Source organism: Chanos chanos, chromosome 10, assembly GCF_902362185.1.
Source record: "Chanos chanos chromosome 10, fChaCha1.1, whole genome shotgun sequence".
Taxonomy (NCBI): Eukaryota; Metazoa; Chordata; class Actinopteri; order Gonorynchiformes; family Chanidae; genus Chanos; species Chanos chanos.
The window spans coordinates 10,251,688-10,376,299 of NC_044504.1; the positions used below are offsets into that span (position 1 = coordinate 10,251,688).

At 39.9% G+C, this 124,612-nt stretch overlaps 5 protein-coding genes across 6 annotated transcripts; 2 read left to right on the forward strand and 3 right to left on the reverse strand.

Moving 5' to 3' along the window:
* The first annotated feature begins 9,759 nt into the window (after positions 1-9,759).
* rai2 (retinoic acid induced 2) lies at positions 9,760-11,466 on the forward strand. The gene has a single exon (XM_030787335.1). The coding sequence runs from the start codon at positions 9,760-9,762 to the stop codon at positions 11,464-11,466; it is 1,707 nt and encodes a 568-aa protein (XP_030643195.1).
* A 5,640-nt stretch (positions 11,467-17,106) lies between these two features.
* Positions 17,107-37,054, reverse strand: LOC115823060 (sex comb on midleg-like protein 2). Of its 2 annotated transcripts, none has more exons than XM_030787061.1 (15): positions 36,998-37,054; positions 31,666-31,738; positions 31,386-31,454; positions 30,915-30,991; positions 29,489-29,723; positions 28,965-29,053; positions 28,335-28,578; positions 22,565-22,854; positions 22,333-22,456; positions 22,012-22,215; positions 21,365-21,526; positions 20,721-20,846; positions 20,058-20,198; positions 19,278-19,438; positions 17,107-18,074 (listed from the first exon to the last, which is right to left on the reverse strand). In XM_030787061.1, the coding sequence occupies exons 2-15, from the start codon at positions 31,694-31,696 to the stop codon at positions 17,949-17,951; spliced, it is 2,079 nt and encodes a 692-aa protein (XP_030642921.1). In that variant the 5' UTR covers positions 31,697-31,738; positions 36,998-37,054; the 3' UTR covers positions 17,107-17,948. The 2 variants fall into 2 exon arrangements, with proteins under 2 accessions (XP_030642921.1, XP_030642920.1); XM_030787060.1 differs by having other exon boundaries at positions 20,058-20,201.
* Positions 37,055-46,430: 9,376 nt separating this feature from the next.
* Positions 46,431-93,120, forward strand: LOC115822764 (cyclin-dependent kinase-like 5). Its single transcript, XM_030786682.1, has 18 exons — positions 46,431-46,518; positions 50,701-50,922; positions 56,694-56,728; positions 73,713-73,758; positions 74,794-74,930; positions 75,149-75,269; positions 76,766-76,825; positions 78,321-78,411; positions 79,228-79,417; positions 80,092-80,172; positions 84,022-84,191; positions 84,399-85,482; positions 86,950-87,054; positions 87,777-87,882; positions 88,859-88,973; positions 90,787-90,892; positions 91,641-91,829; positions 92,746-93,120. Exons 2-18 carry the CDS (start codon positions 50,859-50,861, stop codon positions 93,118-93,120), a joined length of 3,075 nt encoding a protein of 1,024 aa, XP_030642542.1. The 5' UTR covers positions 46,431-46,518; positions 50,701-50,858.
* Positions 93,121-96,796: 3,676 nt separating this feature from the next.
* On the reverse strand, positions 96,797-104,200 carry rs1b (retinoschisin 1b). The gene is made up of 5 exons (XM_030786693.1): positions 104,146-104,200; positions 102,294-102,515; positions 98,916-99,057; positions 98,405-98,600; positions 96,797-96,949 (listed from the first exon to the last, which is right to left on the reverse strand). The coding sequence occupies exons 1-5, from the start codon at positions 104,198-104,200 to the stop codon at positions 96,797-96,799; spliced, it is 768 nt and encodes a 255-aa protein (XP_030642553.1).
* Positions 104,201-112,096: 7,896 nt separating this feature from the next.
* Positions 112,097-119,412, reverse strand: LOC115822778 (zinc finger protein 467-like). Its single transcript, XM_030786696.1, has 2 exons — positions 119,376-119,412; positions 112,097-112,912 (listed from the first exon to the last, which is right to left on the reverse strand). Exon 2 carries the CDS (start codon positions 112,907-112,909, stop codon positions 112,097-112,099), a length of 813 nt encoding a protein of 270 aa, XP_030642556.1. The 5' UTR covers positions 112,910-112,912; positions 119,376-119,412.
* Positions 119,413-124,612: the final 5,200 nt, after the last annotated feature.

The following is a 124,612-nucleotide window of genomic DNA, read 5'->3' on the forward strand; positions in this document are numbered from 1 at the left end:
AATCTTACGCAGATAAACAAGTAAAATATACAAATATGCAGTGAATGTGGTTCCTGCACGCTGAATTATAAACGTTGTCTCAGTGTGTGTCTAATGGGAAAACAATGACTAAATCATCGATTTTTCACGAACAGTAGATTATCTAAGTTTTCATTTATTGCTAAAACAGCTTTAATCTTTGTTGTGATCTATCTGAAATGTTTCCAAACTACCTAGCGATCTTTCCTATCTGTAATGCTAGATGCCCCTTGGGTAGGATTTTAACATAATGGGGTAAATGAAGACGAGAAGGACTCCGCAGAAGCACATTCCCAGTGATAACGCTGTCTTTACCTTGGTTGGTTTGAGTATCAGATGGACAGAACGTTTCAACATCTCAGACAGTGAGGCTCAGCTCAGCTCATATATCCAATAAAGAAACAGCTTTCTCATATATATAGGCGAAATAAATGAAAAGAGAGAGAACGAGAGAGAGAGAGACCAAAAGTGAAACCATCCTTAGGAGGAATTCTGTGGTCGCTGTCTGCATTCAGTAGAACAAATGGCATTAGGCCTTTCACTACTGCTGAAGTAGCAGCATCAGTGGCTGCAGTGGTTATAGCATTGCTGGCAGTATTTATGCCATCTCTAAAGATTCAGCTGAGGCTTGTCAATGGTGCTGCTGCTTTATTGACTTGTATGTGTGCTCTTTGAACCATTAGTCTGTATTTGCGATTTATAGTTTATTGCCACTACTGTTCTGGAGGTCAAACATTATTGTTTTTTGGAGCTTTTTATATACACTTGCATGGCCGGATGACTCCCCTCTCATCATCAACTACTCTCCACTCTCCAACACACACACACACACACACACACACACTGAGAGTTGCCGTAAGCTACTGAGGGATTTTTTGCTCCATCTGTTCATGGTCTTAATATGTTAGACCAGTGCTTCCTTGTTCTGCTCCTGGAGGCTAAAAACTGCCAATTGTAGGTCTCTACCTGCTCGAAGACACCAGTTTAGGATGATCAAAGTTTTCGATTGTTGGCTGAAGTGTAGATTCAGAGGTGTTGGAATAAAGAGGGACTTAGAGCATCTGGAACTGTGGGCTTTGGGATCAGGATTAGTCAACACATTAACCTGTTTTTAACACCTGCCTCTTGAGCTGTGGCATAATTTCTTGATAATCTCATATAGTTGTGTAATAAAGAACAAAAGGTGAATAGCCTTCAGGATCTGCTTTGCAGTCCTATATTTGAAACAATACTATATTTGTTTCTCTGCTTATATTGGTTTTTGTTTTCAAACAAAATAAATACACACCATCTATTTAAACACTTTTTTGCACTCAAAAAATATAACAAAATGAAAATAGCATAAAAAGCATATTTTCTGTACATTCATTATGGTCCATGGAGTTCATTCATTATGGTCACAAGAAGTTTTCTGTACTTTGTCTCATTTAAAAGTCATCAGCACTTAATCTTTAAGGATTAGCACCAGCCTAAATAACAGCAGACCTCTCTCTGACATCATCCCCAGCTCCTCGTGACTTAAGATTTACAACCATCAGCGTAATTTCAGTCTCAAAGTGTGTGGCTGTTTCTCCTTTCAAACATGTTTGGGAAACAAAAGACAGGACTGGCATGTTTTTCTGTGTTTATATGAACTGGAAGGGACAGACACGTTTCCTGTGGCATATAATTCCAAAAAGACTTCTCAATCTGGTTTTAGACTCCAGGGTTTAGGCCTTCTCCAGCTGGTCACGGTGTGTTAGCCCTGTGTTCTTACATTGTTTTCGCTGTCATTATTACATGGGTCTTAGACCAGGTCACAAACACACTTTTGTGCATCATCACAGCATAGACAAAAAAAAGGGAATTGTCACCTGTTTGTAAATGCTGTTATAACTGCAGCCATGAAATGTTAGTTTATATAATCAGTCGTGTGCAGACTGAAGCCAACACACACAGACACACACACAGACACACACACAGACACACACACACACACACACACACACACACACACACAACAAACTACATATATAAACACACAGAAAGGGGAAGAGGTAGAGGGAGAAAACACAGAGTACATAAACAGAGCCAGTACAGGTTGTGGAGGAAATATCAGACAAGCTCAGGACGTGTGTCAATGATGAGAGGCAACACGAGGATATATCCATCAGATGACCTTTCGCTCAGCCCTGATTTTCTCCAGACCTAATCTGCTTTGTTCTCTTCATCCCGAGGACAGGAAAAACGGTCAGTTCTGAACTCTCCAACTAGGCCTCCAACTACAAAAATTACACCAAATGACAAACAGTAATATCCACCAAAGCTCCATGTAGAGCACCACATTTATCTAATTATAGTTCTGTGTAAACAGAGGTTTGTGCTCTACACTGAAACAATAGATTTAGGACAGAGTGTTTGACTTTGCAGAGCCTAGGGGTGCAAGATGAGAGATAGGAGGCAACAGGAGGTTGGTGAAGGAGGAGGAAGAGGAACTTAAGCTTGTGCTTTGTTTTATGGACCGGGCTCTGATCCGTGGCTGTGGGAGTCTCGGTGCTATATGTCCAGCCTTGGTGTTGAGCTCTGTGTTTGTAAGCTGTTTTGGAAAGCAGCTGGTTTTCTGAAAGGGAGACTGAAATGTGGAAGCTATTACAGTGAAGGGCGATGAAGCTGAAGTTATGGTACTTTTATCTGGCCTGTTTGCAAATGCTGTGAATGTCTGAGCCGGTTTGCCAGCTGCTTCGTGTTTTCACATCAGATAAAGTCAGACAGGGATATATATATTTGAGATTTTCAAATCAAGCATTTTTTAATGGTTTGCCTGGTGGAAAAAAAAACTTGAATGGCAAGTTCTTACTGCAGTGTTCAGTGAAGGTACGCACTAGTAATTTGAGCTTTACTTCTTAGACTTTACATGCACAATTTACATGTGATTCTTTGTGTTATTTATTTGTAAATGACATGTAGATGCCTTTGCTTTGCTTTGGGCCATTGTTTGAAGCTCATTTAATGTAATTTTATTCACAGCTTATCTGGAAGCTCAAATGACATGAGCTGCTCTAATGAGGGCTTTTTTTTTTGTCTTTGGTTGACATACAGACTCCAGTGACATGAACTAACTCTAATGTTTTTTGTCTGTGCTTGGCAAATGGACTCAGATGTCATGAGCTACACTAATGTTTTTTTATTCTGTGTTCACAACACCCTCTGACCCTGTTGTCAAAATAGTGGTATTGAATGTCAGAACAGGGGTGGCTTTCAGCCATTTCCCTCTAGTGATTATGGATGTGCATGGGCAGGCCCAAGAGTCTCTGCTGCATTGGAGCTCAGATTACCTCATATTTAATTAAAGCGCTGTTTCTTTGGGGGTTATTTATAGCCTCTGTCTCTGCCACAGAGAGGCTCCATGTGGATGGAGAAAATGGCAGATGACACAGAGGGATGCAGAGAAAAAAAAAAAAAATTCTGGTGTCAAATGGAGGTGTTTTGAGGTTAGCAGGGCTGCGACAGTGGCCGTACTATGTTTTGTTCCCGCGTTGTGTTTTGATGCACGTGTCAGAGGGATTGATTTAATACCCTCCTAACGTTCTGATAAGTTTTGTTTCCAAACATGCCTTCAAGGCCTGGCTGCATTTAGTAAAATATTAACTTTGTGTTTGCATATACATACACTTATACGTGTTGTGGTAGCATGGGGGTGCTCTGTTCAATGGCCATACACATTGTTTTGTCCTTCTTTATCACTCTGTTAGATCATTTCAAAGGGGAAGTTCACTCTTTTTAACATCTAGGTCTATTTTAATGCTTACCATCTTGTAAAGGAAACCGCTGACACAGCCCCTCTGATGTGATACTTCACATGAGCGGTGCATGGGATCTTTTTATTTTTTACACTTTGAAATACAGTAAGTATATGAATGTGCAACCTCTGTGAGCTGGCCAAATAAGAATACCTTTACATCTTGGCTCATAAATCAGTAGTAAAAGATATTGCTTTGTCCCACCTCCTCGGACCTGTGTCGTCTGAAAGAAACAGCCTCTGTCAGTGGAATGAAACACCTATATAATCTGGTTGCTTTTTTGGTCATTGTGGAAAACGATCCTTTTTGATGAATGTACAAGAATGAAAATACAAGTGATTGACGGAAAAACATCTGAAGTACTGACAAACACCCAGGTATGTGTTGGGAGCCATATGACATATATCTAGGTGAGTGTTATTTTGGGTCCAAACACCCAGACATGCACTGGGCTCCAAAATGGGTGAGCTATCTATCTGTCTATCGATCTATTTTTTTTTTTCTATTTTTTTGAGGAATGATTGAGGTGATTTTTTTGAGGTGATTTATCTATGCATAAGTCTCAAATAAAATGATTTTCATGCATTTCACACAAGTTAAAATATGACATTATTTTTTAATTTTAAGTCAATCCGTTTTGACATATTTAAATTCTTCCTGTCTGCTGCTGTTATTACCTCAGGTGGGTTACTATAATGACCTAACATTTTTTTTTTTTTAAATTACATTCTCTTACTATGCAATATGGTTGTGTCGGTACCATTTTTTTTTATCTGCCAAGTGGGTAAAAAAGAAACGACATAGATATATTTCCCACCAGTAAAGGGTTTTCTGAGTGATGTGTAGTGTTGCTGATATTGCTCTCATTTGCTATCAGGGGAGGTGAGGCAAAAGAGTGTCTTTTACCATTTCTCTTTGAGACGAGAATTCTCCCACACGATGCGGTGTTGTCCAATTGGATTAACAGGGATTTATTTTTGTTCAGTAGGTGTTTTTAGTTTGTTTGTTTATTTGTTGTTGTTGTTTTTTAATAAGCTCAGACTCAGCTTTTGTGTATTAAGGCCAGAATTAATGGAAATCGTCGTTACTGTGCGCTATATCTCACAAAAAATGTTTTGTAACATTTATTATCGTATCTATCAAAGTAAATGGTTTAAATGATCATGATATGGAAATTTTGGCCATATTACAAGCTCTTGGAGGCGATGAGGAGTGAGATGAGCCATACCTCGTAAGCCGGGTTGAAGATGAGCATCTGCAGAACTAATCGATTGAAAAAAGCACTGATGCAGAAAACCTCCATGCAGTCCGGATGTTTCTTGTTGGCAGTGTTGTCCTGAGGGTAATAAAAAGAGATTCATCCATCTATAGGCCTCATTTAGTCATGGACTGGAATATCTAGCAATTTGTCCAAAAAAAAAAAGAAAGAGTTGTAGCTTTTTTTCTGTTTTAGGACTGTCCAATCAAGGTATAATTACAGTTTTAAAAGTCGAAAGGTTTTAAATATTAGATGACTGGGCAGAAGACTTTAATTTGGAGCATGCTTTTTCCAATGACTTTTTATGACATAATAACTTTGGACCATAAACAATATTTTCTCCAAATCCCTTGTAAAAACTGCATAATGAGGTGATGTAAATGTCCTGATTGATTTGCCTTTGTTCTCATTTTCACCGCATAAAGTCAGTTCTGCAGTCAAGTGCATCACTCACATAGCCACGTCGAGAACAGCCGGTTATCTGATGCCCAGTCAGTGGAAAGACTGTATTAAGCACGCTAATAGCCTGAACCACTGACCAGAGGTCAGAACCTACTGTAGTCACTGTGTAATTATTAACTGTGTTGTACATGTACTTTGACATACATGCCTGTGTGTTTGAGAGAATTTACAGCTTGGTAAAGAGCAAGCGAAGACCTCTTCTGCTCCCAGTATTATGGAACATACAGTGCATTTTGAGTTTTTTTTTTTTTTTTTCTTAAGCAGGGATTGTAACCAAATTTAAGCTTCATACCTAATTTAGGTTTTGTAAGGTTTATGTCAGCAGCTGCCCTCTTTCTTTTAAGAATGTTTGATTTTGCCGTCTCTCTCTCTCTCTCTCTCTCTCTCTCTCTCTCTCCCTCTCTCCCCCTCTTCAGTATAATTATGTAGCAATCAGTTTGCTGAGTTTTTTTTAATGCACTGACTGAATAGATATTTCTGTGTTTGTCTGAGAGAGTTGAGATGAAGGGTGACAGCTTTAAATGCACATTGGTTTTAGTAAAGATTATATGTGCGTGGTCAATGTGGACATGATTCACAACACTTCGCCTGGGTCCAGTGTTTAGATTAGATCTGTATAGGTCGTGTGTTCCCAAGCAGTTGCACATGTAATCTGATTTAGACCTCTTTCCATGTGATCCACACATCACAGAACTGTGTAAAGCCCATCTCCCTGAGGGCAGAGTGCTCCACCACAGCTCTCATGTTGGCACACTGTGGGCATTTTGTTGGGGGAATTCTGTATCAAAGTCCCCTGAGGTGTTGGTCTTGAAATACTCTGGCTCCTCTGATTCTTGTCCTGGGTTTCGAATGAGGCATCTTTTGGTCCTCATTGTTCATTAGGCTGGCAGGCCACATATCTTTACATTAACATTAGTGATCAGGTGACCAGCACAAAACAGTGAGTGCTTTTGTTTTGTTTTAATGATGAAGAGGGAAAGGGAGCTGTGTGTACAATGCCATGGCTGTTTGGTTTGATTAGGGACAGGGGACTGTCTGGGTGTGGAAGCAGCAGTAAAACCACGTTGCTGTGTTTTATCCAAATTGAGCTGGAACCAGTGTCGTGCAGGTGGGTTAAGTATGTTGGCATTGAGAGCAAATTATAGATCGATTGTAATAGCGTCGGCGTGACAACGGCCCCTCTGAACAGAACATAAAATGATTTTAAAACAACAGCCACATACAGTTGTACCGCTGCTTTCACCCTTTGTGATGGTCTTATTGTAAGTCTGATTACACACCAATGGAAACCTCCCTCTTAGCACTAGCACAGCATTATAGAAAGAGCCCTAACACAGTCTGCCACTACAGCCTTCCGATGCTTGGAGCCAGTGGTATGTCCTATGTATGCTGTGTACTAAGTATTGTGCCATCAAGGTCTGTGTAGTATGTAGTAATTAGTGTGTTAAGATACTTGGCTGGTGTAGCGGTAAATTACATTGCACCCCTATGCTTCTAAATCGCGGCCTTACTACCTGCTGTGTTTTGGGGGGTCAGCCAGTGAGGGCACCTTCCCTGCCATCACACTTCAGTGATTTCCAAGTGTCAGTGGGATATAAGTAAATCCAGGGAAATAGCTTTCACATGAGCCAAAGCCCTATGCAGAAGTGCGTGCACTGACTTCACAGGTATCAGAGGATATGTGTGTATGTCCTCCTTCCCCTGTAGTGGAACAGGGTTCGTGCAGTAGCACATATGTGCTCATGATATCTGAGGTCTTTAAACTCATTGGTAGGACTACTTAGCCTTATAGTTGCCAGAATGTTCACAGCCTTGAGACGGGGATATGGTCTTTATCTCACAAACAGGGGTATTGTTACTTGCTGTTAGTAGATGATAGTGAATCAGTGTTACACTTTGTCCACACAGACTACCTATTTTTGGATGTACAACCATTGTTATGCAGACTAATCTCTCAGTCCTGCTGCTAACAGCCTAACTTTACCCTCTCCCTTCCTGACACAACCTCACAGAGTTTTAACCAACTGATTTTTAATATGCTGAATGCTCTGGTACATTCTGCTAATGAAATCTGTCATTTTAAAATGGTGAAGTAGTCCTCAGGGTTTGGTGAACTGTTTTCAGACAATTTCAAGAAATGTGTTTTAAACAAAAACTGTAAGAGGAGAGATTGAATGTCCTTTGAAAAAGAGACATGGACGGCAACAGTTCAAATGGCTGCACAAAACCCATTGAATGAGGAGGCCATCAGCAGAATTTTACCCCAGCGTCTCAGCTGTAATTCAATAGCTTGAAAACCGGCAACCTGCCTTGTTGTCCTTCCAGTTCTGGATTATAATTTATCAACTTTTTGCCTCGCTTAGGATTTACTTCAGAGTTTTTGGCAGCCTGTTTCACAGGCTTTAAACCAATAAAGTTAGATTCATGAGCCGGGTTACATTTAAAGCATGTGTTTTTTCCCTAAAGACCTAAACAAATACTTCATTTTTTACTGAATATTTGATTACATCATTTGCGCTCTTTGGCAGGGTCTGTGTGAAGCCTGAGACTAAATGGCAAATTAAAGACAGGTTTGTGTAAAGGCAAGCTTGTAAAAGTCAGTACACTTCACGGCTCTAATGTTTACCACTGCAGCACTGTGATGTTGACTATCTAAATTATGACTGTTTTGAATGTTGGGGGAAGCATTTCAGCCTTACTCAGTGCGTTGTTTTGACTTCAGCAGTTATCCAGTGTCTTAAGAAAAGTCTGAGTCTCTCAGTTCTTGTCATCGCAGATACTGACTGTACAACTGAGGCTAGAAAAGACTATTTTAACAGACTATTTTTAAAAGACTTTTTAAAAACTCTTTTACAAGACTATTTTAATATCTGTAACTGCAACATGGGGATGAGGGGGGGGGGGGGTTTGAAGGGTATAAAAAGAGTGGGAGAAGACTGGTACTTTTGTTCCTCCACCCGAAACATTATATATGTGCTTTTGTAGATTACTGATATCATACAAATAAGCCCAAAGACCTTTGCGTTGCAGTTAGGCCTCAAAACTCTGTTACAACTGGTTACACACACACACACACACACACACACAAGCACACATGTATAGTTGACTGCATGTAGTGAACATGAGTTATAGTTAAGAGAAGTATTTTTTCCCCAATGCAGTGGTTTAGTAGATGCCACAGAAGCATTCTGAGCATGCTTTTTAAAATTGTGGTTCCTGGACTGAAAAGATAAATAACTAGAGAGAATGAATTGTGTTCTCATCCATAACACTACCACAGATACTTCTGACAGACAAATACAGTAATGTTTCTTTAACAGTATGTTTAAAAATGTGAAATCTTTAAACATAATGAAATATAAGCATTTGAATTAAAGACTAAAAAAAACTAGAGTTGTGGCATTGCAAAATTGCATCCTACTCAGCTGAATGTTTACCTCTTGCCTCTATGGTTTTTCCCTGTTTGCTTTGTCTTGAGGGGAAATGTTTGTATCTCTGTACAGACGTGTCGACATTGTTTACTGGGTCTTTAATGGTGTTTAATATGCACCAGAAAGTTGGCTCTCGCAAAGTAAAAAGATTGCTTGCAGTAGTGTGGCGTCCGTGTGTTTGGCTTCAGATTGCTTTAATCTCTCTCTCTCTCTCTCACTCTGCCAGAAGCTTATTATAGAGCACTCCCAACATTATGTGTAATAAACTCCACACTGTAAGTACACAAATAGCTAAGGATTCCTCAAAGTTAATTTCACTGAATTTTCTCTCCTCACCTAGAAAACTGAACTTATTCCCTGCTCTAAAAGATAAATGAAATTTTCAGCCTTTCTCTTTTTACCATGTTGGGGTGTGTTACTATACTTTATTCCATAACATTGTCTAACCTCGACTGTTCTGTAAGTCAGAAACACATGCTCTTGTGGATAATGAAAGTAGGTACCTTGAGAGCTGTATATGTGACATTTTTCAAGGGATAGCCTTCGTAGCAGCCATAAGACAGTTTATCTCCAAGTGCATTTATTATATGTATAAACCAGTGAGTAGTTATTCACAAAGATTGCTTCATTATTCACAGTTAATAGTGACCATGATTATGTATACTTTTCACATTTGATGCTAATAGTTACAAAGCTTCTCTTTGTCAATGTCCTCTCAAGGTTGAACATCCTTCACCGCATTAAAGAAGAACCTTGACTGACATGAAGTCCTTTGCTTCCTCTGCTTGAAGAAGAGCTTTTGACAGAAGCCATGGAGGACCTGTACAAGGACAGCATTCCTGTGGAGATGGATCATACCCAGAGTGAAATTTGTAGTGCTGTAGGAGCAGGGGGTGATGGGATAGGGAAGCTCAATACTGAGGGCAATCCTGTTATCTCTGCTGAGGCCTGGAACCCTAGCTCACCCACCCTCACAAAAAGGGCTCTTTCCCCTCTGGTAGGTGTCCAGGCTAGCCCTGTTGTGGCCCCAGCTGCTGACTCACCAGGAGGAGTGGCTCTCAAAGTGGCCACCACTGTCCTTCAACCCATTTGCCTAGGGGAGAGTCCAGTTGTGTTGCCCATCTTGGCTGGAACAGCTACGCCTCATGTTGGGCAAGTAGGGGCAGCCCCTTACCTGGTGACCAGCCAAGGCTCTATGTCTTTGCCTTTGGTCCTGGAGCAGCAGGTCTTTCAGCACGTAAGCCCCCAGCTTCTCCAGCAGACTGCCCCCTGCCCTGCTCTCTCCCTTCAGAACAATGCACTTTGCCAGAATGCCTCACTGTCCCTCACTGCACCTCCATCCTTGGACCAGAAAGGCACTAGTCCTGTGCTGGATGCTAGCCTCTTGACCCTCCTTCAGAATCCCAACTTTGCTGCCATTCTGCAGGACCTCTTTCCCACCCAGGGTAATAGCTCTGCCAACTGTAATGTGGCTCCTTCTCCCCAGACTGATCCCTTCCCAACTACCTTCCTTCCTCCACCCCCTTTCACACATCCCTGCAGTTCCCCTCTTGCTCCTCTAGTACCTCCTGCCACCCTGCTCATTCCCTACCCAGTAGTTGTGCCACTTCCAGTACCCCTACCCATACCTATCCCAATCCCCATCCCAGTCTCCCTGGGTGAAGACTCCAAGGTGGGTACCGATCCTTCAAAACCTGCTTGCACTTTCAGCAGAAGCACTCAGACCAAGACTGGTGACATTTCCCTTCATGTGACATCACCCAGCATGGAACTCTCTCAACAGCCCCCACTCCCTCCAGCATCTCTCTCAGTTACAGAGGGAGAGATTCTAGATCTGTCCGTCAAAGCCCGTCCACATCAAACCAAACAAGAGGTCCAACAGGTTCAGCAAGATACTGTCCTTGACCTGTCTGTGCCCAGTGTTAGGAAAATCCAATCATGTATTCAATCATGCAACACTCAAGGGGCAGTTGTGTCAGAGCGAGAGCAAGTCTGTCTCTCCAGTGATGAGATTGGTGGTGGCAATGCCTTGGCTTTGGGAGTTCTGCGGCCAGTGGACTGCACGCCTAAACTGGACTCAAACCTCTTGAGTGGTCTGGCGTCTTTAGAGTTCAGCCGACAGCATAAATGGGTGGTGGACAGCGGAAGCAGTAATACCATCACTGGGTCCGTCCATGAAGCAACGCTCGGAAGGAGTGGCAATATTGAGATAGTTAGCACTTCACAGACTGCAAAGGTCATAGTGTCTGTGAAGGATGCTATGCCTGCAATCTTTTGTGGCAAACTCAAAGGATTGTCAGGAGTCTCAACCAAAAACTTCTCCATCAAGCGGGATGCTAGCCAGGGAGGGTATGCGGCTTTACCAAGGGCACAGAGTGACCAGCGGAGTGAATCCAATGACTCACTAAAAAAGATCCCGAAAAACCGCGCCATCAAACTAAAGAAAGTCAGCTCTCAGGAGTTCCATATCCTGCCCATAAAAAAACAGCGACTGGCTGCATTCCGACCCAGGAAGTGACAGGGCTCTGGCATGCAGGGAAAAAGGGATGAGAACCTAAATAAGGAGAGCAAGGCAGGAAAGAAGGTAAATGTAAGTACTTATTGAGACTAGATGTGGACTAAATGAGGAAGAAGAAACTAGAAGTGAAAACCATTCACTGGGATTTTTGCCAAGCTGTCCAGACAATTAAGAGCAATCTCAGCAGCCTTGGTCTGCAAGATGAGCAATTGATCCATTCATTATAAAGTCATCAGAGGGCTTCTTTAAGTGTCTGAGTCAACAAAATGAAAAAGGCATAGAAAAAGCATTGAAAAGGTATCATTGTTAGAGTTTTTCCATATTTCTTTCTTTCTTTCTTTTTTGCTTTCTTTTCTTCTCTTAACCTGAACCTCTTCTCTCCTGACATGACATACGTTTTGATTTAGGTCACACTGGCCTATGAATATTCATGAAACTTTGTTCCTTGGTGTAAACAGACATACGCTTAGTGGTTTGAGCCAAACATGGACATTCTGCCAGGTTTGCGTAAACCTCTAGGGGCAGTTTAACTGTTTTGTGGTGTGGTAGGGTTGACGTATTGATTTGTCATACTCATTTTCACACATTACACAGGATTTCTTTCACAGTGTCATTTTAACAAACTAAACAAAAGTGGATGGCCATATGGAGGGTTTTGCATAATAACCTCTGAGGTTCTCCTTGTAGCCACAGAAATGACGTTAAGTCAAGCAAAACATCCTATTTGAAGGGGGGAGGGGAGATGGAGGATGAATAATGACTTGTCAGAACTCTGGTCTCATTTTCATTAAGTGAACATCATCATTTTGCATCACCATCTGTGCAAAGACAACAACAAAGATTTCTCTTGTTTGTTTGTTTATTTATTTTTTACTTGCACTGTTTGTCTCTCTATCCTTAGTGACAGTGATTTTTTTTTCCTGAATCAAATTGGAACAAATGTTTAGGAGTGAGGCCAGTTCTGTTCTTACAGCGTCCATTAAGTTTCTTACTCAAATGATCAAGGCAAACGACAATGTCCGAAGTTGGGTTTTTTTATGCACTGTGACTTGAAGAACAGTGCCTGAATCAACAACCTCTCAGCACAAACAGCAGCCTGATTTCAGCTGAGTTCGTTGGCAGTTTGATGCTCCACAGCCAGAGGGAGGAGCAGTTTGATTCCATGTCTTGAAGTCAACAAACCATATGTCAAACCCAAAATGTTGATGTCTCTGGTGTCACAGGCAGTTTTTTTCTGTCTGTTAAGTTGGCTCAAATAGACAAAGTTAGAAATTTGCACTCAGCCCTAATTCAAAGCTCAGAGTCCCATAATTTTACTGACTATCTTATCTATACAGCATTGGCATGGATTCACAAAATGACCTCATCAGTCACAATTGAGTCTCATTTTCCAGGGTCTGTGGTGGAAAGTATTTTTGTGTGTCAGTTATTTCATATACCATTAACTGTCCACTTTTGAGAAGTAGTTTTGTCTTTTTGGTTTTCTGTAGCTTCACTGTTGTCATGATGTCTGTTGATCTGTGTTAAATGAGAGACTGTGTGTATGTTTGTGTTTAAAAAAAAGTGTGCACATGTCTACATAGCGGCCTTATCACTAAAGGTCAGCTTTAACAAAACAAGGGGGACACAAGAAAAAAACAGGCAGATCTACAGACATGTTCCACTAAAGTCTGGTGTTCAGTATCAAATGGATGGAAATCTTGATATAATATTGTAGCTGAAGTGTGTTGTTTTTACCGTATTGTGTGACTGAAAGATGCTGTTTTGTTCTGAATGATGATGGATGTGGTTAGCCATTGATTGCACCTACACATCAGTCGGACAACTACACAATATTTTGACAGATACTGGAGATATACAGTGTAAGAATTATGTTCTTGAGATTTACACTGTGCAGAAGGGTATACTGTAGACTAAATGTATTATGTCTTCAGATAACCTTACGTTTTACACAGTGCTATAGGGAAGCCTTGTGCTTCAATATCCAAGTTAACACAAGCTAAGCTTACTGGCAGTAGTAGACCTTACCGGGGATTCAGCCACAGCAGCTTTAAATGACTATATGTGTCTCACTGTATGCTTCTTTCGCACTGTCAACATAAAATTAAAAATAGTTCTTCAGTTGGCATATGCTCTGGCTGTCCGGTAACTTGGTTTATCAGTTATTGGGAGGATTCTACACAGTTATGGCTACTTTATAACTTACAGTGATTTGAATTCAACTGAAAGTTTCTGTCCAGGTTCTGTTTTATTTTTTAACTGTAATGGTCCGGGCCCCAGTATTGTGTGAAAAATGATGTTGTGTTTCCAGGGTTTCTATTGGCTTTGGAGACAAATACTGGACTCTCTGAGCTTCTAATGCCATTTCGCCTCCCATCTCATTTGAAATGACGACACATCACGTAAAAAAAAAAAACAAAAAAAAAAACGTCTGCGTGTCTGCACTCTTCAATATCCATATTTCCTTTTGGTTGGACTGTAAAGAAAAACAGATTGCCATTGTCTGTGTATGAGGCTGCAAAGAGAAACAGAATGGCCTGATTTGTGTCACAGCTAATGTTTTCTTCGGTCTTACATGTCCTAACTGGATGAGAGGTAACTATGTTGGAAAAACTGTGTTCATTTATGTATTCTAGCATTCTGTAATCCCATTTATCAACAACGTGTTATTTTTAGGCACTAAATGACTGACTTCATGACCAGGGGCTTTATTTATAACAGATTATAGGGACAAATCTGATTGTAAGTAAAATCAAAGCAAAATACTTGTTGAGACACATTCATGATGTGTAAAATGTAGCATGTTTATGGTTATTTCTGACATTTTTATCCACGTGTACATCCGAAGGCTAAAAATTGGCCAAAGTGAAAGTTTAAGCGACCATAAGGTTACTCCACATTTAAACAGGTTAACATAACATCTTCTTAAACACAATCTTAGTACATCATTAAAATGCAAGTACACGGTAATTATGCACCGAGATCTGAATAAAGGTGTCATGTTTACTTTTGTACCTCATAGTTGTGACGCAAATGAAAACATACACTTTGACTGCGAGTGTCCCAACTTCGCCACACAGCTATGCTTGTGGAGGCATCCATAGCTAATGAACTAGCGCAAACGGAGTTTATGGACAGACACTAGGACATAGTCTGAGTTAGCATGATACATTGGTGCATTTGGTAAACTAAGCCCTTGGTGCATGATTTTGGTTATTTACTATGTGTTTGCCTTTCAGATGTGTTACAGATCATTGCCACTCAGTAAGGTTAACTGGTATTTGCAATGTGAAATCTTTCCTCAAGACACCGCTCCATCAGAGACAGATATTTTTTGGTGAAGGACTTAATGACTGTTGATACTAGGCAAATTTATTTATGTTTTGGACAAAGACGTTCCTGATACCTGTTGTGTTGCGCAAGAGTATTTTGTAGTTATTGATATTTAAGTATGGAATGAAGTTTTTCTACCATTAACCATAAATTAATACTTTTGTAAATGACTGAGTTGAATGAAAATGAAGGAAAAATTCAACGGTTTCACCAGGTTGTATTTTTTTTTTTTGGTTTGTATAAGTTTTATTGTTTAAATTTAATTGTGTCTTTTAAAATATGGAAAATGTGTATGTAAAGGTGCATGACCTTTTAATATTCAATGATTAAAAATGTTTCAAATATCAACAACTGTACAAACAATGTGTTTCAAACAATGTTTTTTTCTGGGAAAAGACAAGTTCAGGGAAAAGACAATAATTTCATCCTTTGTTTTATGAATTCTATGGCACATACTCTTCAACATGTTTTCTTATTAAAACAAACACAAAAAAATCTCAAAAATTAGTAAGTGAACGAAATAAGAGTGAGAACAGATACAAGTAACCAATGCTTTCAAAAACAAAGACTAATTCAACCTGAGGAATCTCAAAGTAAAGCAAGGCAATTTCAATGTTGTTGTAAGAAAGGACATACTGTGGTTTTTTTTTTTTGTTTTTTGTTTTTTAACTCTAAGCAGAGTATAAAGGATTGGAAGGCAGTATAAGTTAACTCTAAGCAGAGTATAAAGCATTGGAAGGCAGTTTAAGTTACATGGCCTACAACGTTACACCCTGTCCCATCAAGCTCAAAATTCCCCCTTTCATATATAATATGCTCAGTTTAAAATATTTGTTTTCTACAAAACAAAATGTACATTCCTGTTGCTGATTTTTTTTTTTTTTTTTTTATGGTTAAACCCATAATACATCTATGCATTCTGTCCCATTAAAACTGATAATCACATAAGGTAGGCAATCATGGAAAAGCTGAACTTCCCAAAAACGCAAACTCTGAGAGTGAGTATTATCACAAATCTATCACAAACTCGCCTCTGAAATAAATAAAGTTACAAAACATTGCTATTCATTTTAAGAAGTGCTGATTAAGAGCACTGGGTCTGGATCTGTGGTCTGTGAAAAGACATCACAACCAAGCAGAAAGCCCGACATTTCATTGCGCCTGCGCTTCTCCGTGTTCTTCTGAAGAGCCACAAGCATAAAATGTCATGACGTACATGAGCCCAAATCCATCCAACACTGCCAATTTTAGACCGACTACTGATATCTCCCAAACCACTCTGCCGATGACATAAGGAAAAGATGTTAGCAGATCAAACCGCATGCTTCAGCATAGTCAACGTTTCTGTAACAACACCTGAGGTATGCAAGTTGCCATGATTACCATCTCCCAACTTGTTCAATGTTGTGAAAATTGGTAGGTGCACTGAGGACATTCTTTGACAAATAAATAGCAACAAGTTCATCGACAACAGCCAAGAAGAAATAAAAACAATCAAGAGGAGGGTCCACCATGTTTTGTTTTTGTTTTTGTTTTTTTGCCTAATTTTCCATGTTCGTTATTTTGCAGCTGCCAGAGAAACTGAGACAGAAGGGCAGTGACGGTGTTATTGTAAGGATGTGATTTCAGGGCAAGACCTGAAATGAAGCTCTGTTGCAGAGGCACACGGCATTACTGCATGCCTGCCTCCACTGCATTACTGTCACAATCCACATCGCACGTTCCTTAGACCTGGTAACTAGAATCAGTGAGCTTTGTGACTTTGTGAAGGTTGGTAAGGCCCTCACACACTCTCCTGAACTTTGCATCCAGCATAAACACATTTCCTTAGCATGAAGTGGGGTGGGTTAATGAAGAACACGTTTCCCCAATAAATGAAACCCATAGTTTTCAAACAAAGAGATACATATATATTTGATAAGTGTACCCTTCATACTCTTCTTTAACAAAAAATAACAGTCATGTTGTGGGCACAGCCCAGATGAACTCTGCACATCATTGTGTCAAAGATAAAGTTATGGTGGGGTAATTGTATAAGTATTCAGTAGTTTGACTTGTATCATATGAGACAAGATTAAAACTGGCCTTTCTAACTGTATGACTGCAATGGAACTAGAAGTGAAAGGCTAAAATGTACACCAAAACCCCTTTAACCCAAACAACTGGAATAAGAAAGCATTACAGCTGAAACCTTTGGCTGCTCCCACATCATAACTATAAACATTTGTAAAAAAAAAAAAAAAAAAAAAAAGAGAGAGAGAGAGAGAGAGAGAAAACTGAGAGTGTATGTCTAGTCCATCTCACAGGCTGTAAACACAGCAGAGATCCTCGTCCTTTGGCGTCACTGCTTGGGAGATCTCTGGACTTGCTGATGAAACAAATTCGCTGAGGTACCCTGGTCTCATCTGTGTACAAATACTCATGTTCGTAGGTTTCAGAAGTCTAGAAAAAAATATCTGTGAGGTGGTCCGATTGACGATTTAGGCAGTTCTCAATCATCTGCAGAGTTTCTTGTGAGGGACAAAACGATGGTACTGGGCATGACACAGAGAGAAAAACAGAGCTTCTGTATTTTGTCAAAGTTTATCTTTGCCCTGGTACCTGTGTGTGTGCGTGACCACCAGTGTTACTTCAGGGATCTGAGATGGTGACACTTTGCTTTGTTCCTCACGCACCTCTGCCAAAACCCTTTCAGTCTGGTGCTTTTCTGATGGACTCAGTTGGCGTTTAGCTGGGAATCCACTGATGCAGAGAAGAGCGCTGAGTCCTCTGTATTGCCTGTCTGGAAGTTGGCCAAGTAGTATTGCTTGTATGAGACTTGGCCAAGCAGTATTGCAGATAGTATTGTGTGCTGATTATAGCTGCCCAAAGTTCCAAGAGATTCTGACTTTGACTAAAATCAAACACAGATCAGACTTTTTTTGGTCTGCACACAGCCCTGGACATCAGTTCATTTGAAATCACGGATGGTCTTCTCTTAAACCTCTTGAATGTTGAATGGTCTGGTCTGGGCACATTGTGTCTCTCAGTCTGTTGAATTGTCTGGTTTGGGGACATTGTGTCTCTCAGTCTGTTGATTTGCTCTGCTTGTGTCAAACTGTCACTGACTGTATTTTTTTTTGTTGTTGTTGTTGTTGTTGTAGTGGCACCTAGTGTTTGCCCTGTTTGAGTCTCTCAATGTGGTGGCACAGTTTGAGGGCAGGGCCCAACTTCAGACCCATGTATTTCATGACCATGTCGCTTCTCAGCAACATCAGAGCCTTTCCATCAATCTCCTACAGAGAGAGAGAGGGAGAAAGACAGGAGATGAACTGATTAGTACTTATGCAGTTGGTAGGGAAATAAAATGCAGCAAAATGTTGATGAGTTAAGAAAAGTGAAACAGACATTCATTTTGGCGGGTCAATGAGACTAATAGCTAATAGGCTGTATACTGTATTTGACCAAAGTCTCTGTCTGTGCTGTGCTGTGTTTGAGTTGGGTGGTGGGTTAGTGCTGCGGAGACAGAAGACAAGTGGTTGTTCTGTGTGCTTTTGTGGAGGGTTCATACGAGTTATTTCTGAGAGCTGAGACATGACACTGCCCAGACACAGGCTCCCTCTGGGCAGGCTGTCCCGACTGTTGGTGCTAAAGTCTGTAGAGTCTAAACACAGCTGACATATCCTGCTTCTTCCAGGAGACACGCCCACTCCTCATCTATCAGGCCATCTATCCTGCTCTGTCTCTCTTTCCTCTCCTCTCGCACAGTTTTCACGCTTTCCGCTCCCTCTTACCATTCTGGTCTTTTGGTCTTAGTTTTCTGACTGTCTGTCTTCAATCACACAGAACTCATATGTGGTGTAATCACATTTTAGAGCTGTGTGAACAACACCTACCAGGTAAATGGTGAACTGTAATTTGTCTGGTAATGTTTGTTTGTATACCCGTAACAAGACATTAAGGCATTAACCCCGCATTCTCCCAAAAATGTTTGTCTATGAAAATGACTATGGAGAAATTTTACTATGCTAAAGAACAGGAGACAGATATATTAGATCCATACTTTTGAGGAAGAAAAGCAATACACAATTTAACAAAATTCGATTTTTTTGGCTGAGGTAATGCATCCTAAAAATGTGCTTCTTGATTATTTTCCATTCTGTCACATCATATGCAACAACTCATGGTATGTGTAGGCGGCCATACCTGTAAAAACAGGTTTATTATGACTGCATAAACGGGACTTGACAGATATCTGTTACAGATAATTTAACGTACACTAACATGTACTTCTTGCTGACGGTTCTGGATGATGTATAAAATCGTCTCACACCCAGTAATTTATGAACCTTTTCCTTTTTTAAATATTGAGGTCTTTCTGAAATCTCATTAAATCTGAGTAAGAGGCTGATATTAAAGGAGTAGCAAACAGTCAAAGAGAGAAGGGGAAAGGAATGGAGGGACAGATATATTAAAAAAAGAGTAGAAAACACTCTAACATGTTTCCTGAAGAGCTCAGCGTGTGGGGCCAGTGCTGTGGGATCAGCGTCTCTCACAAACTGCATAACCTCTTCTATAGACCAGGAGGAAGGACTCCTACTGGAGCCTCTGGACACCTCTCTGTCTCCACCCTGTCCATCAGGACCTGTAGTGGAACTGGCTGCAGAGAGAGAGAGAGAGAGAGAGAGAGAAAACAGGAGAGACAGAGACGAACCCATATGAGAAATGCATAAATTAAGGGCTATCGTCTAGCATTTAATCACATCAAACATTTATGTGTCATATATATATAACTTAAATACTACATTATTTATAATTCAGAGGTAATCTACATGAATTTACAGTCTATATAAAGATATTCAGACGTTATTTTTCAGCTTGCCAAACCGGTCTAGAGTTCAAACCACAAACTTAACGTCTGTTTGTCAAACCTGTCTGAACTGAAATCTAACACAAAGAGAATTTCTTTTTGCTAAATCCTACTGCAGTGAAATCTGGCACAAAGAGAGTTTCCGTTAACCTGACTGGAGTCGGGTTAACACTGACTCAAAGTAAATGAAGTTCAGAGCGAGTGTGACCAGTCTGAAAGACTGAACACTCTGTGTATTAAAACTGAACATCAGCAATGAACACAATGATACAGCACAGTAACACAAACACGTTAGAATAACTGGTTGGGCCGGAACGTGCTGGGCCTGCACCTCTTCCACTCATATGTGACTGTGTGGTTTTCAGATCAGCGGGTTTGACAGTTGGCTGACAGAGGGGCGAACAGTTACCGTGGAAATACGGGCTGCTCGGCTGGGCGTGGCACTCAGAGGAACTTCTCAGAGTCTGAGGGCGTGGGGTCATGGAATTGGAGGCGGAGTCCATGAATCGCTGTTCTTTCAGTAAACTGTTCTCTTCATGGGGCAGAGTCTCTGCTGGAGAAACACACACATCTCTCCTTATTAATACATCCGGAAACGCACATACACATCTCCATAGTAATAAACACATAAATGAACGCACATACACACCTCTGCATTAATTCACAGACAACTAAAAAGGCACACATCCCTCCTCATTAAAACATGCAAAAATATACCCCTTCATGTTAACACCCACAAAAACACACAGCTCTCCACATTAACACCCCCCATAACAATTGCCTAAAGTGTGACTCATATCCAGGTCATTACTGTGCTATCAGGGTGATCTGCATTGTGTGGAGTCTGAACTATGACATGTATGTCACAGCTTTATCCCATGTAACAAAATCTCATTGGTACATTACTATTTTCAACAGGCATGCATAAAATGAAAATGCTCCTTATGTAAATATCACACACACACACACACACACACATTTGCAAACTTGTGCGTAAACAGAAGTGACAGAAAAGCTCTTGTCACACACTCTGAACACAAACACAGTTCAGACAGGGTGACTGCACTAGTACCTTCTGAGGGGTGTGCCTCTGTGCGCAGGAGTTTGGGTGACAGGGGGGCAGAGTAGGGGGGCGAGTCTCTGGAAATTCGCTTACTCCCTCGATTCAGTGACAGGGCCTCTGACATCTCCTCTTTAACTAGTACAAACAAACACACAAACACACAACATTCTCTGAGTCACCTATGTATGTGAGGGTGTAGTACTTGTATGTATCTAAGTGTTTATCTCCGTGTGTGTGTGTGTGTATGTATAAGGTACAAGCATGCACTTGAGATACTGTTTTCGGGTTCATTTTTATCATCCTACAAAATGGATGCCATAAACGGCATTGCTGAGTTTGGGAGACCACTAGAAATTTGCCTGGTTGGTGGGCTATTGCCTTCAGATTTAACTGCCTAGGAATTGAACTTCTTTTTTAAATAAAAAGACGTGTAAACACAGAGGGGGAATGGGAAAATTTTGGTCAACTGGGCAGGACTTTAAAATCTCTTCTAGGTTCATAAATTTGACTATATTTCATAAAAATGTGACTCAAAAAATTGAACCATAATGTTACAATGCCAGCTGAATGAATTCATGTAAATGAATGCTGCTGTGTTATTGCTTGTTGAAATGAAGGGACTAGATCAGAGTGAATGACCAGACTTTCATTACCTGACTTGCTCCTGTCGTAGGCAGTGTACGGACTGAAGGGTTGACTGCTGAACAGGTTGTCACACTGCAGATGGCGACACACCATCTCAAGAAAACGCAGGACAAAAGAGGCACTGGAGGCTGAGGGCAGTTTCACCATCTGAGTGCCCCCATCCGTCCTCACTGGAGGAAAAAAAAAAAAAAAGGGTTTAAAATGTTAACGTGTACGTGTCGCTTCACCACAAGAAGAAGTGCAGCACTGGTTTAGAGTTGGTCTTTGATGACTAATGTGTCTTCCTTCCTCTTTGTGTGGAGACAGAAGTAAAACTGAAACAAGAGTATCTTTTGTGATTTTGAATTTTTCTGTTTCTGAATTTTTGATCACAGTCAGTCTGTTTTCTGTCCAGTTTAATATATAGACGGTTTATTGCTACAGACCTGCTCTGGTGTTCTTAGTACTAATATCATGGCTCCATATGAATGAGTTTACAATATCCGGACTGTGCTGACGTATGAAGTATGGGAAAACAGGATTTTGAACAGAGTACACACATTCTGGTCACTGCAATTACAATATCAGTCATAACAATAAACCTCGTCCCACTCACGTCAGCCGTTCCATCTATGTGTGTGTGTGTGTGTGTGTGTGTGTGTGTGTATGAATGTACCTCTGACAATTTCTCCTCCATCACCCTGGCCCTGCAGACAGCCCAAGAGGACTTTAGGCTGGTAGGCACAGTCCACACAGGCCTGAACAGCCTGCTGTAGGACCACATTCACCGCATCAGGTCCAAAGTGGTCCGGAAGCCGCTGTACCTGCTTACGATCCAGGTGAGGTCCGAAGTTCCCGTGTTTGTTTACATACACACACACTGGGGGGCAAGGCAAAAGGAGGTACTGTTAGTACACACTGCATGACAAATCTGCGTGAGCTTGTGTGCAATTAGAGTTGTAATTAGTGTTGATATGTGGTTTTGAGGGAGCTTTACCAGTTGAAATGACAGAAGATCCTGAGCCCAGATGGTCTGCCCCTTCGCTGAGCTTCTGAACGCTGGACAGTCTGGAGTCAGTGGTGCCTGATGACATGGAGGTCGGCAGCACCTTTGGCTTCCTCTGTATCACACACACACACACAAACTGTGAGCGCTCAGTCAGTAAAAAAAAAAAAAAAAGTATTATACATGCTAAAACATAAGAACTCACACATACACACATACTTACCTTGCTGCCTGGTTTGGGACCTCTTTTTTTGGGTTGCTGGGGTGGCAGCTGGGGAGTGGGTGTAGTTTTTGGTGAAGTGCCCTGCTGGGCGGCCGCATTCTGCGCTGCGGCTGCGGCTGCCACAGCCTTCAGCAGGGCGATGGTCTCGCTCTTTGGCCTGCGCCCCCGTACCCCTTTCCTAACGGGCAGGGGGGGCAGTGGGTTGGGTAGCCGGTATGGCGACGGCATGGAGCGTCGAGTAAGCTTGGAAGGCGACGTGGTGGAAATAGAAAGAGGCTTCGGAAGCGTAACTGTGGAAAGGCGGGGGGGGGGGCATTAAAAAATATTCACAAGCTTCCATACTGCCATCATTTTCAATAAAGCAACAAATACAGCATGTTTTTACTATTTGTTTTTTTTTAAGCAATTGATCATTTTGTCAGCCACATTGCGACCAAATCCCTTGATCAGAGTAAGCAGCTCTAATAAGTGATCGTGATCATATTCTGTGCTATGTTACATAAGTCATACTGCAATGTGTTCAATATTCAGACAATATAATATTAATGGTCAAATCAGACCTAAAATTAATGGTCTTTCTGTCTACTGCTGGAATAAAAGCTAAAACAGCTTCAAGGCAACGTCATCATTCAACTAAGAGCAGCAGGAAGCTGATGAAACAAAGAGCTCTGAGTCTGTTGGATATTTGTATTTATCAGTGGAGGGGAAAAAAAAAAGATGTAAAGCTAAGCCTACATGCCCACAGGACAGTTTTTAATTTGTTTTAGAGTGAATCACATGGTGGGAGGCTGCCTAAGCTTTTGTAAATTAATTGTGTAGTGCAGGCTAATTGTTCAGGAATAATTATATCCTCATCGTACATATGAGAAAACTTCTTCGCAAACTGTGAGACAGTGCTGCAACATCTGGTTTGACACAAATAAATGACCCATATATTCATTTGGCATCTCTTATATACAAAGTTAAAAATTAACCATTGCCATCACTTGTGGTGAAGACCCTGAAGGAGGCATGAAATGAATGGATATGGAGAGCAACCCTGACCCCTGTACAGACCAAGAACAAATTTTGTAAACACACTACAAATGCTGCATTGTTCTTTGCTTTTAGGTGATTAAAACTCTACAGAAGTGACTCTAGATGTCTTCCTGTATGCGGATTTCACATGATTTTCAGTTTAAATCTACTCAAGACGATTTGAACAACTGTTTAGCGTGTGAGCGTGTGTGTGTTTAATGGCCTCCTTACTCCAAATAGTGCTCTCAGAATGACAGAATTAGAGAGAAGCCTTGCAGAATGAGATTAAAAAGGGTAGAAAGGGTACAGTATTCCTCTGTACTATCCTTTCTTTTGATTCAACAACATATGTAACTGATCACAATGATGAGGTTTTATTGTGCCAAAGACTTACTGCCCTGAGGAAGGAGAAGGTATGGGACTGGGGACACGTGTGGCCTGACAAAGGCACTGTGTGTGTGTGTAGTTTGAAGTAATGTTCACTTGTTACTTCCTGTTTGCATGATGATAATGATCTTACTAGCATATTTAACACAATGGTAGTTTCACCATGTAATTTCTATGAAAAACTAAAAGAAAACAAGAAAATTCTGTCACCCCGTAAGGATGGGGGGGGGGGGGGGGGGGGGGGGGGGGGGGGGATGTGTGCCTGTTCAGGAAAAACAAACTGTGCACCCTCAAGAGATATGCAGAGATCATAAAATACATATAGGTACATAGAGGCATAGAAATAAATAGATAGATAGATAGATAGTTAGAGACACAGAAATCAATAGGTAGATAGATAGATAGGTAGATATTATACACATACCAAAAACTGAAAACTAAACCACAGGCATTCATAGTGAAACAACATCGAATTCCCTTGGTAAATTAGATACCTAAAGCACAAAACCCAAGACCACGCATATACATACACGTAGACGTCGGAGAGCCCTGTGTCAAATATGGTTAAATGCGCCTCGAATGCAGATAAAAAGGGGTTTCCCCGTTCTCAGAAATATTCACAACCTTGCCTACCTCTATCCCCTCGCCATGTGTAGAGGAAAGACAGCGCCAAAAATAGAAAAGGAACAAAGCCGGGAGACTCACCGCGCAGAAACGAAACAAAGGAGCTTTAAATTCCGTTTTTCGCCCTATGAAGGTTTACGATGTCTTTTGGTCAAACTCGGCGGATTTGGAAACGTAAACTACCACTGCCCTCTCTCCAAAGCGAAGCCAAGGTACCTCTCCCAATTTGGCACCACAACATTCCCAACACTGACGGAACCTCAAGGAATTGGGGTTGCGACAGGCTACACTGGCCAACAATTCTCGTTTTAGAGAAGGGGAGGGTGCATATCGAGGGGGAGGAGCTTTGGATTGGGAAGAAGAGGGAGGGCTGATCTGTAGACTATACGTGCGTTGCGCGCGTGCATGTGTCCGTTTACGGCGAGACACATAAGAAAGGTTAAAAGGTTTAAAACGTCAGGGCAAGGCGGAAGAGGCACTCTCAGGCAACGGGTATGGGTTTACGGGGGTCTCCCCGTAATCCGAGCTATTCGAGAGGCAGAGGGAGCCAGCCATGCAGGAAGCAGTAGCATTCTACAGGACTATTAAGGGCTTTGCGGTAAAACAGATGTACCTATTTTCTACAGGCAAATCACTATATTACCATTATTTCTTTGGTATGTCACACTGCGTAACTGCTTGTAAAAACCACTTGTAATCTATGCATCACGTTCCTCTGGACTTTTCCCCCTTTTTATTTCACGACACAACCTGTTCATCGATTAGAACAATCTAATGAGTCCATTCAACCTAGGTACCTCTATGATTCATCCTGTCCCTGTAAGAAGGCTAAATGAGGACATGTTAATATGTAAATACCCAGTTCACCTCCTTCCCCAGTCCTCTCCCTTGTTTTTCTTGTTTTCATGTTCACCCATGTTTCCCAACCCTAAAAGTACATACTGTAACCAAAAGGTGTAACCATGTTATTCATTCCCTCTGTCTTCACAGCAGTCATGTACAGCGGTAATCACAATCATATATAGCTGTGCTCTGCTGGTGAGGCCACCTCTGGTCTCTTTCATCTTAATTGGGTTTAGTTTCCAGACTGCCTGCAGTGAATGGGTTCAGCAGCAGACTCTGAATGCATGCTCTTGTGCTACACTGGTAATTTGTGGCTTATGCACACAGCAAAATTAGCCCTTTTAAGCATTCACAAATGCTAGCCTAAGTTCACTACTTTAATCAGTCAAGGTCATACTAAGGTCAAGAGACAAACATCCACAGTTGCTTTCATGACTGAGATTCACTAAGTGAGTGCCTAGATATTGTTTAATAAAGGTTTAATAAAGGTAACCCATTTTCTGGCCCACTGAAGTCAAGTTGATGAAAACATTCAGAAGCAATGATAATGAAATAATTTGATCTGTACATTTCCTTGCAGGTTTTGTTGTCACAAAGCTTGCAGTGTAAGTGTGACAACTCGCACACACTGACTTTACACTACTACACTCAAGTTCGATGTAAGGCACTGATATAATAAGTGTGACTGACTCATGACAACATTCTACCAGTGAGTCTAAATGCTTCTTTAACTTTAACATCACTGAACATCTTTAACATCACAAAGCACAGCAACAACACACTAAGTGGGACTATAGCAGATTTTATACAAATAGAACATAAGACCAACCTGTACGGGTACATACAAAAAAAAATATATATATATATATATATTATATACACCTACAGGTTTATTTTGTTTTTATGTCTTTCCCCCAGACGTCCATGCCAACATTATGTTACTAAGGAAATGTCAGCAAGTGGAGCTGACTTTAGTGGCCAAAACAGTGGGACATTATTATACGTTTTTATACATGTCATAAAAATGTTGGTAGGTCAACTACATAATTCATTAAGGAGCCACACCTGTGTGAAAGCACCTGCTTTCAATATGCCTCAATGCTTTCTTTTATTCTGCCATTTATTTTTACTGTTTAAATCTTGGAGCAAAGAGATCTTCAGCTGAACAAAATGGAAATAATTATTTTCTGACTGAGACACATGCTCTGACATTCTACCCTGAATTGATCCAAATCTCAGTCCAAATTCACTAACAGACAAAATGAAGATAAATGAGGAAAGAACAGACTCAAAATTCAGGAACACTCTGTCTTTGATAATTAAGCTGGCTATTTAGGCAGGCTGTTACAGTAAACACTTATCTGCAGGCGAATTATTAAAGACAAACCATACAGTCCCTGTAGGTGCTGTGTGAAGCCAATATTAAGATGCATTCATAGCTGCAAAACCTATTATCAATACAGATGTTAATATTTTATGATATGTCATCATTAACAGATGCATTTAGACATAAAATAATACATCAAGCTGAAATATTTATGTGAAAGAGGAGAATATAGCTGATGAAAATCACGTAAACCTGTTTGACACTATAAGAGTCATCAAAGAGAATCTCTGAATATCAAGCCACTCACACACAGAAATACTGCAGATTATCAAAAAAAAATCCAATTCAGTTCAACTCTCATGTTGTACACAGCAGCATGACCTCAGTGGTGGGACTATAGGAATCTGCTTGGCTGATAATTGACTGAAGACACCCCACAGAATCATCCTTACATCCCATGTACACACTGAAGGGAGTTAAACTACAGTATAGGCAATGGGTATGAGCAACATCATTAAGCCATACACTGCCCCCTGGTGGACACCCACTGTTAATAGGAAAACAAATAAAAACTGTATGCTGAAGTTTGCTTACTCCTGGTCAAGCTGAATGCTTCAGTGGATCTCAAGTGGTACGGAAGATTAACCAAGCTTAACATGGCAGAAGTCAAACATGATGTTTTTACACAAATTTCATTGTATGGTTCCTACTTCTTAGTAATAAAGCGAACGTGGTGTTAGCACAGGCTCATACATGCTTTCACATGATTGTTTACCTTTTTAAAAAAAGTGATTACTCACACTGAGAACATCAGATTTATTTTACAGGGCTTAAATTAGTTGTATTAAAATCACTCCAGGGTTAGGGTTAGGGTTAATCTATGTCACGCTGCAGTAATCTGGTAAATATCTAATTCTGTCAGGTGTGAACAGTCATTGGCTGTTTTAAACAGATGTCTCAGTGGATGTATATTTTTGAAATAAAGTGACTTTTCCAAAACAAGAAAAGGTTGTAAACACCTACTTAAATTCCTTAAGCACACAGTTTCAGCACTCGGGATGTCGAGAAATGGAAGTTAAAAGGAACAGTTGCTCTGGAAGCAATTCTCTGACAGACTAGACTGAAATCAGAGGTCACAGTTTGCTATACTTAAGGTCCCACAAATCATGAAACTAAAGATTATTTTCATATTTAGGCCAAAGTTTCAGTATTGTGAAAATACTAGTTAGAGGAGCAAAAAGAAGACTTGTGTAAAAACGAGAATAGAAAGAACAGGAAAGTCGTTTACAATGTATCCAATGACAGGGTGCCCAAACGTTGCCTCCACCATATTTACTTTTTTTTTTAAATTACTGTGAATGTAAAAAAAAAGCCCATATAGTAATTATGCACTGAAATCATGCATAAAGAAATCATGTTTAGCCTTTAATCAAGTAGAGGCCAGATCAGTTCTCTTTACTTCAGGATTACATCTTTGAGCAGGGTGGTGTAAACTTTCATGTTCCACTGTCTGTCCAGTGGACAGTTAACGCTGTATCTCACAGATTGCTCTGCTGCAGACGTGACACTCACCGCTGTTCCCGGGTGGCTGCAGGCTGTGTTTGGTCATACTGCACCAGCCCACAGGGAAGATATCCCTGGAGTCGAAGCGACACCAGTAGTCAAAGGCTCCGCGCCAGCCATCGAACATCACAAAGATCTCGTCTCCTTTGACTTCGCCGATGGTGGCAGGGCAGATTAGGTAAGGGTTCTTTTTGTCTACGGCTTCTAGCTTCATGCCAGGTTTGAAATTATTCTGCGCCGGACTGGGTGGCTCCTGCGGAGACGCAGAGATTACATAAATCACCATGAGAAATATTGAGTATCGTGACTGTATACGGTCGACTACAGAAGAAGTTTGGACTTGTTTGCCCTCATCAGATCATATGGCCACCAGCTGCATCTGTGATTGGACAGTGATTTGTGAGGGCAAAGCACAAGAGCCAACATTGGCATCAGACACCAAAGGACAAAGGGCTTTTCTTCATTAGGCAAAATACACAATGTTTGAAATATTCAGTACACAGTGCATTTCATGTTTAGAAACTTTACATATACACAGGGGAGCATTCAGCCATGCCAAACTAGGAAAGGTTTAAGTGTTGATAGAAGCCTGTTACTGTGGTTCAGTTCTCTGTATATTGTACATGTTTGAATACAGACCTTTTTAAAAGCTGATGCTGGAGCCATCTCTGCTCCATTCAGAGTTCTCAACAAAAACATGGGCCAGGATGAAGCATTCATTCTGAACCCTTCACAGAAAGAAATAAAGAAAGACATTACTTTTACAATATCTAACTCATCAGGCAGACATGGTACTAAAATGACCAAAAACACACAATAGTAAACTAATCAAGGAATCAAAGGGATTACTTTATTCTTTAAACTGACTTTTTGTTTGGTGTAGAGTATGTATGTGCGTGTCTGTGTGTGTGTGTGTGTGTGTGCGTGTCTGTGTCTGTGTGTGTGTGTGTGTGTGTGTGTGAGTGCATGCAACATTAGGATTCAATTACTGACTACTGCTTTCTGGATGACACCTATCATGAGATACTGGTCCAAGCGTCAATATCACATGCTGAACGCTTCACAAACAGTGTGTAAGACTGTTCTGATACAAAGCACACACACACAGAAATAAATCTATACACAAGTGTGTGAGACATTGTGCAGAAAATCACACAAAGTACCGAGTGGCGGCTGCAGCATGTCCCCGTTTTTTTCACAGGTGCCGATTGGCTGGATGTCAGAGGAGTCCACCAGCCTCCAGAAATCATTGGTGTTATCGCTGCCATCCAGACGCAGCCGCAGGCGCACGCCGGTCATGCTCATCACCGTGGCGATGCAAACGGAGGTGGAGTTACGTGGGTCTCTTGCCTCAAGCTTCATGCCTGCCTTGAAGTCATTGGAGGGAGGGGTCCTGGACTGGAAACGACAGGAGAAAATTAGCACTCGCACAAAACAGAGCACAGTCGCTCCAAACCTATTCATGTTCTTTACAAACACTGTTTAAAATATTGACTGCATGGGTGGAGACAAAACAGCACCAACACTGTCCAGGCTTTCCGTGTCCGTCTGATATTTACAAAGATGTGAGCGTATAGAGGATAATAGAGAGACTGATGGAAATATACACTGTATTCTACTGATGGGTTGGAGAGCTTGAATTTTAGAGATACCCCCAATTTGAACAGATGTCCCAAAGAACACAGTTCTGCTGTGCTCTGAGAGTGTCAGCCAGGGAGAGACATAATGATGAAATGGCAATGAATCTTTTGATTCGAAATTGGGGGGAAAATGGTGGTTAAATCAAGTCAGTTGAGAAAAAGCACGGTTTGTTCATGGTTTTGGCAAATATTTTCATCAGAGAATTTCTGTTACACAGATGACAACAAACACTGATGCTCCAACAGCTTAGTGAATCAAGAGCTTGATTCCCACATCACCGATGTTTACGCTGAAATATTAAAACCATCTTACATATATAAGCATATATAATACCTATATAATACTATATGTGTATATATATATATATACACACACACACACACACACACACACACACACACACTACTATATACACTACCCGTGGCAAGCAAAGCACTGCTGTCCACCTAATGATATCCCCTTAAAATTCTGAGAGTTTTGCTTCTATCCTAACTGCTAACCTTCCTCTGTATGAGCTGCTAACCTGGTCTCCCCTGTCTTATTTCTACCCAATTTGACCCTTTCTCAATGAATGTCATAAATCCTCTGCTAAACTCCAAAGACAGAACTTGTATCCCTTTAATTATCCAAAAACAGAGTAATTACTGTGACCCAGTAATATTACCACTTAGAGCTAACCAGAGGGGGATGGGCTCCCACTTCTGAGTCCTGGTTCCTCTCAGGGTTTGAGCTTTCTTTTTACAGCCTAAGACAACTTGCATTTAGCACTGTTTGCTCAGACATGCACACTTGCGATCCCACGGCTGGGATTCTGAAAAGCTCATTTGTGACAATACCTACTCAGATAAAAAGCTAGAAAAATAAAACATGACTGAACTGAGTAAACCTCAACTAAGTGTAATTAAGAGGGATCATAACGTCAGTCACCAAGTGTTTTTGGCACAATACCTGTCTAAAGCAGCTGGGTGGGGCAGGTGTAGATGAGGTCTCCTTCAGGTACTCCTCCCAACTGAAAGACTCTGGTGCTGAAGGAAAAAAAAAAATAAGAAGGACAGATTATTTATCTTCTTTCCGCTTATGTCACATCACATCATTCAACCTTCAACACACAATAAAGCAAGTCTTACAGACACAATACACTACAGCCTATAACACACAATACAGCACAGCCTTCCCCTCTGCGACAAGCCTTTATTTGCTGCACGGCTGTTTTTATGAACTGTTATGTAGTTGAATATTAGATGGCTATGCAGTCACATTGCATAAGCAGAACATCTCTAAATAACAGCATGGCTCAGCATACAAAACAAACTGACGTTATGTGTTGGGACATTAATTAATCCACACAGGTAAGGAAGTAGAAAAAGGACGCATATGAAACTCAGAAGTGAAGAGCAGAAGTGAAGAGCAGGATATTACCTTTAACTGAAGCGGGGCCCGTCATGGCACTGTTTTTACCAGACTTCTCCTTCTTACTCTCTTTCTGATCTGTGAAATGATCAGACCAAATATACCAAGATTATTTACCAAAAGGTTCAAAAACAAAGCAAAAATCGTTTTATTCTCCAAGTAAAGAGTTTTTCAGTTTTCCCTCATAAGGCAGCATATGATCACCTGAATCATTCTGACCATGTTTAACCGAGGCTGTTGTTTTTTTCTAATTAGTGGGAAAAGGACAAGTTTGTCTTACAGGACTCACCTCTGAGAGCATTCCTGCCCATGTTGACCATTGGGTGTTAATGAATCTCTGTTCAGGGTGGAAGATCAGCGCACTGTGGTGAGAGCACAGCATGTTCACACATGAATGAAATGGAGGAATAGGAAGAGACAGAAATAGAGAGAGAGAGAGTGAGAGATAAAATACTTAAATGGTACTTCATGAACAGGCAAACATATCCATATAGTCACTAACAAACTTCTCATGACAAAGAGGCTTTAATATATAAACTTCTATGAAGCTAACAAAGTGTTACAGATAAAGAATGGGTTAAAACAGCACACACCCCACATAAAAACAGAGCGTGAAAGCCAAAATCTAAAATATCTAATTATATTTTGAAGACAAGGTACTTTGAAGAACTTCGCAGTACATTTTAGCTCTCTGTATTATTATACCAGAAAACACAGTGGGATATTTGGTTCCTCTGGAGTACTATATTAGAACCAACTGAAGGACATTTTATATTTAGCAATACTATACTGGAGTATACTGTGTGATACTAGTTTCTCTGCAGCACTAGATAACAATACACAGTGAGAGAAGTGGTATTCTGTGGTATGAGATTACAATACAAAGTGGGATGTTCGCTGTTACGTAGTGCAAGGTTACAAAACACAGAGGGATGCTGGGTTCTATGTAGTGCCATATTACCACGAGCATATTACAGTGGATATTTTGGAGTACTCTGGGACTGTGATTCTCTTTGCAGCACTTTGAGAAAAAACAACAAAACATATTCAAATCATCTGAGGCGTTCAAGGCATGACATTCAACAGATTATGAATCTGTTTAAACACAATCAGTGCAACTCAGGGAGTGTTAACAAGAGTTCAATCCCAGTGCAAATACTGTATTAGTAGTAGTAGTAGTAGTAATATTACTACTACTGTTGCTGTTGTTGTTATTATTCTTCTCAATTTCAACATTCTCTCTACCATAAAAGGATGCAAATTAGACCACAAGTGAGTTACCCACATGAGCTGTAAATGAGCAGTGGTTGTAATGAGTAATCTCTTTTCAAATTAAAACCCTCTTTTTCTTCACTGCAAGACAACATTCTGTTATCACTTTTTTTTCACATCACAAACACAATCTTGTCAATTCTCTCATTCTCTCCTTTTTGACTGCTTCCTGTCCCACTCCCTCTCTTCACATCCTTCAGCTCTGGCTCCTGTTGAGTGGGGAGGTCGTAAAGATTCCAGGCTGCCGTAAAACGGCTGGCTGCGGAGAGTGGGCTTTCAGTCTGAGACGCCACAGGACATAAAAGGCATTCCAGCACTTTCCGCCCTCCAGGCGACACCTCTAAAACTGTATGGCCTCCCCAGTCAAATAAGCCCCCCCGCCCCCCCCCCATTTCTTAGCAGACTGGGAGCATAATTGTGGGCGAGGACGTTCTTAAAATTGTTCCTGACTTGCAGTTGGAGAAAGTTTTAACGACAGAATTTTATTTTAAGTGGGCCAGATACCCATGGAAGCTTTTCATCAATAACGGGTTCAGGAAGATGATATACTGATCAACTTTCTTCCCACTGATTTAATACAAGTAAGAAAACTGGGCAACGGTTATCACTGAACTGGCTGAATGCAGACAGTATTTGAGTTAAACTATGACAGAACCGGAAGGAAACACCACAAAAACGATAGGACCTGTGCGTCACTGCTTTCCACTCAAAGTTTTGTGACATTACAGCATTCTGAGAGATGGTTGATCTCGCGGACAAAGATATCTTTACCCAGTTCCTCAGTTTCAGGAATAACTCCTTAATTAAGCTTACAGTCACACCATGTGTAGCCATCATACATATCGGAGATAATCTAATGATGCATGAGAGAGAATTCTGACAAAATGTATACGTGTTGCCTTGTTCATGAGCTGGCCCAGTGGTCACAGTGCTTCAACACACACCATGATAACAGATTATTCAAAGATGATTTAATTATTCATGTGAGGGTCCGTTTGAAGCAACGGCCAGAACTTAATTAACAGGCGCCCGGTTCACATTTAGAAAATTTAAGTCCCATTCCTGTTTTGCTTTCTCTATGCATATAAAAGAAAACAAACTAAAATAAAATCTTAATACTTAAATACAATATACAAATAAATAAACAATAGCCTAAATAAAAATGTCAAGCTAAAGGATACAGCTAAGTGCATGAGGGATACAAAGTACAGCCTACTAAAATTAGGTGCTTCCGTCCAAGTTAAAGTTGTGTCCTGCTTAGGGTCATGTGTAAAAGTAAGGCATGACCAGTTGGCCATTATTTTTGGTGTCAGGGTTAGAAGAGATTTCTGTAATGTTGAAAGAGAAATGATTTTAGAGGTATGTTAAGCAGGATTCTGTGAGATGAACACTGGTGAACTTATGAGCCTTTCACAAGGAACAGCGGCCATGGTTAAAATGGCACGGGCATATGAGGTGAAGACATCATTAGATAGGGTCAGCTGTGGTTGAAAATGTATACTCCTTGACTGTGATGGCCATTCACTGGCTACTGGGAAACCAGACGAACCACTGAGATTCAGTCCGTTTCAAATATCAATCCAGGGCATGAACAGGCAGTTTCACCAAAACCAGTCCGTCAAGAGCTTCTCAGAGAGGGATGCCATGGTTAGAATGTGGTGTATAAACTTCTTATTACACCTAATAATGCATGTTCGTCTACAAACTGGTGTTACGTTTACATGCAGTGGTCTTATCAGCGGTGGAGAAAAGTCATACAATCATACAATGAATCACCCTGATCTAAACAAGCTTATAAATGCGTGTCTAATTATACCTTCAAATATATGTCACATGCCTAATTATACCTACAAGCCTGAAGGGCTGAAGTGCTGAGAGATTGCTGTGACTCTGTTATGGTGTATTTGTGTGGCATGGTTTAGGTTCACTCAACCCTTTTAGAGGGGAAACACCAGTAAAGACAAATCTAAACGGACTAAACAGCGTCATCCTCTAGGGATTGATCACTTCAAAGATGACACTGCACCTACCCAAAACTTACAACTGATCACTGGAGGGTTAACTAGGTGCGTCTCTTTGACTCTTTTGATTTCAATTTATTTATCACTGTGATATAAACACTATGTTTTTTGCTTATGTTTGTAACTCATCATTTTTTAAAATCTTTTTTTTTTTTTTGGTATTCCCAATTCTCCACACCAGAGACTAACACACTCTAAGACAGTCATTATAAAAGATCATTTTGAGATATAATGTTTAATGCCTAAATTGTCTTGAAAAGCCATCTTACCGTTCTTAAACTATAACTATTCTGTTTTCCTTATGCCTTAATTTTTACACATTCTCCTATGCAATTTAAAAGTGAGAACCTCCAAACACAGGGCATTTATTTAGGGCTTACTAAAATTGGTTTATTAATTTTGTAATGTGATACTCAAAACCATTTTTGTGCCATGATGAGCTTTGTACTCTGTCCACAGCAACACTGGCTCCAGCGACACATGGCTCTGTAATCCTTAAAGTAAGCTGTCCTAAATGTAATGTTTTTGCTTTACTAATTCTGTAATCTTTACTCACAAACTGCGAATTCACAAAGCATCATTTCATGTCATTTTTTTTTTTTTTACCTCTGTCCATTCTGCATATGTGTCCAACCCATAGCTAGAACTACAAAGACCTACTCCACTCTCCTTTATTTACAACTCTACCACACTTTCATTCATCCATACTATCGCTTTTGTTATAAACTACCCTACACTCCATTCAACATACTCTCCTTTTATTAAGACCAAACTTTTTTTTTTACATTACCTATATCTCCCAACTCCCCTCTCTCTCTCTCTGATTAGCCATCCAGTTGATGCACAAACATGTTCCTATGAGAACGCTTCATCCTCGCAGATCTGAACCAAGTTTCCAAGACTAAGAGGAAAGTCACTTATTGCTACTCCCTAATCAGTGGTGACCTGTCCCTTTCAACAATCACACACAGGAATTTGTGTAAGGTCAGCCAGAAAACAAGCAAAACGTTCAGTCAACCTGTACATGTATAGCCCTGAGTCAACACCTCTTCTTAAGAAAAGTGTAAAAAATAAAGATTGTATGAACATGACACTGCCTGTGTTTAAAGGAGGGGGAAAACTCTGATGTTAACTGCACAAACTTAAATTGAAATAAAAATCTCGAACAACTGACATTACTGTGGTTAGGCTGTACATTCTTCAGCCATCTGAATGGTTTCTGTCTGCTTTGTTTTCTGGCTCCTACTGCCTTCTCTCATTCCTCCCTGACCTCTTATCAACAGATTCTTTACCTGTAAGCAAAACAAACTAGTAAGGAAGAGAGAACAAAGTGGTAAGGGGACGATGTCAAACTGAATCAATGCAAAACGAAAGGTGCTGGAGGTAAAAGGATTTAAACTGTCACCTTTGGAAATGGTTAAATCCCACAAAAAGACAGTTCAACGCTTTGAAGTAAAGATACTATAAAACAAATACTCACAGTTTCACAATATTCACACTCAACAGTTTGCACCAAAGGAAAAAAAACCATTTCCTCTGACAGAGAGTAGAAAAAACAAAAAACAAAAACAAAACTTGCATAAAGGAGTGGGATTACAATGTCTCATATAATGGTCTCATATAATGATCTCAATATACTGATTTTCTATTATAATAGAAAATTCAGCTTGCATTAAGTATTGTTTAGCTAGATATTGATGCAAAAAACCCCATACAAATTGGTATTCATATAAGAGATACAATGAAAATACATCACATTTCAAAGTAGCCCAAAGACTACTGAACAAATTCAGTTCCTGTAGTTTGACATAGCACACAACTCTTTTTCACAAGAGGCGAGTAAATAAACTATGACCACTGATAAACAAACAAATATTTCGACAATAGATTTGCTAACCTCACTAAAACAAAATCCAATGTACCCTGTTTAACCCTCTAAACGCTTTCATAAGTATGACTAACGTTTCAACGAGAAACCTCATTCGTCATCACAGTAACAACTGTTCCTACGCACGACGTCTATTATCAGTATCCAAAGGAACCTTCAAATTCATATTGTTAAAAAAACAAACAGAAAGCAAAAACAAGTAGTATAGTACTTTAACATCTAAAAGCACATATGGTGACAGTGAACGCCCAGTATAATCCTACAGCACACTACAGTTTAGAAATAACATAAACCCAGAAATACCATACGTGTGGGTAAAGTGTTGACAGGACAAGCTATTGCTTGATCCCTGATATCTGAAGTGCAGTACATAATTGAGCTACGACTAAATCTACGGTTAATAGTGGTCATATAATCGTTGCCCAGAGAACTAAACTTACCTTAGGAGTATTTTTTTCGAAATGCAGGGGATATCAGTACTTCTCAGAGGACTTGGCCGCCATATTTCTGTTACCTATGCGCATGCTCAGCGTCGAGAAGCTAACGTTACGTGTTCGGTTTTCCACGTTATTACAGTAGTCTTCACCGCCCACTCACGAAACGTCAGTTACGGGCATAAGCAAAAGGAACACTTAAAACTGTCAAAATTCTTTTAAACTATTGTGAAATGTCTTTTATATTTTCTGTTACTCGTTGTGCTATACACTGCAAGTCTAACATTACAGAGAAAAAACCCTTATTCAGTTTGACAAGGTGTTTGCAAGAAATTGTGCGAATCCTTTCTTTCTTTCTTCCCCACTCTCTCTTTCTGTATCTTGCAGTAAAAGCAAGAAATTTCAAGACTGCCATCTTGCATTAAAAATGCTTCTTCCACCTAATATCAGTGTTTTCTTTTATCATGTAAATTCCACACAGTCATAAACTGTATGAAATAGGCTTTAAAGGAATTAATAATAATGGTAGAAGTTGCACTAAACAAGGAACAGTCAACTGAAGAAATTCTAGGGTCTTACCTGAAGTTGCATCTATATGTCCTGCCAGTGATAGTGGTTGTTCTATTTTTTTTTTTTTTTTTTGCAGGTCAAGGTCAAGACTCAAGCCTCCTGATCTCAAGTAATGATGTAAAAAAAAAAAAAATTAAGTGAAACCTTAATCTAAAGTTTTGGTGGAAAAATATTGTTGTTGTTGTTGCTGTTGTTTATCACTGTATATTATCTATCATCAGCAGATACAACACAGCACAAAAGAGAATTCGGGGACAAGCGAAACTGCAACTATGACTTTTCTCAAGGTATTGGCTCAAGTCACAAGTCAAACATATAAAGTCAAAGTCAAATCATTAGTCAGACCCAAATCCAAGTCATGAGTCTTGAGTTCATGTCCTTGGTAGAATGCAAGTAAATAAGTACCCTGAAAATATGAACGAAAATGTTTACTGCATCCTCAGAAACGTGCAAATCACTTTTATTACAGTCTTTTATGAAAATGACTTTTATTATATTATCATATAATGATTAGCCACTGATAGCATTATCAGTCAAATGTTTCCTAAAAGCATTGCAAAGCTAAGATGACTGAAAACTATACCTTAAAAACATTTGTTATGAGAATTTGCCTTATTCTAAGAACAATCTTACTGGGATTGGAATTGACTATCTGGGCATTAAATCAAGCTTAAGATTTTTATATTGCATTAAGTCAGTATGGTGTTTGAACCTCTGTCCCTTGCACTCTCTCTCTTTTTAGCTGCAGCCCCTCTCTTTCAACCTGGAGAGTCCCCTCTGAACAGGAATAAGCTCCCAACTGTGTCCACAGTTATTTTGGGGTTCACTCACAGGTGGTTGCTCTATATAAAGGCCTGTCTGAGAGGGCTTGGGAGATGGGGCTAAGATGGAGAACTGAGATCCATGCCAGGGAAAGATGGCTTGGGTTGGACTTTAAGGGATTTCATCTGGGCAGACTGCTACCCTTCCTGTGAGCTGGTCCTATTACTGAAAGGAATAACTCCTCTTCTGGGGAAATGGCATTAAAGTAATAGTTTCTCCTTGTGTCCTCGTGATATGTCTTTGTCCCTCATCTCTTGGCAAGACTTGAAAAATCTTGTCATTTTTATGCATGTCTATGCCACGTCTAGGATTTGCATTACATACTTATAACCTATTAACACCCCCCCCCCCCCCCCCCCCCCCCCCCACACACACATTGTCTCTTTTTTTTTTTAAGTTACTCCTTGTTTTGTCCTAAATTTAGAGCACAATTTCTGCGTTAGCGAGCTGCTGTTTCACTGTCCTCCAACCATAAACCCTTTTTTCTCAACCTATATCTCTCTTACTGGATGAAGGAGGTGTCCATTGTTGATCCTGCTTATAAGTTAGTTTTCTGGATTATTATTTTAAACATGCTACTACATCTGAATTTGTAAAACGTTCATAAAATTACATAATAATTTTTAAAACATTACATGCACATTATTACAACGACAACACCTAAAAGATAAGCCAGACATTGCGCTGATGTGACAGTCTATTGATGAATAATCCTCTGGTGATACGTTTTGCAGATACGTTGCGGAGACGTGAGCGACGATGTCGTTAAAGTTCTCTCGTTAAATGTCGGTCTGCGAGGGAGCGTACGTTGTACCTACACTCATTATAAACTCGCAAGTTAGTCTCAGACCTTCATTGTTTTCTGCAAATCCACTACAGGTCTTAATGCTGTGAAGAAACTGTGGCGTTTCATATCAGCACCTGGGAATATAATAAACTGAAATAACGCGACGTTTTCATTTACAACGTAAAAACATAATATAAAAGTAACATAATATTAATGTAATATAAACTGCAAGGCAACGTAATATTTTTTTTTAATTCACAGTAGTACAGTTAACTCACAGCTTAATAATTTAGTATAGGATATTATCCACAAGTTATCACATTATTTGGCAAGCAAAAGAACTTGAAAAACACATATAATATAAGCAATATAAATAATATATTACTCATATTAGAAAAAACAGTATATGAGTTAAAGAAATACATTTATACAGCTCCAGAAAGGAACGGTAACATTCCTTAGGTGGTCAAAGAGTAATTGAATAACCTCCAGGTTATCTCAGCCTGGCATACCACAAGGTGGCAGGAGAACAAAAAAAAAAAAATTAAAGAAAGACAGAAAAATGAGAGAGAAAACAAAAAAAAAACCCATTTCAGATGTTTCTAGGTCGGTCACGTTAGGTCACTTGAAGAAGTAAAGGAAATCTCATGTTACAAATCAGGAACGAGTGCCTGTAAGCATCAGTTGCGCGCGACTGTATTGATTTTGTTATAAATTAAATACCAAGCCGTAGGCGATGCAACTGTTGCACCCTACAGCTATTTACAGTCAGGGAGAGAAAATCAGGAAGAAATATCTCCCCGCTTTGCAATTTGTAGCATCAATTTCTGTGAGTCCGCTAATCAAGCCGTCTGAAAATTATGAGCATCATTTTGACACATTCCATTCCTCAATCAATCGACTGCACCGCCTTCCTGCAACAGACTACACTGACTCTTCTGCACCTCGATTGGTTTTACAGGGAGAGGGCGTTTGTACAATGAAATTTATTCTATTTTGATTGGATGCAATAACGCCAGTCAAAAACTGTAGCGATTAGCTGTGGTTGGTTGTCGTCTGAGTAGGGTTTGGTTACTACAACCGCGGCAATGAAACTTAGGCAATGTAGTGGAATATGAGTGTGGGTTCTGTGTCTTCGTAACCCAGATTTCAGTAAGTACCAATACTTGTCATTCCTTTGCACAGTTTTTATTTACAGTGCGTAATTTTTTGTCTTTTGTTGTGCCTGGTATGTTTATATTGTACGTTACTTTGTGCTGACAATTATAAGTTGCTTGATTATCATAATCAGAGAGATCAACTAATGTGAGCCAGTTCTCTCTGTTCCTCGCTTTTTTAGCGGGTCATATGGAGAGAAGATACAGTAATCGCATGCCGAACATATGTCCTCCTCATTCATATAATGTCTCAAAATACAGCTGCATGATAAACATATTGCCAATTAATACAGTCCGCAAATACAGTTCACGGGAAACAAGGTCAGCTAGAGTTTCTGTGATGTTGCGGCACGGACCGTAGTGACAAATATTTGTTAAGCTCGGCTCACAAGAGAGTTGGCTAGTTCCGATTACTTAAGTACTATCACATCGACAATTAAACTACATAGCGTGCACGTATTTTGCACATTAAGACGTCACATGTTGACAGTTCGCAGCAACTCTACCGTGAAATGTCTGCGACAAGTTGAATGGCTGAATTAGTCATATTATAATAGGTGTATGTCCTATGATAATTTGTGAACGATAGCGTCAGTAATTAATTGGAATGTTAACAGTAATGCCTGGTTTCTCTCCATTTATAGCCTTTTTATTTTCTATCCAGTAATTAGCTTGCGTTCTACACCTACGCACCATGGCACATTGCGTCGGCAGCGAGAATACTGCTTAAAAGAATACATGGCGAGCTCTCAGTTGCGGAACAGGGAGGGAAAAATGTACATTAGCAAATCCTATGCAGAAGTGGTCATTTAATGGAAAAAGGTTGACGTGAACACAAAAATGAGAGGATGTATTGTAATGTTTGGGATATGTGTGTGGCCGCGTGTAAGTGTAAAACAGACAGGATAGATTTTTTTCTTTTCTTTTCTTTTTTTTTTTTTTTTTTTTTTACATTTACAGTCCTGTCTCATGACGCCTTGTTCATGTCTTCCCTTGTATTCTACCTACATTCCCCACCTCTCCATCGGTGCCAGTATTTTTCTTTCTTTTTTCTTTCTTTTCATTCTGAGGAGTGGGCATTGAATGGATGTTTGGTGCAGGCTGGACTGTTAGTCACGGTCTTGTTATCATTATTTCTATTGTTATTACCTGTGTGCGCTTTTCTTTTTTCTTTTTTTTCCCAGTCACTGTGGGTGCTTAGTGGTTGGTGTCTGGCTGTTTCCTCCTTAATATTGAGCATCTACAGTAGTTTTATTCTCAGTAAGATACTGATCAAAACAACAAAATATCAGCGTCGCTCTTTATCAGTGAAAACGAAGGACATAAAAAACAGGCAAAAATAATTTTGACGTGCCAATGAATGTCCACATTGGTGTTTAGTAATGAAACTGCGCATGTTATAATATTTTTTCCTTATTGTGTAATGTGAGGTAGATATTCATGGCCAGAGTACTCCTGTAGGCCTTTATGTCTTTCTTCTAATGATGCAACAGTATTATTTTCCCAAACACCTAGTTTATTCAGTGATTATGTGGCTACTGTAAAGTTTGTAAAGACAAACTTGAAGCTCATAGAAATAAAATGTTTAAAAACAAACTTAAAGTTTGAAGAAATATCACGTTTGGGATTAGAACATGGTAAAATTGAAATACGTTGGACTTGTGAATAGTTTTCTCCTTTCTTGTTGTTGGTTAACAGCAGCATGCCTGGGTGATGAAATCAGAGGTTTCTATTAGTTGGAAAGAATATACTATTTTACATATATACTTAGTCTGTGGAAAACATGAAAGGCTTTTCAAAGGGTGGTTATCATTTTGGTAATATGGAGAAGGATGGCCAAGACAGAAAACTGATTTACCCGCATACTAGGGACAAGTGTTTACAGTTACATCTTTTAAGCTGCAGCATAGTGATGTGTCCTTCACAAATGATTCACTGGTTTTGAATCAAACTTTTGAGTGAATGAACTGAACTAAATCATCTCTGTGTAACAGTTTGCTCTAGCACAGCACTTGGCTGCAAGCAGTAGGCCACTTTGAAAAGGTGTGGCCAGAAATCTAGACATCATTCCTGCTGTCTAAAATGGGTGAAGCAGCATCAGATTATTACCACATCTCTGTATTGCTCTTTTTCTGTCTAAATACTTTTTTCCTATCAAAAAAACAGAGGGGAAACTATGGTCAAGTCATTGTGGTGATCTGTTCAGACAATGAATATGATCAGCTCTGATCCGTAGGATAAAGTTGATCAAAATCGAATGCATAAAATCTTTAAAAGCTCACTTCTTTAAAAGCTCACCATTCTTTAAATGTTGGCTTTGAAATGGATGCAGAAAATCTTTGGCCTTGATTTAGGCTAGACATCTAAGACCTTCAAAGAGGTACTTGTAGAAATCTGATCTATTCGAAAAGTAAAATTTAAGTAATTTTAAAAAAAAGCTTCTTTCTCTCATGTGATGTACAAACGATCCTTTCTAAATAACGATTGGTCATGACTCAAAATAGCATTTTGCAAAGCATATTCTCCGATCGCCCACAAACAGATGATACATGCAGTGCGTTCAAAACAATTGTCGTTCTGTTTTTGGCCTTTCTTCAGATGAAGGAAGTAATGATCCATTTTTCAGGATGTTTCTGAGTAAAAACAACAACAACATTAATGTAAACAGTTCCTTGAGAGAACTTGTTGGGGTCCTCATCATTGTCTTATAATTTCTGACATGAACAAATCAGTTCACAGACTAATTTGCCACCTACAGGCCACCACTTCTTGAGCAAAAATTAGTGGTGAGGTATGAATCGGTGAATGAACTGGTGTACAAATGAGTAGCGTGAGTTACCTTGCCAGCTATTATCTTACAAATAGTCAAAAATGGACTTTGAAGACTGTATAAAAACATGGCCAATTGTATTTGTTTTAAAAATTAATAATGTGGAAAGGGTAGCACTTATGCTAAAAATATTAATCAGTTATAAATCTTTCTCTAATAATGGTGTACATTTAGTCTGGTGTGGCTTGTGGGAGCTTTTGGTGCTGTACCACCAACAGAAGGGGGAAAGATTCTAAACAAATCATACATATTACATAGGAACTAAGTATCTGCAAACATATTATCAAGGAATTCATATCAGTTTCTAAGTAAAACAAGTAAAAAGTTAGTAAGGGGTACATATGAGTTACTAAGCTGTATGTCCAGGTTACAAATCAGATCAAATGAAAAGAATGAGCCAGAAAAAATGTTCTGCCTTGCTTCTCAGAGTTTCCATACCACAGAGGAGCCTGACTGTTTTGTGCTACCAGATAAAAGCAAAGAAAACTTTTACCATATGAAATGATCACATACTGCTAAAACAGGTGTCTATGAATTTGTTTCTGCTGCCTACTGAGTGGGTGTGTGAATATAAGGAATAGGTGCTGTGAGTCATGAGAGTCATTGCATTGTAAGGCTGAAGACCAACAGATTTTAACACACACTGATCAGACTCTGCCAAACATTTGAACATCACCACTGTTTTTATGTTTACAACCAGTGTTGGTTTTACAATCTGTTTTTGAATTAGTTTTAGCCTTTGTTTAGACTTGTTCATGCCACCGTTTCAGTCACATTTTAGTGGGGTTATCAAAAGATAACCAGAAAGTTCACATTAGATGGCAGTGGTAAATACAGTCATCAACCTCTTCATGTGGAAGCGTAATGCTAAATTAACAGCAGCTTAGCTGTATAGTTTAACTTCTTGCTGCCATTCATATAAGAGCAGTCACATTTTGCCATTTTTACGTTGGATGTTTTTATGTAGACATAAAAATGGAAAAAGAACTACATGGGCCATGATGGAGTGCCTAACATTCAAACAGATATAGAAGACATAAAAGACACATTTTGCAAAGGATTGGGTTATCATCATATTTCCATCAGACTAGAATGTGAAGAAAAATTAGCAGTTGTCATTGTTTACCAACTCAGTATCTTACCTTGTTGGTTATAAAAGCTCAGGTACTTGTTATGTCTTGACATGTATTTCTTTATGTTTTGAAACCAGACTTGCTGGTTTTAGCTTTAAAGCTGTAGGAGGACTAAGGATGGGAAAGCTGAAGGTAGTGGAAAAAAGGATAATAAACACATGAAAGAACAGGAAATAATCACGTAGGCTATTATATTTGGCTTATGTCCGTTAATGTCACGTTATTTTGTAAGATCTTACTAAGTGCACAGAAACTCCATCTGTAGTCTTTTTGGAATAAAACTGCTTTCAGAGAAATCACTTACTTATTTTTATTTTGCAGTAAATAAAAGTGGCCAGGAAACAAGCATTCCTAAAATTGACTTTTAAAAAAATATTTAATACATATAATCAGCATGTAATATAGTGGCACTATAAGTAAGGATCACCTGTTACATCCATTCATTGTCATTTAGGAATGTACTTCCTTTTCCCACCATTTGACACTGCATACCCTAGATTGATTGTCAGAGTAGTTTAAATGAGGTCAGAAGGAAATTCTAGTTCTCAAGGTTGGAAGCCTAAATATAAATAGGATGACCAGCTTTGCAACATGTAGGCCACTTTATAATGTGGTTTTTATTTAAAACTTACATGAGGCCCAATTAAAAATGTATTGGCTACTACTGAATGCTCAAAATTTAAGTCAGTCTGAGATGTGAAAAAGCCAGTGTGTTCATTTAGTATGGCTCACTCTAAACCAGTAGTTTTAGAGATGACCTGGCTTTTTCAGTCCATCTCTCTCTGTCTTTTGCTTCTGTGAGCTGCGCATTGAAACTAGGTTGTGGTGGTAAAAATAATTCTTCCAGAGAATTTCAAGGTTTTTTTTTTCTCTGAGAGAAGAGTGAACTGTGCTGAATGTTACTGTATAATTCTTCTGTTTGAGATGAAATAAAGGCATGATAACGCTGTGCTGCTCTATGCATTCCTGCCCACATTACAGCAGTTTAGGTTACATGGTTACATTATGCAATGGAAACTGTCTCCAGAGCCGCCACATTTGAACCAATGAATGTCCCTAATGGACAAAGTATTTTGCATGTCACAGTTGTACAGTAATTTCTGGAAGGCCAGTGTTGCTATCTCTCTCTCTCTCTCTCTCTCTCTCTCTTTCTCTTTCTGTGTGTGTGTATGTTTATTAAAGCCTGGAAAAATGAGAATTCTCATTGTCAGTGACCATATTTGCCTGCATTGAAATAGTGCGATTTTAGTGTCAGTTGAAGACAATACTGTGACGCTGGAAGCATCAAGTAAAGTGTATGCACTAACTAGGTTAATGCCATTAAGTTTGTTAAACTTACTGACTAAAAATTGATAAAAAAACAGTATGTCATTTTTGTGTGTCTTGTAATAATGGTTACCAACCGGACATGTTTACATAGTTACTTTAACATATGAGGTGCAGGAATGCAAGTGAGGGCAAGTGACCACTAACGTAAGACAGAACGCACACACACTGCTGTGTTATGGATTTACAAAGAGAGGGCATGAGAGGTCAAATAACTCCTGTGAATATCCTGCCATGACAGATGGGAGTCACAAAAATAAATGCAAAACAAATCAGAATGATTTATGTAGCTGCATATCTGGGCTGCCTAAAAGTTCATCTTGTCCACCAGATTTTGAAATGATGTAGCTAGATAGTCAATCTGAAAAAACATCAATCATGCAAAATATTGAGATTTAATTGTATGAAACATCAAGACAGCCACCCAAAAAGAAGTGTTTGAGTTTTCCATTCTTTAAGGTCCCCTCAGATATTGGCTGAAAAACGAACAATCCATCATGCCATATGTGATTGTAAACATTGCCTGAATGATAGGTTCAGTGTAGCAGTGGTAAAGTGATTTGGTGTGCAATATGTAAAAGCACATCATCATACTCAAGGTTGCCAATATAACATAGTGTTTGGTTCATCCTGTAAAATTCAGATGTCCAGTAAGTCCCATGTAATACTTATTAATGCTTTTTCATAGGATTGACTTTAACAGCCTGTTTCATTTAGAGCAAGAGGCAAGGCTGTCGTGAAGTAATTAAAACATTACAGCATCATGGAAAAAAGAATGCTACCAACTGGCCTCCTGATCTCCCCCATCAGGCAGGAGAAATCATCCTCTTACCAGGCTGCCTCGTGAGGAAAGCCTCATGCTGTGATGAGGACATGGAGCAGAGACTTTTGTTTTGCCTGAGGTAAAGAAGCTGTCATTATGCACGGGTACTCCAAGACATACTGTGATATTTCAATAATGCAGAGACCTTTGCTTTGGAACAGGCAGCCGACAGACAGTAGGATGAAGGAGGGAGTGTTATTATTGATGATATAGAGCAGAATGAAATTACATTTGGTGTATCAGGCTTCGTAGTTTGACTCTTATAAAGATTTTTAAAGAATGAAAGTTTCGATACATAATTTTGAAAGAAAGATGTTATCTTTAGCAATATGACTGGTCAGAATAGGAATCAAATAATCAAGTCACGTCAGTGGGATATTGTGTGTATTTGTCCAGTGGCTGCCATGTCTGTGACTTGTTCAATATAGGCTTCATGACCCTTATTTGGATAAAATATAAACATAATCCCAGATTTTTGTAGTTATTTTCTATGAGCCTGATGTAACAAGGATTATAAACCCTATGTGATATATATGGTTTTCTTTTTATTTGCCGGATGTCTTCCTTCACAGTGTTTTTGTAACAGTGCCCAGTGGGCCTGACAAAAATAACATTATGCAAAGCACTCAGGCCTACAGGCCTAATGCTCTGTTCTCATTGGGTAATTCTACTCGGCTATGGAGAATGTTAACCATAACTTGCAACTGCTGGAAGGTTGTTGTTCAGGGAAAGTAGTAGTCTAAGTGGTGCTAAATTGCATGAATGTGTCCTGTGAAAAGTGTTTGGGACACATTTTGGATTCTTTTTTTTCATGTTTCATGTGTTTATTTAAGAGTTTGTTGAGTTGTAAGGCTGTGGCATTCAATATTGCATGCCTTCAGAGAAATGTGGTCTTATAGGGATCCTGTGTTTAGTTTTCGGTTTAACAACCTCACATTCTAAATAGAACCTTATTCCTTGTTCATGGATGTCTTTTTAAATCTTCACTTTAGAGGTCAGTCAAGATCAGAGTAAGATAGATTCAGGTTAATCATTACGTGTCTGGTATACCTAATGCATCACATGGTTACAAATCAGTGTAACAGAATACTTGGAATGAATAAAGTGAACAAAGCAAAGGGGATAGTAAAAGGGGAAAACTCCCTTTAGCTATAAAAGGAAGAATCATCGTTAGTAAACACGACTTGAATTGTAGAAACCATCCTCCTCTGAGTGACATCAGATTGTGAGAGTTAGCTGAAATTACTATCTTTATTTTTGTGAGCTTATGCAGGGGAACCTGTTTCGCCACTTTCTCCTTATGATGTGCCAACACATGCCATTTGTTGCAGTTGTTGACATGAAAATCCATAAATGGGCCTTATGATATGCACATATAATGTGTTATTGCTGTTCCATTCTATCAGTAGCTTAATGGTTTTAGATAGCCAAATGAGGTTTCCATTTTCAGTTCCATTTCCATGTTTCATTGGCAAGGCAAGGACAAACAACATTTTGCTAATAACTATAACAATAATGAACACGCTGTTCATTCTCACTACAGTGGTAACTACAGACATAGATTACAACATCATTAGCTGTGATCATCAAGATCACACTCAGAGTGGTGTTGCAGTGATGAAATCCACAGTGAAAATTCCTTTTAAATTGCCTTTTAAATTGCATTCAAACAGCAGCTCTGTTCATTTTAAATCATCATTAGTAGCTTATCCACAAAGAAAGAACCAATGAGTTGTTCATTCTCATATGTATGCTACAGAGCTATCTTCTTAACAAGACCAACAACTTCATGGTACTGTTTACAGATGATTTCAGTTTGAGCTTGTTCTCAGACATCACTCCGACTACACCACAGTCTTTCCAAAATAAGTTAAAGACAAGAATGTCCTGCTTGTATGCTAATTTATTTTATGGTTTTGGTAATGTTATAATTTATGAGTGGTGTGATTTGAAAAATATGGTATAGATCATAAAACCATTGACTTGACAATCTGCTTGGAAGTACATATAGCTCACTCTAAGTCTTTAGCTATTAATTGAGTTAAGAAGTGTTTGTTCCTTTATGCTCTGTCACACTTGGTAGTGGCTTGGAGTCTAAATGTCATCATCAATGAGGTTATTAATTGATGTGACAGTTTTGTACATAAAGAGTTGGTACTAATGAGATGTATGTGTGGGATACATTTTCCTCTATTTAGTCTTGATCACAGACCCATCAAAATATGTGTACACGTTGTCTCTTAGTTAAAACTGGAACCCTGCAAAGCACATTTCTAAAGCATGACCAGAACCAGAACCTAACATTTGCTCTTTTAAAAGATCAGGGGTGTCACTCCGCTTCTGACAACTGATGCTACTAACTCCTTGTCCACGCACTGGAGATCACAAAACTGGACCACTCCCTTTCGCGGGTACAGGCATATGTCAAGGCTGAGCTGCAATCCATGCATAATGGTGTTGCATGAGACATCACCTGGCGAAATCCCAGTACTCAGATGTCTCCACAGGCTATCAGTTGTTGCCTGAATAAAAGACGAGTTGTTTGGTCTGGCAACTTATAACACTGAAGATGCTGCTCCAAAGCCCTTCCAAGTCATGGTCTAGACATACGCAGGCTTGTAATCATGCACACCTGAGGCCTGAGGATGGATAATAATTCTATCCACTTCTGTAGCTAAGGCGCTTTGGGGTGGAAAAAGAAATTTCTCACTTCAGCCAGGACTACCCAATCGCGTCCTAAATTTCAACACAGCCTGAAAACCCATCTTTCTAAACTATACCCTGAACAACAGTATACATGTCATCTAGTCTACTTATGAGTGCCGGCTCATTGCATTGACTGCTGTTTTGTGTGGTATATTTGCTTCACTGTATCAAATTTTGAAATTTTGTATTTTTTTTCTTGGGTTTTGCTGTCATTAAGCGCAAGATTGCTTAGTCTTTGCACCTCTATTTGCATCAGATTTAAGTAATTTATTGATTGTCATGTTACCCTTGCATAGGCAGGGTTTAGCTTTGTGTTAAAATTGCCTTTTTCTGAAGTGTACAGTACCAACAAGAACCTGCATCAACCTTTTCTTTCTTTTTTTTTTTTACTGATTAATGATCTACACTGATTGATTATTTTTCTGGATATGAGAATCCACTAATTGAATAAATTTAAATCCTCAGACGCTGTCTGTCTGGTCAGTCATTGGTCTGATGCCAGTGCTTTGAGAGTCTGGCTTGAGAGATTGATGGCATCTCTAAGCTGGCCCTCTGTAGTGACCAGGCATGGCATTGTTTCACACAGTACAGATGGACTTATTTGCTTTGGTCTTTAAAGTCTGGAAGATGTAAGAATTGGGACATTATGTCAGAATTGACATTATGGCAAAATGTGTATTTCGCTTTTTAGTTTTTCTTCTTTTTTTTTTAATCTTGTTTTTTTTAGCAAATATAGAATTTTTATGATTAAGGGATCAGCATAATTAAGCTAATTCTACACAGCTCATCAATTCTTGAGCAATTGAAACTTTTCCAAATTTTTCCAGACAGACAGGCCATAATTTTTCAGGGGCAATATACACTATGTGTGCCTAACTAAGCAAACAATAGTTGAATTTGAAAATGCACCTCAGAATACTAGCTGTCCCAAGTGGTTCAAGGAGTTGTAGAAATATTCCATATTAAAACAATTATTGTTACTTAGAAATAATCATTAAATTAAAAAAAAACTGTTTTCCAAAGGTTAGTATCAAAAAAGTAACACATCCCAAGTAACAATTATTTATTAGTTAATAGCAATAAAAATTGGAATGCACAACAACTCAAATTGAAAATAATAAAATCAATTTGACTTTATGTGAAGCTAGTCAGATGAACACCCCAGTGCTTGATACAGATTCTAGGAAGCTACTTACGGCCTTTTACATTTGGAAGTCATGTCACTGTGACATTATTTCCATCCTGGGGAAAGTCCTCAGTGGAATTTTGTATTTTTAACATGTGAAATATTCAAATAACTTGCTGCTATTCAAATACTTCCATGGAAATGCTTTGCTTTCTATTCGTATATTTTCAGAAAGTTGTTACCCTTAGAGAGCTGTGCTCAGATTAGTCTGGTGCCTAAAAGTACAAAGTGAATTAGTCACACTCTGTGTTGCTTTTTGTATTGATTTTTTTTAATCACATTAAAAAAAGCAGGACAGTAAACATTAGATCTGCCTGATTTGCTTTCATAGATAAAATCTAATATTTTCCACTTCTTGTGTTTTCACAGTTGAAGGTGTGCACGTGACAGGAGTATGTGGCGTGTGCTGTGGCTGGCTGGAACCAGACCCCTTGAAGGACCCCCTCCAGGCTGTCCCATGTCCCTCTTTAGTCAGGAGATCATTCTCTCTCAGCACCACTGCCTTCATCCAAGGGCCTTTTAAGTTCATGAGGATTCCTGACACAGGTGATCTGATGAATAAGTTTGAGGTCCTTGGTATCGTAGGTGAAGGTAAGTGTTCTTAAACTATAAGGTCTGCTAAAAACTAGTCTTTTGTTCCTGCGAGTCATCTTCTCCTTAACTCATAGACCAGTCAGCCATTAAATTTCACACATATTGCATTACGACAAATAGGGCTGTATTCCTACATTTTGCATGAGGTGATGGGAAAATGTCTGAGAATAAATCTATTTTTATGCCACCGTTCGCTGGCCTCTCTACATCAATGGCCATGAGGAGCCTGGGAGGAACCTGTTCTGTGTGTATTCACTCAGAACAGTTTCCATTTCACTTTAGGTATGTGTTTATGTGGGACAAGTCTCAACAGGTCTTATTTTGCAACAGAGAGAGGTCAATTTAATTTTTTAATCATAAACTTATGAACTGTAAATGACAATTCTGGACAACATTAGGGAATTAAGTAAAATACATTCTGGAAGGGTTTTGAGATTTTACTGGAAAATACTAATGTTTTAACTGGATATCATGATTTGTTTTCATGTAATGGAAACTAATATTTAATTTATTTGCTGTGAAGATTGAATCAGAATTTGTTTAGGACTGGCTTGGAGAATGTGTACTTACTGGCTTATTAGAGTTGCAGAAATTGCCATATTTTAAAAGAGTTAAGCTTTATATTTATTGTCTGTGTTAGAACTGGCCAAATAAAGAGGTTATTGCATTCAGGTTATTCTACTGCCAGTTCTAAATAAGTAAATCCGTTATACCATTAACGTAAAATGAATTGGTTGGACATAATATTGAAATCCTGCGGTCGCTAAGCTGCTAAATTCTATTGTTTTGTAGGATGGTTGGTTTGATTCTTTTTCCCCTATACCAATGATTTTTGGTAAGATGTTTATTCTGATTGCTCCAATTCTGCCACTGAGTAAAGCTGGTAGGATGTTGCATCTTCTTGGTTGTTTGTAATGTTTTTGAGTTTAGCAAAGAAATTAAAGCGGGACAAATCTCTACCCACTAGTGCTAATATCAGTGTGGAGGTGGGATATGTTACCAAAGTGATATTAATGTTGGGTCACAGTATTTTATAGTAGTAAGACTGTAAATTGTCCAGTCTGAGGTTGCATTGATAAGCTAAAAAATATTATAGTGAACTGATTGAATTGTTAAAGAGTAAATCACATATATGAAAGATACAGACAAGTGTCTGTGACTTCAAGTTTCAAATGCAGTGTCATATTACAAACGTCTGAACAACTATGTCAAACATGTCAAACCACAGCTCAGAATCAGACAAGCTGAATCATAGTCAAGAATCCAAATCAGTCAAGCAACAAAAACAACACCACCAACAACAAAAAGTTACCTGCATTCTCATAAAATGACAGCACATGCACTGGACTACAGAGTAGAGAGTGTAAGAATGACTGGTTGGTATGTGTCGGATTAGAGCTAAAACATACAGTATAGTGTTAATATAGTCTAGAGTGGGATCAACTCATCAGTATTAGCTAGAGAGCTTTCAACATAATGCTGCTTATCAAAGTGCTGCTTTAATACTGTGGATATGCAGACCAAATGAGTGGAAATGTATGGCTTCATGGTGAGATGGGATTCTTGCCATGCCAAATTGATCAGAAACAAGTATACGCAATTTTGGATCCCATGATATTAAATAAAAGAAGTTTCCTGGACCTTGCAATATGCCGTTCTTTCATTTCTTTTTTTTTTTTTATCTTGGCTTTCATTAGGCTCTTCATACTTGTCGATTGGCAACAGTTTTGGAAAGTGGAATATTATCCTTAGCTCAGGGACGTAGTAAGGGTTTCCAGATGCTTTTTGTCATTTGTATTGTTTAACTCAGGAAAAAGAAAGGTCAAGAAATTCTTTGGTTAATGCTGAGATGCGCTACTAGGTGGATAGCTGGTTAAGTAGCGCAGTGCTAGTAACTTACTAGCAAACTGTTCTTGCATTGAAAGTATGCTTGCTAAAGAAATTTGTCTTTAATGTTTTATAAAGCAAGTCTCAAATCAGCAACTTTGAAGCATATGTCTGATTTAAATCAAGTCATATCACTTGTGTCGCTTATCTCGGGACAATACAGACTGATTTGTGACTGTAGTCATTATTATTATTATTTTTTTTTTTAAGGATTTTTTTTTATTACTGCATGTCCACACCCCCCTTTTTTACTGCAGCAGTGAGTAGTTGTAGGAATGTGGAGAGCATGTACACAGTGAGGCATTGTGAGACAAGATTATTAGTGATCACAGAGGTTACAGGTAAGTTATGCAGATATCTTATGGATAGAATGGATGAATGACTCAGACTCAGCTAATTGAACTCTGGTTGTTTCTATATTTCCTTTTCATGTCTGAAAAACAACAACAAAAAAAAATTGTTGGCCGCAGTTATCAGAGATTTAACTCCACACGTGTTGCAAGAGCAGGGATTTATGATTTTCTTTGTAATCCTGTATCTTCCCCAGTGTTGGTCATAACCCCTCCCCCCTTTCTCTCCCTGTGTATATGTGTATATTTGTGTGTGTCCCCTTTGGCATGGCTGTTGGCTAACTGTGAATCCAGTGCTGCCAGAAACCCAGATTTACTGAGCGGAGTTGGCTGACCATTCGCCCCTCTCTTTTCTCATTCCTCTCCATATTGTCCTCTAATCTGCCGCTAGCACAGATTTTATGCTTGTCTCCTCAGTGACTTTTGATAAACACTAGTTTTAATTTATAACCATTTCCTGGTGTTTGCATACATGCAACTCAAATATTCCTGGTCCTGAAAACAAACAAAACAACACCAAATGTAGTCTAATTTTCCTTAGTGCTCTGCATTTTATTTTGCTTGTAAAAGCTGTTGATGTCATTTTTGTGAGGTTCTGGAATGTGCATTTTCTCTATCTGAACAGCGTACTGGATGGAACGTTTGTGGTCAGAGCAAGAGAGGACCATTTTGGAACATTTTTGTTGCTGTTTTAATATAGCCTTTTTCACGGTTGCATTTACCTTAAGACAGCTTAGAACAGCTGCTGTAAATGTCTAGACATTTTTTGTGTATTTAGATACATGTGTCAGCATCTACATGATGTAAATTACTTTATAAGGTGAAGTAGAGTGACATTCATAATTGTTTCACAGGTTTACATACTACATCCATAAAATAAATCCTTACTGTTGAACAAGTAAGTGCATCAATTAAATCATATATAATAAATACTAATCATTCTTTTTTAATTTGTTCTATTGGAACTACCCCCTCTCTTCACATTATTGTTGTAGTTGAGGACTTTTTAAGACACAGAGGACCAAATGATTGCTGGTGTATTAATACGTGTCAAAGTCAAGGAAATGTTTACGGCATAATTGGCTTCTTCAAAATCCCAGAGATCCTAGATGTGGAAAACCATTGTTAGTCTCTTCTTATTGGACTAGCAAGAGTGATCACACGGCAGCAGAACAGTCGAGAATAGCGATATCCCAAGTCAGTAGTACTCATCTAGTGCCCCTGCAATGTAATACGACAACAATATTCAGTTATTAATATCATTTACTTGATGCAGTCATTTTTTCAATCTGTAAGATAAAAATGATCAGGTATTAACATCGTTTACTTGATACAGTCATTTTTTTTTTGTAAATCAAATTTTCGGAGGTTCCACACAGCACCACAATATTGTTACTATAACTGTTGTTGGAACTTCATTTTCAACTGGATAGATATCCCAAGGACTCAGATCACTCATGTTTGCCATTATCGAAGTCAAACTATACCCATTATTGGCCCTCCTAGCAGATTTAATTCATAGGGGTCTGAAGTATTAGTGGGCCAGCTATATTTGGGAAATGAATTGAAAACCTAATATTAAATTCATAACATCTGTCTGCTTCTGCTTAGGGTAAGTAATTCAAATTATGTTCCGATATTTTTTCTAGCAGTTTTTTTTGAAGTACCTTCTCTGTTTTTGTTTGTTTTGGGGGAGCATCAGGTCTCAAAGCAAATGAAATTGCTTTTGGGTGTACATTGTGTGCCTCTGGCTTTGTAGGGTCTTACTAGCATGTCAGCTCATCTGAACTAATCAGAGAAAGTGAAATGGCATGAGACCCTCAGGTCAAAGTCCCCCTGATCTCCTGCCCTTGAACTGTGGTTTGTGTTGGTGATGCTGTTATGCCAAGCAAATGACCCAAATGCTTGTCTTCATCCTAATATGATTTAATCACAGAATGATCATTGAATTTTCACGCTGTATTTGTTCAGCGAGAGAGAAGTGTCTAAAGTAATATAGTCAAGCTCCTCCGTCCATTTGGTAATGAGCAAAGCCTACTCTCAACAATGTCTGACTTGACCATGACATGCAGCCATTGCTTGTGTAGGCTGCTGCTGTAGCGCAGTTCAAACAATTAAGCAACAGAGTTGGGTGAAACTAAGGAAAGTGCACAACAAACATCTAGACTTAACCTATTTACAAAAAGCCAAAAAACTCAGATGTACAATACTAGTTAATGTCACATAAGTACTTCTAACTGTCTAGTGATGTTTTCCTCACAGCTGTAACTTTATAGATTCTAGTGTTAGAGAGTCCATTTGGATCATGTGATGATAGTGCAGATACTTTTTTTCGTTTGTTTTTGTAGAGGAAGCCACTGCTGGAGGACTGAATAAGACTAGCAAGGCAGAGTTTGCACAGTTCCTCTATAAACTGTATTTTGGAATAAAGCAAGTTAGATTTCGGTCCTGGGGAACTTATCCCCATATTAACTCTGTAACTGTAGTGATAGTGACTCTTTCCAGAATAAATTCACTTCTGGACAATCTTAAATCATATTTTTATGTAACCCTGAAAATCTATGGTTGCATAGATGACAGTTCAGACCCTGAATTTCTAATCCAAAAAGTGGGATTAAGTATGATCTGTAACATATTATGAAGAGGCTAAAGAGATGTCACAGTCACTGTGAGACTCCTTCCTTAAAATTTTGTAATGAATAATCAGACTGTTTTTCATTCTCCAGTCTCCGTTTACATTATTTTCTATGTTTTGATTTCCCAGATGGGAGATTCCTGGTAGTTTACATATTTTTTTTCTTCTATGGCCCATATTTTAGGCTTTACATTTGACATCAGAAAAAGCTGACTAGAGCGCTGTTACATCTGTTAATAAGCATTAATAAGTGTTGTGAACACATGGTGTTAGTAAAAGTGCGCAGTCTGTTGAGTACCTGTTTGTAAACTTTACTTGTTGGAGTTTTAATATGTATGTAAGGGCTGCTTCAAGGAAACCTGCTGTTTCATCACCACCTGATTAATATTTTCATCTTGGTGTATGATAACATTTCATTCACATCAGGCTTATAGTGCAGTATAGAGAATAATTATGTAACACCAAAACTTATTTTATAACCTCTTACGGGTCAAGGTTATAAGACAGTCAGATCAGACTATAAATTGTAATGCATCGTAAACCATAAGGTGCTAGGTTGAAAGTCTGAATTACAAACTGCGTCTGTATTTCTTTATAGATTAAAAATCACTGAGCACTCCACCTGGTAAATTTTTGCCAGCATACTGCCAAAGCCTCTCAATGAAACTCATACTGAAACTCCTCTATTGAAACTCCTCTACTGAAACTTACATATGAGTCAGTGCTGTGTTTTCTCTTTTCAGTCTACAAGTTTATTCATGACAGAAATGGGAAACAAAACAGTAAACAACAAACAGAGAATTAATTATATATTTTGCTCTAATATTATTTTATTTCATTATCAGGACTGTTTTGACATTGCCCTCCTTAAGATATGTTTGCTCTCTCTTTCTCAGGAGCCTATGGCGTGGTCCTGAAGTGTCGACATAAGGTAAGATAAGAGATCCAATCTGGCTGTATCAGAGTTAGTCTTGTTGGAAATTTCCATTTGCCTTATTCATAAACCATGCCAGCCTGACATCAGGATCAGTCTAGAGGCTTTCAAGTAAATGGTCTCTCAGCCAGAGAATCTGATGAGCTGTGTCAAAGGTTCTCATTAGAACTCAGTTTGATTGTACATTTGCTGTGGCTGTGTATGTTCATCAAGCAGCTTTCTAACAAGCATTCTAGTTTACCGTAAAACTCTAAGAAAATATCGTGTGATAAAATATCTAGTGAGAATCTTTTTTTGGGGGGGGGGTGTAGTCAGGAAACCTGACTACACTAACTAACTAGTAACAAAAATACAAGGGTGGCACCCGCCTCTAACCTAACCCTATACAGCGTTTACACTACCGTGGGGATCCCCTTCCTTACCTGTCCTTCTCCCCGTGATAACCAAAACACCAAAGCCAGAGCCCAATCCACAAACAAAGTCAATATTCGAAAATTCAAGGTCGAACACAGAATGGCAAGTTTGTAATAAAGTAGAAACACACGAAAGGCAAAAGGCAACAACGAGATCGAAATCTAACACACAGCACATCCAGCGTCTTTAAATGTTGGCACTCTGCATCCAGTTGGCTAAACCACGAGGGGCACTCCCTCCCTGCTTGGTCGAACGGGAGGGGGGGGGGGGGGACGGGGGACGGGGCACAACATCAGGCGAGATGGGATTGCCAGCCCGCCACAGCTGGGTACCTGTGTCAGGAGAGAAAGAGACAGAGAGAGAGAGAGACACAAACGAAACAAGACGCACAAATAAAACACACAGTGTGCCGCACGTAACACTCAAACTCATAAAAACTGATTATTTATGGATAGGCACAATCATATTAGAGCCCCTTTAAACTAAACTACTGTATGTCCCTTTGAACTAAAGCCCTGAATGGGAGCTTGTTTATCATCCCAGTCTCATTCTGATATCGACACAGTTCTGTATGAATTAGGTAAATAAAAATTGCTTAGTTATAGCCATAATTTACGAAAAGTTACTTGTGTCCTACTGGCTTTTATCCTGTTTTCAAGCTTTATCAGCTGGTATAGACAGGCTCTTATTTAAATTGCTATGATTTTCACATACCAAGATCAACACCAGTAGTTTTGAAGACTGTAGCTGTATTTTCTGAACTTGGCTGGTTTGTCATCTCCTTTTCTTTCCAGGACTGTCAGCTTGAAGCCTTAAAATGTGTAGAAAAAAAGTGCTTTACTTCAGTTCAAGTTTTCATTCCAAGATGTATCTGACATCCAGCTGCTCGTCTTTTTTGTACTAAAAAATAACTTTTTTTTTTTTTTTTTTTTTTACTTTTAAGTTCCAGTGTCAGTCTCCTTTGGGAGCCTAATGAAAAAATCAACACACACAATGCATCAAACACGGATGGTGACTAGCCAGTAGTTTAGGGTCTCCATTCAACATCCTCAAAAAAGATAAAAAAACAACCCACTTCCATGGTTACCCTACACAAAATTCAAAATACCCTACACTAAAACAGTGCTTCTTAAACATGACCTATGGAGTCTGAACTGATTATTTGGATTAGGCATATTTTTTACTGTAACTGGATTATAAGGTTACAAAAAGGCTCTTAAGCCCTCAAAACAGAAATGAATGTAGATGTCAAATCAGCCAGATTCAAACAAAAATATCTTTAAAATACAGCTATACCCTTTAAAAGCATCTGCATTAATCTATTGATTTCGACAAACCATCTAAGAGCATTTTAGTGTTAGGGGACCTCACTGTAACCATGAGCTTTGACCTTTATACCTAACCATATTGTTGTAAAAGCCTTTTGGACCCACCCAGTCATTATTCATGATCATAATGACAGCTACAGCTATCTGAAGGAAGTGCTGTTAGTGAGATTTCACATTTCTCATTAGAGGTCCAAACCAAGGGGATAGATCGGTGAGATGGATCCTGCTACTTAAAATTCTTCCATCAGATTTGTTTGTCTGGGTGCAAGAGAACGAGCCAGGCAACAGATGCCGTGCTGCAAGTCTGGCAAGAAAGTGGCCAAACGCTCATCAGGAAACCTGACACTGCAGCTCCGTCTACAAATCTATCCACCACAACAACCCCACCTTAGGGGGCTTAGAGTCCAGGGACAGTTCTGCAGACACCAATGGTGAATGTCAAGCTGTGACTGTGGAAGATGAGAAATGTGAGCAAGTGGGGAATTTAGGATGCTTTTCTCCTTTCATTAGCTACAACTAGAGCACGCAACTTTGGAGTGTCCTTAAAAAAGACCTAAACTTTTGCTAGTGAAGTGATTGAGCAGAATTGTTCCAGTGCTGGTCATCTCCCTCTGTACTCCTCTCTCACGGGACACTCTTTGTGGGCTGTAACGGACAGCAGTAGATGAAAATCTTCTTTAGATAATGGGGTGTCAACTGTGACGTTCACAGAAGAAATGTGTGTCCGTAGTGAGGAATTACCCCATGGCTAATGTAACTGTTTAAGTACATTTCGAGCTGTAATGCTGACATGAGTTTTTGTTCGGGTCGAAGTGGCAGGTATTCCTATAGAGATGATCCTATAGGAAATTCCTGTTGGCTACAGAGTGACTGTCTGCAGGAAAAACAAACTGTTGAACTGTCAGGTCTAGTAATGACCAGGTCTGAAACCATTACTCAGCCTGTAGTCTGCGCGAGGAGGAAACTGAAGGTCCTTAAAGGAACAGCAGTAGTCCTGCTTAGAGAAGTGGTTGCATGTTCCTGAATTAGTAAGAGCTGTTCTAGACTAGCTCACCAACCCACAGTGGGATACCTCTGCAGACACTTGTCTTTTGGAGTCTTCTGACCCATCTTTTCTGAGACTGTCTGAAAAAGTCGGTGAATGGGATGCACTCTCACGATTATGTGCATAAATGCTCAGATTTACTATCACAGTTGCCCTGAAAGCACATGCCAGAAAATATGTTGTTATGTTAGTCTGATAGAGTTCCACTTCATTCTCTTCTAGTTGTTAGCACCATTTTCTGGCAGAGTGCTATGGAGCTGGTAGGTCTGCTAGAGAACAACAATGTGGGCACCTTTATATGCTCGTCATCTCTATCTATGCAACCAGATTCCAAGAAGCCTTTTTCAAAACTAAGGATTGCTCTATTACTATTTGCAGTGCTAAAGCAACGAGCTTCATTAATGGTCTCAGCCTGTTCTTTGTCTTGATTTGAATAACAGAAGAAATCATTGCAGACAAGAGTCCAAATTTCACCCTGGAGCTCATGGAACAACAGCATCTGAATATATGAATGAGGCTTCATGCGCAGACGGACGAGTTGGTGAAAAGGTTAAAACTGCAAAAAAAACGTGCTCTATAAGATGTGTCAGGTCAAGAATGTGACAAGTGCCTCCCTTTTTTAACTATAGCGAGATGCACCAGCACTCTATCTTGCTTGATACAAAACTGAAAATTCATTTTATTGGCTCCCTAAATACAAGCCTTACAATTTAAGAATGATCCATCCAACACAATGAAGCATGATTACTAAAGGGAATCCCTGTTTCTCTTGATTCCATGGATGCAAAAACAGGAAAAACAGGACCAAAGGTTTGAACTGATGTGAGGCTATTAAGTTGTGGAGAAATATTTCAACTTCAAAAATGAGCATGATTTACAAGCCTGTACATCTCAGTGGATCTCATATAGGAAAACTGATTACAGGCAAAAGATAATGATAGGTGTTTGCAGTAAAAGTTATAGAATAAGTTTAAGCAGAGTGGAGAGTGAATTTGTACTTTGTCCCCTCTGAATACTGGTTTACTGGAGGTGTAATGCAGGTCACTGTCCTGGGTGTAGAGGTCCATGGAAGCAGACAAGGTGGGTTTGTGATCTGCTTTGTTGCACAGTTTAACATCATATTAATCAGTTCTTAATGGTACTGTTAGCTTTCAACTTTTGAAAATGTCACTGTGTCACATTTTGTAAAAGAGGCTGGATGCAAGTGCAGGCCAGTTGTCCTTTTATTTTCATTAAACATAACAAAAAAGACTTAAGAACGTGCAAATAGCAGGTTCAGGAATTCAGACAGGCAGGAAAACCACCATGACGTAGGGTAGGCACCAAACAGTTCCAGACAAAAATTAAGGGAAAAAGTAGGAGTATATATATAAGTCTAAATGAGGCAGAACTAACTGAAAACAGGTGGAAACAATGACTGAAACTAACAAGACTGAACAAAGAAACCAGGAAGTAAAAATAATATTGGTTGGTGGTATCATAAATGGTTCACTTTTAAATAACTCCCACATAACACTGTATGTTTTATAGAAATATGAGATAAAATCTGCCTTAAACTTGTAAAAAGCAAAAATGTGTCAGGCTGTTGATCAGATATTGGTCTTCTTTGACCACACTGTCTTGACGTTTCCTTGAAATATGCTGCAAGAACAAAAAAATTGTCATGAAGATTTTTTTTGTGTGTGGCTGTAATGGGAGAAAATGCTCGGCTGATTCTAACGCAATTTGAAAACCTACATGTTAAATAACCATGAAAGGGCTGAACCAGCTGAGAGAGACAAGCTAAGTACAGTACATGGTACATGTAAATGAGTGCCTTGTGCCCTCGGTGTTGGTCTGTTTGAATGAAGACCTGTGTGCAGAGGCCTTGAGAATGCTCTGACGCAAATGCTGATAGATTCTTCGTCTTTTATCTGTAGTAACAGCCTTTCACAGTAGGGTCACATTTTTGATGTCGCGCCAAACAAAAGCAAAAACAAACAAACAAACAAACAAAAAAACAGCTTATGTTGTCTTATGAAGTTGATGTCGATGTACAGCATCAGAGGAAGCAGAGTGTTGAAAGGGAACGAGAGGCAAAGAGAGGGGTGCTGCCTCAGGCTGTAATTACTGTGCTTTATAATTCACTCTGATTGAGCCAGAGCCATCTCCTAGAGCAGCTGCAAACACCAAGCTCTCCGTTATAGAGCCCAGTAGCGCCCAGTGCTATGATTAGGTCCTGATTACCATGCCATAATAAAACAGAGTTTTGCAAAGCTCTAAATCAGTGTATTTATAGCTTTGCATGCTTTACAGTGACAAATGTTGTCTAGCATGCCTCTGTGCGTGTGATTGTGTGTGTGTGTGTGTACATCAGTGTACACACGCATGAGTGTGGGTGTGTGTATGCCCATGTATATACTTTAACTTACATATATGTACTTACAACACTTTTTATTCGCTGACTGTAATTTCACTGAAGAATACCATGGTTGTGTTGATGAGCTTCATAACACCGGTCCTTTTTGGAAACTTGTACACTGATATGCTCCCTCTGTAAGTCGAGGTGGGGTGGGACATGAGACAGCAAAAGGTGTAGCCGTCTTTCCTGTATGCCTGCCAACAGCTGGAGGGTGTTCTTTATGTTCTTAAGTGCCTTTTTCTTAATCAGTCTTGGTGCAGACAAGACATCTGCAGCCACACCAAGGAGGCCAGGGCAGGCGGTAATGTTCGTGCTTTCGTCCATTCATCATTGCTGCCCTGCACTCTCAGACCAAGCAGGAACAAATAACAGGTGTGTCTGCTGATTCAGTGCTAACTTTGCATTGAACCTGGCTCTGTTCCAATCTTAGTTTGACCTCTTCTACATGTTTCAGTCTAAGGATATCAGCACCTCAGTTTGATTTGACAGATTTCATGCTCTAATGGTTTCAAATGCACATTAGACATATCTTGTGTAATTATTTTTATTCAGTGACACTCTGAACATACATACTCGTTTTGGCACTGCAAAAGCTATTGGAGATGTTCTTCAGTCCTTTACTCTAGTTTCTTACTGTTAACTATGGACCAGCTTGAGAAGCAGAGTGTCTTTTATTGACCTTGACTCTGTTTCTAAACCATAAGTACTGTAGATTTTTATAATAATTTTAGTATTAGTGCTTTCTTCAAGTCACTACAAGTAGATTGGAAAGGAGCCCCTCCTTTACAATCTTACACTATTTTACCTAGCTATTAAGTTAATGAAATTGATGACTCACTCATGGATGTCAGTCTAAGAGTTTTTCTTTCAAAAATACTTTCAGTGGGCATGTTCCAGCATCAAATCTTAGACATAGCCAGTCAAAAGGTGAAAGAAGCCCATTAATGATTCAACAAATTGTGTTCAGGTGGATAGAGCTGACAGCTCTGAGAGGCCAGTGAGAGGCCATTAAGCTGATGTAACTGTACAGCTGCCTTGAGGCCTGAAAAAAAGTGTTTTAAAAGCACTTTTCAGATATTCTTTTTTTTTAAAAACAAGTATCCAGAATCCTGATGGTTCTGCCTAATTTCAGACTGATTCTCTCTGGAAAAACACGCACATTGTCTCAAGAGCCAATTAGTAACATATCTTGGTGGATGGAATCCAACACAGCTAAGTCATCTAGATTCTAGGCCAGAGTTGACTCGTGCTTGCTTTAAGTCTTGGATATTTCAGCAGTTGTATTGGCGACATACAGTGATTTCCCATACACAGGTTTAGCTGACCAGTTTTAAGGAAGCAGAGAGATATTGCTGGAGATTTTGTAGGTAGTAGAGTTTAATGGCCATGCGTTATATTCTTCAGTGTTTAGAGCTAGTTCTTTGGTGTAACTGATGCTGAATTTGGGTTAAATAACAATTTAGAGGCTCAGGCTGTATGCTTTCCCAGACAGTTCACTTTTCTAGCTTTGACAGGCAGTGGTTTTGTGTGCTGGGTCACAAGTCATTTTGAATTAGTGTGCATAAAGTGTGTAGGTTTTTCTTTGGTCCAGACAGAGAGAAGTGAGCCATAGGGAGATGATCTGATCAGCTGTCCTGCTCCAGAAGAGTGGAGGTGAGAGGGGCTAAGACAGAACCACTTCTTAGTTCTTATACCAATTGATATCAATTTCAACCAGTGATACCCACAAACTGCTCGCCAATAAATCAGTCGACAAGCCATATATCATTTATGTACATCGATACAGGCCAAGGCATTGAACAAATTACTCCCTTAAAAAAAAAAGTGCCGTAGTACATTTAAGGTGCTCACTAATCATGGGGAAATGAATATACATACATAGAAACAACACAAAAGAACCAGCCCACCAATAAATGGATACTTATGGGTTATTTTGGCAAAGCGAGTGTGTCTCTGCCAAAAGGACAAGATCCACAGCTGAGGTAGCAGATGACATGACTGGTCAACACTGGTCTAAACAGTATTGAAGTGCATGAGTGTTCAGAGGTTTGTCAGTGTATAGGGAGCATCCATCATCTGTGAAAGCTCTTTGAGAGCTGTTTTACAGAAGAGCTTTTCAGCTCTAATGTCGTCTAGAGCGTGAAGTAAATTAGTGAAATTAGATCATCAAAATTAACTGGAAGGCACTGTTAGAACTGATGTTTATAGGGTAACTGCAAGACAGCGTGAGAATGCGGGGATATGATAGCTGTTTTCAAGCTCTCTTCTAACTTTTAAACATTCCCAGGAGGTTATAATTATCCAGATTAACTGGATTATCTGTACTGTTTCCATAATGATTGATTTGGCTTTCTCATTTCTCTATCTTGTTTCTATGGTTACATGTGTGACATAAACAGCAGGGATTAATCCAGATGCAAATACACCAAGAAGTCTCGCCCCAGTGTGGTGTAGGTGCCAGGCCCCGGGTTTACATTTTTGGACTTTAGGTCTCTAGCGGTAAGGAGGCTTACCACACAGTACCATTAACCTGCTAACTGATCAAAGCCTACATTATTATACAGTTCAGTTTTTAATCAGCAATTTTGATGGATAATGCTTTTGTGGCGGAGTGCCCACTTTAAAAATTATGTGAAGAGCTCTATTTGGGAGGATAAAAGTGTCTTAAAAAATCTTGTGATTGGGTATTAACTGGATAGATGAAAATGATGGAGTGGTATTTCAAATATATACAAATGTTATTAAAACTAAATCCTCAAATTAGAGAGTAGCAGTTACAGATCCCTAGAAAAATAAAGACTGCGCTGGCTATTTACTCCCATTACACTGGATGCATGAGTAATCCATGTAGTCTTTAGGATTAAATACAGGATTATTTACACAATATGGAGGTGCCACCCAGCCCAACCCCAAGCAAAGTATGTATAATAACTTTCAAGGCCGTACTGTCTTCAGAATTTCATTTAATCAAATTTCAGCATCATTATGGACCAGATACAAAAAAATCTCTTATATATACTCTCTGTTATATCATTGTTACAACACCAAATCATTAGTAGTTTTTCCCTCATTCAGCCGCCCAGGCCAGAATGCTGATATAGCAAACTGACTAGCGCAGTGACAAACACAATGTGACATCTGTGTGAAAATAGACACTTGTTTCATGCAGAAGAGACAGAAAATCTAATGAGCACACACACACACACAAAGTCAGACAGATGACCTATGGCTGAGCAATCCGACGCAGCCGCTTCCCTGGGAAAAATGGACCCATGGCCCAGCTAATTGCCGGGGCTGATAAAGAATGGAGGGTATGAAATCAGAGATAATGATTAGCCAGTGCTGTGTGGACTGATAGGAGTCTTCCTTCATCTGCTGGAGAGTTTAAGGCCACAACCATCCACTTCAAATGACAAAATAACTCCAGCACTGCACTAGAGTTACACGAGGTACTGTTTTTCAAAAAAGCACAGCGATACCTCAGTGTGAAAAATGTTTAGGACGACACTTTTTTTTTTTTCTTAGTATGTTTAGTTTTTGCTGTGGGTGCTTGATACAGTATTTCCTTGGTGCCTACCAAAACATCAACAGCGTGACAGGCCATTGTTTAGACTGCCATGGCGGGGAAGTTGTTAGACTGCGGTCGAGAGAATCGGGGCTACAGTGTGTATTTAACATGAGAAGGCAGTGTGAAAAAATTGGCATGCGGAATGAATAAGACATGGCAGCTGTGATTGTTGATGCTGGCTGTTCCTACCATAATAGCGAACGAGGAGACAAATCTGAAATCTGGCATTATTGTGCATATAAAGCAAATGATAAAGGCGAGCCCACTGACACCACAGTGACATCTGTAGACGATGCTCTAAGTCTCTGTCATTCTTTCCATGGTATCATTCCAGCACCAGTAATCGCAATACTAGAGCTGGTGTTGTTACTGAGGTCAAGGCGCTGGAATCATGGGAAATATTCTACGCCCACGCAATCACTTAGTCACTCTTTTTCATGTATGACTGTATTTAAACATGTGTGTGCACCTCTGTGTGTATGTGTGTGTGTGTGTGTGTGTGTGTGTGTGTGTCTGTTTTGTTTAATTTTTTTGTTTTGTTTTGTTTTTGTTTTTTTACTTGTGACTTTTTTTGTATGGTCTTAGGTACAGTGTCGTATAAAGAAATATCATATCACAGTGAGGTTATCACTCATCATAGCACTGCAGCGTTCTCCCAAATAATCTCATCTTCTTATTTTCTCAAGATTCATCTGTGTCCCTAGCACACACTGAAACTCACAAACGTGACAAGGAATGAGGTCAAATCAGTCTCTGGCTAAACCACACACTATGCAAGTCAGATTATTCATGTGTTCTTTGAAAAACTCACATTTGTCAATAACCTGTCTAAATATTAAAAGCTATCAAATAAAAAAGTTAATTGAGTTGACAGGGGGAACTGACTTTGATGTAATCGAGGAGCTGGTGTGGTTTCTCATTACAGGATGCCTTGTGCAGATATGACATTGTGCATTAAAGCAAATTTATACACTGCAACAGTCATTCCAGAAAACAAAATCTGTCAGACTGTCCTGTTAGGCTTTCGAATTGGAAACAGTGGTTTGTGGTTTTAAACTCATTAGATTAGCCTGTTTGATCTATGTCATATTAAACATAATCAAACAATACTGGACAAGCTAGTCCTCCAAGGGAGTTCAAACCTCCACTGTTCACAAAGGACGCAACTGTTACAGGTCAGCATATCCACACCAACAAGCACAATCATGCAAAAAAGATTTGTCTGTCCTAATGGTTAGCGATTTGTCTGTCAGAGCAGTAGCAACACCTACAATTTTGGTGTATTATTTTGTTGCCTTGGCTGTGTGTTCCTACAGCTAACGTATTAGTATTAGCTCTATAATATCAGTATAGTTGAAGTAAGAATGTCGTATTGAAATGCCCTATTGAAATGTGTGAGCAGTGTGACTGTCTGGCACCAGAGCTGGGCACATGCCATCACCCACTCCACTGTAAAGAAATGTTGCAGACAAGCCAGTTTTATTCAGCGTTTCAATGGTGCAGTCAACATCACCATACATCATTTGTAACTACTGCAGTAAGCTGACAACAGCCAAATTATATGAGTGGTACTTTAACAAACTTTTGAGATTTTTTTGAGTTTGCAGATGACTCTGATGGCATTTGATTTATTACAAAATGCACTGCTTTTTACTGGCGTTTTTCCACAAACTATACACTGAGTGCAGAATGAGCCCCCAGACATGCCTATAAAACAGCACTGGAGACAGGAGACTAGTTCTAGGCACATTCATCCCTCTCAAACCTAATTAGGGTATAATTTCAAGCTGAAAAACAAAAGTAAATGTAGTATGTGTGTAAATTAGAGAAAGTTTCTAGTTTGACAAGGGATGTTCTCATCCTTGCTTGGAAACATTTTGACACTGCTGAGAATAGTAGTAGTAGTAATAGTTGTAGTATTGTTTTTATTATTATTATTACTGCTGTTGCTGTATTTTTTGAGTGTTGATAAATCATAGACATTATCTGCCACAGAGGCTATTTTAACATCACTTTCTTTCTTTCTTTCTTTCTTTCTTTCTTTCTTTCTTTCTTTTGTAATTTTACGTGCTGCTGATCAAAACAATACAAAATATTTTGCACTAAAGGGTCTAGGAGTTTAGAATGATGTGTTTTAATGTTTTTACAAAAAAACAAAATAAAAACAAAACAAAAAACAGAGGGGGGTGATGTAAAATGATTCACGGAGGACCCTGCAAAACTTTGAGACCTTGAGAATTTGAGACCTCTATAGAGAATAAGTGAATAATTAATGAAGAAAAAATGAAGAGTAAACAAACCATTTGAAAAGCCAAATATTTACTCTGCAAGTTACTGGTAGTCAGTGAAGGTTAAAAAGGACACTGTTAACTATAGAAAACCCAAGCCTTTGAACAACTTTTGCTGTGATATCTAGGTCATCCTCTACCAGTGTATTTGTCATGAGCTAAGCCACCAAGCTAAAGGTCTATTTTTAAAGAACTCGTTTTTCTGCTCGGTTACAGTGTGTACAGACGGGCACAGGTGCAAGAAATGTGAATGTCTGGGCTCCATTCTATACGCTACTCCATAGGATCTCGGGTCTCCCCTGTGCCCTGTTCAGCAGCTGTGCTCAACATGGAAGAATCACAAAGCCTCTGTCTCTGAGGAGTCTTTACTGACATGTATTTGATCACCACAGCATTACACAGAGCACAGGGGCACCAGCAAACCCCTCAGTATTGTTTGAAAACCGTTTGTGATGTGTTGTGTCTCTTAACAAAGTGGTAATTATGCCATAGAGTAACATAGGCCCTGATTTCCCTGATTCAGTAAATCTGAGATGAAACCCCCATGCAAAAATTCACCGTTGTAAAACAAATGAATGTTTTCACTGAGTAACCTTTGCAGGAATTTGGAGAGACCATAAGAAAGATCCAAATGCATGGTTTGTTATGTAGCTCTGATTCATTATTTGGTGTCAGATGCATTTTCATGAAGTCTGTGTGATAAACCGGGAGAGGTTCTATCTTAGCAAAACCTCACTCAACCCTCATGACAGATCGGAGGAACTGGTTAAAAATGTGAGCATTTCCTTCTTTCTTTTGAATAGTGAAGAGATTACGGCCATGTTCTGATGTTCATTGAGCATACTATTTTTGATGGCATTGACCATAAATGGACTGGTGTTGTTTAGGATTGCCTCATTGAGTAAATTAACAAGTACTTATTCATGAGTAATGACTAGAATAGAATTGTGTGAAAACTGTATGAATGGTATAGGGTTCATTAACTGCGCTTCCATCTGTTGTCCAAATCATATTAATGAACGCTTCAGATTCATTTTATTTTTAATCTCACAGCAGATAGACAGCTGTGCCTTCTTTCTGTGATAGCAGCGTCATTGTTTGGTTCTACAGCTGACAAATGCTGCTTTAGACAGTTGGCCATTTCCCCCTCACAATGCAGTGAGCACAAATTCCCTGTCCTCTGACAAATGTCTCTCTTTCCTGTCTCTGCAAAGTTTTAACTTGAGATTAAAGCTGAATGAATTTCTTAAATTCTAATTTTAATTAGCCTAGAAACTCAATTCAGATGGCCTAGAACTCCGCTCATGCCCCGATAGCACGATTTTGTTTTTTTACAAAATCGGGGTGTACTCAGAGATTAAAATGGGCACTATGTCACATGGAGGCAAGGTAAGTCAAGTCAAGTCACGGAACACTGACAAAACCATAATCAGCTCTGGAGTCCATAACAGAAGAAAAAAAAAATGTCTTGTCCTCTATTCTGTACCCCATCCCCACTCCTCTCCTTTACTCTTATATCCAACCTTGTACCAGATCTCAAGCCTAGTTCACCCTCTGAACCAATCTCACCTCATCCCTACAAGCCTCTGTAACACTCTCTTTCTGTTCCCACATTGAAGTAATCGTTCAGACTACACATATTCACCATAGTCACTTCATCACAGTCATATTTCATTTTGTAAACAGCCTTTTAAACACGTCAACCTAATTTGAAACTAGGGCTGTGACTCATCTTATCTCATCATGTCGATTAAAAGCTGAATAACAAATCAAAGAATCAAAATAGAATCACAAGTGTTATATTGACCAAGTAAAACCTGTCTCAATATTGACCAAATAAAACCTGTCTCAGTATTGGTTGTTGAAAGTGTGACTCAAGTCAGACTTGAACCCAAGTCATGAGTCATAAGTCCACATCCCTGGTTATTAAATATTACTTTTGAATTGTTAATCATCCGGAGGTAATGAACGATACAACATGTTCAGATGGTAAAAGGTCAGCAAGTGCACTAGCTGCATGGCCACAACTACCCAAAAACATCATAGCACAAAACTTCTTTATTTTATGTCATATTAGGATCAAGATCATAATCTGTTTTTTGAATATTACACATTGAATTTACTTGTTGAATTTACCTTGCTTTAGCCCTGTACACTACTTAAGGAACAAGTCTGTTAAGAAAACCGGTTCTGGGCATGAGTTATCCTTACACACGGCCAGGTAGACTGCACCCTCCTTACACACATGTACAACTAGATGTATTATGCGTGAAATAAATAGGGGGAAAAAACTCTATTTTCCTCGTAATGTTTGCTGTGTACTTTCAACACATATTAAGTCTTTTTGTAAAAGCTGCTCTCTTTCAGTGAGAACATTTTTTTTTAACTAAATGAACCGAAACTAGGATGAAAGAGTCAGGGAAAAGAGGCTTGGACATGGCTGTGTGTTAAATAGGTCACCTTGAGTGGAACACTTCACAGCATAAACCTGTTAACAAGGGACTGGGAGCTAGTGAGAGAGGGCACATTTTACAGACAGGCACAGAGTGATCCGAGTAATGCAGTGTGCGCACGCACACACACACACACACACACAAAAGGCGGGGGGGTGGTCGAGACATATGATTAACTGTGCATAGTGTTTATCAGTGAGAGGGTGGTAAAGGGGGAAAGTATTTTAGGAAGACCTGCCGTCCAATTCCACACCATGCTCAACATCACTGTCCAATTTCAACATTTTAACACACAGTCATAAGCATACAAGCCTGAAAAGGGTAAATGTACGGCAGTTTTGTAAAAGAAGACAGAAATCCATTCTGACCAAAAGTGTAAGGGAACTTATTTATGAGCCGCTGATTTTGATGAATAGCTGGAAGAGGCTTTAATTCCACTGGGAGTTTTCAGTGGAACTCTGTGTCCTGTCTAAATGCACAATATGCATTTAGAAACCAGCTCATTCCTTGAATACCCTCAGATCTAGTGTTGTTCCTGATGTGGTATGTTATTTAAGCTAGCAAAGAAATAATTCAGAATAGTACCTTGGACACTTGCCCTACTGATGTGTATATGTTTTCATGGTAAACTGACAATAAATTGTCTGTTTACCTGTCACAGATGCAAATCTTTACACTGATCTTTGTCCTGTCACAGTTCCATGCTGTAGGTGATTCTATAGTCAGAATCACTGTTTTATGATCCTCAAACAAAGCTAGCATTTCCAGACACAATTTCTGAATGGTTGAAAATCAGATATGTCCTTAATGTTGAGCTCAACAGGCTGGTTTTGGTTTGAGATGGTTTTGGCTAAAATTTCTCATAATCCCATCCTCATTCTGTCATTCTGAATCTACAGCAGGTTACGAGAAAAACCCATGCCAGAAACACAGCTATGTCGTTTTCCAACATCTCTCTCCAAAAACAGCCATGTGCCTGACTGAAGGTGGATCCACTGAGGCTGTGTCCACCATTTAAAAAGCAATGGATCTTTTTCAGTCAGGTCATTAGAAATTTATCTAATGTGTCTGAGTCAGAGCGAACGTGACTCAGTAAAAAAACACACATATGCTTTGATTCCACGTGCGTTCTGACAGTTACAATCTGCCTTACTGAAGCCTGGTGGCACACACGCCTTGGTGGTACACACCTTGGCAACACAATGGCAGCACGTACAAGAAAAATGTATCACGTTTGTGTTTTTTTTCGTCCTCCAGCTCCCAAAATGAGAGACTTCATTCAGTTCAGCCTAATCAGAACGCAGCCTTGTTGGGGGGAGACCCAGAAAAGCTCATTCAGATCTGAACAGCCCTGTTTTTGGAGCTGCCAAGCTGAGAACTGTGAGCCCTGTTCTGTTCGCCATCCTGCTGTGCTCAGTGTGGCTGAATGGGGGATGCAGACAGTACAGGCAGGCAGGCAACCCCATCTGACAGAGAGAAGGGCTTCATATGAAAACTGTGAAAGGGCTTAGAATAGCACTGACAAGCCATCAAACCGAATCTCAGCGTGTAGGGTTAAAGGTCATCGCAGAATTAACATTCATTCTGCCTGTCTTTGTCTGTGATTCATGGGTACTAGGGGTGTTTTTAAAAAAAATCAGTACAGCTGTCACACCTGGTATGCTCTCAAATGTCCTGTTGCTCATCCTTGTCAGGTTTGGGTACTCTCAGGTGTACAGCTGGAGGAACAGCTTGGTGGAAAGGTGTGTGCTTTGGAAAGGTGTGCTGTTTGACCTAAGAGGGAATTTGTTGAGCCTTGAATGTCTCTACCCCCTTGTTCTCTAAAATGTAGTAATTCACATTTTTCGCAGACTTGTAATGTTTCCATATTTTCTGTTTTGAAGATTTTAGACCATGTTTTGAGTTTCCCATAAAGCTCTCTGTTGATTCCGTTAGTGTCTTTGCAAGTACTAAAAGTATACTTTAATCCTTTGGGGATAGTTAAATCCAGATTCTTTTCCAACATTATTGCCTCACAGGATTAAAATTACTGGTAGCAATATGCAGCTTTGTATTGAGTTTGTAAAAAAAACACAATAACAAAACACTGAGCTTAAGCACTGGCCCAGTTCCTTCCAAAAGATTAATCTTGTGGTAACCCATAAAATCCCATAATGAGACATTTGCCGTTTAGTCACATTGCAGAATTACAACTTCAGTGCAGCTGTGTGACTTTCACTGGCTTCCCCCAGGTCAGTATCACTGTCTTATTAGGACAGAATGGGACTGTGAGTGAAGGTCACAGTGTATCAGTGACTCGCAGGCTGTGTAACAGCTTGTCAGCCAAAAGACCTGTCTCATAAGCTAAAAAAAAAAAGAAAAAAGAAAAAGGCTTGTTAACTCTGTCTGTTTTTTGTTCGAGTTAGTGAGGGAAAAAAATTCAGCTTGTTGAATTAGCGCATCGCCCCAGGCCCATCGTCTTTGAGCTTTGCCTGCGTGGTACTCAGCGTGTCTTCAGTACGTTTCACTCCTCCCTCTCTGAACGGCACTGTGTAGGTACTCTCAGACTTCTGCAGCTTTTACCTCGTATGGGTGACACTGAGTCCGGAAGAGTTATATTGATTTATTCAAGTGATCTGGGTTTCAGTCGAATGCACTGGCTGGTGAAAGTGAAGTCGTTTCTCCGCGTGAACTCACATTAATCTAAACGTGATGTTAGACTGCGGAGCAACAGCAGTCATCATCATCACTCTTCATGACTCTTCTGACCATTTTACTGCCTGTTGCTCTCTCTCGCTCTCTGTCTTTTTCCCTCTCCTTCACTCTGTCTCCTCTTCTCCATCTCTCTGCTAACCCCCCCCCCCCCCCCCCCCCCCCCCCCCTGCCCTCCCCTCCTCCCTGAGAGGAGAAGTGGAGCATAGATCCAGCCCATAAATAGGACATGCAGGCGATAGAGGATGTGAGTCTGTCTCGCAGGCTTTGTTACCACGGCAATGAGAAGCCCCATTTTTTGCTCGCAGTTCCTCCTTAGCCGTCTCACTTTGTGTGGAAGACCTCTAATGACACATTTAAGCACTGCAGAACAAAATTGGCAAAAGTTGTCCACACATGCTGTGACAACGTCTTATCTGTCCTTCGGGCTTAAGATTTAGGTTTTACGATTCGTGATCTCAGAGGCGTTTTGCGTTTAAAACGCATTCAGTGTTTTCCTCAGTGTGGATGCATTCTTCAGTATTTCATTCAATGAGGGTACAGCCCTGTCAGACTTTGTTGTTGAAGCTATGTTTTTTTCCCCCCTGGTTCCTGGCATCTACGCTGGCTTGGTATATGCTTTGTTGAGATGTGTGAGCTGTTGGAGTGATTGCTTTATTGAGTCTGGGACGATTTAGTGGAACTCATAATCAAACCTCAGCCAGATGAGTGTTGTGTGCTTCCTCTTAGAGGTTGGTAATGTGACTTCAGAGCTGCGGGGTATGTCGCTAATTAGTTGCTCTTTTTGTTGTAGGAGACAAATGAAATTGTGGCCATTAAGAAGTTCAAGGACAGTGAAGGTAAGAGACATCTGCTTCCAGCTGCTGATGAACAGTACTTGATACACAGCTAGAGCACAGAGGACTGCTACAGCCCCTCCGTCATTAGACTGTTTGAGAATTTCTTGTTTAGTTTTTAAAGATAATGACTTTCCCCCCCTCCCTCACTCACTCTCCCACTCACTCACTCACTCACTCACTCACTCACTCACTCACTCACTCTTTATCTAAGCTGCTTATCCTGATCAGGGTCACAGGGAAAACCTTTTCTGATAACCAATAACAATCATTTAAAAGGTTTATGCAGTAGCTTTCCTATATCTGTGTTTTACACTTCTGACTTAAAAGCTATTTTTCATGGCTTTTATATTGTGTCACACCAAATGGAAAACGCTCACAAATATTTTATTTTTTCTCCATTGTATTCTTACCTTGGCAGCTCTGCCATGGAGTGACGAACTCCACATTGATCATTTTAATATTAGCATCCAGTTGTAACGATGCAAGTTTCAGCATGTCACAAGAAAAAGAATATATCAGTCCCTCATCAACAGAGTTGTTTTATGGCAAGAATATGGTATCTAACCAAAAAAGAAATAGACAAACCTATTTTTTAATGCTTTTTTTGTTTTCACCTGACTCATCCTATGGCTGGAGAGTATGTGTCTAGAGCCAGGCTTAAAGCTTCCCCCAGTTGCCCCACTCCCACACAAACATACCTGTTGAAGTTAGCTTCCTTAAGAGGAAGATCTGATTTATAGACTGGAGGATTCTGTGTGCTTGGGGAGTGTTGACCTCTCCAACATCCATCCTCCATCATTTAAATTATGAGTTGTTGAATTTATCCCATTGGGGGCTGTTGTGTTCCTAGGTGTTTATTACCTCACAGCAGTTAAATAAATGAATAAAAAAATCATTTTGCTAGAGATTTTTCACATGTTATTTTTCCAAACCTTGATCATTTATTGATCAAGCGAAAACCTCATTTCATCTTGAATTTCATCTGTTGCTTGTGATCACTCACGCTATTTCTCTCTCCTCCCTCCACTCACACAGAGAATGAGGAGGTCAAGGAGACGACGCTCCGGGAGCTAAAGATGCTCCGCACCCTAAAGCAGGAGAATATTGTGGAGCTTAAGGACGCTTTCCGCCGACGGGGGAAACTCTACTTGGTCTTTGAGTATGTGGAGAAGGTAATCTTCTCTCTGTGATTGCATGTTGAATATACTCTTACGGTGGAACCAGTGTTCCATGTTGAATACATTGTAGCGCTGCGTTGGCCATCAGCTGTTCCTTCATCACATGCTAGATCACAAGGTAGATCAGAAGTGACACTGTGTTTTAGGTCTGTAGGAAACGTACTCGTATACTGGTTATATAACGATGGTGATATTTTGGTCTTCCCCTGTAGAACATGCTGGAATTACTGGAGGACATGCCTAATGGAGCCTCACCGGATAAAGTGAAATCTTATATCTACCAGTTACTAAAAGCAATCCACTGGTGCCACACCAATGACATTGTCCACCGGGGTAAGGAACAGGAAAATTCACTTTGCCCTTCAAGTTCACTGATCAGTGAATACATAATGGTTCCTAGGAGTACAATGTGAATCTCAGTTGTGCCTCTTCCGTGGTCTAGCTCCATAAATCCAATTACGTAAAAAAATGTCGTATTGGAGACATGTGAAAGAACCATACAGAGCTGATTTAACACTGAAACTATATTATTCATTGGTGGTAGATTTACTTGAACACAACATGTTGAGTAAATGTAAAAATATTACATTTCATTTGCTTGAACAAATACTACTGCTGTAACACATACAAACTATTTTTTGAAGTAAATCCAACAAATTTTTTTTTCAGTATAACATTTGGTTATTTAAAATTTTTTCAGTGAAACATACTTTTTTAACTCAGAGATTCAAGTAACATAGATGTTTGAAAACACATTAAGGAAACTAAAATAAAATACTTAGTTACAAAGGCTCACAAATTCTCGTTCCACTTTTTGTGAAAGTGAGAACATATAGGACACAATAACACTTTCACATTCAGTAACTTAACTCAGAGATCTTTTGCAAACTGTTTTGTTTGACTGCATTTTAGTAAGTTTTGCTAATTAAGAAAGTCCGTTTAATTGAGGCTGACTACTGGGTTTGAAGACTAAGAAGCCACAGGAATATATTACAGTGTGAAGTGGTATCTGTCCTAAAATCTCAGTAGATCACATATTAATCATATTCAGGGTCAGTACTTCAGAAATATTACAGAAGTTTTATTTTCTTAGTTCCTTTCCTTATGTACATCATCCCCTGTTTCTTTGTCTAGTTAGGTTTGAGGTTTGAGTTAGAGGCAGCAGAGAGAAAGGTTTTAGTGAAGAGTACAATTTGGTATGACTTTCAATGTTATTTAATGGGGTTTAATGTTGAATTTTTGAATACTTGGATGCTGGCGTCTGTTGTAATATACATGTGTGCGCACACTATCTGTTAAATTTGAAAGATCAGCATCAAATGGTGTGTACAGTGAGTCTGTCCTTGAGTGGGGCTCGTTGCTAATAGGGACACAAAGAAGTCCAAATATAGTATTGGGATGGGAGCGGCCTGTTTCAGTAGGAAAGACTGAGCCTGCCACACATTAGCCTAAGAGATGACTTTGTACTAACAGTGAAACTCAAAAAAATAGCACACCTAAACGCAAACTTTAGTTTTGATGTTATGGATTATGTTGTTAAAGCCTATTCTGACCTGTTTTAAATGACGGTGGTGCAATGTCGCAAAATAATTACAACCGACCTGAAATTTTCAGCGTTATCCACTCTGATTTCCTTCTTCCATTCCAGTTTTCAAGTGTTATCAGTAACAGCTGCTATGTTGCGACAGTTAACTATGCAGTACACTCCTGTGGATCTATATTTGGGAAGAGTTAATCCAGACTGCATCTGTTCATTATAGTGGATCTCTCTCTCTCTCTCTCTCTCTCTCTCTCTTTCTCCTTTGTTTTATCTTTCTCCCTTTCTCTAGACATCAAGCCAGAGAATTTGCTCATCAGCTCAGATGATGTGCTTAAACTGTGTGATTTTGGTGAGTTGAATTCTCCCAGGCTCTGTCCCTGGACAAAACATGGTGACATCATCTCTGTGTTATCCAAGGACTTCCCTAAGTTAACACTCACAGCAGGTGCACTGAGGACATGAGCATAAAATGTACACAGTACAGAGTAGTTTGCTATATTTAGCATATGTTCAGTGTTGCTTTTCATTATGTTTTCTTTAGAGAATCATATTTTTAGCTCAAAACCAGGGGGCTAATTTTATAGCTCTATTCTCAACAATTCTTAGTTAGTGTTTATTAGCAGTATGTGTGTGAGTGTGTGTGTGTTTGTTATGGGATGAGTATAACAGCAGACTCTGTGTCTCACGCTCCAGATTGTTGTCAATGCCATGTTTTTCACTCCTGCCGTTTTGTTTGGACGCAGCAAACAGTAACCAGAATGAAACCCATTTGGTGCAGTCTGACAACATTCAAATGTGTGCTTTTGTCTTCCCTTTGCATTCCAACATTTACACCACAGTTAACAGATAAGGTTCATTCACACTGGTGGCTGAGGGAATAGATGAATTAGTGAACGAAGGAATAGATGAATTAGTGAACGTAGTGCTATGTCCATTGACAACCCCATAAAGTTCCTTGAATATGTGAATATAACTACAGTATTGATCCATGTTCCTGTCACAGAAGAAACTGTCAGTGTAAAATGACGGGACTCAGTGTGAAAAACTCTGGAACGAGCTGAATGTTGCTGACATCTCAAGCCCACCTCTTCCTGGCCTTGAAGACAAACACTGGAGATCCAAGATGCTTTGACATTGTCTCAAAAAAAACCAAGGCTCTGTTACCCCTGAAATATTAAAATGCCTTTGTTTTCAGAGCATGTCATTACCAAGAGAAATAAAAACAGATGAGGGAATTTATTTCCACGCATAGCAGCTCAGACTGCCTCCTTCTATGACAGACAGAAGAAAACAGGTTTGTTTCTGAGCTTGTGTCAGCAGGTGCTGCCAATTAGACAACTCACATCAATGAATGACCATTCAGGAACAGAGAGAGCAGTACGGCACCATGCTAAATAACCAACCTTTTAGCTCTCCCTGTTTCTCTTCTGTTAACTTTTTGTCAGCTCCCTTTGAATCCAATGAAACCTCAGGAAAACTCTTTAAAAACAAAACAAAAAAACAAAAAAACAATCCAAACCTGTTCAGGGTGTGTGCATGTTAAGTTATGACAGTGTGCTGTCATAGGTGTGACACTGATATTACATGATTACCATACATGGTCATATTGTTCTTAATGACTTTTATTCCCGAAAAGTGGCTGATGGAGACTGGACTTGCTTTGGTCATTGAGTTGCCATGTGAGGGTCCAGTGGCATTAGTTCAGGTCTCACTGTCTATCTCTCAGGTCTCACTGTCTGTCTGTCAGGTCTCACTGTCCATCTCTTTGGTCTCACTGTCTGTCTCTCAGGTCTAACCATCTATCCCTCATTGTCTGTCTCTCTGGTCTCACTGTCTCTCTCCAGGCTTTGCCCGTAATCTCTCAGAGGTAAATGACGTTAACTACACAGAGTATGTGGCCACAAGATGGTACCGCTCCCCAGAGCTCTTACTCGGGTGAGTCATACCCCGTTGTTTGTGTTTGTATGTGTGTTTTTTCTGTGACTGTGAATGAGTTTGTTATTTCATTAATGTGAATGTGCTTCTGAGTAAGTGTGTATTTATAGTGCGTTCGATACTGTTATGGTGAATATATGACAGGAGGCAGAACAAGCTTTTAGCAATAATTTTAAGCGCATAATTTTACCCACAGTCTAATGACAAGAGGACAGTGATGAGAATACTGCAGCAGTTACTGGAGCTCTTCATATCTGAATCCCTCCCACACAGCTACACTACGTCTCCTGCTCTCTCTTTCCCTCTCGTTCTCTCCCACTCCTTCACTCAGCTCAACTCTGACACTCTGTCTCTTTGTGTCCTGCTTTTCTACATTGCTCCTCTTTTTATTCACCACTGTCTCTTGCTGGTTATTTTTCAGATGAAATAGTGGAAATACTTTCCAAAACTAAGGCTAGGATTAATGATTAGTATAATCGGGCCAGTTTGACGTGGTGTTTAGGTACCTCATAACTTCAATTCATTTTAATCTTCCCATGAATAATAAATGTTAATATTATACTCGGTCCATTCATTCTCTGCCGTGTTTAACCATGCTAGCATAACTGCTGTTATGAAATAACAAAGACAAGGTTTTATTTCTTTGTTTTGTTTTGTTTTTTGCAAAGACAGGAAATGCTTTTTTTGGATTGTTTGTTGTGAAGACACTATAAATTACTGTCTCTTATACATTCCATCGAACTCAAAATAAAAATAACATGACCACAGTGCAGTGTGAGCCAGAACACAAAACGCTGCCTTTTCTCACCCTTGCAGGGCGCCGTATGATAAGGCAGTGGACATGTGGTCGGTGGGCTGTATTCTGGGGGAGCTCAGTGACGGCCAGCCCCTGTTCCCAGGCGAGAGCGAGATTGACCAGCTCTTTACCATTCAGAAAGTGTTGGGACCACTGCCTCCGGAACAGATCAAACTGTTTTACGGCAACTCCCGTTTCCACGGGATACGGGTGGGCTTCTGCTCGTTCACATACTCTCTTTCCTTTCCTCTGTCTCTCCATCCCTTTCTAGCTCCTCTCTCACTGACTGGACAGCTTACAATAATCTGCCCGTTCTTTCGGATGGGGGTGGGATGGTAATGGAGCATGTGTGTGTGTGTGTGTATGTGTGTGTGTGTGTGTATGTGCGAGAGAGAGAGAGACAGAGACAGGGACAGAGAAGGAGAGGGAGAGAGAACAAATTGTGTGAGTGTGTTTGTGTTTTTTTATGTGTGTGTGTGTGTGTGTGTGTGTGAGAGAGAGAGAGAGAGAGAGAGAGTGAACTCTGCCTGTATGTGCTTGATGTGCATGTGCAGTGTCTAGTTGTGGGGTGAGAGGAGGTCTCCATACCTAAAGCTCTGCATTATGATTGCACCTCTCCAGTGAAAGGGAGGGCATAACAGATGGAACCAGTAGGACCCATGGCTGAGACACCAGCACTGGGCCACAGGACTGACTGAGATCTGTCTCAGCATGCCCTGCAGTGCTGCCTGCTCCCCACTGTGGAGCAGATGATCTTCCTAAGGCTCTAACTCCGGCTTCACTGCCAAGTTCACTAGGATGAGTTTAAGGAGCCTAGATTTCAATGACTGGAGGATATTTTTAATTTAATGTTGTGTGTGTGTGTGTGTGTGTGTGTGTTGCAGTTTCCATCAGTGAGTCATCCTCAGACCCTTGAGAGGAGGTACCTGGGTATCATCAACAATGTGATGATGGATCTGATGAAGGTAAGTCATGAGACCACTGTCACTGTTTTACATACCATGCATGTGTTTGTGTGGTGCATTTGGGTGTAGGGGAATATTCCCTACAGGATTAGACCCTAGACATGTAATATGCAGGCCATTCTCCCCTGAGAATCTGCTTCCCGCCTCCCATGGACATCTTGGGTCATCCTGGACAGTGAAATGCACTCCTTCTGTGCTGCTCTAAATATTGCAGTTACTCCAAAGACATTGAAAAAGAAACCTCCAACCATGTCCTAGATAAACGAGGCTGTCTGTGGGCTCAGAAAGAACTCTTCCAAAGCTGAACATAAATGAAAGAAAACAAAACGCCTGCCCTTGTGTTTATGAGGTGGTGTGTGGTGCATGGTCCTGTTTTTATCAATCGCTTACTTATTGATTGATTATTATATCCAGACCCAGTTCCTGACCGACTCTGCATGGTGTTTTCGTTAGTGAATGAGGAACGTTCAGTGTTTTTCTATGAGAAAAGTACTAGTGTTCAGTATGCTATGTGAGAACAAAGAGAATATGAGAACAATATGCTGGCCATAAAGGTGATCTGAGCCTAAATATTGATGCCAGAAGTGCTTTAGTTCTAATTCATCTGACCCTACAAATCATGGTACTTCAAGCCATTGTTTTTGGTCTGTTTTGCATTCCCTTAAGTTAGTTTTGTACTGCCTTATTTGGGAGTCAGCGTTGTGTTAGTTCGGGTGACTCTTGTCTCTAAGACCCTCAGTGGAGGTCCTCAAGGCCCTGTTCTTGGCCCGCTGGTGTTCTCTGTATTTATGCAACCTCAGGGCGATTTGTCACCGTGGTGTCTACTTTCACAGCTATGCAGATTATTTCATATCTGTAATACCAAATGATTTTACTGCTTGCTTTGATCACTTTTTTGTCCAGCACTGTGAACATTGAAATCGTAAATGAGGAATAAGAGAAATTCTGTATTTTGGCTGAAACAAAGAGGAAACTATACATGACCTAATCATTCAGTTCTACTTGATCATCCAGATCAAGCCTGAGATACAGAATGTAGCATATGATAGTTGCTAGCTATTTTGCACAGGATTTTTGCCCTGAACTCTTTTTTTTTACACACCGAGTCATTTCAAGCCACTACTTGTTGCAGAAACTGTTCGAGACGTAGTATGTTTCACTAGCAACTGTGATTCTTACTATGAGTGGAGCTGCACTTGTCTTTCACTTCACCAGCTGCGTTTTCATCGGCTGAATTATTTGCATGTCATTCTATGTGTTAGCTGTAGCTGACATTTATGACATGATAAAGCTCCATATGAAGCCTTCCATATGTAATGCACATGCTTCACTGCGTTACATATATACATAATAACTCCCAGATCATGGATACATTATCATGCCCTTATAGCACAAATAGGTGGACTGGCAATCATATACAGTTATATATCACGTATCATAAACATATCATATATTATACACACGAGCCTATAAAACACATATAATGACACACACAAACCTACGAATTCTTGTTATTCTTCTTGTTCTTCTTTCTAATATAAAAATACTAGCAATAAAACAATATATAATATAGATATTTATATCTAAATATAAATGCTAATGTTTAATTTTTTTTTTTTACTTGTGCTATTTGTTTCAGCCTGTCCCGCTGTTTCATCTCTCCCTCCCCCGCTCCCCTGCTCCCGGGTTCTTTCTCTTTCTCTCTCTCTCTCTCTCTCTCTCTCTCTCTCTCTCTCTCTCTCTCTCTCATTTTGTAAGTTTGTCCATTTGGCTGTCTCTTTGTTTCTGAGGTAATTTCCATTCTCCCTGCTGCCACAGGTTTCCACTGAATGCAGGCTGCATGCCAGGCTAGTGGGTAGGCCTGTCCTGATGACTCACTGCCTGTACAAAAGCCTAACCTTTATCCCTCTACAGCGCAGTAGCACGTGACACGCCAGAGGACTCCAGCAGCCCTTGCTTTTCACACTTTTGATTTATGTCTTTTTTGAATAATGACCATTTTAGTTATTAGTTTATTTAATGGAACGCAATTTTCACTCTTTCTATCATGACCATTTTTTCTGCATGACCAAATTTATCATTATCTTGCACTTCCTTGCAAGAATTTCTATTCCATGTTTATACCATCCATTCCAACAGAACTGGAGAACGTCAGTGGATGTGCTTTGGTAAAAATTTGCGATGACAAATCCGTCTGCATGGGTTGTCTGACTGACAGTTTATTTATGTGCTGTAGCACAACTGATAAGACCTAACATTCAGTTTGATTTATACTCACTGCTGCAGGCACTGCATGATTCAATGCACAGCTAACAAAGCCTAATGGCAAAGGCAATGACGCACATCCTTGGCTAACTAATAAACATTTCCCTCTTTTACTTAACCAAGGACAACATGTCATTGATACACCAATTACATTTACATCACTCTAGCACCTTCTTTTCGATTTTCACAGACATACAGCTGGTACCTGAACTGCTGTCTCTTATTTTTCAGTTGAAACATTCTCAACATTTTAATATGTGGAGGTTCCTCTGACTTTGATGGTTGGTAGAAGATAAAGTCGTCGTCTTTAAAAAAAGATGCTCTGTTGGTCCAGCTTGGTCACTTGCAGAATTCTTAGATTTGGTCTACCTTTTAGGGTTTGGTATTTTTTCTCTGTTCTGGAGGTGGGGAGACAATTTGCTGTTTCCTGATTGGCCTCCTGTTTTCTTAGGAGCCAATCATATTAAGAGCAGGCAATATGATGATACTGTATCCTCACCGGTACTCACTACATCAACCAATGATATGGTTCTTTTAGTTTTTGCCATTTAGTCTACTGTACTAACCAACTGACCACCTTTCTACCACTGTTTCAAAGTTGAAACAAAACATTACTGTTAAATTGGTCTATTGCAAATACAGATCCAGGGATATTTAATGATAATTAGATGTTAAAAAACTTGCATTTTGTAGGGACTGAGTGAACAGCATTGCCAAAGAGGGCACAACTTGACAGTAATTTAGTTCTTGATATTTCATACAGTAAAATGAAAGTTAAATTTACAAAAAATATGGAATATTAAATTCCAGAGAGTACTAAAATTGCATTTCAAAGGTCATTTTGCCTTTTCTATTTTTCATAGCCTGTATAGCTGAATGGTCAGTATCTGCTTAGTACTTTTATAGCTAGCCTGAAAAGTAAAATGTAAAATACTGGGAGATGTATTAGGTAGTGGAAAGTATTGTGAAAATTTTTTGCTGTGTTGTCTGCTTCCAAATGACTCTTGCACCACAAAAAAACCTCAAAGGGTGGGAGGGATGATTAGGTGTTTTTTTGTATATACACTTGGAACATTTCAGAACACAACATTTTCATATATAATTTGGGAATTTAGGGCGGTCTACATCAGGGACAGAGTGGCATGGTGCAATTTACAGTAACATGCAAAACACCGATGATGCAGATATTGCCAAATGAAGCAAAACTGTGCTCAGTAAAAACAGCCGCACTGGATATCATTACAGCTACATGTTGAATGATGAGACTTTGTCAGCCAGTAAGTATTTTCTCAGTCAGACTTATGGATATAAAGGCAGACAGTCAGGACAGGATATATATCCAACACTAGATATTTCCAGGAAATTGAATGGTGAGAATGAAAGCTGCTCCTTATTATGTTTTGCGATTTTCTGATTTTGCCTAGCAACAAAATGTTACAACTAAAACATATTGTTCATTAATGCATCTACAAATAACTATCCAGTTATATAAAGGAAGTATGTGGTGCTGGCTTTAAAAGTATGTACTTTGGGTATTTTGACCCAGTTGTGTGTGTGTGTGTGTGTTTTGTGTTTGGTCTGCAGAACTTGTTGCAGCTGAACCCAGCTGAGCGTTTTTTGACAGAGCAGAGTTTGAACCACCATGCCTTTCAGACGCAGCGCCACTCTGAGTGCCCTAATCCTGGGCCACCCACATCCACACCCATTCGCTTCTCCAAGAAGAAATCACACCATGACAATACTGCCTCCAGCAGGTCAGGAGGAGTATTGACATACTGTAGTCAGTTTAGTCAACACATGAACAGTCGGTTTTCCTTGTCATGTTTTCGTAAAGTCTATTAAATAATAGAGTTAAAAAGTTATAGAAAAATAATAAATGAATCCTCTATGCGTCTAACTTACTGTCTGCTGGCATAAAGCTCTGAAAGTACCGTGACGTTGTTTTGGTTTCTTTTGCACAGAAGCCATGGAGGAAAGATCTCAGGGCATCACCATAGCAACAGTCGTGACTGTGCCAGCTTGCCGCGCCACAAGGATCTGCACCCATCCAATGCTGAGGCCTTCCTCAACGGTGTCATGCCAACCTTGGCCACCCTCAGCCCGACACTGCACCCCAAGGGTTTCCAACCACAGACACTCATCCGCTCAGCTTCCTGTGGCAAGGACTTGGCTAGCGCCAGTGGCAACCTGCCCCATTTGCTCAATCCGATGGAGGCTAATGCCAAAGTGGGTGACTTTGACTTCAGCCCCGGGCCAGGCAAAGCCTCTGACGGCCCTGGTGCCAAACATCTAAAGTCCAGCTTCTCCCGCTCGCAGAACCGTCACTCGTTTGTGGAAGGCAAGACCAACACGCTGCAGCGCGAGCGTGGCAAACACAGTCGCCACGGTTACGGAGAGGTATCTTCCTCCTTGGGTGGAAAGTTGTCCTACCTGAGCCTCTCCAAGAGCCATGGAGCACTGACTGATGCCAAGTCTGTGGGTAACCTCAATGAGGCAGTTCATCTACTCCCAGATGAGCCCCAGTCTCCCTCCCGCTACCTCCCTGCTAGCTGTCTGGACCTTAGCTTCAGCATGGCTGGTCCTGGCAGTCCGCGCTCAGGCCATAGTCCTGTCACAGGTAGGCGAATGAAGGATGAAAGAGAGAGCGGCATCCTCGGTTCATCCGTACGGTGCTCCTCCTTACGACACAAGGGCAGACAGGAGAACATGAAAAGCCCAGATGGTGTGGACCCTGGTGGAGGGGGTGGGGGAGGAGGAGGGAGACATGGGCAATCTTTGTCTGCCCCTCGTGACCCTGCCCTCCCCTATGACTTTGGCTACACCAGTCCCTTCTCCTCCCAGCAGCGGCCTCACCGCCACTCCATGTATGTGCGTCGGGAACGAAGCAGACCCCATGACGGGGAGCCCGGGGGACTGACAGTTGGGCAGGGCATGCCAGCCAGGGCCAGCAGTCTCCAGCTACTCTCCCCTCAGCTTCAGCATCGTACCCTTCCCAGGCATATGGGCAGCTCCGCGTCGAGGGATGAAGGCCCAAATGACATCAGAGTCAGTCTTCCTCTTTTTAGGCCAGAAATATCCAACTACCATCTGCTTAAAGACTCCAAATTCACTGAAGCTGATGCTTCCGATTGTACTAATTTTAACTATGTTGTCGTATGTTATTTGAATACATTTTATACATATCTGCAACGCAGTAGATCAGAGGTTCATGACTCTCCCAGAAGGCCCCAGAAAAGTCCATATGCCTGTTTCCTTAAACTGGTACTCTTGGTAGATTTGAGTCCTTTTAATGGCCATATGCATCATTTCCCAACACTTTTTGTGCTTAACCCTATTTTATTTTACTACAGTATTGTAACAATCCTGGAGGGCTTTACTATGTGACGCTTTACTGAGTGAAGTGTTTCTTCCACTTGATGACAGGAGTGGTGGTCTTTGGTGTGATAGAGTTAAAATATGTAGGTTTGGCATAATTTTCAAATTTGCTACAATATGACAAGATTCATTGTCTGTACTATGTCCTTTTCAGCTGCACATCTCATTAACTTGATTATTCTGGCTGGAAAGAACATGTTTTAAATTTACATAAAAACTGAGGATGCATGGGTTATGATATGATAACCTGTGTCAGATATTGGTGGAGTTACAGATTTAAAGGAACATGCCATTTGAAAGATCATATCTCGGTTGGTAAGATGCCATTCTAGCGACTGGAGAAACAATTCTGAAGATGGTTGTGAATAAATTGCTAAATATCGATCCACCCAATATCTAAGGCCAAGGCATACTGTGGTAATAGAGACAGGGATTCCGTGTTATGGTACTCCTGGAGCAAACTGAGGTTAGGTGCCTTGCTGAAGAGCAGAATGGCAGAAGAAGTAAGAGTAAGAGTAGGGGTGACCTCAGTCAACATCCCTATGTCAGATTTGAACAAGCAGTTCCAGTTCCTGGGCTAGAGACCTAACCCACTGAGTTGCTGCAGCCCTAAGTCTTCGCTGATATATATATATATATTTTTTTTTAACACATCTTAAAAACAAATGGTAGCACAAAGCTCACCACAGTTTGTTGGAATAACACACCCATTTGGGTAGATCTAAAAATATACGGAAACAGGGCCGCTAACCCTTTTAAGAGACATTGTACTCATATATATTGCAGGAATAGCATGGTAGAATTGGCCTGTTCTGTATTCGTGCACATTTCTGTATAAACCATGTATGCCTCGTTATACAAGCATACTTTAGCAGGCTTCCTACATTACAAAATAATATAAGTGGTGCAATCCTGTCGTGCTCTAAAATTTGGCTGGTCTTTCTCTTGCATAGGCTGACAAGACAATTAAGGGTCTTTTGGGGCTTTTTTTCCACAAATCCATGAAGTTTTTGAATGCTGTATCACTACTATTGTAGTAATGTCCATTGCCTTATGTTACTTTACCTCAGGGACCGCGAAGTAAGGTCAGCCTGTTCCCCTTGTCATCCAGTATTTTATATTTCTTATATTTAACAGGGTGACTTGCCACCCTCAGAGGTAGCCCATGCACGACCCCTCATCAGAGATTCCACGCGGGACAATACTGCACCCTCCTTTCACACCCAGTGGCAAAAAACTGAGGTCAGCACTCACCCCAGGCCTTACTGTGAAGAACCCCTCCCAGTCCTGCTCTCGGTGCCTCCTTAGCCCCCCCCCTCTCTTTCTGTCTCGTTTGTCCTCTTTTCTTTTCTCTCTCTTTCTGTCTCTCACAGCGTCTTTCTCTTTCTCTTTCTCTTTCTCTGCCCCCCCCCCTTCTTGTTTCTCACTGCTTTTCAGAGGCTTTTTTTCAATTGTTCTTCTCGTTTTGCTTTCCCATTTTTTCTCACTACGCATGTCTGCAAATCAGTGTGAACTGTCTGGTACTGAACAAGTGGAGGGCAGAAGAAAAGCTCAGCACTAAATCCCCACCTGTAATCTGATACCTGTATATAGCCTGTAATGTCCTGATTGTTGTACCATGTCATCTCAGTGTTGCTTGCCTGCTGTTGTTGTGACAGTTTGCATGTCGACAAGGATCCTTCTGATTTATGAAAAGGCTTATGAAGCGATTGAAACAGAATAATATTTTAGGCTTGCTCACAAACTTTCTGTGTCTTTCTCTGTTTCTGTCTCCTGTAATATGTTCCTTTCAAAATTATTTCATCTGTTTCTATCGTGTTTATAAATTTAAAAAATGCCTTTCAGTCTTCAGGTGGTGTAGGGCTGGTGTCAAACTTGCTGTCCAGAGTGTTTCCAGCAGTTTTAGCTTAGGTTTTGCAGATCCCTGATCAGTAGCTGGGTAACTCTTTAATTGTGTTCTGTACGTGGGCATGTATCATGAGCAGCATCCTGAGGAAGGCAGTTCATCAAAGGAGAACAGGATGATCTACAGCGAATCCATGCCCCGCAAGGTGGGCAGTTTCTACCGAGGTAGGTGTACACACACGCACACACACACACACACACGCACACACACACACACACACACACACACACACACACACACACACACACACACACACACACACACACAGGCATACCAGCCCTCATTTATCAGGAGAGCAGCAAACTCACAGTTAAATCCAAATCACAGTTTGATCTGAATGGAAATCACAATAATGGCAGGAAAATGTTTGAGTCACAGTGTTTGGTCAAGTCAGGGCTCTAACAGAGAAGCAAATTTTGTCTTTGCCAAGGTAACAATCACGGTCTCAGTTGTACAAACAGTTCCTTAGATATGAGCTCTACTTAGACACAAAGCAGACCCAGACAGATTAACCATCGTTTATGTACAGAGCTATGTCTCTGCAGTCTGCTGGATACGAGACTGTTGCGCAATATGTTTTGCAGGTAACTGACAATGTTAATCTATTTCACTGTAAATCTTAGCAATAGACTTTTCCAAAATGACAGTGTACAAGAAGAATCCAAGTTCAGGTAACTAAACAGATTTCCCCTGCTCATGGAATCACTGGACAAGTTTATCAGATTATCCTAACATATTGTCATGACCTGAACTAAACAGATCCCAAAGTAAAAATAACATAAATGGAAAATATTGGGACACCTGTTGAATGTTATCGCAGTTTAGGGTCTTTCAAAGGTTCAAAGCGCTTTCAGTTGCTGTTACCAGATGGAAGGCTTTTGCACTAGGTTTAAGGATAGTGAAGATATGCACCCACAAAAAGTGAAACTGAAACAGTGAAAGCAGGGCCAAGTTTACAGAACATAAAATGTATATTTTACATGATATGATATGTTGTAGTTGCCTACCCTAATTGCGTTGTCTTTAAACTCTTTTAAAAGCTGGCCTTGTGATTGTGAGAGGTGATATTTTGAGATTTAGTGGGGGTTTTTTTTTACATTTCTTTTTATCTTTGGAATCATGCTTGTATATTTGTATTAGTGCCATCACCCAGACCAGACAATTCCTACAATGACAACGGAGACCAGAACAGAAACTCCTCGGTGATGGAAGACAGCAGTAGCCACAGCAAACATCAGACTACCTTTGACCCATGGTGAGGCTGATCATATTTTAAAAACATTTTACAGCCTGGTCATAATTCATTATTAAACCTTTGAACGTTTAAAGAGAGTTACCCTCCTTTACCTCCATTTCAGTTTAAGCTTCCCCATCATTTGTTCCTACCAGTCTGCTGTGACTCATCTTGCCCATGCTTTGCAACAGATCTGAAAAATCCACGGTCAGAGCAATCATAGAGCAATTCTGGCTGTTTGCTGTATTCTGTCATTAGATGCATAATGCAGTTTATTAGAACTACATTATACGTCTGAAGTTATGCATATAGAAGAGGAGCTACAGTTAAAATTACCCAGGCTTGCTCTCAGTCTGCTCTTTTGTTTGCCACAAATTTGTTTGCCACAGTTTCTTGGATCTGTTGTTGGTCAATGGCAGGGTTTGTCAAACCGAGGATACCACTAATTAAGGGTTTTGGAAGAAAATCTGACTTAGAGGAGCTCAGCACTTTTAGACGTTCATATTTGCAGAAAGTTTAGTTCCAGCTATGTGATATAGAAGTTACTTGTCAGTAACTGTATTGAGATGTCTTCCTCTTTCTTTTTATTTTGACAGCTTGACACATGCTAGAACGTTCAAGAGGTTCAAAAAATCTCCTTGTTTTGTCTTTTACTAAGATTTTTTCTTTAAGAAAATAAATTTTAAAAAAATGATAGACTTATCATTAAAAAATAGCCCTACGAAAAGAGTATAATAGATTTTTAAAAAATCAATACTGAACATCAAAAGAAAAATCAGCGGGTCACCAAATTAGTCATTCACGCACTACATGAAGTAAACATTTTTCAGACTACTGCTTTGTAAAGTTTCATCAAAAACAGAGGGATACCAGGCATTCAGCCTTTATGAAGGTTGCTCTGCCAGTGAATTTAATGGACATCCCTGGAGTCCAATTTTCAGATGAGTTCAGATGGGTTTTCTGAATTCAACAGCCATTTATTCTACAATTCTCTGTCAGTGATGTGTTAAGTACAATTTGGGTGTTTTTCTGGCTGGCTAACTTAAGGGAATGTATGAAAATATATGTTTCAACTGTGCACCTTGCACATTTTTGCCACTGTGGGGATGTTTTGGCATTGGTTATATAGACATGCTGACTGAATGTAATATAATAACTATAGAGATGGATGGCAGCATACCCTCAGTGACTGGTGTATAAAGTACAGCCCTCTGTTCAAAATGGAAAATGGAAATGGATCACTCCTACAGAGAGTTATGTGGCTGTGGGTTGATGGATAATGCAGACAGACAGTCATTACCTGAGTGAACATTAGAATGGGCAGAAGTAATGGCAGAAGTGTATGGTCTGATCATTGGGTCCACGTCTATCTCAGAAACAGGCACACTTTTCATGCGTGATGGTGTCTAAAGTTTAGTACTGAGAGTGGTGCAACAAACAAAAAACATCCATTCCTATGGGCAAAAGCAACTCGCTGATGGGAGATTGGTATCAGTCTTACAAGCTGTCAGGCAGGCACCAAACAGGCAGATAACTGAACAGTACAGCTCATAATGACCACACAGGGTTCTAGTCCTGTCAACAAAACAGAATGAACATGTGATTCCTAAAGCTGGGCGATTGAAATGAGGAAACACATTGCCCGATCTAACCAATCCTGGTTCCTGTTGTATCACGTTGAGGTTAGAGTCCCATCTGGCGATAGATGAGTATATTTAATAAACTGGCCAGTGTATGTTATGGAGGCAAGGTGGAAGGGGAGGGGTGGGGATCCAAGACGTTCACCATCAGAAGATAAAAATGTTCAGTATGTTTTCTGTTCTTGTTCTTGTAGGACGGAACCAGAGACAATCGGCATGACTGCACCAGAAGGCTCCAAACAAAAGGAGAAGCAGGGCTTCTTCAGAGCAATAAAGAAGAAAAAGAAAAAATCTCATAAGGTAAACCATGGTAAACTCCCTAAACCATGGAGAACTGTGAAATCAAAAGTTTCCTTCCTCCCTCTGACACTTCATCATTCTGATGAGGAATCTGTAAGGCATTATGTCTCTGATAGTCAAAGGAAGTAATACTAATGACTTACTGTCAGCCTAGCCAGTCAAAAAAATTGAGAATTTTGAATTTACTCAAACATAGAGTGCACATGGTCTGTGTATAAACATTCTGAAGATGGTCTTTCTTTCTTTCCTTCTTTCTTTCTTTTTTTTTTTTTACAAATGTTTTCTAAAATGTGCAAAGCTATGCACTATTACTAGCACAGTGCTCCAAACACTTAGTCCAGGTCACCAGAGATAAATGATAAATAAAGGGCTGATAATAAGGAAAGAAAACATTTCAGTTCTATTTCAAACAAAATCTCGTATGTTAGGGACAGATAACCATGGCTGGCAAGGCAATTCTTCAGTGTGGACAGATCCAGTACTGTGCATTGAAGATACAGAAATGCACGAAAGATACAGCATGCACAGAACATACCTGTAACCTCAATGAATGAACGAATCAATTAATTGAGCAGCAAACCAATAATCACTGGGCCTGAGGTGAAAAGGTTTTGAACTCTTCATATCCTGGGCTGGTCTCTCCCTCTCCATTAGGTATGAGGAGTGTGTCCAGGCCTAGAGAGAAGGCTTTAGTGGTCCTGAGCTTGGCTCAGTGATTGACAGCTTTGTCCTCCATATGATTTGCCAGGTCCCAAGTGAGATGCCAGATCACGTGGTCATGCAGAAATCTGTTCGGTCATCTTCACATTCACGCAGTCGGCACAGAGGTGCAGGTCAGGGGCGAGACCAGGTTGGGGATCAGGAGTTGGACCTGGAAATAGAGGTGGACAGGGATGGAGAGTGGCCACCTGAGAAAATAGAGGACACACACTGTCAGGTAACTGCCACTCACACGATTACATAAAGTAGGATATTGTCACATAGAGCAACTGTGTATATATATTTAGCGTGTGGTGTGTGTGGATAGATAGATAGATAGATAGATAGATAGATAGATAGATAGATAGATAGATAGATAGATAGATAGATAGATAGATAGATAGATAGATAGATAGATAGACAGATAGAAGTTTTATTAGAGCCCAATAGTGAATCAAAATATCTTTATTTTTCAGCATCAGTAAATTTTTAGTCATTTGATAAGCTGTATGAATTTACATATATTTCTAAACAATGTTTTTTTTACTGACCTAATTGTTAAACATATTGTTTAACACATAACATATGATTAATATTAACATATAATAGTATATAATAATGTTAAGTATACAAACATACAAAGTAATAACCTGAAATGAGTCTAATTCTAATGAGGGCTCACAGAGGTTTCCTAATAGGAGTGGTGACTGTCAAAATTATCAAAGCTATCAAAGTTACCTTAAGTAACCACTGACTGATGAGTCATGCACTCTCTGGCAAGTGTATGAGTGTATGAATGTGTGTGTGTATGTGTGTATATGTAATACGTATGTGTGTCAGAGAGAGAGAGAGAGAGTGAAATGTAAGATGTAGCAAAGTGCTGATCTCTATAGTCATTTCCCTCCAACTGATCTTTGTTTTTCTATTGCATGAACCAGTAAAATGAATTGGGTTACTCTGCTTGTAGATTAGAGAACACAGAGTGAATCCAAGCCAGTTAGGCAGACGTTGCTCTGGATGGATGCCTGAATGGATAAATGGATGGATTTATTGGTGGAAGAAATGTGAATGAAAAAGCTACTTCTCAACCTGTTATGCTAATTTACAGCTAAGTAATAACAGTCTCTGTGTTGTGTGGATGTATTCCTCTACAGATCCAACCTCTCAAGTCCTTGCGAAAACTCTTACACCTCTCAGCTTCGTCCTCTTCCCAGCAGACTGCGCTTCCTAAAGCGCAGTTCCAGCCCCGGCCCAACCCCGCCCCCTCCAAAGGCACCCCTTCTTTCTCCGAGGCTCGAGGCCGGCCTGGGGCGGGGGTCGGTTCTGCACAGCCAAAGGGTCGTCAGACCGTCTATCCCATCCCGGGACAGGTGGAATCGGTCTGGCACTCGTCTGCCCTCGGCTATACTCAGGGGAACCCATACCATGATAAAATGACCGCCAAGAGTGGCCAGAACAGCCATGGTTTCGGTCGGCCATCCCGTTCGCGAATGCCAAACCTCAATGACTTGAAAGAGACAGCTCTATAAAGAGTCCCAAGCTCACATAATATTTTTTTTTTTTGTAAGCTTCCATATTTGATATATTAGAATTTGTAATATTGTTATGTAATTATTGTTCAAATTTTTATTTTATAGATATGGAGCAGAAATACATATGGAAGTTTAAGATGTATAATATATAAGTGTGAAAGCTTTAGTTTTTAAACAATAGAGCCCATATTCTATGTATTAATTCTATATTTCGTTTAAGAGGTTTGAAAGGTATGAGTGATTAAACTTTAAAGTTTTATAAGAATTTAAGAGTATCGAATTATACTTCATTATTTAATGCTGCAGTTTATTCTGGCTCACTCACTTCAATTATTATGGATGCAAACGAACTGTGAGCGTCCAGTCCCGTATGGCTGAAGCAACTTTTCCGCCACAATAATTCCTACAAAAATGTATTGACAGTAAATTCACCAATGCTTTTCAGGTTTTTACAGTAATTGACTTTACAACAGTGCACCTCCTGCTGGACGTTATATCGTGCATGCTTCACCTGCTTAAAGCATAAGGAGCACTCACTTTAGCAAAAATCTGTTTTTAATAAGCGAACACTTAAAGGAATCTTTAATTAGGAGGGGAAAAAACATTTATCATTGTATAATTGTAAAGTATTACCTCAAAATTAAGAGATACTTTAATGTAGTGGGACACTGTAGTGCTGTAGTGCCATTTTAAGATAAAACTGGTATATCGCTAGAGGTTTTATTAGGTACAAAACATCAATGATAACCTGTATTTGTTTAAGAAGACATGGAATCTATTAATAAGAATAAGCATTCCACTTCTTTAGTCCTGGAGGCCTTTTCCTGGTTATATAGTATTTATTGAAGTATTTCTGTGCAGTGCATCTCTACAGTAAATGGTTGAGTTGAAATAACATCTGACTAGCAAATTGATTTTTTTTAGGTCCCAACCGATGACAAAAAAAAAAAAGATCCTCTCTCACACAAGTGGTCATTGCTTTACTCTCCTGATCCCAGATGGTAATTTTCTAAATGTTCATAAAAGTTAAGATTTTACATGTTCAATTACTTCACTTCCTGTTAGCAGAATTGTTATTTATCTCCGTTCAGTGCAGTGCTGTAGGCCATTCTGTTGTTACTATTATTATTATTATTATTATAATCATTATTATTATTATTATTATTATTAACCAGAAATAATCTGGCAGTCGATTCAAAGAGCACAGGTCACTCTTTGAGAATGACTTAATCAGAGAGCCAACCGATTATCATCAGTTTGAGATGGAGGGCTTGTTCAGGCAGAGACTGAGTCGTTTCATCATGTGTGCGGTGGGGTGAAGGAAAGGAACTGGGAATTCCTTTTTTTTTTGGTTGGTGCATTTGAAAGAGAAATAATCTTTCTTTTGCTCTTGGTGAGTGATCACACAGTGACAATAAGTGTTCTAATTATCACAACAACCAGGAAGTCACAAATGTTTGTATGGCATTTTTGTGTTGCGTGTGGAATATACTGCAGGTTTACCTACTTAAAAAAACAATAATAGCAAATTTGTTGTCAAAAAGATACAGTGTATTATATTAATACCAAATGGCTGACTATTTTTGGTAATATTTATAAGAGATTATTGATAGTTAGAATGGGGTAAAAGTGTTAAGGTTTTATGGGTTTTATTACAGATATGACCTGGTAACATTTTTTTAAATGTTTTATCTAATGCAGCAGGTATGTTTTGTCATGAGTATGTTTATCTGATCAAGGAAACTGGAAGACAGTGCATACTCTCTGAAATATCAATGTTTACATATGTTACAAACAGACACTCTCAATAAAAACCTTTTGAAATGGACTGCATTCTAAACCCTGGGCTGTTTGAATAATGTGTAATGTGTATGTGTGAGTGTGTGTAGTATTCCCAGAAAAACACTCTCTGGAACATCATTATAGCTTTTACACTAAAGTGCATCAGGGGAGTGTTTTTTGGCTCCAGCAGTGTGTGTAAAAGGCAATTTTGGCCTTTACACATGATAAAGGTTCAGTTGTACCTCTCTCTGTTGTAATAAGTGCCATAGATTCATTAACTCTGACACTGTATACAGGGAATATTCCACAGTATTTCCCTGTGTCTTTAACTGCTGTGTTTTTTTTTTTTTTTTTCATTTTGTAGGACCACACTGTTGTTGCGTATTTCTATGCAATATGCTAATTTGTAACGGTGACACAAAATGAAAAAATTACATGATAGACCACTGACACGTGCGTGTGCACACACACTCACACTCACACACACACACACACACACACACACACACACACACACACACACACATACTTCTACTTTGTGAGGACACTCATTGACATAATGCATTCCCCTAGCCCTTTACCCTAACCTCAGCTATCACATCTAAGTGCCTAACCCTTACCCTAACCCTAACCTAAACCTAATTCCAACCGGAACCCCAAAACCGAGTCTTAACCCTCAAACAGCCCTTTGAAGAAGTGAGGACCAGCCAAAATGCTCTCACTTTCCCAAAATGTCCTCACTCCCAAGGTCACAATAGTCCTCAAAACTCACAATAGTCCTCACTAGGATAGCTGTACAAGTACACGCACACACACACACACACACACAAAATCACATGCATAGTAAATACCAGACACCTGAGCAATATTAATACTTTCACATTGACCTCCTCTTTATTTCATTGATGGCAACAAAACAATGACCTCAGCATTCACTATCCACACCAAACAGTATGTATATTTTGTATTTTTTGATAAATAAACATAAAGGTATCGATTAGGTACATCAAGTATACTTTTGAATAACTATATTGTATTAGTTTTTTTGTAAAAAGAAATCTTCACATTCACAAGTCTTTTTCTTTAATCTCCAGTCTTTCCATATTTTCCAAAAAATTAGAAAACTATTCTAAAAATATATCATTAAGATATATTTAAACAGAGTAAGTTTTATAACATATGGATATATGGCATATGCTATATGCAGTTCCTTTTGCAGTGGGTACCAGCACATGCTAGCATTGAATATTCTGTAATTCTCCTGAATTAAATGCTGAGTTACATGATCATGTGATAATATTTATCTGAGTGGGTTGCCTCTACTTCTTTATATATCTAAGAATGTTCTGGGTATATTTTCTCAGTTGTGAATGCTTTCTCTTTGCCATCAGATAGAAGCCTGAAAAACCATTATATAATGGTTGGTCAAGTTAAGGTTCTCGGTAATGCAAAACCACCTGCATTACCATAATATCCCCCTGCTGAAGGATGGCATTTTCACTGTTCACCATCATTTGAATCAAAAGCATTACTTCTGCATACAGAATCTTAGTTTAAATTTAAAATTCATTCTAAAAATTAAAGATTTTAAGTTTTCATATCCCAAGAGCCTTTGTTCACAAAGCTGCATCAAACAGCAATTAGAAAATGAGAAACACTGGACTGTGAAGTAGATTGACATGATTACTGTCTGATATAGTTCTCAAAGGTACTACCAAACTGTGAAAATGAACAAAACAAAGTAAAACCTTCCTTTTAAAAGCCCTTTGAACTCATATAAAACCATTTCAAGAGGGACGGTCTGAACTCGTCTAATCCCATGTCTCACTAGTTTGACTACATTAGAACGCAGAGTAAAACTGGAAGATCACAGAAGTGCACAGGCTGGCATTTAGGTGCACCTGTTCATACACATGAGCAGCTCCATCCGGATGGCGATGCGCGTGTGCCAGCCCAGAGGAAGCAGGCGGATATAACGGGCAACGATGGGCGGGCGCAGCAGGTTCTGCACTGTTGAGGACCGGTCCGCGTTCCCATAGAACACCTATCAGAACAGAGGACAGCAGCGGTGCATTATTGGATCAACTATTACTGCAGTGTGTAACGTGTTTGTACAATTGAATCCAAATTCTTGTAAGTGAAACTTTCTTGTACATTCCATTGGGACTTATTGTGCTAAAACAAAATTGGCTTTTTTGTACATTTAATTTTTGTTTAATTCCCCCTCTCCCCAACATTATTGGCACCCGTTGTAATCTCATAAACTAATAGCCCTCTTATAAATAAAACAAAAACAACTCACACAGAGTGAGAAGGGAGTATTGGGATGAAAAGAAAAATCCAAATATGGCAGCGGGATTATAGATTATAGAGCCTGGTCACATCCTGAGGTCACCAAATCTCCAAATCTACAGTTACTCACCTCGTCTGGGCCAGGGGGCTATTCGGATGAGCAGCCTGAAGAAAACTGACAAAAATGCCTGGAGTTTGCTAAACAAGTTTGGCACGTGGTTTGGAACTAGGTGTTGTGTTCAGATGAAACTGGGGCCCTTGTTTAGTTTCCACAGTACAGTGAACTCTACCAAGCTCTGTGATATTTGAGCCAAAAATCCACCTGTCCCTGCCAGGAGGGTGAAACTTGGCTTCAGATGGATGTGTAAAAGCTTATGGCATTAGGCTAAACCAGTGCGTTCCAAATCAGGGGTATGTTCAAAATGCACTGAAAATATGAGCTCCAGTAATTATGATGCATAATTTCTTTGAACTAAATTCATACAATCTCTCTGTTTATTTGTATTAGCCAGCGCTGCCAATATGCATATTTCTCGACAAAGCCCCGGACTGACACACCTGAGTCCACTTGCATGAATGCGTAGGGATTGGTAAATTATTTCATACCTGTGTGTTCATGTCTTTTAGTGCCACAACTGTGCAGACCTGTGACTTAAGACAATGGGAATTGGAAAACACTTGCCAATGGCCTTTATAATTTCAATACAAAGTCTGAGCATGTTATGTGTTCATTTATAGTGTTCAAACACTTTGAATTGTCCATTAAAAAGCAAACCAAAACATATAAATCACACTGCTTTCAAATTTTCCAAAATAAACTGTCAAACTCTGAGACAGAGCAGGTGTGAAATATCTTTTTTGGATTTGTCTGCATCAGCACTTGGGTGGACACGTTTAGTCTACATTTGGAATAATGTTTAACAGTTTAACAAATGTGCACAGAGAATTCATTTTTAGTGTCTGGCAATAGAGAAAGAAAAACAACAAACGTTGTTCCTCTGAATGATAAATATTACAGATGAAAAGCCACCAATATCAGAGAAAAAACGTCTAATCATTTCTAGGTGCAGCAGGAGTTCAAAATGGTCTAAAAACAGATATTAAACCGTCACTTTCAACATCATGCCCGGAACAAAGTTCTTAATGAACCAGGGATCGTATTCGACTGAGTTTGGGCACTGTTGGTGTGACTCTATGACTTTCTCACCCTGTTGTTGCCTGTCTGGTCTTTGTAGTAAATCCAGTTGAGATTCTCATCCACCCGATACTGGATGCTGTATTTTGTCATCCACTCATCTGCATCACAGCGTCCCTGCGTCAGGATCCCTGACACCACGCTAACCTCCAACAGGTCAACCTGAATCCACTGGTTGGCATCCTGAAACCTCGACAGCCAAGCACAGCTAATGGTAGGGAAAACAGAAAAGCAAAAGGAGACCATATTTGGAGATTTTTCATCCCACAATAGAATTTGACAAGAGAATCTGGCAGACTCAGTATCCTAGCAGTCTGGTTAAGGTTGAGCATTTTTTCAGCCATGAAACTATTAAAAAGATTTCAGATTTTCAAAAATCATTTATGCATGAATTCATTAAAAGATAAATCCAAAGAGTAAATAAATAAATCCGTGAAAATCGAGATTTTTGGAGAAGTGGGGCCTTCTGGATAAAGTGGTTCAGGGTTGTTGAGGCTCTCTGAGGCATGTTGGTAGGACTCACCCATATCCTTGGCTGTTGAGACGGGCCTTGCTTGCGGTCCACGAGGAGAACCAGCCAACATACTGTTCCTGACTTGAACAGGTGATCTGGTCCGATGACACAGAGCCGGATTCAAAGCCCAGTGGCTTGTGATATGGACACTCTGAATGAAAAAGGTTATTTTCTATTTGCACCTTAACATTTCTAAAAGAAGAAGGCCTGGCTTTTCTGCTGTTCACATCTGCCCATTCGGTTTCACTTTTATTGCTACCTGTTTGTCAGTTTAGCCCTTCTGAATCTTAATCCTTGCTTATTCTTCTTTGGCCTTTTATGGCAAAATGTGTGAGAAAAACAGCTATGATTCTTTAAGGTCCCTGGAAATACTTTTTTTTTTTTTTTCAAAACAGCTTAATTGCTTCTTAGAGAAATACGGTGAGCAAGAGCAATTTTGATCTTTTGGTTCCTGCTTTGACTGCATCAGTGAAGGTAGTTTGTGAGCTGAATTGGAACACTGAGGTTAATCTCAAAGGACTGTAATTACCCCATTTTGAGTGAAAGGATTATTCCTCTTTTCAGAAAACAAACTCATTCACCCTTTTGCACTCAGTGAAGACTCACAAACTTGATATGCATATGTGCTAATACATATTGCAGTGCCCTTGGTTTGACCGAAGGTGGCGTTAAAACCACCTTGCCAGTGTTTTAAACTTTGAAAGGGCACCCTTGCCACGCCACTTAACCTGAAGTAAAAATATTTGATATAAATATTCACAAGTCCAGGCTGAGTAAACCTGTCACTGGCGCTCTGTGTTCCACTCAATTCAGATTCCTCAAAATGAAAAGTTTCACTATATGGGGAAATAAACAGTCCATTGCCAGCATGGACTGTGTAATGGGAGAGGCAGGGCATGTTAATACACCCAGTAATGTTCACCATTTAAGGTGATGGGTGGAACTGGGACCCACTCTTTGAATTTAGTGGCCTAATCAATGCCGATATAAAGTTGAAAAGACTCCAGCGTGGTTCTTGTGAGCAGGGATTGTAACCTGCAAGTTCAGACAGTATACTAAACACCTGTTGAGGCTTTGCTGGAGAGACAGGCTGGTGTTCAGTTTGTTCGGTTTGATAACAGGTAGAGTCGCATTTTATGACTGTAGGTTGTTGTGCTGCTCAAGCTATCTCTTGTATTTTAATACTTAGATGAAATTAAATGATCACTACAGCACAGACAAAAGCCGCAAGCCATAAGTAAAGGAGAAGTCAATAAAAAATCTGGTGTATAATTGTTTTCTTTTTCAAGTGGAAGTAGCCATAGTGTATTAGAGTGGGAAAATCTTTGTTTACTGCACTGCTCTATTCATGAGCAAACTGTAGTCCATTTGAATAGTTCTCAGCCATCTTCTGCATGTGTCTATAAACCAGGCATTCAAAGCACTTTATCACCACAGATGTGAGAGCTACAGAGAAGAAGTCACAAAAATCCCAGGGAATCTTGGGCTATTTTTTTGGCACAGGGAATGTGTAAAAGGATTTCCAGTGGGGACCGCACTCTCACACAACAGATCAGGTGAATGGGTCACAGAAGATCATAGAAGACACAAGTCAGTTCTTTCAGGCAGGGAATTGTTAATGTTTCCTCTAACTGAGGTCATGAAGGTTTAGGCGTTTATGTTTTTCAGTTTCTCTCTTTGTTGCAAGCTAGAGGGTTTGTGTGCCTGTATCTCTTTCCCCCAGTCAGCTCTGTCGAAGCAGCCAAATGTGTTCAGATTGAGTGATGAAGCTCTCTCCGCTCACAAGTCCCAAAGCCAAAGCCAGGTCTGATTCTGTGGTGTTTCATTTTAAAAATATGAGACTTTCCTTTTGGCGTAAAAACTGTAATTTCACACATGCATGGAGTAGCCTACATTGATTGTGTTGCTCAGAGATCTGATGTGTACAGCTGAGTGTGGAGGAGAGAGATGGCCATAGCTGTTTCCTTTTCAGCTTATCAAACCTATGCTGTGCTCTACCACCGAATGCATGTCTTTACTGTTAGTTCTCAGCATGTCTTTGTTATTGTTCCAGTTTCACGACATGTTTGGTTCCTGTTTATTGTAAGGCCAGAGAGTTGTCCTCTCTGTATACAGTGTCTGGACTATCTGTACTCAGACTCCTAGGCTTAAACAGGTAATCGTCCACACAGTAACAAATATTGGCAGCAGCACAGGTGTTGAGCTGGCTGCTGTTCACACAACAGTCAATGTTTGTGGTTTATGTTCAGAGTTTCAGCACCAGGGAATCTCAGACAGTTGAAATGGCCACTTGAGTTATACTGAGGGGTCTGGGGGATTACGCTCGCTGTAACATATTATAACTGAGATTGTGATTGTGATTAAGATCATTAAGATTTTTGTTGTAGTTCTTGTAAATATCATTCACACTACATTTCTTATCTTCATAATATCAGTGAACATGGTTTCTGACTCTTCTCCCAGTCTGACTTCGTCCAAAGAAGGATGAGGAAGAGCAGTAATGTTCGGAATTTTCCACACGTGAGCAATCTTCCTTACGTTATCACACTCTTTTGGGAACAGAGAAGGGGGGAAGGGCAGGCCCTATTTAGGGCCCTGTAATCTGTGCATCACATAGCTACATCCATAATGAGATTATTTGCTGGCAGCTTGCCCCCACTCAGCTACCAGTTCTCTCCATCTCTCCTTCTCTTTCCTGTTGCCTCTTCCAGCTCTTCATTCTGACTTTGTTTGGCCTTTTTACAGCAAAATGTATGAGAAAAACATCTGTGATTCTTTAAGCACTAACAAACACTAGTCATTACTAGCTTTTCCAGACCCTAAAAGAGTGAATGTGACAGTCTGAGTCCACTATTTGATAGGACTTTTTTAGAATTATGCCCTAAATCTGTTGCATCTGTTGTAGGCATGGTTATGTTTGCATCCCACAGGTAAGTTGTACATGTTTAGCCAGAGTCTGAATGGTGAGACAGGTGATGAATCTCCTGGATAAATGGGGAATGGTTCAGGAACAATCTAATGATTTCAGCAGTAAAGTTAATGCTGGCACTCATATGCCTCAGGTTTTCATGCCAACAGCTTTGCGTCTCTCAGTTTTATTTTTGTAAGTACAAAACTAATGTCACTGTAATCAAGTCACACGCCACGCAGGTAGTGCCCACTCACTTGTGCCTCGTGTGCCAAGCATGGAGGAAGTACTGTAGTCTGATCTTATTGGCTGCCATGACCTGACCTCACGTGATGTGATTACCGCTTCCCTCATGCGGTCTCTCTCTCTCTCTCTCTCTCGCTCTCTCTCTCTCTCTCACACACACACACACACACATACACACACACACACACACACACACACACACACACACAAGCATGCACAATCCCAGATCTCACCTGGCATGCAGTCCAGGAAGCAGCTTTGTGGCTGGGGTGTGGGGGCAGTGGTGACCGTAAAAGGTGATGTGAAGACAGGTGTGTTGAGGGTAGTCTCTTCCTCACAATCACAGGTACATGCTCGCCCCGTCTCAGGCCTCGTCCATGTCTCTATTACCTCCTGCTCTTCCTCTTGTTCCTCTTGTTCTAGTTCTAGTTCTAGTTCTTGTTGTTGTTCTTGTTCTTGTTCTAGTTCTTGTTCTTGTTCTTGTTCTTGTTCTTGTTCTTGTTCTTGTTCTTGCTCTTGTTCTTGCTCTTGCTCTTGTTCTTGTTCCTGTTCTTGTTCATCTTCCTAACGAGTCACACATACACACAGACAGAGGACAGTAGACAGTGGAGGTATTAAATATGTTGAGATCAGAAGGGAGATGTTGCTTTGGCAAGTGTGTGAGCTCAAACTGAAACTTCAACTGAATTCAAAATTCATTACATTGTTACACTTGTCTTTTGTCACAACTAAATTCTTTATACAATAATGTCCAGTCTCCAGAGATTTATCGTCCTATAATGTACTCTTACTTATCTCGGCTCTCCGGATTAACTCAACAGAACACTTCTGTTCTGCACTGGCTCATATCCAGTTCTCACCCGGATTTCACCAGGTGCCAGCTCAACCCCAACTGACTTGGTCTTTCATGACAACTGATTTTAAGGCCCCTGATCAGATCACTTTGATATGTTATTGAGGAGCTAAAATTGCATTTAGCAAAGAAAAACAAAGGAAGAAAGTTATAACCACAAAAAAAGTGAAACTGAGAAAAATGGCTTCAAAGTTTTTAGTTATGTTGTGCAGTCAAATATGTTGTGAGTAGATAAGCGATATTTCCTCTAATATGTAGCACAGCTGAGCCATAACAGTTTGTCACAAGGTAAAACAGGTACTTGAAAGATTATTTAAGTGGTAACTTAATGTTGGCTTTGTACAGCAGTACTGTAGGATGTTGTTACAGCCTTTATTTAACAGCCTTTTACAGCTAATAAGACTTCTTTGGAGTGCCTGAATATTAGACCATCCTATGTTAACCTAGAGTTGTAATGAAATCCTTAAAGAAGGATACACATGTCAGGGAGAGGAGCTGACAAACCTGGAAGCAATACTGACATAAGGCCATAGTCAGCTGAACTGTGAGCATTCCCACAAATGGATTATGTCTGTCTGTATGTGTGTGTGTGTGTGAGAGAGAGAGAGAGAGAGAGAGAGAGAGAGAGGGGGAGGGGGGAGTGTTTGTGTGTGATACTAACTATTCTGCAAATATCACTGAAACTAAAGGAAAAACATTTATATACATTTGCATAGGGAAAGGAAGATAAACACTTACCTCCTGCGTGTAAACACCAATTAAGACTAATGTAATGATCAGGGAAGAGAAGGCAGCACAGACATAGAGAGAGGACAGGAAAAGAAACGTCTATTCAATACACACAGTCACTAAAAGACTACAAGACACAATCAAAATTCTTCCAAAAGAGCACAGATGTTGTAAAGCCCTCCTCTTAAACTGCAGCAGCACTATACCATTTCTGAAACTGTCCTCCACGAATCTAACTGAAGACCTTATTTGTTGAAATCAGGCATAAAGCAGTTGAAAACCATTAAAACATCTGTCATTCAGTTTTGTGTATCTTTCTTCATAATGTACAATGCAAGATCTGAAATGAAATTACTTAAATGAAAACACAGCTAGCTCTATTACTGTGAGAACAAGTGGACCGTACAAGTTTTTGAATACATTAATTTCAGAATATTTTAAAACCACAGAAAGTCAAGACCTGCAGTGGCTGAGAACTGTACTCAGATGATAGAGTGTCTTACCTTGAGCCAAGAGCAGGATGGCTAGCGGAACCAGGCACTTCTTTCTGATCTCCATCTTCTTCACTGCCCCAGAATGTGGTGCTGGGGCTGAAACTCAAGACAAGCATGCTGGATTAGAGTAATCCAACGGGTACTGTTGGCTCCTATTTAATTCCCTCTTTATATCCTCCACAGGTTCACCCATCTCAAAGCAGCGCTAACTAATCAGCACAAGCATAATGTTTGGCAACATATACAATCAGAATTCATTTAATCTACAGTTTATAGGCGAATGGAACATATAAACACAACCAGGCCAATTGAGTCTTAACTGACCCCAAACACATCTTAATATCAGTCTAAATAAGGAGTGACATTTAAGAGTGATATTCCCCATGTTCAGAATCAGAGTCAAAATCAGAATCAGAATCAGATTTACTGGCCAAGTATGTTAACACAGACTAGGAATTTGGTTCCGGCTGTTGATGTCTCTCAAGCAGTACAGACAATATACAGACAATGTACACATAATTTACAGACAATACACAACATACAAGCAGTATACAGATTATATAAAAGACAAACAATATGCATAAAGTGCAAGTGTGCGTGGTAGTGCACACAACAATAATGTGTATCATGTATGGGAATGAAATTGTGATGTATGAGTATTTGTACAATACAGTATTCGTAGATGTGAGGCAGGGTGTCATAACTATCTGAAGAAACAAGAGTAGCTATGAGACTGGTAGCAGATGAGACTGGTCAGCTATTTATGAGGGCGATGGCATGAGGACAGAAACTGCTCCTCTGTCTGGTAGTTTTGGTATACAGGGTTCTGTAGCACCTGCTGGAGGGGAGGAGTTAAAAAAGGTTGTATCCAGGGTGTGAGGACTATGTACTGATTTTCCCTGCCCATTTCATGGTGCCGGAGGGTGAGCAGGAGCGCACCAGTGATGTTTTCTGCTGTCTTTACTGTTTACTGCAGTCTGTCTCTATCCTGATTTGTGGCTGCACCGAACCACACTGTGATGGATGTGCACAGGACAGATTGGATGACTGTGGTGTAGACCATACTTCCTCAGTTGCCGCAGAAAATCCTCCGCTGGGCCTTTTTGAGGATGGAGGTGATGCTGGTCTCCCACTTCAGGTCTTGAGAAATGGTAGTTTCCAGAAACCTGAAGGTCTCCACAGTTGACACTGGGCTGTTAGATACTGTGAGGGGGAGCAGTGCTGAGGGGTGTCTCCTAAAGTCCACTGTCATCTCCAAAGTCTTGAGCGTGTTCAGCTCCAAGTTGTTCTGACTGCACCAGAGCACCAGCCGTTCAACCTCCCACCGATATGCAGACTCGTCACCATCTTGGATGAGTCTGATGACCGTAGTATTGTCTGCAAACTTCAGGAGTCTAACAGCTGGGTCCTTGGAGGTGCAGTTGTTGGTGTAGAGGGAGAAGAGCAGTGGGGAGAGGACACATCCCTGGGGAGCATCAGTGCTGACTGTCCATATACCAGGACTGACTTCCCCCAGCCTCACCTGCTGTTTTCTGCCTGTCAGGAAGCTGGTGATCCACTGATAGATGGCGGGGGATACAGTGAGCCGGAGTATTTGGAGGAGAGGATTTCTGGAATAATGGTGTTGAATGCCGAGCTGAAGTCCACAAACAGGATCCTTGCATATGTCCCTGGGAAGTCAAGGTGTCGCAGGATGTAGTGTAGTCCCGTGTTGACTGCGACATCCACTGACCTGTTTGCCCGGTAGGCAAACTGCAGGGGGTCCAGCAGGTGTCCTGTGATGTTCTTCAGGTGGGCCAACACCAGTCGTTCAAAGGACTTCATGACTACAGACGTCAGAGCGACAGGCCTGTAGTCATTCAGTCCTGTGATGGAGGGTTTCTTGAGGACTGGGATGATGGTGGAGCGTTTGAAACAGAAGGGGACTTCACATAGCTCCACGGATCTGTTGAAGATCTCCGTGAAAATTGGAGCCAGTTGGTCAGCACAGACTTTAAGACAGGAGGGAGGAGACACTGTCTGGACCCGGTGCTTTCCTGGTTTTCTGTCTCTGGAAGAGCTGGCTCACATTCTCTTCACATATCTAGAGTGCAGCCTGAGTATCGGGGGGAGGGTAGGGGGGTTGCCAGAGGTGTGACGGGGGCTGTTGTTGTTGGGCTAGAGTGAGTGAGAGGGTCTAAATTTGACCCTCTCAAACCTGCAGTCGGAGACATTCAGGTCATCATGCAGGTCCTTGTTTGCCTCAGCAGGGGGGATGGTCTTCTGTAGCTTGAGATGTTTTGCAGGCCTCTACACATTGATGCAGGGTTGTTGAACTTGTTTTTCAGCTTTTCAGTGTAGCTTCTTTTAGCCACTCTGATCTTCTTTGTCCGTGAGTTTCTGGCCTGCTTGTACAGGGCTCTATCCCTACTTCTGTAGGCATCTGCCTTGGCCTGACGAAGTTGTCTTAGCCTGGCTGTGAACCATGGCCTGTTATTACTGTATGTGCAGGAAGTCTTATTTGGCACGCACATTGTCGCAAAAGCTGATGTAAGATGTCACAGTGTCAGTCAGTTCATCCAGGTTGCCAGCTGCAGCTTCAAAAACACTCCAATCGGCATATTAAAAACAGTCTTCCAGTCCCTGCTTTGCCCTGCTGGTCCATTTCTTCAGTGTTTGACAACGGACTTTGCAGATTTTAGTTTCTGCCTATAGGCTGGAATAAGATGAACCAAGCAGTGATCACAGTGCCCCAAAGCTGTTCAGGGAACAGAACGATATGCGTCTTTAAGAATTGTGTAGCAGTGGTCCAGTGTGTTATTATCCCTGGTGGGACAATTAATATGCTGTCCATTTATTGGTAGTTCGTGGTTTAATTTTGCTCTACTAAAGTCCCAAAGGATTATGAAAAGTGGGTCCATATTTTCTTGAGGAACCAACCCCGATAACATGGCCAATGCATCTGTTATCACTTTTAAAATACCCACAATTTCTTTCATAGACCAAATACATAAAAACATTGGAGATAAGTTTGTAATTCTCCCCCTATGCCTGCATTCAGTCCAATGGTGCTCTGATTGCCTGACAACAAGCGTGCTTTACTTCATATTTGCATGTAGGAGACATGTCTTTGATTTGCTGAATGTAAATGCTATTTGCCCTTAAATAGCCTGTAGCTGAAGTGACTCATTTTTGTACAGGTTGTTTTATCTGCATTTCATTGTTGCTTAGCAACCTGGTAAAACCCTGTGTTTCCCAGGTTCTGTGCAAAGCAGGTCCCTATATTAGGACTGTCTGGATGTAAAAATAACATCTGCTTCAACAGCCATTCATAACTCGTTTTTCGCAGAAATACGAACAGAAATAAACAGAAATGTCCCTTGCTTAGTGTCACTGAGTCATGACAGACAGCAAAAACAGTTTTTTCTCTCATAGAATTCTCATAAAGTCTTTCAAAAGTTTTAAATGTTTGTTCAGTGACAAATTCATCCAACTGTAAATGCACTGCTGAAATTGCCATGTTACATCATATGTAACATTCTGTTAATTGCCTCCACATTCATTAGCTCTAGCAGCTGAATAAACAGTTGATGAACATAGACACTAAGCCCTATATGAGGTAGCTGTGATGGAAATGATATGTAGCTAGTTTGTACAGGTGAGAAATCCTTGGCCTGTTCACTTTGATGGTTTTTCCAGCTCGGTCACTATGGGTCAGCTGCAGTGTAGCCACTCAAAGACAGTTCACAATAGCTCGGTCATAAGGCTGTGTAAAGATGGTAAACCAATGGGAAGTGAATGGAGGTTTAGTAATACACAGCTAGTCTTCTTTTACAGTTACTCAACAGGCAGATGCTTTTCCCCCAAAGCAATTTACAGAATGCAGTGGTGTTCAAACTGTAGTGCGTGTAGCCCCACATGGCAGTCCCACAGACAACTGTGGAAATTTGTTGTCTGCATCCCGACTAAAACCTCTAGAACAACTTTGAAAATGATTAATGATAGTTGGATACCTATTTAGTCTTAAAAGATAAGAAAAAAAAGGTTGTGACATTCTCTATTTTACAGGTTTAATAAAATACATGTGTACACCTATGTGAATAATGTGAAACTTTAACTGTAAAATTTGAAACTCATAACTTCATTGCTATTCATCTATTTTCCAGTGAAATAATACTGTTAATATGATATACCATCTAAATAACAAAATCAATGTATAAATAAGCAAGTTTCTAACAGCCTGACCTAAGCACTTACTAGCTACATTGAGATTGAGATTGAGATTTTCGACAGCCTCTGTGAGATGCTGGCTAATAGGTGGTTCTTGAACGGTTTGGTGTACTTAGAGGTGGGAGTTGGTCCAAAGGGTTTGAGAGTCAATGACACAATGAATACACATAACACATGCATAGCTAAGCTGATATGTGACAGATCATCTTAATCAGAAAGTTATAAACTATAAGGGGGTGTGAGTGTCACTTAAGGTAGAGAACCATAAGAGACAACAGACCAATGTACAATGCAGATTGCTACATCATCTTATATCCATCATCTAACTGTAATGATTATGTCCTATTACAGCCTGCCAAAGTATTGTTATATCTTCAGCCATGCAAAGACAGAAACCATGTCTATTTAATCATGGTTTTCCAACACCATTAACCCTTGTACAATATGGAAGTTAAGAAAAATTGCTAAAACCTCCCAGGTACCCACATGAGACACACAGACGAGTCTTTAGATGTTTGTAGAGTGCAGTTAAGATTAACAGTTAAGAGTTTGGAAGTTCATTCCACCACCTTAGAGTGGTGCGGGAGAAGGTTTAGATTGATTTTTGATAATCTTGAGCAATGGTGACATCTTGCAGCTGAGAGGCCTGGAGTTCTCTCCAGTGCATACAGTGTGATGGAAGACCATATGTAGGATGGCGCTGCCCTATTAGCAGTTTGGTATGCCAGTACCAGCATCTTAAACCTAATCTGGCTACAGATAATTAGTCCACGGACATCAGCTGTGAAGACACAAGGTCTGAGAGGCAGCAGTAGAATCTGGTGGTTGACCTGACAGCATCAAATGTCATGGACAGGTCTTGGAGAATGACAACTCTCACAAACAGAAGTGTTTCAGTGACTGACAGAAGCAAATATTATCTCATTTGGCACAGTGTCATCCAGGAGAAAGAGTGTAAGTGTGAGAGTATAAGAGAGAAAGAGCCAGAGAGGCATAAGAGTCAGTAGGTCAATATGGGGTAATTATTTGATCATTAATTAATAAAAAAACAAAACAAAATAAAGACCCCTGGGTCTGTAAACAACATAACCTTAAAGAAAATACCAGCCTGAATCAGTGTGTAAACAGCGGTCAAACAGCCCTCCTCACAGTCCAGAGAGGTTTTCCTTCATGGCATGACTAATGAGTTACTCAACACTCTCAACCTAAACCTGTAAATCATTAGCTCCTGAAGAAACTGGTGGAAGAAACTCCAAGCAGATGCTACGCCTAACAGATTACCAAGGAGAAACATCCTGATAGCTTATTAGTGGTCTGTTATTACATCAATGAATTATTCATATAGTTGGTCACATTTGGTATATAAGTTTAATATTTACAAATAATGATGATTTATTTTATGATTTCTGACAAACTGTCCATATTTGCTTAAACTGGTAAAAGTTAGGTTAAGCTTTTTTTTTTTTAATTTTGTTTTCTAATGGTGCACAAATTAAATGTTAAACATTTTCAAGCACCACCTAAACCCTTCATTACCAAATCTTAACTGTTAAATTGTTTAACATTTCCTACTGTGTCATTCCCCATTTATCAAAGCACATCCCAGACACATTCCAGGATCTACTCCAATCTATAGGAAAGGCCCTACTGACTAGTGGTTGTACAAGACCCATTTAAGACACTTTTCGCCCGTGTTTCCCTTATAAAAATAACAGACAAGTACAAATCACTGAGCAGATGTTCAGCAAGTTATGTAGTCATAGTACATAATTAATACCCACCCAATTCATTAGTTCGAAATGAATTAGGTGGGATTTCAGAGCTATACTGGGATGATGAAGGGGGTAGCTAACTCTCCAGGAGTCCACGGTTATCTGTGGTGGTGGGCTCAAAGGTTGCAAAAGTACTGTTAACAATCAGGTTAGGAGCAGACTTTAAAATGGAAATGGGGCAAACAAGCCAACATTTCAACATCATATGGGAGATATAATATAATCTCAGAACTCATACGGTATAGTTTAAAGTAATAACCTCATCCTCCACAGCATATGTATACAAACTGGTCTTGTATAGTACACATAGGTGACCTGATCACAGGCTTCATATATGTGTAAGTTTGTCTTATACATCACAACTGTGTAAAGTGAGCTTTGGCAGCATACCTGTGTAAATTTGTCTTATACAGCATGCATATGGGAACTGATCTATATATGTGTAGTCCTCTCTTATTCATCATACATGTATAAGCTGTACACATATTAAACACTTTCTCTTGAGTAAGACAGACAAATTCAAATGGCCTATTTTCTTGTTAAATAGGCCAATCAATCTGTCTTGTTCCCACCTACTTCACCTGTCCCAACATTCTTTTACACTGGAAAGCAACAGTGGAAAAGAGCTCCCCATTCTGGGTAGACAGAGCACTTTAAGACTTTTGGGTTAAATAATTCAGCACCATTTTAATAAATCTTTTAGGAGCTCTCATACTAACTATTTTCATTGTTCTGTATTTCAACAAAATAAGAAATATTAAAACTGCCCAATAAAAACCACATGACACTCACTTTATTGGTCCAGACTGAGAAAGTTGGGAGATTAAAAAAAAAAAAAAATCAAGAAATTTCATAACATCTCAATCACTTCCATGTACAGTTCAATTTGTAGCTTCAAACACCATTCAGCTTTGCTGAAAATGAAGCAGATGGGTTCTTATGCAAAGAAAAGGCACTCTCAGCATTTACTTTCACATGGTGTCCAATGTTCAATTTAAGGCCAGACACAGACAACAACAACAAAATAATCAAACAAACAAAAAACAAACAAACACACACAAAAAAACGTAGTACATTAATATGACTTTTTCATGAATTTAACATTTTGTGATTCACGTACAGATTCAATACTAAAGCATGATCTTTCTGTGTTCCATTTATGGACTAATTTACAGCACTAATTTTCAGCAATCATTTATAGGAATGATACATTGTCCATCATATGAAATATGAAAAGATAGAGATTTTACTGGAACTGTGTGAAGGTAACAGCAGACTTAGTCTGAAGCTAAAAAAAGAGCCCGTGAGGTAGCTTGTTCACATCCATGACTACAGTTATATTAATGCATGAATATTTTCTACATGAAGTCTTATTGTTACTAGTTTTTAATATAGGGTACCCCCCTGGAACAGTCAGACATTGCAGTTAGACAGTGTGTGGGCTTATTAATAGATGAACATCATCACCCTCTATTTAATTAACGACATAAGCAATTAGCACCCCAATAACAGTCACATTAGTTTGAATCAGCCAAAAGTACAGACATAACTCGGGTCATCTTATACAAGGCAGGAAAGTTTTACAGAACAGTTTGTTTAGTGTTTGAGAAGAGCTTTAATGATCTGCTGTCTCTTGTAATATAGTACACAGCAGAAAACCCATACTGCTAAACCTCATCCGAAACCAAAAAGGACATCACAGAGACAGAACGAACTAAGTGAAGAAACAAATAAACTTAAATGGTATCAAATATTGAAAAATGAAAACAGCGTAAAGAAATAAAGGTGCTTTCGCGATTCTGCTTCTCCAACCCAGACTCTAAAATGTTACATAGTGAAATTATACAGTATGAAGTAATAATCAAAAAAAAAAGTTCACTGATTTGGAAAGGGAAAAAACAAAACAAACCAATACACAGAAATTCAATACATTAAGAAAAATACCATCATTAATGAGAAATGAGCCATATCATACAGGTCTAAAGGACAACCTCAATGTCATAGGCAATCTTCTGGATAACGGGCGATTTTTCTTTCTTTACTGTCATTTCCTGTGCTGGTGTGCTCCCAAGGACCTGAGATTCGCTACCGTGCTTGGTTTTTCTCTTCTTTTTGGCGATGGAAAGATAACCTTCCTCTAAATGGAGTCGCTTGTGTTTCTTCTTCTTCTTCTTCTTAGCTTTGTGTTTGGATTTAGATTTGACCTTGAGCTTCAGCAGTGGCTCTTCTATTGGCTCTTGCACTGGCTCTTGAATTGGCTCTTGTGTGGGTTCTTCCTTTGGTTGTGGTGAGAGAGAAGGGTCTGGCAGTTTAATGGCACCCATGATTTTGCTAAGATTGTGATCCTGGCAGAACAGAACGCCGCACACAGGGCAGCGGAACATCTCCTCCTTGTCGTGGATCATCTGGTGACGTTTCAGGTTGTGGTGGGTGGTGAAAGAGCGTTCACAGCGATCGCAGGGGAAAGGCCTCTCGCCCGTGTGGACGCGCTGATGCTCCGCGTGGTGACTGCGGCTGAGGAAACGCTTCCCGCACGTGACGCACGGGAACGGCCGGTCGCGGTCGTGAAACTGCATGTGCTTGGCCAAATGGACGAGGGAGTAGAAGGACTGCTGGCACACGCCACATGCATACCCTCCTCTACCGGTGTAGGTCTGCCTTGGCACGGTGGGCGGCTTCTTTGGCACCCTCTCCTTGTCTGTCTCGATGATAGCCATGGCTGCCTTGTGAACTTTGACCACTGCAGCCGCTGCCGCTGCCCTCTTCCCTCCTTTCTGCTCCGACTCAGCCATTTCCTAATTGAGAAGGGAGGGGTTAGAAACAGGGGGGGAAAAGAAGATTAAGAAAAGCTAGAGAAAGAAAAAGAGATGAGGAACGGTTCGAAAGGCTTTGAAGTTGTTGGAAACTATATGAATGTCTTGCGCTGGTAAGAGTGACCCGTCACACTATTTCCATGACAGCATATCATGAATCTACAATGGTGACTCTTTAGTCAGCTCAGTCTGTCAATCAACTCAGAGACTGACAAAATCACAAATGGCCACTGTCATTACAACAAATAAATATTTATTTAATTAGCAGGCTCCTAGAGCCAAGATGAAAGAAAATAACTCTGTAGGTTTTGAAAGTATGACAGCCTTCTTGTCATTACTATGAAGTAGGCGGGGAAGAGAATTCAGCTGAGAGAAGTCCAATGACCGTGCTCATATTCTTCTAATGTTAATATCCAAATAGACCAATACTACTCTCTTTTCAATAAACCCCACTTACTAAAAGAAAAAATCTGAAGTCTCAGACTGAAAATAATAATATTCTTACAGAATTACTGTCTAATTAAGATGATTTCTAAACCTGTTTAAATATTAGAGAGAGGTATTGAGGGTCTTTCTATTTTAAATGTCAAGACAAATGATAAAAAACAACAGGGAATCACAGACATATTCTCTTAGGTCCATCTGTATCGTTTCTTAATTCTTTCCCGTGTTTAAGAACAAACTGTTTGACTTGATCACCACCTTCTGAACAAATGGGGGATTTATTCTGGAGGTGCAGCAAAGCCAAACATTCTGTACAGGTGAATGCCCTCTATCTATATGAGCTGTGAACCTAATTTGTAAACTTCTTATCTGCAGACAGAAACCAATTTTATAGTTCAACCTGTATTGACCTCTGTTTAACATATTACATACAATCCTGGCACTCGTGCAGGTGTTGAAAGTGTATGCATGAAAGAAACCTGACATTAAGAAGACTTTTGCCTACAGTTCCATGAGGTGCATGTTAGGAGAATTGTGGCTGCTGCAAATACATTTTACATTCATGTTTACATGCATGTCTATGTATGTGTGTGTCCAAGTGTGTAGCCTACTCACTGGCACCATCACTGTGAGCATGGCAAAATCCTTACAGACTGGTTTCACTGTAGATTAATGGAGATTATTTACCCTTCGTTGTATTAGGCAGTGGTGCAATAAACCCTGAAACAGTCCAGCCAATTATATGATTTGGTGTGATTGTCAGTAGAGGGAACTGAGTAGTTGGTCCTGCTGCAAGAGCTGAGGTCTGCCTTTGACCTTTCCTTCGCTGAGCTTATTAATAAACTGGTTGGTTGAAAGAAAATGGTCCTGCCTCCCAGGTTTTACGGGTCTCTCAACATCAAATATTCTCATTATTACCTACCCCTAGCCTTTCAAGCACACTAACTATTTGGCAGAGTGAACCTGTTATCTGATTATATAAAGCTAAATTATGAGAGATATGTCTCTCTCTTATGTCTTGCAGTTATAAATTACTAACTTAAAAGTTTGCATTTTGGATCTGTCCTAAGATTAACTTCAGAAACATCACTTGCCAGCAGCCTCGTCTTCAAGCAACAGTGAAAATAACAGAGACTGAGACAGGCTGTTGCTGCGCTGTTAATGGTAATGAACGAGATGCAGTTTAATCAATGTTTAAGGCATGATAGTGTACATGACTGTCCATGGGCGGCGTGCGAGAGGGCGGGACACACACAATGAGTGGCGACTGTGCAAAGCAAAAGCCAAATCCCGGACATTTTGGGCGATTTAGAAATCCTTTAGAGGTCCGAAAAAGAGGACATGTCCAGGAAAAAGAGGACGTATGGTCACCTTATAGAACTGTGATATAAAAACACTCTGGATGAAAAAAGCCTTTCACTCGTAGGCCACCATTGTTCTTTACGTCGCAATGTCTGGGCAGTGACGTCAAAAGGGAACCCCGACTACAAATACTTGTAGGTCTTATTAGATTAACCTTGGCAGCAGCGATATAAATGTGATATAAAAAACACCCCGGATGTCTTAGTTTTCCTAAAACTTGAAAAAAGCCTTTCACTCGTAGGCCGCCATTGTTTTTACGTCGCAATGCAGTCTGGGCAGTGACGTCAAATGGTTGCAACAATGTTGGTCCCATTCTCTTGACCCTGCAGCGAGATAAACGTGTCTTCTGTTTAGCTGTTTCAATTTCAAGCTGAGTGCAACATGGGCGAAGAGGACAACGTAGAAGACATTACATCAAAATAACGATGATCAGAGAGCTGAAGAGGCCAGAGTGGGGCAAAATCGATGGTGACTGTGCAGCAACTGCTCGTCTGTGCCAACCGAGAGGTAGAGTGTTTGTTGTAAAGAGCCCCGCTCTGTGTCAGCAGCTGTTCAAGGTAAGCATATGGATCAAACTATTGTCCTATGTTAAAACATATTTCAATATCAATAATTGCAGAGATTAGCATCCACTGCCATCGTATGCTTTATACATTGTGAGAATATACAGTGAAACGCACTAACAAGATGCTTACGGGATTGATTATATTTACAGATAGCCCGTGCATCGCAGCACACCAGAACTTTGAAGCAGTTTGCCTCGATCAAGATGTTTTATGGGCTGCCCTTGTCAGCCTCCATGAGCAGGAGAGTGCTGGCCTACCAAATCGGAACTAGACCACCAATAGGCAAGTCAAAACAGCCCATGTTCTATGGAACGGCATTTAAAACAAAATTAAATAAATACATACATAAATAAACATGGCTATGAAATAAATCCTGAAACAAATAAATGAGGCAGTAAATGTAGAAACATATAAATAAATGTAAATATAAATATATAAATCAGTCAATATCGCTCAATAAATATTTCAAAATGACGCTTTTCAAAGGACTACTTTTATTTATTTCAGGGGACTTTTATTTCATAAAGCCACATTTGTATCACTTATATTAAAATGAATGGAGCATGGTAATCTCACAGATTCAGACCAAAGCAACATCACCAGAGCAGCACTGAATCCGAATAAGCAAGCTGTTGTGCGGAAAATATGGAAGACCAAGCTATCCTTAGCAGATCAAATTGATCAACTTGGTTTGACAGCAGATACTATTTTGGCCCGTACTGAGGACTTTAGAAATACTCGGGCGGATAAATGCTCTTCAGGACATCGACGTGGATGTCGAAGTTTTAAGTTGCTTGTGACTGATTGAGCACCGTGTTCGTGTGGAAGATGCCCAACTTTAAGCATAGTGCGGGACGCCCGTCTCTGGTTATTCCAGGCGTTATGTGCGCTACCACTGTGTTGTCTGGTCTATCAACCCGAGAAATCGCGGACCTGTTTGGTGTGTCACCCAGCATGATTCAGAGGAAATGGGCCGAAGAAAGCCTACGGTAAGTTACTTGAACGAACGTAAAATAAATTGTTGCTCTTTCGAGCTAACCTCACACAAATGAGACTGATGGGCAAAAACATTTATAATACAGTTAGACGCCTAAGGACGCGAGGGTTAGTAGGCCTAAACAAAATTAAAACATGATTGACATTAAAGAATTATTCAGTCTCGTGTAACGACATGATATGAAAAGAGATGGGGGGGGGGGGGGGGTATGAATGGCATATTTCCGCCAGAAAATTGTCGGACAGTAGACAGGTGGATAACACAGTTGTTCAACAGTTACAGTTGGTTAAAACGTTCATGTTAACGTTACACACAAGTTAGGCCTCGCGTCCTTAGGCGTCTACCCGTATTCTAAATGTTTTTGCCCATCAGTCTCTCGTGTGCGTGACGTTAGCTCGAAAGAGCAACTGATTTTCCGCAATTCTCAAGCAATTTAAAACTTCGACATCCACGTCGATATTTTGAAGAGCATTTATCCGTCCAAATATTTTTCTAAAAAAGTCTTCTCTACGGACCAATGTAGTATGCGCTGACAAACCATGTTGATTAGTTTGATCTGCTAAGGATAACATGGCGTATTGGAGACCACCGATATCTGCCATATCGTCCGCATGACAGCTTTCATATAGATTCAGTGCTGTTCTGATAATGTTGCTTTGGTCTGAATCTGTGAGATAACCACGCCCCATTCATTTGAATATGAGAGACCGAACTGTAGCATTATGAAATAAATGCAGGGCTGTGGAGTCGGAAGCAAATTCGGGATAGTGGAGTCGGAGGTACCATAAATTGAGGAGTCGGAGTCGAAGGTATTGTGTAGCGACTCCACAGCCCTGAATAAAAGTACCCTGAAATAAACAAATGTGTTTATGAAATAAGTCCCCTGAAATAAATAAAAGTAGTGCTTTGAAAAGCATCATTTTGAAATAAAAGCCTGGTTATTAATTTATTTAACTATGCTGACTCATTTTATATTTCTATGTAAATTTTTTTCTTTATTTATTGCCTCATTTATTTATTGCAGGATTTATTCCATAGCCACGTTTATGTGGGCTGTGTGCGCATGTATTTATTTAATTTTGACTTATGTCACGTTCCATACTGTCCACCGTTACGTTCTCTACATTTACTTTACATATTTTACATCGCATTTAATATACGATAAAGTGTATTTCATTATAGCAAAAGGTATTTTGTATAAAGCCTATCATGTATTAAATTCAGTTGGGTTCCTGGTTATTTGTATTCTTATATATTGTAATCTTTTTGACCAACAAGATTAAAATGTATGACGTTACACCAAATAGCGTCCTTGCATTATTTTGGACATATTGCATCCGAAGTGTCTATATCCGCCTGAGTTGCTGCATGGTCTTACTTGGAGAGCACTGTACACTTACGGATTGCTGAACTGGTAGATTGTCAGCTTCCTCCATGATCAGGGTCGTGTCCGATGGTTCGCCTTTGGAGGTTGCAACTGAAGGAGCGGGTTGTTTACATCCTAGCAGGAGAGTATCCAGCGTCTCCTGTCTTTGACATCTCTTAGAGCGGATTTCACTCGCTATCCAAGGGCGTTCAGACTCCATGTAGGAGAAAATTGTAGGCACGGCATTCGGTTTTAGTCTTCGCTTATAACCAGCAGCACCTGTGAGCTCTTTTAGCAGCTGTGGTCGACTAAATGCATCAAATGCATCAGGAGAGAAGTGGCGAGAACACAGCCGCGGATCTTTAGGAAGTTGTATTCGTCCACAGGCATTTTCCCACTCCTTTCTCCTCTTCTTATCGTTAGGAAAGCTGTGAAGACTTACATCACTTCCCTTGTTGCCTTTCGACTGGAAACTACAACCAAAAGCAGCACAGTGTGGCATTGTATTGATGTTTCCTCTAATGTAGCCCGGCAAAAATAGCAACAGGTAGCTATTAGCTTACCTCTCAAGCGCAACCAATTTACGTCATCTACCCAGAGTGCATTGTGCACAGAAAGTAATGGCGGCCTCCGTATGTCAAATTATGTTGGGCATTTTTAAAATAATGAAAATATTTCATGTGTTTCTAGCAAAGTATTTTAGTAGGAGAATAGTAGGGCAATTGCAGCGTATTAAAGCCTACAAGGATTAATAGTCGGGGTTCCTATTAAAGCCTAGCTGAAATTAAAGTTGATCGCCAGCTACATAATCTTGATCAGGAAAGTGGGCGCTACAAATTGCGGAATGTTTACGGACGGCGTGAATTCCGGTCTCCTAACCTGCACATACTTCACCCAAGCATGAAACACAGGGCTTGCCTTATTGGGAAAACTGTGCATTCTGTGTCCTAACAAGACTGAGTTGGAACATTACGCATAGGCCTACACGAAACTGTTAACCATTTTACGTCTGGTCTTTTTTTAATGAAATCGTAATGTTTTTCTGACTAACAAACACAGGCAGACTGTGTTTGCACCATGCTACGTCTCTGTAGTGGGCTGCTTGCGGGGCTCATCTCATCTGTTCTAAACTTAATTTCAACTGTGTGATTTAAAGAATGGGTACAATTGTACTTTTCTTTCTGTCCCAGGAAATCACTCTGTTTTAATCCAGACACTTGGAACGTGTATGATAGGCAACTGATTTGACAAAGTTGTTTATAATTATTCCATAACGGCGAGGCGGAGAAACATGGGCCTAAGGTTGGAGATATTAAATTGCTAATACGCATATTCACAACTCGTGAGCTTAAACGACCAAGGCAGCACTGTTCAAAGTGGTTAACTGTATCGATAAGAATGCAGTCAATTAAGTAAATGTGGACACCACCATTACCTCACCCGACATTGTGCACGACGCTTCTTTTATAGTCGTGCACTACGACTGGAAACTAGTTTTTGTCAGCGTCAATGGTCGGCCACTTCGACAACATGATCTGAAATTTCTTATTGGACAAGAGCATTTCTCCACACAAATGCACTCACCTTTCAGAACAGTTCACTGCAAGTAATGATTGTTATCCTCATGCCCCCTCAGAAAACTGTTAAATGGGATATAGTTCAGCATGTATGGATCTGCAGCAATGCTTGATTAGTTTAGAAGCCACATACCTCAAATGAGTCAACTAGCTAGTTGCAAAGAAGACGAGAAAGTATTCCAGAGTCTTGAATGAATGGAAGGTTTTTGGACAGGTAGTGCCCCTCTGGATGCGCGATGAAAATCATCAACAAACAGAACAGCAGCATTAGAATATCACGTAAATCTTCCCTCAACCACAGATTCCGCCATAAAAGGAGTGTTCAAACTTCCGGCTGCCTGAGGGGCAAGTATGTTGAGTTGCAGTGGGAGACGAGGCTCCAAAAGTCCAACAACTCTTCCCTGACATGGAGTTGTTTTAGATAGAGGTTTACTGGGCATTCCCCAGTTTGTGAGGGCGGAGGAAGGAAATTTAATATGGCATGCGAATCTCCGCTATCTATTTACTTAAAGAGCGTTCTGACGACAAAATAACAACATTATGTAAGAACTTGAAAATTACAGTATAACATTAACTTCTTGTATCCTTTTCCCAAATGCAAAATATCTGTGTAACAAGCTGACTGGTGCCGTAGGATGTTCAAAAGGCATGTTTTGGTGATGCGCAGGGCTCGCGAATCCTTAAATATAAAGGAATTCTGTCAGACAGTAGGCGTTTTCATTATGAGCGTTCACAAATATGTGCAGAGGATTTTCCATCAAATAAATAAAGATAAAAGATATTAAGACAGCAAACAAACAAATATTTTAATAGTGACATTCCTTAGTATCATATATATATATATTTAAAATTTTACTCAGCAATTTTGACATGAATCTAATTTTGTTTGACACAGTTATAATGTAATATAATAGTCGTCTAGTTAACTATGTAATTAATTAATGAAATTTCATTAATTTCATTTCATTACTACCTCAACATCCCAAAATTTACAGCTGATGTTATTACATCTTCCCCATTTCCTTGCCTAGACTGGCTGAAACAATACAAGCAGAGCTGTAAACCAAACTATCCTACACTACACAAACTTCTGAAAACTACAGACCCAACACACAATACTCTCATAAACATACTCATCTGCATAATACAGACATCTCTAAACTACACAAACTATTAACATGCTGAAATAGAGAAGGCTTTCAGAGAGAGCCAGGTTGCCCGGTTATTTGTAAGTGCTTGCACACATACTCAGCCTCCTGAAATCCTTCTCAGAAACTCAGCTTTCACAAGCAAGCAATTTTTCCTTTTTTTCAATAATTTTGATCTGATTCTTTATATTGTAAGGCTGTCTAATCACCTTAAAATGCTAAAATGTTTCAAGTCCTCTTTGATGGTTGTACTCAGAATAGTCTACCTGTTTGATTGACATGTACCTTGCTGATGACAAAGCACAGTTGGAGAGAAAGTGCCTAGAGGAAGAATGATTTGCTGACAGCAAAATACTCAAATGGGTCACTCAAAGGAGGAACTGGTGCAAAAGTCTACAAATATTTAAATCAGACAACAACCACAGGCTCTGCATAATTATGTACAGCTGTTTATTTGTGATTTTTTGAAAACATCTCATCTACTACATACAATGCACATAATCAATGAACAATGGATAGACTTTCAGGAGAAAGAGACACATCAACACAAAGCAATCTGGGACAAAATAAACTAGGATGATGGCCATACTATCAACTTAAGCATTGATAGCGTTAAAATGACAATGTTAGGTAATATGCTGACTTGCAGTGGTAGCCAGTTTAGAACTGAAAAGCAAGCTCTACATTAGTGTTATCAGCGTTACATGGTGTGTCAGTGTACAAGTGCTTGTCTTGGGGTTCATTAGAGACAAAAGAAATGAGATATAAGTCATGAACACATGCTCTGGCTTTAGTGAGGAGAGTGAGGAGGTCCATTAAGTTCCACGGTTTCCCATAAAGCTAACCCAGGACTAACCTTACACATCCTGGTTTTTACCCTCAAAACTGTTTTTTTTTTTGTTTGTTTAAAAAAAAAAAAAAAAAAAAAAAAAAGAAAAAAAGAAAAGAAAAAAATCTTACAAGATACTGGACAGGTTTGCAAAGTTGAGAATCACCTGAGCGGAGTTAGGGTGAGTACCCTGCACATGCACTGACAAGGATTTTGAAGATGAATGTTTACAGAGGGATACTCCAGAACCACCTACAGCCATCACATCTGTCTGAGGCTGAACGATGCCGACGAAGGTTCTACACAGCGTGAGGACCTCAACACATCACAACACGTCATTTGACTACAGAAACATTTTCACTCGTAAGGAATGGACATAAGGCTTCCCTGCTAATATGGAGAATATGAAAGTAGCATGAGCCCATATTTTAATAATATGTTTGGTGTTACTTAATTTAAAAACTAAAGGTGTGATTGCTTGTTTTCTTCCGGCCAAAAAAGTACATTTTGAAGAATTTAAAACCATAAGCCTGAGCTATAAATGTGATATTAACCATAAATTGCATATTAGTTTTGCCCTGAGGCTGTGAGAGTCATTAGCTGCTGGCACGTCCATTGGCTCCTTCATGCCGACACAATGATTCTAGGGTAAACAATGAATGCAATAAACTTCACATTGGATATCTGTTCAATTTTACGTTAAAGAAATGCAGTGTTTAACTCTAAATTGGGTCAAATTTGACCCAGAACTACAAGCTTGCCTTTTCTGTTGTTCACAGAATGTGGGCCTTATGTACACCCTGTAGAGTTTAAGTTTCCGTATTTTTCATAAGGCATCTATCACCAAAAAACACTCTGGCGGCATGTCATCCTAAGTTCAGCGTGTGGATCTATGACTGTACCTCACAAACGTCCAGGGTGGAAAAGATTTGGCCTCGGACCTCTGGGTTAATAAATGACTGATGAATGTTTGGCAGAACCAACTTGGCCTGCATGTACATATGAAATTAACAACTCAACCCTGACAATCTCCCAAAATAAGGCTTTGGGTTCTAGGCACACGGAGGTACTGTAACTGAGTTAGCATGTGCATGTACTGTATGTCAGTAAGTGTTCAGATGGTTAGAACTGCCCCCAAACTGTCAGTCGTTTTCGTTATGACGTACAGGTAACTGCCAAAATAAAGGAAACACCAACGCAAAGAGACTCCCAACATGGCACTGGGCCACCATCAGCCACCAGAAGTTTCAGTGCGCATTTTCATAAATTTTACAAGAGTCGGTAACCCCACTGGAAGGATGTGACACTGTTTTTCCACAGGAAATGTCGTTATTTGGCATTTTGTTGATGGCGGTGGAAACGTTGTCTCAGGCGCCACAACAGAATCTCCTTTAAGTGATTGGTTGGGTAGAGATCCGGTGACTGAGACAGATGTGACAAATGATTTACCTAGTTTCCACTGGCGCCATGAAGATGGGGACATTGTCATGTGGGAACAGACCTCTGCCTTCAAGATGTACTGAAAAGGATGAGTCAGAATGGCTCTGTTTTTACAGGTGTTCACCATGTTCTACACCACATCAAGAAGACAGACCCCAAGTTTTAGCAGAGTCACCAGAACCTTACACCATACCCAACAAGCACTCAGCATTTGTAAACAAGGTGTCCTTTTAACTTCTTTCTCCATTGCTGGTAAAAAAAAAAATACATTATTAGGTACATTATGGGGTTTTTGTACTACAACCTCACCACACTACCCCTCCTCTTGATAAAATGTTATTCTCTCACCCTAGACTGAGAAATGTAGTCATATGATTCACAGCAAACTGAGGCAGATTCCATGGTGAAATATACACATTTTCAGTATCAGTTGATCCTAGCTGATATCTTTCCTTCAGATTTTTATATCATTGTCACCTTAGCTACTGTTTCTTGTAAAATCATCAGCGAGTTGAGCAATCTTTGTTAAACATGCTTTCCTCAAGTCACTCCCCTGTCACAGCCACTCAGATTTCTTCCTTTCTGGCCATGGCTGCCAAAATAATGGCTTTGTACATAGCCCTGTGCACAATGGTATGTTTAGTGCTTCATTAATTCCAAAATAACCCTTGTGTGAAAACACTTGCTTTCAACAGATGCTGTGTCCCTCATTCAGTCAAGTGTTACCTTTAGTTTTGGCAGTTACCACTGGTCATTCATGATCTAAATTCATTTGATAGATGAGAGCACAGATCTACAAAAAGAGCACATTACAGGAAAAAACTGCTGGTGAAGGGTGTGTGTGTGTGTGTGTGTGTGTGTGTGTGTGTGTGCAAACCGTAAATGTGAAAGGAAAAAAAAAAAAGAGAGAGAGTGAGGAGGTAGCAGAAGAGGACTGAAGCAACATTTAAAGAAGAGACAAGCCACTGATGTGGCCTATGCACAAGTCTGATCTCCCATCAAGATTTTCTCTTTTCTACTGAAAAAGAAAAAATGCACATAATACAATCAATTGAGCTTGAGTTTGGTAGAAACTGCCATGGAGAATCCATTTCATGCCTCATGCCCTAACCTGTTCCTTGGGAACAGTTTTTGTTCGTTTTGCGTATGATGGTGGCTGTGGTGAAGGGGATGAGGGAAATACCATCTGCATCACACCCCTCGCTTTAGGACAGGAGCACAAAGAGAGAAACAGGAGGTGAACGGTTGGCTACAAAGCAAACAGCTAGACAGAGAAGACAAGCTTCTTAATCTACTGAATCAGTCATATACAAACTAACTAAAAAAATATCTAATACTTTTCAAGCTCTTGATGTGTACTTTACATGTAGATGCACTACATCAATGCTAAGTTTAAAAAAAAAACCAAAAAAAAAAAAAACCAAAAAAAAAAAAACCAAGAATAACAATTATAGAGCTCAAAATGGTTGAGGGTGAAAGTGCTTTAAGCAGAAACTGGTTCTCAGTATTCTTAGACCAAATTCAGACGGTCTGACATAAGTAATGGGTTTGGCCAGCCTGGTTGTGAATGCCATGCCAGCCAGTGACAGAGTTAGTTAATACTGAGCCAAACTGACGTCCAGGCTAGGGTGGGAAAACAAAAAAAAAAACCAAACAAAAAAAAAAAAACTCTTGTATCACCAACGTACAGTTAGCATAAAATGTGGTATAAGTGGACCCGTTTAAAAAGGAGCCACCTGATCTTTTTAACTGCAGGCTTATTACTGAGATGTATTGAGGTAAATTGTCCAGCATTTAAGCAGAAGAGAAATAAATAAGAGAATGAATTAGTGTTTTTTTTTTTTTTTTTGTAAAAAAAAAAAAAAACAACAACAAAGAAAACAAAATAAAACGGAAAAAAAAAGGAACAGATGAACACCGTTATGTGATGAATACATGTGTGGATGGGAGAGG

Excerpts from the sequence above, each read along its gene's own strand:
- rai2 (XM_030787335.1), top strand. The coding sequence starts at position 9,760 with ATGGAGGACCTGTACAAGGACAGCATTCCTGTGGAGATGGATCATACC.
- LOC115823060 (XM_030787060.1), bottom strand. The coding sequence starts at position 31,696 with ATGGTCAACATGGGCAGGAATGCTCTCAGAG. Across the intron at positions 30,992-31,385 it reads GGGCCCCGCTTCAGTTAAAG|CACCAGAGTCTTTCAGTTGG; the intron begins GTAATATCCTGC and ends TTTTTCCTTCAG. Across the intron at positions 29,724-30,914 it reads CACCCAGCTGCTTTAGACAG|TCCAGGACCCCTCCCTCCAA; the intron begins GTATTGTGCCAA and ends TGTCGTTTCCAG.
- LOC115822764 (XM_030786682.1), top strand. The coding sequence starts at position 50,859 with ATGAGGATTCCTGACACAGGTGATCTGATGAATAAGTTTGAGGTCCTT. Across the intron at positions 79,418-80,091 it reads CCCGTTTCCACGGGATACGG|TTTCCATCAGTGAGTCATCC; the intron begins GTGGGCTTCTGC and ends TGTGTGTTGCAG. Across the intron at positions 91,830-92,745 it reads TAGAGGACACACACTGTCAG|ATCCAACCTCTCAAGTCCTT; the intron begins GTAACTGCCACT and ends ATTCCTCTACAG.
- rs1b (XM_030786693.1), bottom strand. The coding sequence starts at position 104,200 with ATGGAGATCAGAAAGAAGTGCCTGGTTCCGCTAGCCATCCTGCTCTTG. Across the intron at positions 102,516-104,145 it reads CATCCTGCTCTTGGCTCAAG|AACAAGAACAACAACAAGAA; the intron begins GTAAGACACTCT and ends AACTAGAACAAG. Across the intron at positions 96,950-98,404 it reads ACCAGACAGGCAACAACAGG|GTGTTCTATGGGAACGCGGA; the intron begins GTGAGAAAGTCA and ends CTGTTCTGATAG.
- LOC115822778 (XM_030786696.1), bottom strand. The coding sequence starts at position 112,909 with ATGGCTGAGTCGGAGCAGAAAGGAGGGAAGAGGGCAGCGGCAGCGGCT.